At 53.9% G+C, this 136,164-nt stretch overlaps 10 protein-coding genes across 20 annotated transcripts; 6 read left to right on the forward strand and 4 right to left on the reverse strand.

Annotated features, from left to right (window-relative positions):
• The first annotated feature begins 9,854 nt into the window (after positions 1-9,854).
• ELAVL3 (ELAV like RNA binding protein 3) lies at positions 9,855-17,422 on the forward strand. Of its 2 annotated transcripts, none has more exons than XM_065873217.1 (6): positions 9,855-10,068; positions 10,355-10,458; positions 14,006-14,159; positions 14,336-14,561; positions 15,312-15,350; positions 17,071-17,422. In XM_065873217.1, exons 1-6 carry the CDS (start codon positions 9,864-9,866, stop codon positions 17,420-17,422), a joined length of 1,080 nt encoding a protein of 359 aa, XP_065729289.1. In that variant the 5' UTR covers positions 9,855-9,863. The 2 variants fall into 2 exon arrangements, with proteins under 2 accessions (XP_065729289.1, XP_065729290.1); XM_065873218.1 differs by having other exon boundaries at positions 17,092-17,422.
• Positions 17,423-21,131: 3,709 nt separating this feature from the next.
• Positions 21,132-34,975, reverse strand: PRKCSH (PRKCSH beta subunit of glucosidase II). Of its 4 annotated transcripts, none has more exons than XM_065875238.1 (18): positions 34,888-34,975; positions 34,414-34,524; positions 34,093-34,209; positions 33,579-33,674; positions 33,425-33,482; positions 32,395-32,512; positions 30,758-30,887; positions 25,655-25,739; positions 24,679-24,757; positions 23,850-23,936; positions 23,391-23,573; positions 23,218-23,314; positions 22,671-22,740; positions 22,313-22,402; positions 22,042-22,116; positions 21,854-21,953; positions 21,590-21,768; positions 21,132-21,462 (listed from the first exon to the last, which is right to left on the reverse strand). In XM_065875238.1, the coding sequence occupies exons 2-17, from the start codon at positions 34,490-34,492 to the stop codon at positions 21,622-21,624; spliced, it is 1,611 nt and encodes a 536-aa protein (XP_065731310.1). In that variant the 5' UTR covers positions 34,493-34,524; positions 34,888-34,975; the 3' UTR covers positions 21,132-21,462; positions 21,590-21,621. The 4 variants fall into 4 exon arrangements, with proteins under 4 accessions (XP_065731310.1, XP_065731311.1, XP_065731312.1 ...); XM_065875239.1 differs by having other exon boundaries at positions 34,414-34,569; positions 34,888-34,951; XM_065875240.1 differs by lacking the exons at positions 21,132-21,462; positions 34,888-34,975 and having other exon boundaries at positions 21,622-21,768; positions 23,412-23,573; positions 34,414-34,492.
• Positions 34,976-35,401: 426 nt separating this feature from the next.
• Positions 35,402-43,619, forward strand: ODAD3 (outer dynein arm docking complex subunit 3). Of its 3 annotated transcripts, none has more exons than XM_065874710.1 (13): positions 35,402-35,800; positions 36,784-36,905; positions 37,016-37,093; positions 38,797-38,967; positions 39,055-39,156; positions 39,255-39,380; positions 39,622-39,744; positions 40,260-40,412; positions 41,318-41,478; positions 41,561-41,774; positions 42,394-42,549; positions 43,011-43,095; positions 43,259-43,619. In XM_065874710.1, exons 1-13 carry the CDS (start codon positions 35,560-35,562, stop codon positions 43,375-43,377), a joined length of 1,851 nt encoding a protein of 616 aa, XP_065730782.1. In that variant the 5' UTR covers positions 35,402-35,559; the 3' UTR covers positions 43,378-43,619. The 3 variants fall into 3 exon arrangements, with proteins under 3 accessions (XP_065730782.1, XP_065730783.1, XP_065730784.1); XM_065874711.1 differs by having other exon boundaries at positions 35,560-35,800; positions 38,800-38,967; positions 41,561-41,717; positions 43,259-43,377; XM_065874712.1 differs by lacking the exons at positions 37,016-37,093; positions 39,055-39,156 and having other exon boundaries at positions 35,560-35,800; positions 38,800-38,967; positions 41,561-41,717; positions 43,259-43,377.
• A 552-nt stretch (positions 43,620-44,171) lies between these two features.
• On the forward strand, positions 44,172-57,009 carry RGL3 (ral guanine nucleotide dissociation stimulator like 3). 2 transcript variants are annotated; one of them, XM_065874123.1, is made up of 19 exons: positions 44,172-44,204; positions 44,686-44,799; positions 45,411-45,634; positions 45,809-45,862; positions 45,981-46,195; positions 50,440-50,582; positions 50,693-50,908; positions 51,621-51,724; positions 51,825-51,909; positions 52,507-52,551; positions 52,658-52,744; positions 52,948-52,980; positions 53,080-53,201; positions 53,913-54,008; positions 54,109-54,177; positions 54,248-54,362; positions 54,972-55,124; positions 55,213-55,327; positions 56,891-57,009. In XM_065874123.1, the coding sequence occupies exons 1-19, from the start codon at positions 44,172-44,174 to the stop codon at positions 57,007-57,009; spliced, it is 2,142 nt and encodes a 713-aa protein (XP_065730195.1). The 2 variants fall into 2 exon arrangements, with proteins under 2 accessions (XP_065730195.1, XP_065730196.1); XM_065874124.1 differs by having other exon boundaries at positions 54,266-54,362.
• A 5,731-nt stretch (positions 57,010-62,740) lies between these two features.
• On the forward strand, positions 62,741-67,851 carry EPOR (erythropoietin receptor). Its single transcript, XM_065874688.1, has 8 exons — positions 62,741-62,994; positions 63,850-63,985; positions 64,361-64,539; positions 64,616-64,773; positions 65,253-65,406; positions 65,490-65,577; positions 66,871-66,958; positions 67,052-67,851. Exons 1-8 carry the CDS (start codon positions 62,880-62,882, stop codon positions 67,661-67,663), a joined length of 1,530 nt encoding a protein of 509 aa, XP_065730760.1. The 5' UTR covers positions 62,741-62,879; the 3' UTR covers positions 67,664-67,851.
• A 1,042-nt stretch (positions 67,852-68,893) lies between these two features.
• SWSAP1 (SWIM-type zinc finger 7 associated protein 1) lies at positions 68,894-70,491 on the reverse strand. Its single transcript, XM_065875345.1, has 2 exons — positions 70,233-70,491; positions 68,894-69,607 (listed from the first exon to the last, which is right to left on the reverse strand). The coding sequence occupies exons 1-2, from the start codon at positions 70,479-70,481 to the stop codon at positions 69,104-69,106; spliced, it is 753 nt and encodes a 250-aa protein (XP_065731417.1). The 5' UTR covers positions 70,482-70,491; the 3' UTR covers positions 68,894-69,103.
• A 5,713-nt stretch (positions 70,492-76,204) lies between these two features.
• PLPPR2 (phospholipid phosphatase related 2) lies at positions 76,205-84,326 on the reverse strand. 4 transcript variants are annotated; one of them, XM_065874401.1, is made up of 10 exons: positions 84,172-84,326; positions 82,710-82,884; positions 81,820-81,899; positions 81,107-81,295; positions 80,845-80,980; positions 79,751-80,022; positions 78,678-78,854; positions 78,018-78,140; positions 77,649-77,700; positions 76,205-77,522 (listed from the first exon to the last, which is right to left on the reverse strand). In XM_065874401.1, exons 3-10 carry the CDS (start codon positions 81,883-81,885, stop codon positions 77,179-77,181), a joined length of 1,359 nt encoding a protein of 452 aa, XP_065730473.1. In that variant the 5' UTR covers positions 81,886-81,899; positions 82,710-82,884; positions 84,172-84,326; the 3' UTR covers positions 76,205-77,178. The 4 variants fall into 4 exon arrangements, with proteins under 4 accessions (XP_065730473.1, XP_065730474.1, XP_065730476.1 ...); XM_065874402.1 differs by lacking the exons at positions 82,710-82,884; positions 84,172-84,326 and having other exon boundaries at positions 77,179-77,522; positions 81,107-81,220; positions 81,820-81,885; XM_065874404.1 differs by lacking the exons at positions 82,710-82,884; positions 84,172-84,326 and having other exon boundaries at positions 77,490-77,522; positions 78,034-78,140; positions 81,107-81,220; positions 81,820-81,885.
• Positions 84,327-86,160: 1,834 nt separating this feature from the next.
• On the reverse strand, positions 86,161-91,229 carry CCDC159 (coiled-coil domain containing 159). The gene is given in 8 exon segments (XM_065875354.1): positions 86,161-86,286; positions 86,617-86,693; positions 86,774-86,841; positions 87,443-87,638; positions 87,829-87,907; positions 87,996-88,090; positions 88,417-88,444; positions 91,209-91,229. Coding segments are annotated over 8 exon segments (690 nt in total).
• Positions 91,230-92,342: 1,113 nt separating this feature from the next.
• On the forward strand, positions 92,343-94,037 carry TMEM205 (transmembrane protein 205). Its single transcript, XM_065875406.1, has 3 exons — positions 92,343-92,442; positions 92,548-92,711; positions 93,732-94,037. Exons 1-3 carry the CDS (start codon positions 92,343-92,345, stop codon positions 94,035-94,037), a joined length of 570 nt encoding a protein of 189 aa, XP_065731478.1.
• A 3,004-nt stretch (positions 94,038-97,041) lies between these two features.
• Positions 97,042-103,056, forward strand: RAB3D (RAB3D, member RAS oncogene family). Its single transcript, XM_065874391.1, has 4 exons — positions 97,042-97,269; positions 98,047-98,165; positions 98,256-98,380; positions 102,869-103,056. Exons 1-4 carry the CDS (start codon positions 97,042-97,044, stop codon positions 103,054-103,056), a joined length of 660 nt encoding a protein of 219 aa, XP_065730463.1.
• Positions 103,057-136,164: the final 33,108 nt, after the last annotated feature.

Genomic DNA, 136,164 nt, shown 5'->3' on the forward strand with positions numbered 1-136,164 from the left:
GTAAAACATCTACAGCTGTGACAAGCGCCGTGCAGAAAATAGAGTGATACGCTAGTTCCTGGGAGTGCTGTTTAGGTTGGTGGTCAGGGAGGGCCTCTCTGGGGAGGCCTTTGAGCACAGACCAGAATGACGAAGAGGTTCCATCCCTGAAGAAAGACGGGGGAGGCAAATCCCAGGTCGAAGGAACAGCCAGTGCCAAAGCCCCGAGGTGGAACGGGTTCGGCGTGTTCCTGGAACAAGAAGAAAGACGGGGGAGGGGATTTGGCAGCGGCGGGGCGACTGCACTGGCCCCATTTCCCGGAGGATGATGCTGAGGCCGCCTCCTCCTCCTCCTCCTTATGCGGGCTTTCTGGGAGAGGGACGGGGAGCGATTCCAGGCCACGCGGCCGCCAGATGGCGCGCAAACCTCGTGGGCCCTGGTGGCCGCAGCCACGTGACTCCGGGGACCGCAGCCGCGAGCCAGGGCACGTGCCCGGGGGAGCTCTATGGCGCCACGCGCAGAATGGCCCCGCCGGCCCCTCACCAGCTCGTGGGGGCGGGGCAGCAGCTAGGCCTCATTTTATTTTTCGGACTGGGAGCTACCCCAGCCGGGGACGGATGAGTTGGAGAGGATGAGCGAGTCCGGCCACTGGGGCCGCCCCCGCAAGCCTCCCCGCAAGGCTCAGTCCCCTTTCGCTATCCCCGCACAACCGGGAGCCAGCAGTTTCCATGGGAACTGCAGCCTGGTCTGCGCGCCCAGGAGTAGCTTCCTTCCCGGCACAAGCACAGTTTCCGATCCGACAGGAGCGAGGAGGAACACGGGATGGGGAACAAGCCATCGCTCGGGGTCCCCGGGGTCGGCAGCCAGGTCGCCCTGGCAAATCCAAGAAGGGCCAACCGGGGATCCGCATCGCCACCGCCCAGATTGCGCGGGCCATTATGATTGGCCTTCCCTTTCCATCGTCGTGGCAGCGCTGTCTGCTGCTCGCGCTCCCATTGGCTCAATCTCGAAGGCATCGTCCCTCAATTGGTCCTCTCGGGGGCCATCCCTGATTGGTCAAATTAGGCTCTCCTCGCTGGGTTTGATGGCACGCTCGGACAGTCTGGAGCTTAAAAGGGCGTGCACGGACGAGGATAGAGTTTGGATTGCGACTCTCGGGTTCGGGGACCCGGGCTACGCAGCCCGCAGCGCCCTGGACAGGGCCGTCGGACCGCTGTCTGTGGTGCTGAAGCCTCACTCAAAGGCTCCCCTAGTGTTCTAGTGAGAACACCTCCTCGCGCCTGGTGGCCGCCCTGACAAAAACGTGCACTCGCGCCCGCACACCACAAGAGACTGCGCCACCCCCTATCGCCTGACAGAAAGGCCAGGTCCCGCTTAGCAGAGAGGGAGTGGGTCTCACAGGCGGACCAATCACGAGCCCGGGAAGCCAGGACATTTATATGGCAAAACCGTCCACCCGAAGTTTATGGGGTCCGAGACGGCCCGATGGTTTACTGGGTCTTCAGGGCACCGAAGGAACCCTGAGCCCCAAACTTCTTCACTCCCTTTGGAGCAGTGCCCCTGCACTGTGGGATGCCCATTCCCCACCCCCCTTTAAACCTTAGAGACACCTAGCCTGCTCAAAATCCACAGGGTCCCAATTCCTTCTTCAGGCTGACTAGGTCCCCAGCCACCCCCACCTTCCTCCCTTGGTCTTGGGACTAAGACTTATGGTCCTCCCAAACGTGGGGACCCAGGCCTCTGCTCATTGAAGTCTAGGTTCCTCGTTCCTCTGCAGTGCTCTTGGTGGACAGCACCTCCTGAAGGTAGTACAATCGAGCCATCAATATCTCCTCGCCCTCTTTGCTCCTCCAGCTCTGGGTGCTGGACAGAGGGGAACCCTTCCTGTCTTCCGGGCAGAAAGCCCGCCCAAGAAAGGGCGCCAACGCAGTAAGTAGGATCCGTGAGGGCAAAAGGGCCCGAATCTGGCAACCCGAGGCCCCAGGATGTGCCTTCTGGGCGTGCGAAGTCCTGGCCAGCGCGCCCTCTCTTCCACCTGCCGCGCCGTCGGGCGCCGCGAGGAGGCGGGGCTCGGTTGCCGTAGCCAATAAGCGACGCCGGCGCTGGCAGCTGCTGCTATAAAGGGCTGGGGGCGGCGGCGGCGCGGCCCAGAGCGCGGAGCGCGCAGCGCGGGCCGGAGGGAGGGAGGGAGGGCGGGCGAGGGGAGAGGACTGAACACCGGGGACCAGACGGGCCGGGCCGAGGGGCGGCGGCGAAAGGCAGAGCGCAGCGATCTCTGTCGGGAAGCGCAACCTCCTCGGGCCCCGCGGGGCCAAGCAGAGGGCGTTCTCAATCCCGCGCCCGCTCCCTCTTTCCATCCCCTGCCGCCCGCAGGCCACCCCGGGGCCCGGTTATCCGCGCGCGCGTACCCGGGCTCGGGCCCGTCCCCGGCCCTCGAGGGAGTCGCTGCCCTCACCGAGACCTCTGCAGCGGCCGCACCAGAGGCCGCCCGGGCAGGACCCCGGCGTGAGCATCGAGCGCCCCCCAAGGAGTGCACGACCCCCGGAGCCACCCTCAACACGGACCGCGCCCGCCGGGCACACAAGAATGGTCACTGTAGGTATTCCCCTGTCGCTGAGAGGGAACCTAGTCGGAGAGGGGTTATGCACAGGCTCCGAAGAGATGGGAGGGGGGGTAGGACCAGGCCTAGCTAGGCCCGGGTGGGGGGGGTAGGACCGAGCCTCGGGGCCTGAGAGTGGACAGAGCCGCGCCCAGAGTGCTGGGGGCTCTTAGAGTCTGGCTTGAGAGGCCTTAGGGAATCGAGCTGCGATTCGGGGGACATCCTACGGCGCCCTGGGGGCGGGATTGCCCCCCCTTCAGCAGGCCTGATGGGGGAGGGGACGCCGCGGCGTAGGATGCTTCCTCCATCCAGGCCCGGACCCAGCAGGCCTCCCAGGCAAACGCAGGGCCCCAGTCACTGGTGCTGGGCCAGGACAAGGAGGCAAGGAGTCCCCGAGAGCCCCAGGGAAGGGGTGGCGTCGGATCGCGCGCCCTGGGCCTCGACCGCGCCCTGGAGCCGGGCGTCTCGTCCTCAAGCCCGTCGACCTTGCGGCAAGCGGGGAGGGGAGAGGAGGGGGCGCGCCCGGCGGCCCCGCGGGCCCGCCGCCACCGCCGCCGCGTCCCTTTGTTTCTCGGCGCTTCTTCGCGGGCCGTAGCCTCGCGCGGGCGCCTCAGACTGCGGGGAGGGGGAGGGGAAAGGAGGGCTTGTAGGGGGTGCTCCGCCGCTCCTGGGCCCCCGCCCCCGGGGGATGGGGTAAGGGGCTCAGGCAGGCCCCCTAGGCCAGGTTCAGGCGTCCCACCCCGCCAGAGCTCTGGGCCGCGGGATGACCTTGAGCGCGCCCGCCCGCCCGCGCCACTCGCCCCGCGCTCGGGGCTTTCAGCAGCCACAGAGCTGGTCAGCTCCCGAGCGCCCGGCCACGCCCGGCCACGCCCTTACTAACCACGCCCCTGCCCCGCCCATCTAAGCCCCGCCCCAGGGGCCCCAGGGGCCCTGCCTCTTCCGAGCCCTCGGATTTCCACTGGCAGCCCGGGCGTATCCCGGGGGCGGGGCTGGCCAATTCTAGACCCACCCCAGCTCCACCCCCGCCCCCGCCGCGCGACTCTGCTCCCCGCGCCGCCGAGCGTCCTTTGTCTGGTCCTGGCGCCGGGGCCTCCTTCTTCCGCTCTTTCTGTCTCTCGGGTCTCTGTGTGTGTGTCTCTGTACACTGTGTCTCTTCCTGGATCTCTTTTTCGAGTAGTAACGAGCACAGTGGGTGGGGGGATGCTCAGCACTCCCTCCACGCCTGGGCCTCTCCCATACTAGACCCTGGGACCCACCCACCTGGCTCTGAGAAAGGCCTGAGAGAGACCACCCTTTTCTGCTGTGTGACCTCAAGGCAGCTCCTTCCCCTCTCTGTGCCTCACGCTGCTCACCCTGATCTAGGAACGTGAGCGAGGCCTCCTGAGGACCCTCAGCACCCCCACAGCAGTCCAGCATACATTGCTCCGATCTCTGCCCTCATTTGAGAAGGGGAAGCTGATGCACAAAGGGGAGAGGGTGTGGTCAGAGGTCACACAAGGGCCTTGAAGCCCTTGGAGTCCTGGTCACTCCAATGGAGAGTACTCAGGCAGAGACCCATCATGGGGACAGGCTGGGAGGAAGTGAGGGGATGAGTTGAGACAGTGAGGGCCCTCCCTGCATGGAGGGAGAAGGGCCCAGAAGTAGGAGGCTCACTTAGCACCACGTGGTGGCCCAGCCTTACCATGCATAGCCACTCAATGCCCTATTGTTGCCAGTACCCCGGCATCTGTCACTGTGACTAGGGCCAGGGGGCACAGCTGGGGGCCAAGGGGGTCTGACACAGCAAGTAACCTGAGGTGTGTTCATTGCAAAATCCATATGTCACATGTTTGTATAATGGTGCAAAAGAGTTGGAGAAAGGGTGAGAGAAAGAGGGAGGGGGAGAAAGAGAAGCGTTCAGGGGGGAGAGGTGGACAGAGAGGAGAGATGGGGACAGAGGAGAAGAGAGAGAAACTGAGGGGAAAAGAGGGAAAGAGAAACAGAAAGAGGGAGAGACCCAGAGGAAGAGCTGGAGAGAGTGGGAGGGGAGGTTCCCTTGCTCCATCTTTGATCTGCCTTCCTCCCCTCTGACTTCACCTCTCTATCCCTGTTCTGGGACAGCCCTCGAAGGTCCCTGTGAGCCCTGTGTCATCCCAGGCCACGCATTTGCTGTGGGCTGAGGCAGGGCGGGTGTGGCCTCCACCAATCCGATCCCCATTAGCAGCTCAGCCGGCTCAGCCTCGGAGGAAATGCGACACTGATCCCTCTAAGCTCTGGCACAGATGGGAGGGAGATGAGGTGGTGGTGAGATTAGTGGGCTGGGCCTCAAGATCCTGAGTGGGAACCCCCCAGTCACCTCTTAACCCCACCCAAGTTGAGGACAGCATTTCCGGGGGTGGAGGACCAGTAACCCTGTATGTAGGCTCTAGGGTCATCAGATCAAGGGGTCAAACCCTAACACCATCGCTACTACTTCCCTCTGTCATCCTGGGCAAGTCACAGGTCCCATTTACCCTCAATTTCTCCATCTGAGAAATGGAGATGATCTCCAGCTTTCAGGGTGGTTGTGGAAAGGCAATGAAAACAGCACAGGCTCAGGGCCTGGCACATAGTAGGGCTTCCAAAGCTGGGATCTGATGTGTCCTGAAACAGTGGTTTATGTACTGCTGATTGCTTTTGGGGCTCCCATAATAGACATTATCAAGAAATCACAGAATTCTAGCTCGCTGAGCCCAGAAAGGAATTCAGACTCCATCTCCCCATACACGGGGGACCTCTGTGCCATATCTTTGGTAGTGGGACAGAGACCTAGAGAGGTAACATGAGTGTCAGAGGATATACAGGAGGGTGGAGCCAGCAGCTGGCATATGGTGGCACCTAGTAAATATTTGTTGAGTTGAAAGAGCAGACTCGGCCAACAAAGTGGGTTTATTTTTGTTTGTTTGTTTATTCTTTTTGGTTTGTTTATTTTAATATTTATTTATTTATTTATTTTTGACTGCTCTGGGTCTCCATTGCTGTGCGCGGGCTTTCTCTAGCTGCAGCGAGCAGGGGCTGCTCTTCGTTGCAGTGCGCGGGCTTCTCATTGCGGTGGCTTCTCTTGTTGCAGAGCACGGGCTCTAGGTGCACGGGCTTCAGTAGTGTGGCGCACGGGGTTCGTTGCTCCGCGGCATGAGGGGTCTTCCTGGACCAGGGCTCGAACCCATGCCCCTGCATTGGCAGGCGGATTCTTAACCACCTCGCCACCAGGGAAGCCCCCAAAGTGGGTTTAAATGTAGTGTTGCCCGGGGCTTGGCAAAGAGTGGGTGCTCAGCTTTGCTTTGCTTTGTTATTAGTATTTTTTTTAATTGGCCTTTTCATTGAGAGTGGGCTCTAGAGTCTAAACCCTGAATTGGAATTCTTGGTCCACTTTTTACATGCTACCCAAACTTGTGCAAATCCCTCCTCCTTCAATGAGACTCAGTTTTCTCATCTGTTAAATAAGAATAGAGTCCCATAACATTCAGTTTGGGGAGAATTGCCTGGAAATTTTCACATAAAGAATTTTGGCTGGCCCATAGCAGGCCCTCAATACATGGCCATGTTGTTCGTAAAGTATTAATGTTACAAGACCAGGATGCAGATGTGTGGAGAGTACATTACTGCTATATTTCAGGCGCCTGTGGCAGACATTGCTAATCAACCCAGTTTGTGTTCCTGGTGAGCCTGGACGTGGCTTCAGAATAATCCTCCAGGGAATTCCCCCGATGGTCCAGAGGTTAGGATTCCACACTCTCACTGCTGAGGGCCTGGGTTCAATCCCTGGTCTGGGAACTAAGATCCCATAAGCCACATGGCGTGGCCAAAAATGGAAGAAAAAAAGAAGAAGAAGAAGAAGAATCCTCCAGGCAGCTCCCCCAGACAGCCACTCCCCGCCAAATGGAGCTGCAGGGGAGTTGACCCTCTGTACTATCCTTTAAATAAGAATAAATGACAAGGAAACAGAAGGCCAAAGAAGAGCTAAGATTGTCGCTGAAGACATACAGCTATGTGGTGGCAGAGCTGCCCCCAGTGTATTGGCCAGTCATTAAAAACGTCTCTGAAGTCCAACATATCCACGTTTGAAATCAATTTCCCCATTTATGTCACCCAACGTCTCTGAGTTATTTCCCTGGTACCTGACACGGTAGGTGTCAATGGAGCAGGATGATTATTAATAGCAGCATTATGAGGCAGGGCTGGTCTTGTGGACAAGACAAGCCCACTTCCACTTCTCATGACTGCCTGTGTCAGACATAGCTAACTGATCCCAGATTGCCTTCCAGCTGCACCCACAATTGGCTTTAGATGGGTCTCTGGTCACTATGCTGGTGATTTGGAGTTTTCAACAAAGTGGAGCAGAGGTCGTAGCATAAAGACTGTTAAGTAGCATACCTGAGGACACGCAGCTGGGAAGTGTTAGAGCCAGCACTAGTCTTGGTTGGCAGTGGAAGTTGGAAATACAGATGCCCAATCAGAAAAGCTCATGCGCAAATCCCTGTTTCACCATTTATGGGCGGCATGATCTTTGGTAATTTTTCAAACATCTCTGAACCTCACTTTCCTCATCTGTTGTCTTACTCAGCTCAGGCTGACTAAAATACCATAAACTGGGTAGCTTAAACAACAGACACGTATTTCTCATAGCTCTGGAGGCTGAGAAGTCCAAGATCAAGGTGTGGGCTGATTCAGCTCCTGGTGAGGGCCGGCTTCCTGGTTTGTAGACAGCTGTGTTATCACTATCTTCATATGGTGGAGAGAGAGAGATCATCTCTCTCCCGTCCCTTTTTATAAGGCTCCACCCTCATGACCTAATAACCTTCCAAAGGCCCCGCCTCCAAATACCACTGCACTGGAGAGCAGGGTTTCAAGATATGAATTTGGAGGGGCACAAGCATTTAGTCCACAGCATCTCTTAAGCAGGGGTAATAAAACCCTCCTCCTTTCAGAGTGGTGAAAAAGAAAAGAAACATTCCCTGTAGAGGGCCTTGCACTGTGCCTGGCACCTAGTATGCGCAATATTTGGGAACAATTATGGTATTGAATTTTGGGGCAGGGATGGCTGAGATGATGTGTACCTGCTGGCTCTTTCTAATTCTGTGGCCACAACAGATATTGCTCATCGATCACAGTCATCTTTACTGCTGAAACTGAATATAGCTTTAAATCCTTCTTAATTCATCCGTCTAGGAAGACTCTACCAATCTATTTGGGTTTCTAGGTAAGGGCAACCTATTCACCAACTGTGACATAGGAGAAGACCTAAGGAAATGCTAGCTACTTTCCCTTCCCATGCCCATGACAGACAATACCAATCAATCCCAGCCCTCTTTCGTTCTGAGCCCAGACATGGCTTTATAATTCTTCTCTACATGGCCCTTAAGATAGCCATTACTAATTGTTTTGAATTTTCGGCAAAGTGAACCAGAGGCCCCAGGAGGATAAGGAGCATATCCAAGGACACACAGCGAAGAGTTATCAGAGCTGGTACCTGCCTGGTTGACTGTCATAGAGAATGGTAGAGTGGTCTTCAGGTCTAGACAGGTCTGCATTTGCATTCCAGTGCCACCACTGATATGCTGTGTGACTTCAACAAGTTCCTTAACATCTCGGAGCCTCAAATTCCTTATTTGTCATAGCATAATAAACTTCTACCTGAGCCTCTGTGTGAATTAAATTTTAAAAAAGCATATCTTCCTGAATATAGAGGTTAAAAATCCTAAACAAAGAACCATAAAAAAATTGGCAAATCAAACAATGTATATAAACAAAACTGCAACATGACCAAGTTTAGTGTAGCTTAGGAAAGTTGACTTAATATTGGAAAATCAATTAATGTAATTTATTACATGAACATATTAAAGCAGGCTTCTCCGGTGGTGCAGTGGTTAAGAATCTGCCTGTCAATGCAAGGGACACAGGTTTGATCCCTGATCCGGGAAGATCCCACATGCTGCGGAGCAACTAAGCCCATGCACCACAACTACTGAGCCTGCGCTCTAGAGTCCTCAAGCCACAACTACTGAGCCCGCATGCTGCAACTACTGAAGCCGCGTGCCTAGAGCCTGTGCTCCACAACAAGAGAAGCCACCACAATAAGAAGCCCGCGCACCGCAACCAAGAGTAGCCCGTGCTCGCCACAGCTAGAGAAAGCCGCACACAGCAACGAAGACCCAACGCAGCCATAAATTAATTAATTAATTTTAAAAAATAAAAATAAAAAGCCCTCTTCCCTACCTGTTAAAAAAAATATTGAAGCAAAAAATCATCTCAATAGATGCAGAAAAAGATATTCAATAAAATTCAATCTCCATTCCTTAAAAAAAATCTTGTTAAGATACTAGGAATAAAATTAAACATTCTTAACTTGATAAAGGCCATCTGCCAAAAAACCTATAGTAAAGATCATATTTAGCTGTGAAATGTTTAAAACATTTCCTTTAATGTGAAGAATAAAGAAGCCAATGTCACAATGTAGCCCCTACAACAAGACAAGAAAAATAAATAACAGGTATAGATTGGAGATAAAGAAATAAAACTGTCATTATATTTGCAGGTGTTATTATGATATACATAAAAAACCCAAAATGGCTCAGTGGAAAACCTGTGGGGGTAAATTATGCATGAAGCAAAAGAAATATTAACACATTTGGGATAGGAATTACATTTGGTGGGAAGAGCAAAGTACATGGTCAGGTTTGGGATTATGAGGGCTTCAAAGCTAATAAAAATGTTGTAATTCTTATTCTGAATACAAAGTATTAATTTCATTATTCTAAAAATGCAGACTGGCTATAGACAAACAGGCAGGCATACGTGCAAATGGGCACACATGGCATTAATATATGGACTTTTTCAGAGTAAAATCACCTGTAAAGTATTTTGCCCAGTGCTCAAGAAGTGGAAGGGGGGCTTCCCTGGTGGCGCAGTGGTTGGGAGTCTGCCTGCCGATGCAGGAGACGCGGGTTCGTGCCCCGGTCCGGGAAGATCCCACATGCCGCGGAGAGGCTGGGCCCGTGAGCCATGGCCGCTGAGCCTGTGCGTCCGGAGCCTGTGCTCTGCAGCGGGAGAGCCCACAACAGTGAGAGGCCTGCGTACAGAAAAAAAAAAAAAAAAAGAAGTGGAAGGGACTATAAGAATAATACCTTATCCCCTCTGTATGTTCAAGCCTATGCAGACCTGATTGATCTGTCACCACCAAGCCCCTCCTCACTCCCACTGGTCCCTGGTGTGGGAACTGGGCCGTGAGTGGGTGCGGCCTGTTGTCTCCAGCAGATACTCGGGGCCATGGAGTCTCAGGTGGCGGGGGGCCCGGCTGGCCCGGCCCTGCCCAACGGGCCACTCCTTGGTACAAACGGAGCCAGTGATGACAGCAAGACCAACCTCATCGTCAACTACCTGCCCCAGAACATGACCCAGGATGAGTTCAAGAGTCTCTTCGGCAGCATTGGTGACATTGAGTCCTGCAAGTTGGTTCGGGACAAGATCACAGGTGTGGCTGCTGGCAGGTGGGGGGTGGGGATAGGGGACAGAGATGGTAGCCTCAGGAGTACAGGTGTGGTGTAGAGACAGGTGTGACCCCAGGTGGGAGGTGATGGGAGCAGGTGGGACCCTGGGGGGTCTGAGCTATCCTCAGGATATGGTAGTACTCTGGGGGTAACAAATAAGGGTGGAATCTTGGTTCTCATAACCTTGAGGGGGGTGGTCAGTCTCTCAGGCCAGGGTCTGGGAGGACACTGGCAGGTCCAGGGAGGTCATTGTCCTGGTCCTGCCTGCAGGGCAGAGCCTCGGCTACGGGTTTGTGAACTACTCTGACCCCAACGATGCAGACAAAGCCATCAACACCCTCAACGGCCTCAAACTGCAGACGAAGACCATCAAGGTCAGCGCCTTCGTTCCCCACTGCCACCCATCCCTGTGACTTCCCATCTTGGCTGTGCCCATTTCCTCTTTATTACCGCCCACCTGGACTGACCCTTTCATGGCCACCCAGCCCCCCACGACCATACCCTCCCCATACATCCATTCCCCCCACTGCTGCCCATCCTCCCCCATGGCTCATCCCCTAAGGGGTTCAAATCACTCCCCAAAGGCTTTCTGGCTGGGGCCCCGGGGCCAATGGCTCTGCCTCTCTGAACCTCAGTTTCCTCTCTTGTCAATGGGGAGATGATCAGCCCCACATTCTCCGGCAACTCAAGGAGTCAGCCAGGCCCTGGAGGTACCCACCCCCTCAGCAGTAGGAGAGAGTGACCAGGGTCTGGTGGGCAGCCCTCTCCTTGCCTTTGTCATGGAAATGGGGGAGAGGTGGGGGCCCATCTGCCATCTGGAGCCTAACTAGGGTCTGGGAGGGTGGGATTAGGGGTGGGCCCTTCCCCCACCTTTGTACAATGCCCCTCGCCCCATGACCTCCCCTCTCAGCAGCTGCAGCTGGGACCCTGCTAGCCCAGGTTCCCGGGAGGCCGTGGGGGTTGCAGGGAATCACCATGGAAACCCCCTCTCTAGGTTTGCCTGTGGGTGTCTGGGCTCCGCCCCACAAATCTGCTCCTGAACCCTGGGGGAGGCTGGGCTGGGGAGGATGCCCATCTGGCCCCCAGTTCGCCATGGGAACAGAGGTGCCGGAATCTCTTCCTCTCCCTGGTGTGGAGGCTGACAAGGGCCTGATGGTCCCTCCATGGCCAAGTAGACCCAGAAGCCCCCAGGTTCTGAGAGTGGACCCTAGTGATGAACTGTACGACCCAGAGGGCCACTGTGTGCGTGTGATGTGGTGCATATGTTGGGGGGGGGACCCTGAGCTATAAGACATGGTGTTTGTGGGACCCCCTGGCTATGGGACCCCCTGGCTATGTGAGTGGCTGTTGTCATGTGGGTCTGGCTGTTATAGACGAGGGTGTGTCACCTTGTGTCTGTGAGACGTGGTGTTTATTTGACAGGTGCTTTGTGATGCACTGCGACTCCAGCTGTGACCTGGTGGGGCTGCGTGGGTGTGTCTGGCTGTGACAGGGTGTTTGTGTGTTACGGTGAAGTTGTGTGGGTGTGTCTACTTGTGCCCCATTCAGGATGGAACGTGTGTGACATGGAGGGCTTGTGTGGTGGTGTGACAGGTGTGTGGTTCTGCGACCCTTACTGCAATTATCCCAGACCCCCAGAGTCACCGTGAATGTGGCGGTGGCCTTGTGTCACCCTCCTGCTGGTGTAGTCACCACAGCTGTGCAGTGAGTACCAGAGCGTGGCCCTCTGTGTGGGTGTATGTGCATACATGTGCATCTGCCTGGGTGGCTGTGGTGTGTGGTTGGTCCTGACTAGGTGTTCCAGCAGATTCTGCCCACAATAGTTCCAGCCATTCATCGTGTGCCAGTGAGGGGGTGTGGGGGGAGCCCACACCACGCGAGGGACCTGGGTCAGCCCATGTCATGGAAGGATGGGAAAGGCCCCTGAACACTTACTCTGTGCCTCAGATGACCCCTAACCCCAAAACCCACCCAGGAGCTGAGACTCCCCTCCCCTCTCCCCCAGCTCCAATCCATCAACAAGTCCTCACCCCTCAAAACTCACAGCCCCACGGGGTAGGGGAGAGTGGAAACCATCAAATACATGGCCATGAGTTTTAATTATTATTACAGAAATAATAGCAGCTGTGGTGTTTGTCGTTTTCTGGAGGATCCCAGGTGTGCACAATTGCATCAGTTAGAATCCCCCTGCCCCCACCCCATGAACACCCTCACCCCCATCCGCCCTTGGCCTAATTTATTCATTTTGTTCGTTTTTTAATTAGCTATTTCTAATGAAGTAATATGCCCTCACAACTCACCACCCCAAACAAAAGCCAGACCCTTTACAATGACCCCCATCTACCCAGAGGTTAATTTAGAAGAAACAGAAAATAGACATCAGCAGAAATAAGGGGGAACGGAGCTTATCCCACCTCGCCTCCCCCACCAGCTCTAGGTCACCCTGTTAGCGTTTAGGGGTGGGCCCTCCAGACCATGTTTCCAGGACATTGATAAACACACAATGAGATGGGGTCACACAATACTCGCTGCTCTGTAAATGGACTTTTCTTTCCCCCACTTTACAATACTCACCAGTGTTTCGGGGAAATAAATATACACGTCCACCATTTTTTAAACAGCTGCAGAGAGTTTCATTGTTGGGCTGGACCATAACTAATGACATGAATGGAAGGATCATACTAAGACGTGTCTAATTCACAGCTGAGAGAAGGGCTTTGACAGAGAGTAACAGGGATAAGGGTGGAGGACCAAATTCAGATGGGAACGGACAGGAAGGATATTTCAACTGAGACCTGGAGAAGAAAAATAAGGAAGAGAGTTGCAAGCACAGCGGACAGCAAGTGCAAAGGCCCTGAGGGTGAAGCACACCTAGTGTGTCTGGGGAATGTGGAAGAGGCCCATGTGCCTGGAATAGAGATGTGGAGGGGGACAGTGGGCAGAGATGAGGGTAGGGGGGTGATGGGGCAGGTCGTGAAGGGCCTTGTGGCCCTGAGAAGCACTTTAACTCAGGAAGGTGGGAGCCACGGAGGGTTCTAAACAGAGGAGGGATGTGACCTGGCTGAGATGCTCACAGGTGCCCCCTGGCTGCTGTGGGGGGAACAGCCTGTGGGGGGGCGAGGGTGGAGCAGGGAACCGGGGCAGAGACTGCTGTACTGGTCAGGGTGAGCAATGGTAGGGCAGTGGAAATGGGGACAAGTGTGTGAATTCTATCCAGATAATGAGGAAGGTGGGGCTGACAGGATGGATGGTGGTTGGATGCGGGTGTGACAGACAGGCATTGAGGACAACCCGAGGCTGGGGACCTGAGCAGCCAGGAGGACAGAACTGTCATTACTGAGTTAGGGCGAGTCAGGGGTGCTGAGTGGGATCCCCCATGAGGCCTCCTCGTGGGGTACCTGAAGGCAGGTGTCACGCAGGGGTGTAGCTCAGGGGCCAGGCGCACGCTGGGCTCGGACATCTGGGAGTTGTCGGGGTTGAGCTGGGCGCTAAAGATCTGCGGGGCCCACTGTAGTCGGGAAGAGAAGGGGCCAGCCAGCATCCCAGGTTCACTTTCCAAGGGAGTGGGACGTGTCAATGTTGATGGAATATCCAGCCTGAGAACATGAGCTAGAGATGTGAGGGTCCCTGAGGCCCCCAGGGAGACATGTGACCCCGAGGGCGCAGCTCCTTTGACCTCCTCGGATGACAGGTCCCTCTCACCGCTCTACGCGGGCAGGGCCACGCTGTCTTGGTCACAGCCACATCCCCTCCCCCAAGCCCTGGTTGACCCCACCCACCACCCATGGTGACTACTCGCGGTATTTGTTGAATAAACGGATGAGGGATTTCTGTTGCTCAGTGGCGGTTTGAATGTGGCCTCTCCCTCCCCATTTGAAATGGGCTTGCCCTCACCCCTGTCCGCCTGACACCCTCCCCCAGGTGTCCTATGCCAGACCCAGCTCCGCCTCCATCCGGGATGCGAACCTGTACGTCAGCGGGCTCCCTAAGACCATGAGTCAGAAAGAGATGGAGCAGCTGTTCTCCCAGTACGGCCGCATCATCACTTCTCGCATCCTGGTGGACCAGGTCACAGGTCAGGCTGCCGGGGAGAGTGCACCTGGGGGGGGCGGGGGCGGGGCACTGGGCTAAGGGACCCAGGTGGGACCAGAGTGGAGAAACCGGAAATAGCAGCGAGGGGGGCGGGGTCACGCAGGAGGGGGCGGGTCCCCAGGAGGGGGCGGGACCCATGACGCCCTCGCGCCCCGGCAGGTGTCTCTCGGGGTGTGGGATTCATCCGCTTTGACAAGAGGATTGAGGCCGAGGAGGCTATCAAAGGACTGAACGGGCAGAAGCCGCTAGGTGCGGCCGAGCCCATCACGGTCAAGTTTGCCAACAACCCGAGTCAGAAGACCGGGCAGGCCCTGCTCACTCACCTCTACCAGTCCTCCGCCAGGCGCTACGCAGGCCCCCTGCACCATCAGACACAGCGCTTCCGGTGAGCCCCCTGCCGCTCCCTGCCCCCCAGACGTCCCAGACCCCCAGGGCCGGATGCCCTAGGCTTGCAGGTGCCCTCGCCGAACCCCATTCCTGCAGGGCGGAGAGAAACCAGGGCAAAAGGGGAAACGTGGGGGTCTGTCAGGTGCTGAGGCCAGACCCTAGTATACAGCAGGCGCTCAATGTGTGCAGGCCACTAAGAGTGGCATTATTGGCGTCAGTAGTTTTAGAATCACCTGACCAGGCCCAGCTCTGACTGCCAACCCACCCCCTCCCCCACCCCGCCAAGGGCACGTGGCTTCAGCTCCCTGCTGGCCAGGCACCCTTACTTTTTCTGCGTAGCGACCCCGTGAGGACAGAACTTGTCCTCATTTTACGGACGGGGACCCTGAGGCTCAGAGAGGCGTTGTCACTTGCCTGGCCCAGGCACTTTGGAGAAGAGACTTCCCTTCTCGGGACCCAAGCCCCGGATTGGGGGGTGGGGGGCAGGCGAGCAGGGCTGGGCGGCCGGGAGGGGGAGGACGAGGACGCCAGTGCAGGCTGGGCAGCAGCAGGGCAGGCAAGAGGCGGTGCCCGAGTGACCACGGTTCCGTGCCAGGCGGTGTCCAGCCTGGCGGGGAGCAGGCAGGCGGGGGCAGGGCTGGCACTGCTGGATGGCTGGGTGGGGGCGGGGAGGGCAGGCTGGCTGCCCGGTGTCACAGCCGGGGGTGTGCCCAGAAGCCACCAGTGACCACCCCTTCTGCCTCCACAGGCTGGACAATTTGCTCAACATGGCCTACGGAGTCAAGAGGTAACAGTGCCCCCGCCCCGCTGCCCCCAGCCCCTCGCCGTCCCTCCTTGGACCCTTTTGTCCTTATGGCCCCCATCCCCCACCTCATCCCCCAGGACCACCCCTGTCTGGGCATAGTGTGGCCATTAAGAGATCTGGGGGCTCTTGAGCCTACTAAATGCCTAGAAAGTGCTACTACAGAATCTGGGTCTGGGGGGCCTGTCTGTGGCCTCCTCCACCCCACTGAAAGGCAGGCAGTGTTGCCCGGGTCACAGCTGTGCCCCTACTGGCCACTGTTGATCATCTATGCTAAGCGTCACAGAATGCCCCCTTCTGCCTCATAGCTGGGGGTGGACCTTGAGGCCCCCCACCCGCTCCATTGTCCACATCCCTGATCCTCTGAAGGTCCCCATGTTTATAGCATCAAGAGCTATTGAGCACATGCTGAGGGCCAGGAGCTTGGCTCTGAGCTGGGGACCCAGTGTGGCCTGGCCAGACTTGGCCCCTGGTGGAGATGGAATGATACTGAGCATGGTGCTTGGCACGGAGTGCAGGCTCACTCAGTTTAAAAGGCAGTGTCTCTTATGATTATGGTTACTGTTATTACTTATTTCAGTCCACTGGGGAAGGAGACAGATGAACCGTGATCTGGGCTGTGAAGGGGGCAGGAGACGGGATGATAAGGATCCAGTGGAGACATCACGCAGGAGACAGGGCCAGAGCAGAACTGGAGTTCCTGGCAGCAAGAACGGCTTGTGCAAAGGCCAGGAGGAGGGAGTGAGCCCAGTGATCAAATGAATGGCTCAGGAAGGCAGGGAGCCAATGCCCCTTCACTCATTCGTTCACTCCACAGACCCCACCCCCACCCCCCGAGGGCCTACTGGTGCTGGGAGCTGTTCTGGGCTGGGACACCGAGGGAATAGAACCTTGCAGGGAAGATGGAGCTAAGGATAAATACATGATTTAAATAGAAAAAGGCCTGGGGACTTCCCGGGTTGTCCAATGGTTAGGGCTCTGAGCTTCCACTACAGGGGGCACGGGTTCGATCCCTGGTCAGGGAATTAAGATCCCACATGCCGCGTGGTGAGGCCAAAAAATACATACATACATACATAGGAAAAGGCCAGAGAGGGCCAGAGGGAGGAGGTGGCCACTATATGAGTCAAAGGAGGCCACCCCGGGGAAGTGACAGCTGAGCTGAGACATGAATAACGAGAGGGGGCGCTTAAAGCCCTCGCTCGCACCCTGGTTCCAGCGCTGCCCTTCCGGGTGGGCCTCCACCTGGCAGGATGGCCAGTGGGGCAAAAGGGGCAGCATCGCCAAGGGCGGGATCAGGGTGGTGCCCGAGTGGGGGTGAGGGCAGGAGTTGGGTGGGAAGAGGTGTCAAGGGAAGGGTGGTGGCCAGATGTGGGGAGGGGGTCAGTGTCAAGAGGGCTGAGGACCAGGTAGGGTCCAAGGTCAGGGAGTCGGGGTGCATAGGGGCTCAGGGCAAGATCGCAGGTGAGGACCTAACGTTTAGGGAGGGTCAGAGGTCAGGACAGGGCTCCAGGTCAGGATGGAGATCGGGGGCTGGTGTATCAGAGTGGCTCAGAGTCTGGGGCTTAAGGCGGGGTCACAGACGGAGGTCACGGGGCCAAGGCAGGGGTCACATAGTCCCGAGGTCTCCGCACGGTCAGAGGTCATGACAGGGTCAGGGGGCATGCCGGGGGTAAGGGCAGAGCCCGCGTGACCCCCAAAGTAGTCCCCTGTCGCTCATCGCCAGGTTCTCACCCATCGCCATCGACGGCATGAGCGGCCTCGCGGGCGTCGGCCTGTCGGGGGGCGCGGCGGGCGCTGGCTGGTGCATCTTCGTGTACAACCTGTCTCCAGAGGCGGATGAGAGTGTGCTGTGGCAGCTGTTCGGGCCCTTCGGGGCAGTCACCAATGTCAAGGTCATCCGCGACTTTACCACCAACAAGTGCAAGGGCTTCGGCTTCGTCACCATGACCAACTATGACGAGGCGGCCATGGCCATCGCCAGCCTCAACGGCTACCGCCTGGGCGAGCGCGTGCTGCAGGTGTCCTTCAAGACCAGCAAACAGCACAAGGCCTGAGCCACCGCCGCCCTCCCCACCCTTCCCGGGCAGCAGAGACAGAGAGAGAGAGAGAGAAAGAGAGAGATTGAGAGAGAGAGAGAGACAGGGGCCCGAGAGAGACAGCGCAGGCAGACCACGGACGGCACGAGGGCCCCGTGTCCCTGCAGAAGCCACAGGGTGAGCACTCGGTGGGAGGGTCTGCAGGGAATGGGAGGGCTCCTGGGGGTCCCCCACCCCGTCCTCCTGCCCCTCCCCCCCAGGCTGGGCTGTTCACTCTCTCGTCTTGGTTTTGTTCATGGTGAAGGTTTTTGTTTCCTTTTTCGGCTAAAGTGAAAGCAGAGATGTGCCCCCAGCACACCCTCAACCACCCTCCGTGGATGGCTTGGGGAAGGGGTGCTGGGGGTGCCCTCCCAGGCCCCCTTGCCCAGGCCTCCCCAACACCTAGGTGAGCCTGAGAGGGGGGAACAGGTTTAAAAATCCCCAAAAAAGCGAAACGTGAGAGGGGTGTGGGCATCCCTGGCCCAGAGCCCCTTGGTGGAATGTGAGGGGCAGGGGGAGGGGCTGGAAACAGAAACACAATGATAAAAACGGGGGGTGGGAGGGGAAGAAAAACTCTATTTTTGTAAAAAGGGAAAAAAGACCTCGTGGAGAATTTTTACTGGGGATTCTTGAACTTGAAAAAAAAAAAACACAAAAAAAGACAAAAAAAAAAAAAGAAAATATTTTGGCAGGTTATGTTTACCAACTGGGGCAGGGACACAGGGAGCAGGGCTTAGGAGCTGAGGGTCCATGGGGCCACACAGAGAAACACAGCCACACAAAGACACACAGGGACACATACACACACACCCCACAGGGATACACAGCAGCACAGACGGACCCAGAGACACGCCTCAGGAACTCCCTGGCCCAATTCAGACACGTAGACAAACACATGTATAAACAACAGAAGACTGAAGTATGGGGCTGTGTAAATGTGGCCATGGTGGACGTGGGCAGATGCGGCCACGGGCAGATGTGGACACTGGTGAATGTGGCCGGGGACAAATGTGGACACGTGCACACGTGGACATGGGAACATTTCCGCACGTGCCTGTGGCCACATGGAAGTGGAGACAGTTACATTTGGACACACAAATCTAGACACCCAGTCATGGAGAAACATAGTCACAATACCCAGAGACACACAGACATGCCCACAGCATCCCTCAGGCCCAGGCGAGAGGTCACAGCCCAGACCCCAGCCCAGTCCATAGCCCACTTCCTCCAGCGAGGCCGGCCCACCCCTCCTCCTGGCACTCAGCCCCACTCGCCCCTGCCCCAGGTTCTCTGCAGAGCTCTCTCCTGGCTCCTCAATGGTCCCTGCCGCCCACGAACACAGGCGTGAACACACAGCGTCCATGCATCCAGACACACGATACCTCGTTGTCCTTTTGGCATCATGGTGGGCTGGAGGCAGCCCACCCAACGCTTGAGGCCAAAGGACCCCCATCCCTGGGGCTGAGCCTCCCTGGGCCGAGGCCCTGGCCCACGAGGCCGAGGGGGAGGCCAGGCCCTGAGCCTCTCCACTCCAGAGCCTCCTCAGCAGCAAGTGCCCCGACACTCCCCGCCAGGCCCAGGGTGGATGGGCCCAGGGGCCCAGCCCCGCATTCCCTTTCCGTCCACTTGTCACCCCCTTTCAGTTTGTTGGGTTTTTCCGTCTTTCCAGATCAGTGAGGGCAGTGGACGCAGCCCCTATCCCGAGCCCCGGCCTTGGCTTCTGTCTGGACTTTCCATCCCCCTAGTTTTCACTCTTTGTAAAAAACAAACAAACAAAAATCCAATAGAAGCCAAAAGCCGGAGCCCCCTGGGAGCCCTTGAAGCCCCCACCCCCCGCAGAGGGCCCAGTCAGAACTGAGAATGGCAAACCCCGATTTTAGCCTCAGTGCCCTTTCTGTGGTGTCCCTGCATTTGGTGTCTGGCCATGGCCCCATCTGACTGCCCAGCTCTCTCTCCCCCACCCCTCCCGGTGTTGTTGTTATTAAACGTCTGTGGAGCTTCTGCTGCAAGGAACAAAAAGAAAAAAAAAAAAAATCAAAAAAGCGACAAAAAAACACAAACAGAAGAGAAAAAAAGCGACAAAAAAAAGGAAGAGAAAAAAAAACAAAACAAAACCACACACACAGAAGAGATTTAAAAAAAAAAAAAGGAAAAAAAAAAAAAAAAACAAAACAGACATAAACTGGCACCAGTTAACTTTCTTGTACTTTTTTGCCGAATTGAGCTTCTTGTAGTTTTAACTTATTGCTATGTTAACTATTTATCCTCCTTGTTGCCCTGTAAGGACATTTGTGTATATTTCTGTTCCTTCATCCAGTTTGCAAGTTTAAAGGAACCACGATGTTCTCTTTGTTTCTTTAAGTTTTGCCGAGACGTGGTTATGCCTAATTTATTTATAAAAGGGGAAGTGGAATCATTAAAGTAATAATAATTATTAATAACAGTAATGGTAGCCGAGCGGCGCCCTGGGGGACCTGTGCTCTGCAGGGCGGTCCCCACGGCCAGCGACGTCCGGGGTCTTAATGGGATTATTTTTGCTCGTCTTGAGAATTTTTTCAGTCCTATTTAGCTGGTGAAACCCTAGCTTGTTCTTGATACACAAACCTATTTATTCTTGTGGTTTTTAAGTCCTCCCCAACCTCCCCGCTCCCCTCCAGCAGGGCAGGCCCCGCAGCGGGTCCATCCCTCTCCCTCTGTTTTCTTGGGGCTTTCTCCCCTCTGCACTCCGTGCGGTGACACGTGTCCACACGTGGGCAGCGTGGCGGAGGCATCTGTGAGCAATAAGGGCTGGGTTTGTCCCTCACCCTGGGGGGGCCAGGCTCTGGAGAGGGGGCACCTCCCCATACCCCCTCACAGAGGCCTGAGCCCCTGCCACCCCCAAGACTGGGAGGGGACTCCTTTTTCTAAAACACAGAACTCAGCCCAGCCAGCCAGGCCCCCTTCCTGGAGGCCAGCCCCTCACCCCAGGGGAGGGGGCCTGGGGTCTTCCACATCCCTGGGAGGCAGGGGCAGGGCCCATGGGGAAGGGGCTCAGCCCCTCCAGGCCTCCCTTCATCCTGTTATTTATTTGGATGGTTTCAAATCAAGACAGAGTCCATGTTGGAGGTGATAAAGAACTTTAAAAAAAAAAAAAAAAAAGACAAAAAAAAAAAACCAAACCCAAAACCCAACAACAAGAACACTTTGCGTTGAGTTTAGACACTATTTATTACCGGGATTACAGGCCTGGCCGCGGTAACAGACTTTTACATGGAATTGTTTAATTATTTGTACTTTTCATGCCAGAAAATAAAAGTTCAGAATCTTATGGCCTCAGATATATGTACAACGGCGTGCGGGGAGTGTTGGAGCACGTGTCAACAGCCCCGCTGTGTGGCTGAGTGCAAGCTGCTGTCCCTCTCTGGGCCTGAATCTCATCTGGAGCCTCTTGGCCTTCCCACAGCACTCTTGTGATTAGCAGGTGGGAGACAAGTCCAGGTGGAAACCCAGACAGAAGTGGCCCAGGGGCCGTCTGTCCAGTGGCACCAGGCTATGCTGTCCACGGGGCATCTCAGGTGAGACCCCCAACTGTGGAGCCAGCCTGATGGGGAAGGAGGCCCGCACAGAATCTGCAGAGCTGCTTCCCCTCGCACTTAGCCCTCTCGCACCCCTGGCTGATTCCACACCCGAGCAAAGACAGACAGATGAGTTGGGGAGATCACGTTTATTGTTTGGAGGTCACAGGTCAAGTCACTCTTCCGCACCAGGAGGGGAGGCAGATGCCCTGGGTGGGGGACAGGGTTGGGGGGGGGCACCAGGGCGGGGGTCCAGGGAGGGCAGGCTCCTTTATTCCACCTGTAGAGGCACCTGGGGCCGGGCACCCGTGGCTCTGCCCCGCCTGCCCCTAGAGCAGGGCATGGAGCCCCACCCGGTTCCTGCCCACTGGGGAGGGCAAGGAGACCCAGAGGGGCAAGCCTTGGTCTACAGACTGAGGGGCAGGCGGGCAGCACCGCTGGGGGCTGGTTCCACGTCTTGAGGTTCTGGGGCCGCAGAGAAACCAAATGAGACACAGATGGAGGGAGATGGGTGGGGGGAGCATCAATGCGACCTAGACCACCCCCTGCATCCCCCCAGCCGAGGCGGTAGGGGTCTCACCTCCCCATCCACCTCTGGGCCGGGCCGGGTGGGGCAGGGCAGGGCTAGAGCTCATCGTGGTTGCCCGAGGCAGGCGGTTCCGGTGGTGGCTCTGGGCAGGCGGCCGGTGTCATCAGCTCCATGAGGTACTCGCAGCGGCTGGGCTCCGTGGTGCTAGTCACCACCGTCTCCTTCCCACACAGCAGGCGCACCTGGGGCGGGTGGCAGGCAGGCGGGGCTCAGGCAGGCTTGGCGGGCCTGGGTCCCCCGTACCGGGCCCACCCACCGGGCACTCACAGTAGTGGAGCGGTTGGGACCCTGCCAGCAGCCTGTGCCCTGCTCATACTTCATGGCGCTGAACTTGTCGTGGTCGGGGCCAGCCCACGAGCCCCAGGTGCTGCGGGAGAGTACGGTGCTGAGCGGGGCCGGCCGGGTGGCCGGGGGGACCAGGGGCTGAGAGGGGGGCCCAGCCTGAGCCCACTCACCCGAGGCTGGTGGGGGAGCCACCGAGTTTGGGTTTCTGCGAGACGAGCTTGAAGGGGCAGAGCCGGTAGACGTACCTATCACGGGATGGAGTGCGTGGGTAGGGGAGACCCGGGCCCCAACGTACATGACATCCCCCCCCACCCCGCAGGGGGCACACAAGTATCTCGAACTCCAGTGACTGCTCCTAAGCCCCCCTCCTCACTCCCCCTCTCCTTGCTCAGGCCCAGGACCTCCCAGCCCACCCACCCGGCCTGTCCGTGGGGGACGCACTCATTGGTGGTGAGCTCGTAGCACTGGCTGTACAGGTAAGCAAACTCGCCGTTGGGACCAAAATCAAAGGAAATCTCCTGCTCCAGGTTCCTAAAAGGGGAGGCCGGGAGCTTAAGCGGAAGCTGGGGCCGCCGCAGCCCGACTCAGGACAGCACAGGAAGGCCCGCTCCGGTGGCAGAGGGCCTCTTGGGGGCTGGGCTCTGCTCCCCATCACCTGGGGACCCTCCCTGCAGGAGCCACTGCCACCTTGCCCGAGGTCACCCGGGCGACTCCCCATCACCACCTCCCCTGGGGAGCCCAGCAGCAGGCAGCTGTGGGGCCGGTGCAGACGGCACTGCGGCCACACAGGCACCCATACCTGATGGACTCCTCCACGTCCTTCAGGGACCGCTCGGCCTCTTCAAACTTGTTGCGGGCCTCCTGGGCAGCTGGTGGGGGCAGGGAAGGAGATCAGAGGTGCCCCGACTCCCAGCCAGGAAGAGAGGGAAGGGGATGCCGCAGCCACGCCGGCTTCCCCCAGCCCCCGGGCCTGCTCTGGGCGAGGACTGGGCCCACGAAGATTCTGTGGGCCTCGCCAGCCCCAGGGCAGACCCCACCCCACTGCCTGGGCTCTCAGCTCCTGCAGGAGCAGGGCCAGGGCTCCCGGGGCCCAGCCGGCTCCTCACCTGCCAGGGGTGAAACAAATAAGCAACAGCCCGTGAGGAGGCAGGAGGGCCCCTGGGGCCAGTGGAGGCGGTGCTAGCCATCCCCAGGCCCCAGAAGCCCCCTCCAGGCCACCCGAAGTCCCCTGGGCTTGCTCGGGGCCAGCCTCAGCCCGCCTCTGGGAGCAGGTAAGGCCTCTTTCTTGGGCCCCTGCAGGTGCAGGCGATGCAGAGGCGTTCACCCCTCCCAGGCTCCACCCTCACCATTGATGAAGGCCTGTGTCTGCTCATCGTAGGGCGGCATTTTGTCCTCCTCTGTGGGGCTGACTGTCTGGGGGGGCACGACTGGGGGTGGGGTCTCCTGGGGGGTGGGGGGGACAGAGTCAGCGAGTGACCCCACCCTGCCCCCATCACCCGCCTCTCCCCTGAACACACACCTTGGGCTGCTCCCCTGGCACCTGGGAATCCTCGTCCTCCCCCTCCTCCCCGCCCTCCTCCTCCTCTGTCTCCTCTTCTTCCTCGTCCTCCTCCTCTGCGGGCTGTGAGGGCACCAGGGGCTGCTCCTCCTTGGGTTCCGTCAAGGCAGGTACAGAAGGCGACGGCAGGTCGGTGGGCAGCACCTGGCAGATGTGCGGAGCGGTCGGTGCTATGGACTCGGGAGTCCACCTCCCACCCCCAGGGCTTGGGTCCAGGCCTCGTGTCTCTAGCCCTTCCCAGGAGCCTGGCGGGAGGGAGGGACAGTCAGCTGGGAGTGGGGAGGCCTCTGTGGAGGGGGTGGGGTTGCCCAGCTGGCCAGGGTGGCCCGGCGCCAGAAAATGGAGGCCGTTCCTTCGTGAGGCATCGAGGGGCAGGGCGAGGGGGGGCAGGACCACATCCCTTTCCCTCCCCCCACTGACCTCGGACCGGTACTTGTCCCGGATGGCAGCCCAGATGCGGTCAGAGAAGGAAGCGGCATCTGTCTGCGTGTCTCCCCCGAGAAGGGTCTGCGTGCGTTATGTTGGGGTGGTGTCAGGAGCAGGACCTCCACGTGCCTCCCTGCACCCCAGGCACTCTCGGAGGGGGTGGGGGGGCCCCTCAGGCCGTGGTGCCAGGCACAGCACGCCCTGACCTCCCATGGCCAGGCCAGGGCCAGGCTGGGTGAGGCGCGGCAGCCAGAAGGGGGCAGCACAGGCCTGTGGGAAAGGAGCGGGGCCAGAGAGGTGTCGGGTGGGGACTGGAGAGACCAGGGAGGGAAACTGAGAGGCAGGGGCACCAGAGGTGCCCAGGCCCTCGGAGATAGAGGCAGAGGAGTGGGGGGGTGGGGGGCGCAGTGGGGACCAGCAGGACAGCAACGGACGGGGGACCAAACCAGCAAAGACAAAGAGCTACAGGCCCAGCGGTGAGGAAGGTGAATCAGGTACGTGCACTTGGCGGGGTAGGCGAAGCAGGTGGGGCACGTGTATGCGGAACCTGGCTCCGTCCCGATCAGACACCCCTGGGCGCCTGCGCGACCCCACCAGGTCCCAAAGGGCAGGGAGAAGCAGCCCTGGGTGGCTGCCCTCCTGGCTCACTCACAAGGCCTGGCCGCATCAGCCACAGTGGGCACCCCAGCAGCCCTGGCCTGGGGCCAGCCGCGAACCATCCATGGGAGTAGCCCACCGCCAGCCTGTCTTGGGCCCCCTGGCCCTGAGGTCACCCTGGGGCAATCCCCTCCAGGAGTCCCAAGTGAAGGGGCCGGTTGGGTACCTGGGCTTCCCCTTCTGATAATGCCCCGTCCCCATCTGTGTCCAGCTCCGGATGGGTCTGCAGCTCGGCCACGGAGACCCTGCAGGGGCACAGGCAGAAGCCAATGGAGGGGTGAGCCCACTGGCTGCTGGCCAGCTGCCTGCCTCCCCCTGCCAGGCCCCCCCGCCCCGAGAACTTGCTTCAGAACCTTGGGGCAGGGAGGGGAGAGCAGCAGGAAGCTGAGAAAAGATGAAGTCTGGGGTTCGGACCCCTCTGGCCCCCACCCCCCAGGAGAAGCAGCCACCCAGTCCCCACCCTCCTACCCCCTCCTGAGGCTCCACAACCCTGAGGGGCTCAAGAGAGGGAAGGACACAGGGGTGGGAGGAGGAGATACCTTGACAACCCTGTGTCCCCCAAGACCCAGCTTCCACTTCCTTCCACCCTTAGAGCCCAACCCATCGAAACTGCCCTTGGCCTGGCGCCCTCCCCGCAGCCAAGCCCCAATACCCACAATGGCCCAGGCACCACATTCTGTCCCTCCACCCGCACCATCGCCAACCAGGGTGTGGACTGCCCCTGCCCATTCTGCCCCCTTGGTCCCTCCGAAGCCTCCCACCAGGGGGCTGCCCAGCTTCCTCGTTCCCGACAGCCCACCCTCCACCGAGCCCTTTGCCTGGGGTCAGCCAGCAAGTTCAGGGGCGCAGGAGGGATTCTGACTTTCACCAAAGTGTCCCAGGCCACAGAGTAGGCTTGTGAAAAGTAATGGGATCCCTAGTCCCCTCGAGGGCCCAACTCCTTGAGGGGGTGGTTTCCCTCATCTCCTCCTCCGGGGTTGCTCTAGACCCATCTTACACATGAGCAAGCAGAGGCTCCTTTAGAGAGGGCTTGGGACCAGCTCGGGCCCTGGGGGCCCCAGGGCGAGGAGGTGGGCTCTGGCTGATTTCTGAAGGCGGGGATGGGAGGAGGGCGCCCAGGGCAGGCAGTGCCACACACTCACGCCCCGTCCATGTCATCGTCCAGCTCCTGGAAGGCACTGGTCGCCAGCTCCTGCTCTCGCTGGGCCTTGGAGGCGGCCAGCTGCTCTGTGGAGGGACCAGCCCATCATCCTCTGCACCGTCTACAGCTCCCATCACCCCAAAATCTGCCCTCCCCAACGCCCCAGGGGGGCCGCTGTATGGCCAAGCCCTCCACTGGGTGCTGGGGCCCTGAGTCAGGCCGCTATGGGGGTGGGAGCAAGGAGATGACAAGGGCTGGCCGGTGCAGGGGCAAGGGGGCCAAGAAGGTAGGAAGTGCCAGATTGGGGGGAGATCCTGAGGGGCTCTGCGGATGGTCTGAACGATCGGTGGCTGTGAGAGGCAGGCGGGGGACCATGCACTAGGTTTGCCATGTCCGGGAGGCCCCCGCGGGAAGAGGCCAAGCAGGAAAAAGGTCAGGGGACGGAGACTGGGGTTGGGGGGCAGCCAGGCGAGGGAGATGTCCTGGGGGCCCAGGAGAGAGGGGAGAGGCCACGTGCACGGAAAAAGGGAACTGGGAGTGGCCAGTGGACACAGGGCCTTAGCCCCATATCTGCTCTGATGGTCCCTCCTCTGCCTGTCTGCCTCATCACTAGCCGGCTCAGGTGGGGTTCAGGAAAGCAGCCACAGGGGCAGCTCCATTATGAAGCTCAGCCCTCTGCATCAGGACAAGTGGCCCGTGTCCCAGGAGACGCCACGAGACCCCAGCAGACTCCGCCGACACCGTCCTCACAGATGAGGGCCTGAGGCTCAGGTGGATGAAGGGACCCACCCATGGTCACCCAGTTGGCGAGGGGCAGAGCCGGGGGCCCAAGCCGGGCCGTCTGCCTCCAGAGCCCGTGCTCATCCCCACCACCCTCTGGGAATATGGGTCAAACCCTGGCATGTTACCCCTGAACCTGAGTCGGCAACTCCATGCTGAGAACTCGGGCTAAGGGAAATGGGGCACGAGTACGCCCAGCTTTGTGTAAAAGGACGCTCGCCGTGGTGCAAAACAGTGGAAACAGAAGCAAAGGGAAGACAAGAGTGAATTCACTATCTTTTCTTTTCTTTTCTTTTTTGGCCACTCTGCGGCATGCGGGATCTTAGTTCCCCAACCAGGGATCGAACCCACGACCCCCTACAGTGGAAGCGCAGTTTTAACCACTGGACCACCAGGGAAGTCCCTGAATTCACTTTCTAACACATGGCCCAGCAAGAAAACACCAGGAACCTGGCACCAAAGATGAATGATAAGAAAACACCGGCAACTTCGGTCACAAAGGGCCAACACCCTAATACACAACAGGCGTTTACAAATGATGAAAACCAGCACTGCGAACCTGATAGAAAAAAATGGCACCCGGATCAAATAAATCCTGCCAGGGTCATACACCGGAAGAGACACAACTGTTAAAAGGAAGTAGGGTCCAGACACAAGGCTACAGTGTGGATGACCCTTGACAACACGATGTTCGGGGAAAGAAGTCGGTCACAAAGGCCACACACTGCCTGGTTTTGTTGATACGAAACGTCCAGAACTGGCAAACCCATAGAAACAGAAAGCAGATGAGTAGTTGCCAGGGGCTGGGGGGCGGGGGGATGGGGAGGGACTGCTTGATGGACATGGAATTCCCCTTCTGGGGAGACAGGAATGCTCTGGAACTAGAGAGCAGAGAGGGCTGCACATGGTGCATGTACTTGATTCCACTGAACTGTACTTTTCAAGTTGGCTGAAATGGTAAATTGTACATTTTGTGGATTTTACCACAATAAAAAAAAGTGAAGGGTCCGAGTGAAACAGAAGGAAATGAGGTACACACAGACATAGCACAACACCCATACACCATGTAGACCAGTGCTGTCCATGGACATGGTCTACCTCTGCTGGCCAAAATGACAGCCACCAGCTACACGTGACCACTGGGCACCTGAAGTGCGGCTTTGGGGTCGACACCCAGAGTTACTACCCTCTGAAGAATTGCATCTCTGCCTGGGATGGACAAGAAAGGTCTGGAAAGGGCTTCCCTGGTGGCGCAGTGGTTGAGAGTCCGCCTGCCGATGCAGGGGACACGGGTTCGTGCCCTGGTCCGGGAGGATCCCACATGCCGCGGAGCGGCTGGGCCCGTGAGCCATGGCCGCTGAGCCTGCACGTCCGGAGCCTGTGCTCCGCAACGGGAGAGGCCACAGCAGTGAGAGGCCCGCGTACCACCAAAAAAAAAAAAAAAAAAAACAGGTCTGGAAGGTTTCACGCCTCCTGGTAGAGGTTAACCTGGAGGAAAACTCTCTCCCTTTCTACTTTACTACTTCCAGGATTGTTACCCCCAAAAATCTTTTTAACAGAGAATATGGAAGTCAGATGGGATATTTTAAATCACATGGAAACCAGGAAGAAATAGAGCAGGGAACTCCCAGCCTTCTTTCAAGGCCCCAGTCACATCCCACGTCTCTCACACACACTCACACACCCCACCTCCGATGATCTGGCCTTGGAACTCATACCACCCTTAAAAGCCCAAGCTGGGTGACCCCATGTTGTGCTGGCCCTTGACAGGTCTGACTTGGTCACCACCTACTCACTCCAAAACCCCAGAGGGCAGAGAATAGTAGAAGCAATAAGACCCCAGCAAAGGAGGGTAATTCCAACCCTCAGCTTTACCTTTCCAGCAAACAACCCCACCTGCTTACACTACCCCTCCTCCATCTCCCTGTGGGCAACTACCCACCCGACACTCAGGCCTGACCAATCAGAACCTGTGCTGCACCTGCTGGCTCCAGGGATTGGTTCATGGGCAGCCACATGACCTGGGACAAGCCAATAGGAGCTTGCCGTGGAATTTGTGTTGGGACTTGTGGGAAAGTGGTATTCTCTACTGGCTGGGGCTGCTGAGCCAGAAGGAAATAAACCTAGTGCTGCCTGTGGTTGTGCTGGCACAGGAGGGCAGAGCCTGCCTGGGAAGGAAGCCCACAGAGAAGGAGGCAGAGCCCAGAGGTGGAGGGAGGACTCCTGCCATCCAGGGAGCCTAGGGTCCCACTGGGCCTAAAGCTTCCACTTTTTATGAAGTGGGTTCAAGTTGGGTTTTTGTCACATGTGATCAGAAGGGCTGATCTCAGGAAGGAAGCTGGAAAGTCTTTGTGGAGGCAGCGGCATCTGAGGGCTTGGGGCACAGTGGGACAGACTCACTGATCTGCTGCTCCCATTTCAAGGTGAGCAGGGCTGCAGGATGGGGCCTCATGTGTCACTGCTGAGCACTGGGCCTAGAGCCCACTAGACACCTCTGTATTTGCAGTGGGAATGGCTGGAGCAGAGGCCTGGGAGCAATAAAGGGCAGCAGTTCCAGGGGAAAGGCAATCAGACCAATGTGGTGAGTGTACAGGGTGCAGTGCAGGAAAAAGTACTAGGCTCCTCGATGCAGGCGGCACCGTAACCAGGCAGTGGTGGCCCAAATGCTGTCCCACCCAAGGCACTGGGGAGCCGGGAAGACTGCTGGGCAGAAGAATGGCTTGGCCTGATGGAGGGAGGCCATCAGGAAGCCAGGGCAATGCTGGGCCCTGAGCCAGGCGGAACAGGCAGATGACTCAAGCCTCCAGTGAGGGGACAGGGTCTGCAATCAGAGAGATTTGGGCATCAACCTAGCTGGGCAAGGCCTCAGCTTCCTCATCTGTGAAACAGGGCTACGTGTGGATGCAGTTCATAGGGAAGGGAGGCAGGAGCGACACGATCCTTATGAAACAAGCACTGGGTGCTCTGGTCCAGCTATCATTAGTGTGGGAGAGAATACCAGTGTCTTTGTCAGGGGTTGGAAAACTTTACTGTAAAGAGCCTGATGCTAAAATATTTTAGGTTTGGCAACCCATAAGGTCTCTGTTGGCAACCACTCCGCCCTGTAGCTGTATCACAAAAGCAGCTGATGTTATGTAAATAAAGGGGAGAGTCTCCTCTCACTCCCCCACATGGCCGCCTTGCTGCTCCTTAAAAACTAGACAAGATGCTGCCTTAGAACCTTTGCACCTGTTCCCTCTGCCGGCACTCCCTCCCTCCCTCTGTGGCCAGAGGGCTTTCTCTGTCTTGTTCAATCCTGTATTGCTGGCACCTGAGGTGCACCTGGCACACGACAGGTACACAGCAAATGCTTGTTAGATGAATGACTGAATTACTGATTACGAGAAATCAGAACAGAGATAGGAAAGGAAGGGAGAACGCAGCAGATGCTCAAAGAGATGGATGAGATCACAGAATGGCTTCAGAGAGAAGACTGCCGGTTCCTGGTCACCAGCCTGGTGACCAGCTGGAGCCACACCCCCAAATCCTCCCAGCAATGTTTGGTCTTTTAACTAGCCTGGAATGGGTTTCTGTCCCCCCTCTCCCTTCTATCCTCCTTCCACCATGCGCCCCTGCACAGAGCAGGCTGAGAACAAATGCCAAGGCTTCAGATTTCCCATAATGGCAACACAATCTACCAACAGCAACGAAATGCTAGACAAAGCCTAAGAAAATCATCTTAAAACCAACCAAGACAGTAGGAGTTTCCAGGACCAAGAGGAAATCAAGAAGGTAAGAGAATATGGAAGCCGCTTTCACCCTAAGGGATTTTGCCAATCCTGGCAAATGTGGATATCCATTTTGATAACTTGTGAGGGAAGAGAAATGAAAATCAAAGTCCAAGGTGAACCGCCGCCCCCCCCCCCAGCATAACTGTGACCCCCACGGGGCTCCCCTCAGGGATAAGCTGGGCCAGAAATTACCCAGCCTATGCTTAGACCTCGGTTCACACTGCCTGTGAGGCTGGAAGAATCTCCAGCCTTGAATTTGGATTCAAGGGATCCCTGAATGGTAGTGCTCAGAGATGGCAGAAAGAAAAGCCCCTCCTCTCTAGAGAGGGACCTCTCATCCTAGACTGCAAGTTACTCCTATTAATGACTTTTAAACACAGTGACCAACACACAGTCAAAGATAACTGGGCACGCAGGGAACTATAAAGTGCCATGATTTAGAAAATCAGCAAAACCACAGACGAGAGATAACAAGCAAGAGGCTCCTGGGCCCAGACTCTTCCCAGCCAGGAGCCAAGAGCAAGTCACGGCCACCCTGGGACGTAGTGATGTACCTTCCCACAGCTTCCGGTGCTGGTCCTTGGCCTCCTTCTCTGGCTTCTCAGCTTCTTCCTTCAGTGTCCGCAGCAACTCCACCTGGTCCTCCAGTGACTTCTTTCCAGCCTGCAGCTCAGTGAGCTTTTTCTGGGTAGGCAGAAGACAGGGGCCAGCTCTCTTCCTGTTCCACCCTCTTCCTCACAGACTGCCATCTCCCTGCCTCTATTTCACAGGGTGGCCACAGGATCTTTTCAAAATAAACACCCCTCTCTGGGTCTCCCCCTTGCTGTGGTTCCCTGCAGCCCACTGGAGAGAAACCCAAAGACGTCAATGTAGCCCCCGAGGCCCTGCATGACCAGGCCCCTGCCCACCTCTCCAACCCCATCCACCCCACTGCTATCTTAAACTCTAAGATCCAACTGCCCTGACAACATTCAGAGCCCCACTCTCTGCCTCCAGTTCTTCACACATGCTTTCCTTCTGTCTGGAACACTCTGCCTGGCTAACTCCAAATTACCCAACAGATTTCAGTTTAGATGCAAGCCTCCTCCTCCAGGAAGTCTTCCCTACTTCCTACCCCCAAGACAGGTTCGGGGAACAGAGGGACCGGGCAAGAGTCTTCTCTATGCCTTACAGCCCCGAACATCCCTTCTCCCCTCAGCCCTGGCTATCACTTTGTCTGTGTGTCCCTCCCACTAGTTGATGCGCTCTTGAGGCAGTTCCACATCTAGTTCTACGTTTGCTTCTAGCCATGATGCACAAGCCCAGTGCATCCTGGGCTTCTGTGGCTATTTCAAAAACTAATGTGTGTGCTGGGTGGACTCCAGCCTAGGGATGGGGGTCCCAAGCTGTAGGGTCTTAGCCCAAGCCCACACGGGATCACTTTCCTCCCAAGACCTCAGCCTGGTCTGCTGCCAGGATCCTCCCACCTGCCCAGGAGGGCAAAGATCACCTGGAGCCAACCTCACCGTGTGGTTCGCCCAGCATCCTCTAAACTCGGGAAGTACCACACTGGCTCTGAATTCACTGCCCCATAAATTCGGGAGGTACCTCTCTAGCCAGGCCATGGGGGTAGGAGAGAAAAACCTGGAAGCTGCCCAGGGCAGAGAAACAGAGCTGGAGCCCTTACTCAGTGGGTCGGGCAAGAGCCCAGGAGGAGTGTTGAGGACTCTGACCCATCAAACAGCCAAGGGGGTGGCAGACAGGGGAGGGAGAGACACACCCCTGGGGGTACACCCTCTTCTGGCCCCCCCAGCACCCACCCTATTGAACTAACGTGACTGCGACTGACTGACCCTCCTCTCGAGTCCTCGCCCAGACTGGGAAGTCATGTAGCCATTAACCCTAACTTACAGATGAGAGAACCCTGGGACCGGGATGCAGACATGTCCCTCCTGTCCTGGGGCAGCAGAGCTCCTCTGAGCCCACTTCAGTCTGCACCCAAGGCCCAGGTCGATGCCTGTACTGGCTGCCACCCACTTGGTACCCGCTTAAGCGACGACTAAATGCCAAGTGGACAAACGAGTGAATCAAGGCGCAGAGAGACAGTAACTGGCCCCAGGACACCACGAGTCAGGAGCAGACATCAACCCCAGCCGGCCTCCTCAGCCTATACCTCCAGGTTGTCCTGGGTCAGCCCCACCGGGCCCCTCACCTGCTTCTCCTCTCGGGCCCTCTTCCAGTCCTCAATTAGGATCTTTTTCAGGCGGAACCCCTCGCGGGTCACCTCCGCCATCTGCTGTAGAGTCTCTCTCTCCTTACGGCCCTTCTCTCTGGGGGGAGGGGACACATAGGCACGATGGGGTCGGGGGCACTTAGCATCCACCAGGTCTGCTCCTTCCAAAAGGGTTCAACACCCATGCCTTCACACCCCCTATGTGGGCAAAGACAGGAGAACAAACCCTCCTCTCCCCACCTCCCCAGGCTCTCTTGGCCTCAGAGTCCCTCATCCCTGTCCTTGTGGGGAAGGACAATGGGCAGGGTTCGTCCACCCTCAGGGTCAGGGGAGGGACTGGGGGGTGCTGGGATGTGGGGCTGGAAGGTGGCTCCCAAGAGAGGGAGGAGAGAAAAGCACAGAAGTCACAGACCCCCAGACACAAAGGGCAAAATCTGGCCGGTAAGCACTGTTCTGCTTAATCCACTCTCTGTTTCAAAGATCTTCCATCAAAAGAGTTTGCAGAAGTATTGGGACTCTCAGCTTCTTTGAAAAACAAATCCCGCCCTGCCACCTGCCCTCAACTCACAGGAGTGGAGGGCAGCTGTGCCTTTAGATGGCACAAGCCCACCACTCCCTACTGCCTTATACTCAGCCTGCTGTGCTGTTTAGATTACCTACCTGTGGGCATTTCAGTTTTCAGGTCCTGCTGTAGAGCACAGCAGTTAAAAGCATGCAATCTCAAGTTAGACCGACCTGGGTTCAAGTCTCGGCTCTGCTATCTCCTAGCTATGTGACCCTGAGGAAGTCATTCTCCTTTCTAACCTTGAGCTTCCTCATCTGTTCTTAGGCAAACTGCACCTGCTTCCAGGCCAGAGAGGAAATTGCTGATGGAGCATTCACAAGGCACCTGGCACGGGGTGAGCACTCAGTACACAAAAACAGAAAAGAGAGGGAACCTGATTCACCCAGTGGGGCAAGGCAAGGTCTGGAGGGGTGGGGGGGGGATGGGGGGCTGTCACCTACGTACTTGCAGGTGTTCTCACAGACGATCCCGCTGTTGTATTCGTCCGTCCCGTCGCAGCAGTCTGAGGGAAGAGGTGTGGGCACCATCGGACCCGGCAGCGCCTCTTCCCTCCCTCCACCCAGCACGCTGTTCCCAACCCCAGGGAGATCTCATTCACCACAAACTCCATCGTTGACCCATCTGGAGGAGATGTACAGGGGCTTGTAGCCAGTGTTGGTGCAGTGGAAGCTGCCGTTGGGACAGGCGGCTGTGCCTGGGGAGACGAAGGGAGGGAGGGTTTGTGGAGTGTGCTCAGAATCCAGCGTGTCACACCCACTGCATACACAGAAGGAACAAGGAATGTGAGAGTAACTGATCCCAAGTAAGAGGAGGAAAGACACCTGCACGCTCGGGGCCTGAAACAAAACTCTTCAGTGCTCCCTCCTGCCTCTCCTCCCTGAGGCCCTCAGAACAGGACCCTGCCAAACCCCCTCCCCCTCCCCCTCCGGGCTCCCACAGCACCTCCCGCTCTCCTCACCAAACCACTGACCACTCGCTTCTGTGCCCGCTTCCCCCCACTCAACAGCGAGCTGAGGACAGGACTGGGACTGTTTTGCTCACAGCACAGGACCTGGCACCCACCAGCTGCTCAATAAATGCATGATGAATGAACGAATGAAGAAAGAGCTCACCTGGTTCATCTGAGCCATCTTTGCAGTCACAGTAGTCGTCATTGACCTGATCAAAAGGGACACTGGCAGAACCATCCAGGCAAGTGAAAGGCTTGGACTCGTCGTAGAAGTGATGGTCTGGGGAGGGGGGCAAGGGGCTCAGCCCAGGGCAGGAAGAGGCCCTTTCCACCCAACGGCTCCTCTCCCCCCACCCACCAGTTGAGCATTGCCACCTTCCCTGCCCAAAGACCAGAACACTGAGACCGAAGGCTGTTAAGTGCCTCTTCCAGGAGCCTCCCACACCCCACCCCCACCTCTGACCACCTCCAGTGGCCGACTCACTGGTGAGGGAGACGCCCCGGGGTCGCTTGACCTCCACGGCCCAACACATGGGCGGCAGCAGCAGCAGCACTAGTAACATCTCGCTGGAGCCTCGGAAGCCGGAAACGGGTTCTGTCAGAGGAAGGAGGCTGCTGGGAGATGCGCTGTGCCCTCGCGCTGCAGCAAGAAAGGGGTGGCAGGTCAGTGGGAGAGGGCTACTTCCAGCCGAAGGAAGGCACCTCTCCCTCCAGCCAACTGGATTCCTCCATCGCTTCCGGGCAATGAGGGCTCACTTTGCTTCCCATACTGGGGGCGGGGGGGGTCTCCCCAATCCTGCCCAGTGGAGGGGAATCTCACTTGGCCCACATCAACGGTGGGGAGATCTCAAAACCTCCGCTCCCCATGAGTAGGGGGTGGTTAGCTATCCAATTCCCGCCTTCGACTGCCCCCAAGAGGATATTGGGGTGCCCTCCCGCCCACTAGTTCACCACCTACACGAGACTGGGGCAAAGGTCAATATCCACCGCGCCCCCCGACCCCGCAGCCAACTGTTCCTCCTGCAGAAAGAAAGCGGAAATGTGTGGAAGCATCACTTCCGGTATCACGCTGCGCTCCCTGAACGGCGGTTCGTGGCCGCCATGTTGCGAGTGGCAAGTGGCGGGGCCGGAACAGAGACGGCCATCTTGGATAGGACTGTGAAGCCTTAAAGGGAATAGTTCTGAAGGTTAGCGCTTAATGGCGGCGCAAGGTGCCTCCATCTTGGGAGTGTCGGGTTCTGCAGTCGGAACAGAAAGTTCCTGAAAAACGCCCGCGAAGCGCCTCGGCGGGGTTAGGGTGGAGGGGTGGGGAGGAAAAGGGATGAGCACGTGACTCCAAAGTACCCTCCCCCATCTTTCTGCGGAGCTGGTCCGGTCTGTCCCCTATTGGGACCGCCCCTCAGCTCAGCGTCAGCCAATGAGAGCCGTAGATTGGAATGCAGGCGATTTCCTTGGGAGCGCTGGAGGGAGGCGGGGAAGGTTACCTAGCAACCGTAGATGCTGCGAGGCCCCGCCAAGCGGTAGACAAGTGCATTCCCAGAGCCCGAGGAACAGGAGCTGACGGATCCCGGACAGAGGCAATTCCTAGCGGATCCCCTAACCACCAGGGATCCTTGGCCTCAACCCAATCATGACGTCTTCCCTGAGTTGGGCGGCCTCCGTCAACGCCATGCCTTCTCAGAACCAGATTTCAGCTCCTTCCAAAGTCAAGGGCAGTCAGGCTCAGATCAAGCCCTACCACCCTCGAGGCAAGGGGTCAGTGCAGGCCTGGCACTCACTCCATTCCAAGGCGGCACCTTTCCACGCCAGCGAGGGGAAGTCCGCTGTGCACACGCAGGTGGCTGAGTTACAAAGGAAGATACAACTGTTAGGTAAGATGGCTCCACAGGGCACAGAAGGGTCAAGAGTCAACAGTCCTCTGAGCTGGCAGGAGCGTTTCACTGGCGTTCATCCAGTGGCCAGTTTCTGAAGGCAAAAACTCATACTGGTTCATGTTTTTCCTCATCTCTCTTGTAAAACTTTTCCTGAGCTCAGAACTGACTGGACTGCATTTCATACTTTTATGTAATTTCAACTCTTCTATCATGCATGGAGTGGTAAAGAATATAGATTTCTAGAGCTGGATTTTCTGGGTTCAAATCCTGGCTCTACATATGCTAATTGTTTGACTTGCAGGGACTAAGAGTAACCTAATTGCTCTCAGTTTGTCCAACCATGAAATGGGGATAGTAACAGTACAACCTCATAGGTAGTTGAAATGTGTAAGGCGCTTAGGGCAGTGCCTAGCACATAGTAACACTATAAAGTGTGAACCGGTAGTTCTCAATGGAACAGGGCTATTTTGCAGTGTCTGGAGACATTTTGGTTTGTCACATTGCTTTGGGGGGCGGGGGGGTTACTGGCATCTAGTGGGTAGAGGCCAGGGATGCTGTTCAACATCTGACAACGCGCAGGACAGCTCGCCACAGCAAATAATTATCCATCCCAAATGTCAGTTGTGCCAAGGTTGGGAAATCCTGGTATAAACCTTTATTGTTTTATTATTAGGAGGTAATTTTGCCTAGTGGTTGAAGGTATGGGCTGGGGAGTCCAACTGCTTGTGACTTAGAACAATATAATAAGCCTGAGTCTTCTCATGTGTAAAATGGGTATAATTTGTATATGGATATGTACCTATTGGCACATGCTATTTGATACCTAGAAAATTATTAGTCCAGCATCCAACACATAACAAATGCTCAAAGTAAAATATTGTTACAATGTTTGGTTGACAATTACTAAAAGGTCTTCCCTCTGGGAAGTCCCCCCTTCCCATGATCCTCTGCTTCTGCCTACCCACCTCACATGACCCCAGAGGGTGACCGAAAGGCCTTTTATGAGACCAGCCAGTGGAACATCAAAAAGAATCAGGAGACCATCAACCAGCTCCATGAGGAGACCAGGGCGCTGCAATTACAGTTGACAGACCTGCTCCAGGTGAGGTTGAAGAGGTGCCAGGGGGCGGGAGCAGCATCCCCAGGGGCAGAGCACCACCTCAAGTAGAAGTGGCCCGAATCAGTAGTGTGACTGGGCTCTTCTCTCTGCAGGGAGATGAGAAAGTGATCCAGGCAGTGATTCGGGAATGGAAATCAGAGAAGCCATACCTGAAGAACAGGACAGGCCAGGTTTGCCCCACTCCCATTCCACTGACCATCTCCCTTCATTTCCAGCCTGGGTCTCCACCCAACTGGCCTCCCTGCCCACTATCTCGCCTCTCCAATCCCTTCTCCACACCTGGAGCCACTCATTTATTTCTAAACCTTTATCACGCACCTACCATGTGCCTGGCATGGTTTTAGGTGTTGGTCACCGTGAGGTGAAAGAAACAGACCATGTCCCCACTCCCCAGAATCTCATATCTTGGTGGAGAAAACAGACCCTCACACACACACCCAAAAAAAAAACCAAGAACAACAAATATAGAAACAAAGTAATTCCCAGTGGTGACAAGAGAAACAAATAAAATAAAACAGACTGACTTACTAGAGATGGATGGGGGCAGGGGTTTGCCTTTTAGACTGCAGGATGGGGGTCTTTGCTTTCTCTAAGAAGGTGATATTTGAGCTGAGAATGGGACAGACAGGTAATGATCTGGGGAAAAGCATTCCAGGCAGATGGAATAGGAAGTGCAAAGTGCCTAGGGTAGGAACAAAAGTAGAGTGTTGGAGACACAAAGGAGGTAAGTGTGGCGGGATGGTAGTGAGTGAGGGGGGCTCTGCAGGAGGTGAGGTCAGGGAGGTCAGCAGGGGCAGAACTTTGTAGCAGCCTTCACTGCAAGAGTGCAGATTTTATACTAAGAATCAGAGAAATGGAAGGTGGGCTGTGAGGAGGCAGGAATAGAAGCCAGGAGGAGGTCAACTGGGTGAAAGATGGTGTTGGCTGCACTAGGAACAAAGGGGTAGAAATAGGAAGAAAGAGCTCTCTATGGAGGAACCTTTGAAGTAGAACAGAGAATTGCTAACAAACTGGATGCGGTGGGAGAGAAAAAGAGAAGGTGAGGATGACATCAAGGTTTGGGACTTGAGCACCTGGAAGGGTGGAACTGCCATGAGCTGAGATGGGGAAGATTCGAGAAGGGCAGGTTTGGGGAAAGATCAAGGACATAGTTTTAGACACGATGGTTTTCAGCTGCCTGTGGAAACATCTGGAAGGCAGTGTAGATATGGATATACGAGCCTGCAGTTCAGGGGGGAGGCTAAATTGGGGTGTCTTCAGTGTATTGTGACTTTTGAAACCCTGAGACTGGATAGGATCACCAAGGGGGTAAGGTTGGTCAGATGAGAGAAGAACCTCTTCAAAGGCAAAGGAGATGGAGAAGGGGCAGCCAGGGAGCTGGGTGGAAAACCAAGAAGTGGGGGTCCTGGAAGCCACAAAAAAAGAGAATCTGCAGGAGGAGGGGGATCAACCAGGTCAGACGCTACTAAGAGTCAGGGGAGATGAGAACCAAGATATAGGAGAAGGGGGACTTCCCTGGTGGCACAGTGGTTAAGAATCCGCCTGCCAATGCAGGGGACACAGGTTCGATCCCTACTCCAGGAAGATCGCACATGCCACGGAGCAACTAAGCCCGTGTGCCACAACTACTGAGCCTACTCTCTAGAGCCCGTGAGCCACAACTACTGAGCCCACGTGCTGCAACTACTGAAGCCTGTGCGCCTAGAGCCCGTGCTCCATAGCAAGAGAAGCCACCACAATGAGAAGGCCGCGCACCGCAACGAAGACCCAACACGGCCAAAAAATAAATAAAATTAAAAAAAAAAAGATATGGGAGAAGGAAGGAAGGCCTAGGTGGGGGGTTCAGGCCTCTGCCCTTGCTGCCCCCCCTCAGCAGGCCCTGGAGCACCTGGACCACCGGCTGAGTGAGAAGGTGAAGCAGCTGAATGCTCTTCGGTACCAGCTGGGGCTGCGGCAGAAGTGGCTGGAGGAGCTCCAGCTGCAGCACGGTCTGCGTGAGCTGGAGATGGCAGAGGCGAAAGATAGCAACACAGAGGTGGCCAAGGTGGGGCTGGTGAGGTCTGCAGAGGCCTTGATCCTGGGGGAGGAATTGAGGGGGGAAGGGACCCAGCCCGGCCTTGCTTCTCTCTAGACCACGCGGAACCTGGAGAACCGCCTGGAGAAGGCCCAGATGAAGGTGGAGGAGGCCGAACACATCACCAATGTGTACCTGCAGCTCAAGGCCTATCTACAGGTAGGGACCAGGGCGACTGGGGGTGGGAGGCGGCAAGTGGGAGAGCCAGCCTTGTTAGGGACAGCGGTCACAGGCCTGCCTCATCCCTCACGCCCCAGGAGGAGAGCCTTCGCTTGGAGAACCGGCTGGACTTCATGGAGGCTGAGGTGGTGAGAACAAAACACGAGCTGGAGGAACTGAACCTAGTGAATCAGGAGGCGCTTAATGCAAGGGACATCGCCAAGGTGCCAGCCCGTCATGTCCTGGGCGGGGTGGGGGGTGGGGGTCCCGTCCCCCGACCCCCGATGCCGCCGTGGTCTTCTGTTCTGGCCCCAGCATCTGAACCTCAGCTGTCCCGGAACCCGTCCCATCTCTCTCCCAGGACCCCACAGCCTGACCCAGCTGTCTAGAGTTGGGCCTGCGGCTCTGGCCCAGAGCCCAGATAGGTGCCAGCAGGTCCTGCTGTCCCCCTTTCCTGCCCTCTAGAACCAGCTGCAGCATCTGGAAGAGACAGTGTTCCGAGAGCGCAAAAAACGCGAACGCTACCTAACAGAGTGCAAGAAGCGCGCGGAGGAGAGGAAACTGCAGAACGAACGCATGGAGCGCGAGGTGGGCGCACCAGGAGTACGGGGCTGTGATGACCCCAGCCTGCTCCTGCTTAGATGCGGCCCTGCTGGGTCCAGGGCCGCGCCACTATGTTGGCCCAGGCCCTAGACCCTTCGGCAGTTCTGACATTTCTCCTGACTCCGCCCCCATCTCCACTAGATGCCGGGGCTCCTCTCACATCCCTGACCCCGCCCTCCAGCCCTCCCCTTACTCTCAGGTCTATCCTCATCCTTCCCCACAAGACTTGCCTGTGTCGGAAATTTGATCCTGCCTCTAACCCGCCCCTTACCCGACAGGCCCCGCCCCCTGGACCCCGTCCCTCTGCGCTGCTTCTGAGGCCTCCCTTTCTCGACCAAGGCCCTGCCAAGCACTCCTGACCCCTGCCTGGGTGCCCTTACCCACGCCTGGGCCCCACCCCCTCCCTTACCCCAGTGCGGATACTTCCCCAACCCCCGCGGCCTCTGCCCTAAGCCCTTGTCTGCGAGCTGACCCCGGCCCCGACCTCAACCCACCAGCAGACCCAGCGCGAGCAGGTGCTGCTGCAGTCCAACGACAGGCTCCAGGACAGCATGCACTCCAAAGAGGAGGAGCTGCGGCGGCGCTGGAACATGTACCAGATGGAGGTGCTCTTCGGCAAGGTCAAGGACGCCACCGGCGTGGCGGAAACGCACGTGAGTGCCGCCCTCGGCCCTCCCAGCTCCCAGACGCCCGAGCTGAGCCTGGGAAGCCAACACACCCAGCCTCCCCTTTTTGCCGGGTCAATTCTTCAGCACACAAAAGACACCCCTTCTTCCTCCAGCTACTGCCTCATTAATCCGCTACCTCTCTCAGCAAAACCCACACGAGTTATCTACACTGGCCATCATCCTCTAATGTTCCGGCTTACACTGGTGCTGACGTCTTTGACGTATCAGCTCTAGGAGAACTATGAGTGTTTTCTCTCTGCTGTGCCTCCAGCACCTGTAGCAGGGTCTGGGCGCAGTAAAATGCCCAGTGCCAGCCTCAGCCCCAGAGAAGCTGGGCCCCTGCTCTGGGGCCCACGCGTGGCAGCGTCTTCCTTGAAATTTCCTAAGGCTTTATTTATGTCCCCAGCTGGCGAACACTAATTCCCCTGGATCCCTGTTGGGTTTCTCCACTTACGGCGCTCGCCAACCCACTACTCCTATGGGGTAGCCTCCTAGGAGTTCCAGGACTTGGACATGTGGGGTCATCTGGAGCACTGTGGCCAGGCGCCTTTCCCAGCCATATTTCCTCATGGGAGTGGGCAAGATTCACTGCCAGAACGTTGCTGGCATGTTGAGTTTGGAAAGCAGCCGTGCTCACTGCTATCACTGCCCCGCAATCCGATTTTGGCTGATTCAATTTCCCTATATAGACAAGGAAGGGCCCGCAAAAATCATTTCTTCGGGGCTGCACACCCTCGAGGCAGCCCTGGGCCGGACTCACAGAGTGTCTAAACACCATTATGCAGAAGCCATCAGCTCAGCCACTTGTCCTGCGTGCCCGGGGGAAAGAAGGAGGAGTGCACCCCTGCCTGCCCCAGCCCTGGCTCTGACTCGGGCTGGGCGGCCCCCAGGCGGTGGTGCAGCGGTTCCTGGCACAGGGCGACACCTTCACGCGGTTGGAGACACTCAAAAGCCAGAACGAGCAGACGCTGTTGAGGCTGAAGCAAGAGAAGCAGCGGCTGCAGCGGGAGCTCGAAGACCTCAAGTACTCAGGGGAGACCACGCTGGTGAGGTGAGGTCCCGGGTGCCCGAGGGCGAGAGTGGGGCCTGCGGGGTCGGTGGAGCTCCAGCGGTGGCCTCCCTGCTCCCCGCAGCGAGCAGAAGCTGCAAGCCGAGTTGCAGGGGCGCATCAAGGCGGAGGAGCAGTGGCGCGCTGACACACAGGATCGGCTGCAGCTTGCCATGCGGGCAATGCAAATGACCAAAGAGGGCCTGGAACACCTGGCTGGCAAACTGAACCACATCCTAGTGGCAGGCCCCGCCCACGAGGAATCCCCGCAAGACGTGAGAGGCGGTGCCAGCACGCAGGTGTGGGGTTCTGCCCCGTAGCCCACTCAAGAGAACCCACCGCAGGCCCTGTCCAGGACATGAGAGGCCTAGACACAGGGGAAACCTCAACCCACTCCTGAGTCTCCACCTCACGTCTCAGGGGGCACCCCCCTTACTCCTTAAGAGGCCCAGGACTTTAGAGACCCTGTCCCATTTCAAGTCCCGCCCCCATGGGAAAGTCCCACTTAGACACACACACACACACACACACACACACACACACACACACACAAAACTTCAGAGACCCCGCTCCAATCCTGGAGCGACCACAGATAAGAGAAGCCCCACCCTGCCCGCAGCAGAATCCCATTTCTTAAGGTCATCCGGCAATGGCCTCTTTCCAGTTAGTATCCCTGCCCTCCCACTAAAAGACTCCCCCCGCCCCCCTTGGCTTGGGTCTCTGGAATTCAGAGGCAATTGCCCTATAAGCGTGGCCCTTGACCACAGAATCCCCACCCCACAGAGGATAGCACCACTCCGGTTGGTGGCCCCTAACTTCAAAGGCCTGGTCCCTGAGGAAAAGCCCCGCCCCTGGGTGGAACCTGTCCCCAGAGGCCCCGCCCCCTTCCCACTCACCTGGTTCCGCCCCCGGGCGCAGGAGGCCGGCCGCTTCGCCAGGAAGGAGCTGGATCCCGAGGCAGGTGACTATCTGCCCAACCTACTGGGCCTCGTGGAGGAAAAACTGTTGAAGCTACAGGCGCAACTCCAGAACCACAATGTGCCAGAGTTGCTGCGCCACATCGCCGACCGCGAGGTACCCCTTCAGCCAGGCAGTGAGACTGAGGGTGCAGGGGCTGGGGCGGAATACCAGGAGGTCGGGGCATCCCCCTGGAGACCAGAGAGGAGGCCGATGGGCCGGGAATGGGCCTTAGGGACAAGGCGTGAGGTTTAAGGAGCTAGGGATGCACCACGAGAGTTCCCAGAGGGCCCTGGCGGGCCAGAGGTCAAGGCTGGGGGGATCAAGGGTGGGGCCTCGAGAGGACAAGAGGTGGGACCTAGAGACCACGGGCGGGCCTGGGAGGGGGAGGGGGAGGGGTATCAGGATGCCCGCTGAGAACAAATGACGCGGCAGCGACTAAAGAAAACTTTCCAGCAGTGGGCAGAGGTGCCGAATGGAATCAGGTTGTCTCAGAGTGGGCTGGGGAGGAGGGAGAACGGACTTCGCTGCAGCCTCTGCCCACTCACACTCTTCTTTCCCGCTCCCCCCTCCTCCAGTTCTACTCCACCCTAGAGGGAAAGCTGCCGATGTACAACACCCGCATCGCCCTGCCTGTTGCCGGTCGCAACGACAGGTTCTTCGGTCAGTACGGGCAAGGAAAGGGGGCGGGGCCGGGGGCCCAAGCAGAGCATCGGGAGGTGGTCAGGGGCCGGACCTAGGGCCAAGGTGGTGGTGGGATGGTAAAGGCTGGGAAGGAACATTTGAGCCGGGAATGGGAACTTGATCCCCTCATCGCCCTTTGCAGACGAAGAGGAGAGTGAGGACGAAGACAACGACGTGGTGACCCGCGCGGAGCTCAAGATGCGTTCCCAGAAATTAATCGAATCCCGCAGCAAGAGGCGCGGTCGTTCGCGGAGGTCCTAGACTCGCCCTCGCGCCCATCCGGCGTTTGCGGGCCCCTGCGGAGCCCCCAAACCCCTCTGGGCCCAGCGGCGGGCCCACGGGGCCCCTTCAAGGGCTGAACGCGGCCCGGACGAGGGAGCGGAGCGGGCGGGCGATGCCCGGAGTAGAGAAGGGGGCTGGGCTGCCGGACGTTCCCACAGTAAATCTCCCCAGGCTGGTCCGCGCCGGCCTCGGAATCGCGCATTAAAGGTCAACCACCAGCCCCCTGAGTATTCGCCTCTCCTTGATCCTGCACCACCCCATAGATGGCTGCCCCTCAAACCAGGGCCACAGATTCAGCTCCCTCCGACCTGGGGAGTGATGACTCCCGTAAGCTAGGGACACAGGTTGAGCTCCCTCCGCCCCTCCAGAGAAATGAGAAATAAGTCCACACCTGGGGCAGACCAGCCCTCCCCGTCTGAGCAAGCGGACTCTCCTTCTGAGGACGCAGACCTGTACCCCACTTAGCTGTACACATTAGCTCCTCCACACCTGGGGACACAAAAAAGAGCCCTCCCCTGGGAGAGAGAGAGAGAGGCGTCCTTTTTCCTGGGCTCAGATTGATACACATTTATCCGGAGAGCTCGGACCTCTTCCCCAGGGCCCTGGGCTGGGCGCTGGGGTCTGGCAGGGGCAACCGCGAGCAGTGGGTCCACCCCGCCCCGCCCCCGCGCTGCCCGGCCGCCCCGCCCCGCCAGCCCGACTCCCGGCCACTGCTCCCCGACCGGCCCTTCCGCCTCACTCAGCCGCGCGGCAGAGCGGGACGGGAGCGGACCATGGAGCGGACGACGAGCAAGGAGCTCGCCCTGGTAAGGGGACCTGGGGTCCCAGGACCCCACATCCCTGGCGACCCTCAAGTCCAGAAACTCCAGGTCCCCGACCGCTCCTTGGATCCTCTCTCCCCTCAAATCGGACCCTTCGGAACAGCCTGGGAGTCCCTACCTCTGGCCTCCCGGCCCCTGACCCAGTGAAGTGGCTGGCTCCTTTTAGGGATGGTTGGTGGCGGGAGTGTCTCTGAACGCATCTGCGGGAGGGACTAGAGACAGACTCGCTAAGACTGGACCCTGGGACGTCCCCAAATGCCACCCGATCCTCCCAAGGGCTAGGTAGGAGGGTACCCGCGGCGCCGAGGGGACTTCCCGAGCCTGGACCCCTGCCCCGAGTCTCACTGACTCTGGCCGGCAAAGGGGGATAAAACTGGAGGGATCAGGCTTGAGTCCGCGGAAGAGGCGGGTCCGTGGTCCCAGGAGCCTTCCCCCTGCGGCGTCCTGAGCTCGCCTCCGCATCCAGGCGCCGCTGCAGGACTGGGGCGAGGAGACCGAGGACGGCGCGGTGTACAGTGTCTCCCTGCGGCGGCAGCGCAGTCAGCGCTTGAGTCCGGGAGCAGGGCCTCGGGGCACCCAGGTGAGGAACGGGTAGGAGGCTGGGGCCGAGCGGAAGGTGACCAGGTGAGGGAGGGGCTGAGTGGAGGGGAGGAACTGGGGCCCGAAGGAGGGGCGGGGCTTAGAGGCGACCAGGTAAGGATGGAGTGGGGCCCGGGGGCGGCCAGGTGAGTGGGGTAGATGAGGAGGCGGGGCCAGGTGAGGCCGAGGTGACTTGCAGGACTTGGGGACGGAACTGGACGGCAGGGCCTAGGTAAGCCAGGTTTAGTGGGGCGGAGCTGAAGGAGTGGTCTTTAGAAGAGACCAGGCGAGAGCAAGGTGGGGCGGAGAGCCTGGGAACGGGCCAGTGAAGCGCGGCAGGAGAGCTGGGAGCAGCCTGGGGGCAGAGGTGGGGGTGAGGTAGGGGTGACTTGTAAATGGGGCAGAGGGCAGGGCGGGGCCTGGGCGGATGAGGAGGTTCCAGGCGGGTTTCGGGGGTCGATTGTGCAATGGGGAAGAATTATGAACTCAGGGGGCAGGATTTAGAAGAATGGACAGGATCAGATGCAAGATCGGTGCTTCCCAAAGACACGATTGGAATGGGATGCTGGGGCCCACTCTTCTGTGTCTCACTGCGGTCACCCTGCCCCGCAGGCCCCTAGCCCCGGTGCCGACACCTTCCTCCATTACCGCACCAGCAAGGTGCGGACGCTGAGGGCAGCGCGGCTGGAGCGGCTGGTGCGGGAGTTGGTGTCTGGAGACCGTGAGCAGGACCCAGGCTTCGTGCCTGCCTTCCTGGCCACCCACCGGGCCTTTGTGCCCACTGCCCGCGTGCTGGACCTTCTCCTGCCACCGCCGCCGCCGCCCCTGCCGCCGGGGTCAGTACCAACGGGGGACTCTCATGTTCCCACCCCAGACCTTCACCCGGATACTCCTCTGCTCCCTCCGGTTTAGAACCAGGACCCCCCCCTCCAACCCCAGAATCTTCCTCCTGAGTCCCCTCCAGCCGCCCTCTTCCTCACCTGATGGCGGATGGGGGGATGTCTTTCCAGGGTGGAGATCAAGAAGACAGAGGGAAGAGATCTGACCTTCAACAACAACCTGAGGTTTGTCCTCCCGTCGGGTGTGGGCAGGGGGGCATAGAGGTCAAAAGGATCTGAAGTGTAGGGGCTCCAGCGGTCCAGAGCTCTGGGCTGGCCTCTGAGGCCCCACCCCTCTGGCCAGGGCTGTGGTGTCAGTGCTGGGCTCCTGGCTGCGGGACTACCCTCAGGATTTCTGGGATCCCCCTGCCCACTCGGACCTAGGCAGTGTTTGCACCTTTCTGGGCTGGGCAGCCCCATCAGGGGCTGAGGCCCGGGAGGCAGAAAAGCTGCTGGGAGATTTCCTGAAGAATGCTGAGCCACAGCAGGAAGAAGAGGAGCGGTCCCAGACATGGGCAGGTGAGCGGGTTGGGGAACCGATAGTGTCCGGAACAGGCATTCTCCCTCCCCCAGGGGTCTTCTCCCCTCACGGAGGAGCTACAGATCTTGGGCAAGGTTCTTAACCCTGTCTGAGCTTCAGTTTCTCCACCTGTAAAATGGGGATAATAGCCCTTTGTTTAAAGTACTGGCATTTGTCTATCACCTCCCCCACACGACACATCCCAACTACAAAGATAGTCCATCATTGGGTCAGGATACCCTGTGTTTTTGGCTACAAATCATCTATTACTACTTGCCTTAGGAGCTACAGAGACCTGGGTTCAAATCCTAGTTCTGCCATTTGCTGACTGTGCGACCTTGGATAAATCACCTCTCTGAGCCTCAGTTTCCTTATCTGCAAAATGGGGGCAATGACAGTACTTACCTCATTGGCTTCTTCATTCATTCAACAGATATTTAGCCACTGGCTCTGGGCACGTAACAGTGGACAGGAGCTCCCTGTTCCCTGGGGAAGACAATTAGTGGACAAGTAAATAAACAACTAATGAGGGCTTGGCAAATAGTATTATTTTTATTACTGTTGTTATCACAGATTCTCACTTATTAGAATCTACCACTTATAATGAAATCGATACAATAAATCATACTGATGTTTTCTAGTGAAGTGGGTGTCAGCAAACTATCCAGCCTTTTATGGAAAAGTCTGCTGGGACTTGCCTGGTGGTCCAGTGGTTAAGACTCTGCGTTTCCATTGCCGGGAGCATGCGTTCAATCCCTGGTCAGAGAACTAAGATCCCACATGCCACGTTTGTTGCTCTCTACAGCAGAGATCTACAACCTCTGTTGTAGAGAGCTTTGGGGGGAAGGAGAAATATCCACATACTTCATGCAGGTCTTTTTTCAGTTGTCATCTCCTCAGACATGCCTTCTCAGATCCCCTCCCAACAAATACAGCCTCCCACTCTGAGTCCTATTACCTGCCTTATTTTTCTGCATAGAACCTATTGGTCTTGTCCCCAACTCTATCCCCAGGGTCAGTTACAACACGGATTTATCTACTGAGTAATTGCATCCAGCTTATAAAGTATCATCTTTCAGCCATCTGTGTTTGATCTGATCCCTGTCACAAGAGCTTTATATCCCTAATCCATTTTTTAATCCTTAAACTGGCCACATTCCTCTCTGCTTTACGAAGTAGCAACCACTTCTCTCCCCTGGTGAGAGTTATTTATATACATGTTATCCCTTCATCTTCCCTCCTGGTTACCAAGTATCTTTCTTCCTCTGCCTTCAAGATTTCACCAGCTGATTCCAAGTCATCAGAGCTGCACAGGGCAGTGGGGTAGCCACTAGCCCCATGTGGCTATTAAAATTGAACTTAATTAACATTAAATAAAAATTAAAATCAGTTCTTTGGTCACAATGGCCACATTTCTAGTGCTCAGTAACCACATTGGGCAGCACAGGTAGAAAATATTTCCACCACTGCAGAAAATTCTATTGAAAGTGCTGCCCTAAGCTATGAGTTCTTGAGGTGAGAGGAGAAAATGAACATTTATCGAACACTGACTTTATGCCAGGATCTGGGAACCTTAGTATCCTTGTTTGGGGGTTACTTTTTACCATGGAAAATTTCAGACATATAGAAAAGTAGAGAGAAGTAATGTAAAGAACACTGAAACACCCATCACTCATCTTCAACAATTATCAATTTGACCAAAAATATTTTTTTCAGGATGATTTGAAGGCAAATCCCAGACTTACGTCCCTTCACACACAAATACTTTGGTTCTCACCGGTAATTGACAAGGACTTTAAATATATATATAACCTTCATGCCCACAATCTTTTCCAACGAAATCAGCAATAATTACTCAATATCAAAAAATACTCATATTCAAATTCCCCTATTGTTCCTAAGTTGTCTTCTTTATAGTTGTTTCTTCCAAAACCAAAGATCCATTTAAAGTGTTCTTTTTTTAAAAAATAAATTTATATATTTTATTTATTTACTTTTGGCTGTGTTGGGTCTTCGTTGCTGCGCGCGGGCTTTCTCTAATTGCGGCGAGCGGGGCCTACTCTTCGTTGTGATGCTCGGGCTTCTCATTGCGGTGGCTTCTCTTGTTGCGGAGCACGGACTCAAGGTGTGCGGGCTTCAGTAGTTGTGGCCCACGGGCTCAGTAGTTGTGGCGCACGGGCTTAGTTGCTCTGCGGCATGTGAGATCTTCTTGGACCAGGGCTGAAATCTGTGTGCCCTGCATTGGCAGGCGGATTCTTTACCACTATGCCACCAGGGAAGTCCCAAGTGTTCATTTCTTAGATCTCTCTTTTTCTATGACTGTTCCTCTTTGCCTTTTGATTAATGGCATTAGGAGAAAATAATGGGTCATTTGTCCCGAGGAATGTCTCACATCCTTCTCCATTTACCTGTTAGCTTTCTCATGGTGACATGAAACACGTTCCTCTATTCACCATATTTGCTGTAAGAGCTAAAGGTTTGATTAGATTTACGTGCAATTTTTCCCCCTATGCTCACTTTTTTTTTTTTTTTTGGTGCTCAAGTTATGGGATTTTAAAAAATTTTTATTTTATTTATTTTTTATACAGCAGGTTCTTATTAGTTGTCTGTTTTATACATATTAGTATATATATGTCAATCCCAATTCATCCCACCCCACTCTTTCCCTCCTTGGTGTCCATACTTTCCCTCCTTGGTGGTGTTCTCTACATCTGTGTCTCCATTTCTGCCTTGCAAACAGGTTCATCTGTACCATTTTTCTAGATTCCACATATATGCGTTAATATACAATATATTTTTTTCTCTTTCTGATTTACTTCACTCTGTGTGACAGTCTCTAGGTCCATCCACATCTCTACAAATGACCCAATTTCGTTCCTTTCTATGGCTGAGTAATTTTTCCCCCTATGCTCACTTTTAAAAACTAATATTTTGCGGGACTTCCCTGGTGGCCCAGTGGTTAAGACTCTGTGCTCCCACTGCAGGGGGCACAGGTTCGATTCCTGTTCCAGGACCTAAGATCCTGCATGCAGCATGGCACAGCCAAAAAACTTTTTTAAAAGTAGTATTTTGCAATGCTACCTGTCCTAATACGAAATGAAAGGCAGATAATTAAACAGACTTACAGAGATAATTTAAAAATAATAATATGATGCTGAAATTGTAATAGGAAGGAGAAATAAGACAAAAGCAATTTACACAACAATCAACTATACTTGTTGGTATGTCAATGTCTGGGCATGCCTCACCAGGAGACATGATGAAGTTGTTCAGTGCCTTCACCTGCCATAGCATCATGGCGAATATGGCAGCCAGAAACTAATGCAGGGGGATGCACTGGCGACGCAGATGCAGCAGCATAGATGTTGGTGACATCAACTTCCAAAATGGTGAACAACACTTGCCATTTCCATACAAAACAAAGTTCACAGTCCTTGCCTTTCTAGAGCCAAAATAATTAGTGTTTATAAGCAAGATAGTTGAGTTCTAGGTGCCAAGTATTGTAAACAGGTTTTTCAAGGACACAAATTTCTTGGAGGGACATTTGGAGGCTGGTGATACAATTCTTCACTATGAGTGCCAAGCCCCTCTTGTGGCAAGATTTCAACTTCCAAAATGTCCCCCTAGGGGGCGCCACCATTGAACGTCACCTCAGAAAAATCATATTTATTGAGTACTTTATAGCCGTCTGGTATGCGTGATTTCATGTGATTAAAAAAAAAATCCAAGTGAAGAAACCAAGGCACAGAGAGGTTTAAAGTCTTGCTTAATTCGCACAGCACCCCGGTGGACCAGTTTGGATTTGAACTGGGGACGTTAAGACGATAACCTTTCCTTAACCACAAGGTTATACCACCTCTAACCACCAGAAAAGGGCAGATGGATCCTATCCTAATACAGGTTCAAAGTCAAAAGGCTCTATTTTCTATTCTAGACTTTGAGCACCTGGCTTCAGATCTCTGCCATTTATTGAAGATGTGAGTTAGAGCAAATTCCTGCCTCAGTTTTGCCCTTAAAAAAGGTGCATAATAGTACCTCCCTCGCAGGGTTAGTGTATAAATTTCCCCGTTAATCCACCCAAGATGCTCAATGAACAGTTACTGCTGCTCTGAGGTTCTTAAAAACACTCAAGGAGATCTCTGTTTCACAGATGAGAAAAGTGAGGATCACAGATGCCCAAGGTCACGCAGCCAGTCCTGGATTCAAACTTCAGAATTTTTAACCCCCTCTAATGCTCCCTCAGGACATCCAGGGGTTGCCCAGATACCCCGTCCAGACTCCCCGGTAGGCTGCTTGGAAGAGGTGGAAGGACTCGTGCGGGAAGGTCCTGAGCTCCTGGACTTCAGTGTAGACGACGTGGCCGAGCAGCTGACCCTGATGGATGCGGTGAGGATCCCTGCTGGGCGCGGTCGGGAGGGGGCGGGGCGTAGAGGAGGGGCAAGGGGAAGATGCCCAGCTGAGCACAGATCCTACCCACCCCCAACCCCCGCGCGCAGGAGCTCTTCTCGCGCGTGCGGCCCTTCGAGTGCCTGGGCTCCGTGTGGTCGCAGCGGGACCGGCCGGGGGCCACAGGCACCGCCTCCACTGTGCGCGCCACTGTGACCCAGTTCAACACGGTGACCGGCTGCGTGCTGGGCTCGGTGCTCGGGTCGCCGGGCCTGGCCGCCCCGCAGAGGGCGCAGCGGCTGGAGAAGTGGATCCGCATCGCGCAGGTGCCTGTCGGGGGGTGGGTGGAAGGGGGCACGGGGCACCGAGGCCAGAGAGAGGTCGGGGGCGGGCGGAAGGCCGAGGACTGGGGTCTGGGGATACTCGGAGGATTGGGGCTGCCTAAGAGAAAGCCTAGGACGTGGCTGGGCGGGACTGGCGCCTGAGACCGCGGAGGGACGCAGGGCTGGTCTAGGAATAAGGATGGGATGGGGGCACTGGGGAGCGGATAGGCTTGGAGGAGAGACCAAAGCCAAGAGACGGAGGCAGAGGTCCTGAAAGAGACTGGATGGAAGCGGGGCAGGAGCCTGAGCAGAGAGGAAGAGTAGAAATGGGGGCCAGGAAAGAGAGTGGGGGCGTGGCAAGGCGAAGGGGGAAGAAGGTTGACACCTGGGGTGAGACTTGGTCTGGGAGGAGGAGTCTGGGTCTAGGAGAGATGCTACGGGTCCGTCTGGGGCCCAGGGAGAAGTAAGGAGTGGGGACACGGGGAGCCAAGGTCAGAGGAAGGGAATGGAGGGGCAGCCGGGGGAGGGGCTGGGACTGCAGGTTGGAGAGGGGGAGGGGGCCCCTGGGGGAGGAGGCTGAATCTGGGTAGCTCGTCAGATATGGGGCGAGCTGTAAGGATCTAACCTGGGGTCACAAGTCACGGGATCAAAGGTGGATCATACTTGGAGTTCAGGCTTGGGGGTGTGACCAGCGATCCCCCACCCCGCTCCCCAGCGCTGCCGGGAACTGCGGAACTTCTCCTCCCTGCGCGCCATCCTGTCCGCCCTGCAGTCTAACCCCATCTACCGGCTCAAGCGCAGCTGGGGTGCCCTGAGCCGGTGAGCAAGGGGCGGGGTGCTGGCGCGGGACTCCTTGCCCACCTCATGCCAGCTCTGACTCTCCCCGCGGCCACCCCTGACCCCTCTCCTGTACCCCCAGGGAACCGTTATCCACTTTCAGGAAACTTTCGCAGATTTTTTCCGATGAGAACAATCACCTCAGCAGCAGAGAGATTCTCTCCCAGGTACAGATGGGTGAGGACCCCTCAGATCCCAGGCCCAGGAAGGGGACCAGGGGCCCGGCAAGGCATTGCTTGTCATTGTCATAACATTCAGTGTCCTTTCCCTATGCCTCGAGAATGACCTTCCTCTTGTCTGTGGGCAGCCCTGCGTTTTTACTCCCTCTGCTGCCCTCATTATAGCTCACACTTGGTGGCTGCCTTATTTATTCATTCAACAAATACCAGAAGTTACAGGGAAAAGGTCACTGAAGGCCAGAGTCAGAGCAAAGAGTGAAAAAAAAAAATTCTGCTAAGGACTTGACTTTGATAAGAAAAACTGGAAAAAAAAATTGTGCCAACAAGGTTCAGGGCATTTCTGGGGGATCTCCAGGTACAAGGATTTTCACCTGTGTGAAGGCCAGACTTGGGGGCCAAGGTACCCACAAGCCCCACCTCCCATCATCCCCAGTGAGCCCTGCCCCCTCTGCTTATCTGTTCTCTCCCCCTCCCTGTTCACTTTCCCTTGGGTATGGCCTTTACAACTGCTTGTGATGGAGGCATCTTCCCCGAGGGAGGGGACAAAGAGAGCCCAGGACTGCTCAGTTCTTCCCCTTCCCCCAGGAGGAGGCTACCGAGGAGAATGCCCCCCCAGGAAGCCTGCCCTCAGTGAGTGATGTGGTTTGGGATGAGGAACAAGCAGGATCCTGGGTGGGGGGTGGAGCCTGGTGGGGTCGGTGATGGCTGAGAGTGACTGGAGCTCTGGGGGCCACAGAAACTGCCCCCAGGCCCCATCCCCTACCTTGGCACCTTTCTCACGGACCTGGTTATGCTGGATACAGCCCTGCCGGACATGCTGGAGGTCTGAGCCCTGACCCTTGACTCCTGACCCCAGCCTCACTCACCCTCAGTACAGAGGGCCTCCTGACCTCACACCCGTGACCCTGCCTTGTGCTCCTGACCCCAGCCCCCTTAGTGCGGTAGGGCTCCTGACATCCCAACCCCTGACCTTGACCCTTGATCCTTGACCCTGGAGGTTCCAGTTCAGACAAAATTTGCCCCCAGGGGGATCTCATCAACTTTGAAAAGAGGAGGAAGGTAAGTGGGCACTGGGGTGGGCATGCCGGGGGGGGGGGGGGGGGGGCGGTCCAGGATGGGGGTTGAGCATGGACGGGGTCTCAGAGGTCACCCCCTCAGGAGTGGGAGATCCTGGCCCACATCCAGCAGCTGCAGAGGTGCTGTCAGAGCTACTGCCTGAGCTCCCACCTGCCCATCCTGGCTGCCCTGCGCACCCAGCGCCAGCTCAGCGAGGAGCAGAGGTGACCAACATGTGGCCTGGCCTGACCAACCTCCCACTCGCTGACCCTGGATCACACACTGGATCCACCTCCCCCATGCACCTCTCCAGCTCCTCCTAAGACCCCCCTCCTGAGCCCTGACACCCCCCCACCCAGCCTGTCACCTTGCATTGTCTGCGGCCCAGTCGAGGGCCCCAGTTGACCTCTGACCCCAAACTTTGACCCATCTGACTTTCTGACTTCAACCTTTAACATGCAGCTGGCCATTCCATTCAACCATCTCATCTTTTCTTTCCCCCCACCTCTGGCCCTATCTGACCCATGACCCCATTCATAACCCCCATCTGACTCTCTGAGCCCAATCATTGACCCCCAATTCTGAGCAACTGACTCTTATGTCAGAGCATCCAACTCAACTGTCCCAATGGTTTCTTTTCATTCTACTGAATCCATGATCCTAACAATTGACCTCAGTGATTATCTGACCTTGAACTCTATCCCCGACCCAATTTGACTCCTCAGTCCCACGCTGTAAACCCCTGTGTGACCTGCCAACCAAGCCATCTCATCTCATCCCTGATAAGACCCCACAGCTGTAATGGCCCTGACCCCAACGTTGGGTGCCCACCCCCTGGCTGTTCCCACACACACACACACACCCAAAACCCAGCTCCCGACCGATTCTAACTCATTTCCCAACCCCCCCATCGCATCTGCATCTTGACCCCTCAGCTACCGCATCTCCCGGGTCATTGAGCCACCGGCCGCCTCCTGCCCCAGCTCCCCACGCGTCCGGCGGCGAATCAGCCTCACCAAGCGCCTCAGCGCGTGAGTCTCAGGGAGTATGTGGGGAGTGACGTGGGCAGAGATGGCATCCGCTCCTGGGACTGAGTCTGGCCTCAGCCTCATCCCCTGTCTCTATTTTCAGGAAGCTGTCCCGAGAGAGAGGCTCATCCCCTGGTGGGAGTCCCAGGGATCCCTCATCCTCCACCTCCAGGTCAGCATCCCATTTGGTAAAGGGGCTGGAGAGGACAGGATCAGAGATCAGGGCAGCCACCCCACTTCAGACTCTGTGTCTCCCCCAGTCTGTCCCCAGCGTCCCCCCCATCCAGTCCTAGAACGAGGGACCCTCCTCCCAGCAGTCCTCCGGCCTCTCCAGGGCCCCAGGGCCCCAGCACCAAGGTACCAGGACTATGTGTACATGTGGGACTGCGGGCACCCAGGGCTGTGTGTGTGTACAGGATTTGGGGGCTAGGTATGTACACAGGAGACTATGCACACAGTTGGCTGAACACTCTAGGGATATGTCCAGGAAGCCACATGCATTTTCATGGCCCCGTTTGAGGGACTGTCCATCAGTTATGCTCAGATGTGGACCAGAGCTTCCACTTAGACACAAGGTACTCTGGGGTGCAATCACCCACTTTTGCACAGATATGCATTTTCCTAGGAACTTGCATACCTGGAGGGGAAATGCGGGCATGAATATCCACAGGACCATGTGCAGGGTTTTTCATGGACATGGGCTTGTGCGTATCCAACAATTGTGAGCAAATGGGTGCAGTCGCCGCTCTCTGGTTACACAGGGTTTCTTGTGTGTGAACATGAGTCGTGTGTGAATTCATGTAACAGGGCGTGAAAGTCTGTAAGTGATGGGATTGCATAGATATGGGCTTGTGTGTGTACCCTAATTGCATGTCCCAGGCTTGGGGTGTGCAGGAAGACGTGTTGCGTACAATGAGGGAGGGGCCTCGTGCTCTCACCGCTCAGTCCCCACCCCACTGCCTACAGCTGCCACTGAGCCCAGACCTACCAGGCCCCTGGACCCTGGCCTTGCCCTTGAGTGGCCCTCACATCTCCCTCCCCGGGCAACAGGGCTCAGAGGCCTGCGTCGTCCGAGTCAGCATCGACAATGACCATGGAAATCTGTATCGGAGCATCCTGGTGAGGGGCTGTGCCTGGGACATGCTGGTGGCAGCCCTGCCCTTGGGGCTTGGGCTGTCATCCCTCACCTCTTGCACTCTCTTCCCAGCTCACTAGTCAGGACAAGGCCCCCAGCGTGGTGCAGCGAGCCTTGGAAAAGCACAATGTGGCTCAGCCCTGGGCCCAGGACTATCAGCTCTTCCAAGCCCTTCCTGGGGACAGGGGTGAGCAGAGACAGCTTGGAGCCAGAGCTGGGGGGCAGCTTCAGGAGGGGGGCGGCAGACTGACCGGGATGGTTCTGGCACAGAGTAGGGGTGAGATGAAGCAGGGTTGGGGTAAGGGCAGAAAAACATTGGTACCTTCGTTAGATGGGGTCATGAGGTTGTCCTGTCTCAGTGTGAGGGAAGCGGGCACCAAAGGTGACTTCCTAGGATTTATGGGGAAATGAGATTGTCCAGGGTCCAGTGGAGAGGGAATGTAGAAGGTCATCCGGGCTTAAATTTGTAGAACCATGAGGTTATTCAGGCTCAACCTGGTGGAGCACAAGACTGAAGCAGGGTCTGGGCTTGGATCTGAGGGGAAATGAGTTTGTCCAAGCTCAGCATGGGGACTCTGAATTTGGCATAGGCGAGGGCCACATGGTACTGAAATTCAGGGTAGGGAAACATGAGGTCGTTCAGTGTACATGTGAGTAGGAGGTTGTCCAGTTTTCAAGAAGGAGAGGCAGCGGCTTCCCTGGTGGCGCAGTGGTTGAGAGTCCGCCTGCCAAGGCAGGGGACACGGGTTTGTGCCCCGGTCCGGGGAGATCCCACATGCCGCGGAGCGGCTAGGCCTGTGAGCCGTGGCCGCTGGGCCTGTGCGTCCGGAGCCTGTGCTCCACAATGGGAGAGGCCACAACAGAGAGAGGCCCGCGTACCGCAAAAAAAAAAAAAAAAAAAAAAAAAAGAGGGAGAGGCAACAGGGAACTATATTCAGTATCCTGTGACAAACCATAATCGAAAAGAATATGAAAAAGAATTCTGTATAACTGAGTCACTTTGCGGTACAGAAGAAATTAACACAATATTGTAAATCAACTATACTTCAGTTAAAAAGTTTTTTAAATGGAGAAAAAAATGTAGGAAGAAAAAAGAGAGAGAGGCAAGAGATTGACATGCTAAGGAATTCCCTGGCAGTCCAGTGGTTAGGGCTCTGTGCTTCCACTGCAGGGGGGCACGGGTTCCGTCCCTGGTCGGGGAACTAAGATCCCACAAGCCCCACAGTGTGGCCAAAAAAAAAACCAGAGAGAAAGCGACACATTAAAGGGCATGATGTGAGGTTGGCTGGACGTTAGGAAGGATACATGAGGTTGTTCGCGTGTCAAGTGTGAGGTTTGTACAGGCTGGAAGTGGGAAGTCAGAAGCTGTCCAAGTTCATGGTGAGAGCAGCATGAACTTGGCTGGGAGCTGGCTGTGGGGGAAGGGTGGGATGGGCAGGAAGTTGATTGGGCTGGGTGGCCTGACTTTGTTCAAGCCTGTAGTGCAGGTTGTCTAGACTCCGGGGGGAAATAGCAGGAGGTAGCCCAGGTTCACGGGGTTGGAGGTGGGGGGAGACATGAGGTTGTGCAGGCTTTGAGTGGGAAGTGGTCTAGGTTCACAGAGAGAGGAGAATGAGGTTGGTTTAGCACTAGGTGAAGGGACCCAGGGTTGTTCAGGCTCCAAGGTGAATGATGGAAGGTTACCTAGGTCCTCTGTGAGGGAAGTATGAGGTTGTGTGGGCCTCTCACCGTCATCTCCACCCCTTGTCAGAGCTCCTGATTCCTGACAATGCCAATGTCTTCTACGCAATGAGCCCAGCCGCCCCCGGAGACTTCGTGCTGCGGCGGAAGGAGGGGGCCCGGCGTACAACCTCAGTCTCCCCAGCCTGAGATGGTTCTCCCCCTCCTCCAGGACATGGGCCCCACGGGCAGCAAGGGGCCTGGCTTCTCTCACCAGGGGGCAGGGAGGGAGCTCTTCTCTGGAAATCTCTCATTCCCCAGTAGAGGCCATTGTCCTCCATACCCTGTAAACTCCCCCTCCCCAAACTTTATTGGACCTCATCCCTCTGACCCTTTTGGCACCACACCCCTATTCCAAAGACATCAGCCCATGGGTGGCTGGTGGAGAGCTTCATCCCATAAACATAGAAAGGGGTGCGGTGTCAGGGGACAGACCCTCTCCCAGAGAAATCTTGTAACTGCTGGAGACATATCTGAAGCAATAGAAGTGGATGAAAATAGTGATCAAAGTTATGAAAGCAGGAGTCTTGTTTGTTCTGCGCCTGTGCTTCATGTTCACTTTTCATCAAGATAAGAATTGAGGGCTTCCCTGGTGGCGCAGTGGTTGAGAGTCCGCCTGCCGATGCAGGGGACACGGGTTCGTGCCCCGGTCCGGGAGGATCCCACATGCCGCGGAGCGGCTGGGCCCGTGAGCCATGGCCACTGAGCCTGCGCGTCCGGAGCCTGTGCTCCACAGGGTGAGGCGTGACTTGAATCCAGGGGGGTCTCTGTCACAAACAGAGGGTTCAGGACTCCCTCCCTCAACATTGTTGGGGTGGTATGATTCTTTTCTGCCATGTATATGGGAGAGTGAAGAAGAAATTTCACTGGAATCAGAGACAAATAACATCATCACCCGTGAGTCATTAAGGGCTGTGAGGATGAGAGGGGTGAGCTAGCGGTACTGGGGTAGGATGAAGAAACAGGTAGAGAAGGCACAGACGAAGTGAGCTGTAGGGCCACCCACAACATAATCATAACAACAACAGCGACAACAAGAATGATACTGACTCATGAACTCCCACTCTGCCAGATATCAACTAGGGGCTTTATATCTAACTGTATTAATCAGGGTTCTTTCTGTTTCGAGTGGTCAAAAACCCAAATCAAACAGGTATGTGCAAAAAAAGGAAATGAATGCCCGTGTAATTGTAAAGTTCCATGGGTCCAGCTTCAGGCACAGTTGGATCCAGGGACTCAAAAGATGTCACCAGGACTTTGTAACAAAATCTCTTGCCTCTGATTTGCTCTGAGAATGAGACTGTCCATTGTCTCCCTAAATCCATTCACCTTCTTCTATGGTAAGGGAAACACTGGTTTTTAGCTGGCTACCCAGAGTAAAAACCACATTTCCAGTCTCCCTTGCAGCAAAATGTGGTCATATGACAAAGTCTTAACCAATGAGATGTAAAGGGAAAGAATATGGGTAAATTCCAGGCTCTGTCCTTGAAGAGAAGGGTTGTGTCCTCTCCTTCTCCCTTTTCCGCCTCCTGGTGGTTAGAATGAAGACGTGGAGTAGATCATCTTGGAGTAGGTGGTTCATACCCTCTGAATAACTGAGCCATAAAACTGGAAGGAGTGTGGCCCTCTGAGACCAGGGAGCAGCCATATTGTTTTGCTGCTACTTGGATTGTTACAAAAGAGAGAACTAAATGCCTATCTTATTTAAGCCATCACGTTATGATTTGGGTCTCTATTACAGTAGCCAAAAGAACATTTAAATGACTACTGCCCCACTCCAAGGCAGCCTCACCCTCGTTGGGGCAGTGCCAGGCTTACATCCCACCAGCTCCACCTTCCCATGCAAGGAAAATCCCTTCATCCCATCAGCTCCAGCAAAAGTCCCAGAGCAGGTGCTGACTGGACCAGCGTGTCTTGTAACCACCCCTGAGCCAATCACTGTGTTCAGGGGAATGTGATATGTTCATTGGCCGGGCCTGGGTCCTGTGCTCATTCTGTCAGCTGGCAGAGACATTTCAAATCACAGGAATGGAGTCTGGGAGGGCATGTAAATAGAAATTACATTTGCTGTTACTAGGAAAAGGGAGAATTCTGGTGAACATGAAAAAAAAAAAAAAACAAAGACAATCCCTAGGGTTCTAAACATTGTCCCTGGAACAATAATGGGGGATGCCCAGGCATTGTCTGGAGTGGGAGAGGAACTAGAAGAATCTAGTTATCATGTAGGGCCTCATGAAAAACTGTTAAGCACACAGCACGCTACTTTACAGGAATTTTTTTTCTCTAAGTATTAAGACATTAAGACCAATCGGGACTTCCCTGGTGGCACAGTGGTTAAGAATCCGCCTGCCAATGCAGGGGACATGGGTTTGAGCCCTGGTCTGGGAAGATCCCACATGCCGCGGAGCAACTAAGCCCGTGTGCCACAACTGCTGAGCCTGCGTGCTGCAACTACTGAAGCCCGCGCACCTAGAGCCCGTGCTCCACAACAAGAGAAACCACCACAATGAGAAGCCCGTGCACCACAGCGAAGAGCAGCCCTCACTCGCTGCAACTAGAGAAAGCCCGTGTGCAGCAACCAAGACCCAACGCAGCCAAAAATATAATAATAATGAAAAATAAATATAAAAATTTTTTTAAGTTTTCATTAAAAAAAAGACCAACCAGATGTAAGTAACAGCATCCTTCTTAAGTTAGCTTAAGCAAATAATTGCTATCCTTACTGAGTGCTTACAATGCACCAGGCATGTTCTCAGAAGTTGACATAATCTATCTCATAATCCTCACAATAGCCTTATGTGGGGGCGGGGAGGGGTGCACTATTATCATGCCCATTTTATACATGAAAAACTGAGACTAGGAAGGGTTAAGTAACTTTTCCAAGGTGGCATGGTAAGTGGCAAGGTTGGGGTACAAACCTGAATGGCCTGCAATACATCAGAACACATGCACTTACCAACAGGGCTAGTTTGCCTCTCACAATCACAGTTTACAGTTTCTCTCCTTCTCTCTCCCTCTTTCTCTCTCTCTCTCTCCCTCTCTCTCACACACACACTCAAACCAAATGCCAATTTCTGGAGGAAGAGATTCTCATTGACTTCTGTTATTTTTGTTTGTTTGTTTGTTTCTTGTCCACACTGCCCAGCTTGTGGGATCTGAGTTTCCCTACCAGCAACAGAACCCATACCGCCTGCAGGGGAAGCATGGAATTCTAACCACTGGACCACCAGGGAATTCCCCGACTTCTGTTTTTAAAAGTGCAGGACAGGACTTCCCTGGTGGTTCAGTAGTCAAGAATCTGCCTGTCAATGCAGGGGACACAGGTTTGAGCCCTGGACCGGGAAGATTCCACGTGCTGCGGAGCAACTAAGCCCCCAAGCCATAACTACTGAGCCCAAATGGCACAGCTACTGAAGCCTGCACGCCTAGAGCCCAGTGCTCCGCAACTAGAGAAGCCACCACAATGAGAAGCCCACACACCGCAACGAAGAGTAGCCCCCACTCGCCGCAAGGAGAGAGCCTGCGTGCATCAACAAAGACCCAACACAGCCAAAAATACATAAATAAATTTATTTTTTTTTAAAGTGCAGAAGTACTCAGGAACAGCTCTATCCAGTGGCTAACACAAAGTCAACTGTTTCTCTATATCTCTCAGCTTGGTTTTTCACTAATCTTTTACTCCACAAATATTTCCTGACCTCCTACTGTATGGCAGGCCCCGTTCTAGGTACTGGGGATGCAGAAATGAACAAAACGGACTAGTAAAGGTGGTGAATCAATAACAAAGCATCAAATACATATTAGATAAAATAAGTACAGGGACTGCAAAATGCTGCTACTACTACTACTACTGAGCCGTTTAAGGGCTGATGGGGAGTGTGGGGCTAGAGGGTTGCTATTTTATTTAATTGTTTGTTTGTTTGTTTATTTTTACTTTTGGCTCTGTTGGGTCTTTGTTGCTGCATGCGGGCTTTCTTTACTTGCGGTGAGCGGGGTCTACTCTTCATTGCGGTGTGCAGGCTTCGCATTGCAGTGGCTTCTCTTGTTGCAGAGCACGGGCTCTAGGCGCATGGGCTTCAGTAGTTGTGGCGCGTGGGCTCAGTAGTTGTGCCTCGCGGGCTCTAGAGCGCAGGCTCAGTAGTCGTGGCGCACGGGCTTAGTAGCTCCGCGGCATGCGGGATCTTCCCCGACCAGGAATCGAACCCGTGTCCCCTGCCTTGGCAGGCAGATTCTTATGCACTGCACCACCAGGGAAGCCCGAGGGTTGCTATTTTAAATACGGTGAGCAAAGAGGGCTTCATTGAGGAGGTGACATTTAGGCAGAGGCCTAAGTAAAGTGAAGGAGTGAGCCCCATGTCTAGTTAGAGGAAGAGTCTACGGGTGGAGGTAACAGACAGTTCAGAAGCCCACATTAGCTTCATTATCAGGCAATTTTTTCCCTCCTAATGGCAAAGATGTCTCTGGCTAGTCATCTGCTCACCTCATCGTCCAACAGAAAGCGGCGCCCCATTTCCCAGTAACTCCAGGAAAAGTCCCATGATGGAAGCTCACTGGATCCCTTTCGGCCACATGCCCTCCCTGAACCAATCACTGTGCTCCAGGGAATGGAGCTCTCTCTCTCTCTCTCTCTGTTTTTTTTTTTTTTTTTTTTTTTTTTTTTGCGGTACGCGGGCCTCTCACTGTTGTGGTCTCTCCCGTTGTGGAGCACAGGCTCCGGACGCGCAGGCTCAGCGGCCATGGCTCACGGGCCCAGCCGCTCCGCGGCACGTGGGATCTTCCTGGGCCGGGGCACAAACCCGTGTCCCCTGCATCGGCAGGCGGACTCTCAACCACTGCGCCACCAGAGAAGCCCTCTCTTTTTTTAATTAATAAATTTATTTATTTATGGGTCTTCGTTGCTGGGCGCGGACTTTCTCTAGTTAAGGCAAGCGGGGGCTACTCTTCGTTGCAGTGGGCAGGCTTCTCATTGCGGTGGCTTCTCTTGTTGTGGAGCACGGGCTCTAGGCGCGTGAGCTTCAGTGGTTGTGGCACACGAGCTCAGTAGCTGTGGTCGCGGGCTTTAGAGCGCAGGCTCAGTAGTTGTGGCACATGGGCTTAGTTGCTCCGCGGCACATGGGATCTTCCCAGACCAGGGCTCGAACCTGTGTTTCCTGCACTGGCAGGCGGATTCTTAACCACTGCACAACCAGGGAGCTCTCTGGCTAATCTGGGGCAAGCTGCCGCAATGAGGTAGGTATCAGCACCACCCCCTCCGCCTTCCCCAGGCATGTACCTCTGTGGGGAGGGTGTTTACCCCAGTTTAAGCTCAGCCCAGGTGAAAAGCTTTTATAGTTTGTTCTATACTTTCCAGATTATCAAAAGAACTGCACACTCCTTGTAAAATAAAATCCCAATAGTATTGAAATGTAAGCAGAAAAAAAATCACACATGAAACCTCACACTCCAGAATATATGTAATTTTACAAATGCAGGCTCTTTCGCACATACTGTCCGGCAGCACTGCCCAACGCTGTGCAAACACTCAACCGCTACTCACTATTACGATTATTATTTTCCTACCCAGACTGGGAAGAGATGTTGATTAGCACGATAATATCAGTAGCTTACATTTTTGGAATGTTTGCTATGTGCCAAGTCGGATTTTACAGATGAAAAGGCTGAAGCTCAGATAAGGTAAGTCACCTGTTCAGGGTCACACAGCAAGAAAGTGGGTCCTACGCAGAAGCCAGAGCTGCTCCCGCCACCCCCCCACCCCATCCCCCAAGGGGCCCCCAGGCCCTGGAGGGCCTCTGCCCTCTCTAGCCAGGCCTGGCAGGGCGGCTGCCTCCCTCTTATCTCAGCCCAGGCTGCCTGCTGGTCCCGCCCCCTCGGGGGAGCTGCCACTTGGAGGCGCCTGGCCGGGAAGGCCTGGTCAGCTGTGTCCGGCGGAGGCAGCTGCTGACCCAGCTGTGGACTGTGCCTGGGGCGGAGGAAGGGGGGGGGGGCAGGAGCCCTGAGCCTCCAGTGGCAGGGGCTGCATCATGTATCATCTCGGGGCACCCCTCTGGCCTGGAGTTGGCTTCCTCTGTCTCCTACTCGCTGGGGCAACCTGGGCTCCCCCACCCAACCCACCGGATCCCAAGTTTGAAAGGAAAGGTAAGGGTGGAGCTGAGTGTGGACCCCCGCACTAGGTCCTGGAGGGCAATGCTGGGGCCTGAACTTCCAGCCTGGGTCCTGGGGGCTATGCCAGGTTCTGAGCCCGAGTCTGTGTCCTGGAGCCCCAGCTGGTGTCTGAACCCTAGACTGGGACCTGATATGGCATACTGCGGGTCTGTATCCCCAGACTGCGTCTGCGGGAGAAGCTAGAGAGAGGCGTAAGAGTCCTGTTTTATCTTCTCAAGGAGTCTGACACATGCTAAACACTAAATGGGGCAGGGGTGGTGCTGGTTCTAGACCCTGTAGTCTAGAGTCCCCAAGGGGAGGGGACCTAGCCGACCCTCCAGTGGGGGAGGGAGGCTAAAACCAGGGTCCGAGTCAGAGGGGCCGGGCCGCAGGCGTCTGTAAACACTGTTTGCATGCGGGCGCCATATCCCTGGGTCCGCGGGGTTGAGGGAGCGGGGGCGGGGGGCACGGTTGGCGCTATCGGGCAGCCGGGAGCCTGCCGGGGCTGATAGGGGACCCCGCCTCCTGCACACACACACTCACCCTCACGCACGTCCTGGGCTGGGGCGGGGCCGGCAGCGGGAGGCGGAGGCCTTGAATGCTGCGCCCAGCTCAGCCGGTCGCGGGGTGGGCGGGCGTGTGTGGGGAGACAATAAGACATTCAACCTACGCATGGGAGTTCGGGGGGCAGCACTTCTGCAGACCCCTCGAAGGGCCCCGCTGGGGTAGACAGAGGGGCGGGGCATTTTTCTTATCGGTCCGCACAGGCGGCAGGAGGGAGGGAAGGATGCTGTGGCCCGAGGACGGGGTTCGGGTCTCCTGACCCCCTCCCCTGGCCCCCATCCCCAGCGGCCCTTCTGACAGCCCGCGAGCCTGAAGAGTTTCTGTGCTTCACCGAGAGGTTGGAGGATTTGGTGTGTTTCTGGGAGGAAGCGGCAAGTGCCGGGGTCGGCCCGGACAACTACAGCTTCTCCTACCAGCTCGAGTGAGTCCGACGGGGCAAGTGGAGCGCCCCACAGGTGGAGGGGGCGGGCGGGCCGAGCAGCGCTCCCCGGAGCTCGCACCTTGGGACTTCTGGTGCCAGGGGCCTGATGGCACCTCCGCTGGTAGTCACTACTGGGAAGCCCACGGGGTCAGGGCCGACACGCTGCCTAGTGGTCGGGGCTGGAACACTCCCGTGATCACTGCTGGAGTGCGACCCCAAACTTCAGGGCTGGGACAACACCGCTCCAAAGCAGGACTAAGGCGTCGCGTACGTCGGGGCTGGGACGCCCCCTGGTGGTAGTGTCCAGAACACACCCTCGGTCCCGGCAATGCCTCCCAACTTGCTCCCTACCCTCGCTGGTTCCTGGGCGAACAGGGGTGAGCCGTGGAAGCCGTGCCGCCTGCATCAGGCGCCCACCACCCGCGGCTTGGTGCGTTTCTGGTGCTCGCTGCCTACAGCCGACACGTCGAGCTTCGTGCCCCTAGAGCTGCGCGTCACTGCGGCCTCCTCGGGCTCTTCACGCTACCACCGTATCATCCACATCAACGAAGTGGGTAAGAGCGCTGGGAACGGGAGAGTGTTCGGGAGGGAGTCCCAGTCTCCGCCCACCTGAGCAACCCCTCTCCACAGTGCTCCTAGACCCTCCCGCTGGGCTGCTGGCGCGGCGGGCAGACGAGGGCGGCCATGTGGTACTGCGCTGGCTCCCACCGCCTGGGGCACCCATGGCAAGCCTCATTCGCTATGAGATGAACATCTCGGCAGAGAACGCCGCTGGTGGCGCGCAGAGGGTGAGGCTCGCTCCTACGGCCTAGCCCCAAGGGCTCCAGAGTCGACAGGCCCTCTAGGTCCCACCCAGACGGTCACCACGGCCCCGCCCCCATGGCCTCGCCCCTCCACCTCCCGCCCAAGACAGCTCCACGTCCACCGACTTGTCCCCTTTCCCAATGTCCCCTTCCCCCAGCCCACCCGGACTCAATCCCACTAAACCCTTGTCCCAAACCCTAGACTTCTTCAGGGCCTATCCCCTCTGTGCTCTGGCCCCGCAGTTAAATAGCCCGAGCCCGCCCTCTTCTACCTGGGGCCCCATCTTGATTGGCCCCGACCCTTCCTGGGCCCCGCCTCCTGCTTTCATTGCCCGCCTCCCCATGCTTGGGCTCGGTTCTTCCTTTCTCTGATTGGCTCGGTCCCTCAGGGCCCACCCTCACATACCCTCCTTTGCCCGCCCCGCCCCTATTGGCGATACCTCTCACCTGGTCCCCGCCTCCAGGTGGAGATCCTCGACGGCCGCACTGAGTGCGTGCTGAGCAACCTGCGGGGCGGAACGCGCTACACCTTCAAGGTACGCGCGCGTATGGCCGAGCCGAGCTTCGGTGGCTTCTGGAGCGCCTGGTCCGAGCCTGTGTCGCTGCTGACGGCTAGTGGTGAGGCCCCAGGCAGGGGTGTAGAAGGGGCTGGGCGGAGCATGGGGCAAGCTCACCGCCCTGACCTCCTCCCTGCTCCCCAGACTTGGACCCCCTCATCCTGACGCTCTCCCTCGTCCTGGTGCTCATTCTGCTGCTGCTGGCCGTGCTAACCCTGCTCTCCCACCGCCGGTGAGCGCCCCACTCGGCACCTGACTCAGATTCCTCCCCACCAACGTTCTCCTTTCCCTGTGGGAACCTAGGCTCAAAGAGGGGCAGGCACTTGCCTAGGGTCACACATGAGGAGTCAGTGGCAGGACTGGGATGCAAGCCAGGTCAGACGCAGACTCTTACTTAAAATTCTCCGCTCTTGGGCATACTTTCACCTGGTTCTCCTCCTACCTCAGTGGCTGCCCCTTGTTGGCTTCCTTTGTACTTTTTCCCCATTTCATCAACTTCTGTAAAATCAACCAGATGGGCTTACTGAAACGATTTAACCCCAAGTGCCTCCCACCCCTGTTGTCAAGCTCCTTAGATGTTTTACGATATGACCAGCCATCCTGAGGTTTTTGTAATTCTAATTACAAACCATGTGTTTTCACACCCCCAAGGCTTGGTACATACTGTTCCTTCCGCCAGGAATGTCCTTCTTGCCATGTCTGCCAAGCAATCTCCTCGTTGTCTTTCAAGGCCCTGTTCATTTACTTGGTTGGAAAATACATACTGAATGCCAACTGTGTGCTAGGCACTGGGGAGAAAGTGTAGAACAAGCCAGACATATCACTGACCTTGTGGATCTCATAGCTGAGTCACACAACAAATAAGGGAATCAACATATATTTGATTATAAATTGTGATGAGTGATATCACAGAAATTAATGGGGATGGGGCCATGACAGGATAGTCAGGGAAGGCCTCTGGGAGGTGACATCAGAGCAGAAACCTGAAGTCTGGTAGGAGGCAGCCACATGAAAAGCAGGGAGAAAAACCAGCAAGTGCAAAGGCCCTGTGGTGGGAATGAGCTTGGAACATTGAAGCAGCTGCAAGAAGAGCTGTATGGTTAGAGAAGAGTGTGTAAGGGGGTAAGTGGTGGATGATGAGATGAAGGAGGTGACAGAGGTCATACCATGCAGGGTCTTCTGCAGGGCTGTGGGGAGGAATCGGGACTTTATTCTGAATGCATTGAGGGACTATGGAAAGGAGTGAGGAGGGAAGTAACAATGGACCTTCAGACAAGACTGGGTGGGTTTTAGACGGAGCATATTGAACTCCTATGCATCCTTCAAAACTTTGTTCCAGTTGCCCTTCTGTAGAGCCTGGCAGATGCTTTGGCCGAGCCCCTGTTCCTCAGCCCCACACACTCCTATGCCTTCATCATGATCACAAGGGGCTAGGAGTATCTTTGCCCTGTGACTGGTGCTGAGGGGGTGCTGGTGAATGTTCAGTGACACATGCCCAGGTATTCGTTTCTTTTGGCTTCACTAGGACTCTGAAGCAGAAGATATGGCCTGGCATCCCAAGCCCCGAGAGCGAGTTTGAGGGCCTCTTCACCACCCACAAGGGTAACTTCCAGGTAGGTGGCCTGGTTGTCCCCTCAGGGCCTGGGGTTTCCCTGCTCCTGTGGCCGAATTCCCGGTCTCTGAGCAGGCTGCTGCTGTTTCTCCAGCTGTGGCTGTACCAAACCGATGGCTGTCTGTGGTGGAGCCCCTGCACCCCCTTCACAGAGGACCCACCTGCCCCCCTGGAGGTCCTCTCTGAGCGCTGCTGGGGGGTGACACAGGCAGTGGAGCCAGGGTCAGATGATGAGGGGCCCCTGTTGGAGCCGGTGGGCAGCGAGCATGCCCAAGACAGCTACCTGGTGCTGGACAAGTGCTTGCTGCCCCGGAGCCCACCCAGCGAGGACCTCCCACAGCCTGGTGGCGATTTGGACATAGCAGCCATGGATGAAGCCTCAGAAGCATTCTCCTGTCCATCCGCTTTGGCCCTGAAGCCTGTGCCAGAGGGGGCCTCGGCTGCCAGCTTTGAGTACACCATCCTGGATCCCAGCTCCCAGCTCTTGCGCCCGAGGGCACTTCCCCCCGAGTTGCCCCCTACCCCACCCCACCTAAAGTACCTGTACCTCGTGGTGTCTGACTCTGGCATCTCAACTGACTACAGCTCTGGGGGTTCCCAGGAAGCCCAGAGGGGCTCATCCAATGGCCCCTACTCCAACCCTTATGAGAACAGCCTCATCCCAGCCCCCGAGCCTTCACCCCCGAGCTACGTGGCCTGCTCCTAGGACTCCAGCCCTCAGATGCACAGGGACCCAGAATGACCTCAAGTGCTACTCCAGGCCCAAGATTTATCCGGCAGGGTCAGTGAGGCCTGCTGACCTTGGCTTTCTGCTCAATTCATCCTGGTCAGAAAGTCACAACCTTGCAGTATTTTTAAATGTACAGTCTTTTGTGTAGATATATAAATATATATGTTTTCTGTCACGGCTTCTATAAATACCTGTAAGCCCCATCTTTTCCCTGGGCCCAGGCCATAGGAGAAGCAGTAAAAGGCCTTGAGTTCAGTCTGAAATTCTGACCTGGCAATCTGAATAATAATAATAAAATGAATTAGTTAGTATGTTATGCTAGCTGCCCTAACACTGAGTGGCTGAACACATTAAATATTTTCTCTCATTTCTCAATTCAAACAGGTGGGCAGCTATCCCTGGGATGAGTCAGAAGCCCAGACTGTAACTTTAATATCCCCCAGGGCTACCCTGGGGTCTTTAGATGGATCCTCTGCATCCTGCCAGCCAACACGAGAGAGACAGCAGAAGATTCTGTGGCCTTTAGGGACCTAGCCTAGAGGTAGGCGCCATCTCTTCTTCACAAATTCTACTGGTCAGAAATGGTCATGTGACCCTAGCGAGAACCATGGACAGCTGGGAAATGTAGTTTAGCTGTGCACCCAAGAGAGAAAAGCTGTTTAATGAGCTGCTAGCTAGTCTCTGCCACTAATAATAATACCAATGACATTCATTCCTAGGGCTTTATTCTGAATCAGGCCATGTCCTAAGACAGCACTCTGATGACACCAAATGTCATCAAGTGGCTCAATGGGAGTTCTGGTTTAACCACTTTTAAATAGTTTGACATAACCTAGGAAAGCTGAACGTATGCATACCTTCTACTCCAGCAATGCCACTTCTATGTATGTACCCTAAAAACCCTCACACACATGAACCAGGATATGTGTACAAGAGTGTTAATAGCAGTAAATAAGTCAATCTGATGAGTAAATTGGGGTATAGTCACCCAAGGAATTATACAAAGTATGGAAAAAGGAATGAATGAAAAAATGTGGCTGAATGTTTTCTGTATTTTGGCTGCGCTGCATGGCATGTGGGATCTTAGTTCCCAGACCAGGGATCAAACCCGTGTCCCATGCACTGGAAGCATGGAGTTTTAACCACTGGACCGCCAGGGAAGTCCCACGGCCGAATCTTAGTAACAATGTTGAGCGGGAGAAGAAGGAAGTCTCAGATGACATTTATCATGAAACTCTTTACAAAGTTCAAAACAGCAAAGTTAAACAATATGTTGACAATATGTACAAGATAATGCTATATTTATGAGAGAAAAAGCACTTTATAATCTTTAGGTCTCTGAATTTGCATCTGTCCCTGAGGTAGGTATTCCAGCCACGGAAACTGAAGCATAGAGAGGTTGTCACACTCCAAACCTCAAGGTTGGCCTCCAGAGCTTGAACCCTTGTGCAAGCTGGTGTCACCAGCCTGCGTGGGCCACGGGGTGACTGTCATCTCTCCATCTTGTCGGAAAGTCACCCGCCACTCTGCCCTGGCACCCAGCCCACCTGGCTCCAGGCAGGCTCGGAGGCAGTGCTGTCCTGGGCCTGGTGCATCGGGCTGCAGCCAGCACTGGGCAGGGAAATACCTCTGAAGCAGTGCCAACTGCAGGGCAGTCGCACTGTCTCCTTCCTCCTGGGTCTGGAGGGCCACAATGAGCCCACAGCCCCGGCTAGACCCAACCCGGTGGCTGAAGTGGGCAGCTGTGTCCAGAAGCAGGGCGGCCAAGTAGGCGGCTTCCTGGGACCCGGGGTCTTCCGTTAGGTACTCCTCCAGGCCATCGAGCAGCAGGAGGGAAGGGGCTGGCCCCCGCGTCTCATGGGCAGAGCACAGGAGCCGGAGGAGCTCACGGGTTGAGGGTGGGTACTGGAAACGGATCTTCTAGAGAGAGGAAAAAAGGAAACGGCCAGATTCATCACAGGAAGCCAGGCTCTCAGCTATAGCAGCCCTGCTTCCTTGCATACTTTCCTGGACGGGGTTCTCACTCCCCAGACCGCTGGTTCCAGAGTGAAGCAGCTAGCTCAGAGTGGTCGAATATTCTTCTGTTCGCCACGCCCGCCCCCCACCCCGTTTTATTTTTTGTTTTTCTAATTCTGCACTCATCACTTCCCGGTATTAGTTAAGAACAAGGTATATCGTTTTGTCAAATCTCTAGGGCAATCTTTCCACGGAAAACCTGCCCATAACGTCCGACCCCAGCATTGACTCCAGCGGCCCAGCAACTCTTGTCCAGACCCGACCCATGTTTAGCCCCGCCCCCTACTCGCCCCTGACCCCAGTCTTTGGGCGCCACCTTTGCTAATTCCGCCCCCTCATTGGATGGTTTCTCACTCAATCTTAACAAGCTTCGCGTAGTCCCACCCCCAACTCGTTCCAGACTCCGTCCCATAATGCCTGCTCCGGCTTGCCCTCCCTTCGTCTCCGCCATTGGTCTGTCTCTGCCTGTCACTCAATCGTCCATCCCCTCGCTACTGGCTGGTCCGCCTCTGGTCCCGCTCCGCCCCACCTGTAACCGCAAAGGTTCGAGCGCAGCTCCAATCCGGCGAGGCAGGCTTTGCAGAGGCCTCCGCGTCAGGAAGAGGACAGGGCCTCGGCCTTCCCCTGCCGCCTCCAGGGCCGCCGCGAATAGCAGCGCTGTCTTTCCAGAGCCGTGAACGCCGAGCAGCAGCAAAGGCGGTTCGGCCTCAGCCGTGTTCTCCTCCCCGGGGCCAGCCGCGCCGCCCGAGTTTAGCACCCGCCTCAGCGTCTCCGCCATTCGCAGCGTACCTCTGTCCAATCGGCGGCCCGTTCCTGTCCTTGATCCCGCCCAGGACGGGGTCGCATTGGTTACAGTGCACTTAGCTTCTCCATTGGTCCAGTGATCTGTTCATCAAAGCTAGATCGACGTTTCCTAGCTCCTCCCCCGGCGAAGGGGCAAATAACCTAGTCTGAGGAAGGAATGGAGGCCTTTGAGGGAGATAAGGCCCTTCCCTGGGTGAGTCCGCTGGCGGAAGCAGCATGAATACTATTATTCTGAGCTAATAAGCTAATCAGACAATACAAGGGTTGAGAGTTGGAGGGAGTAGGCCCTAATCACTGACACATTGCTTAAAGTCTCCTAGCCTCAGTTTGCTCACCTGTAAAATGGAGCACATGGTATCTCAGAGGAATATTGTGATGCGTATGTGTGTGTTTCTGCTGATGTTACCCAGTGACAATGAAGAAGGGGAGAGATGGAGGAGCTATGTGCTTGTGTCTCTCTCTGTACCTGAGTACTTGCACAAATGGGGGCGGGGGCTGCAGGCTTGAGGACATTCGTGTGCAAAACATCCGTCAGACAGCAAAGCAGCTGTCTTTGAGGGTCTCTAAGAAGAAGAGTCTCAGCTGGCCTCCTCGTTGGCCTGGGGGCTTCTGGAGTCCTGCTTGGGGTACAATGGGAGGCAGGACCATAGAATAAAAAAGGGCCAGGAGAGAAGAGGCAAAGATGAAGGGGCTGGGAGACTGAGGGAGAGCCACAGCACGACCTTGTTTGTCACGTTCACTTCGGTATCTCCAGTGCCCAGTCAGTGCCTAGGGCATTGCAGATTCTCAATACAGGTTCGTTAAAGGAATGAATGAAGAAAGGAAGGTAGAACTGATGAGAAAGTGGGAGAGAAGGAGGAACAAGGTGAATAATCAAGTGATCACTGGTTGGGTCTCTTCACCCAGACTTCTCCCCAGAGCTGCCACTCACGCCCTTGTTGCCCTGGCAACTCTGTCTCCTGGTAACTTCAAAGTGGTGCTGTTGCCAGGAGACCCAGGGGCAGGGCCGAACTGAGATTTCCAGGGCTTTCTCTCTCCCTCTGGGGCCAGAACACAGCTCCACAACATCCCCCAATACACCCACTCACAAAGCCGGGTACCCCCACATCCCTCTACAAATACATAGACACACACACACACACACACACACACACACACACACACACGGCATCTCTGCATATATATTCACTTCCAGAATCCCCATCACTCTCATGCTCACAGCCATGTCCTATCCTGACACAACGCATCCCATACACACTCTTTCCCACATTCATGCCCCCACACCCTTTCCTTTGCACGCATACAAAAACTCTGATATAACCATACCATTGTCACCACACACACACACACACACACACACACACGAGGCATGCTGTTACATTCCCCTGTCAAATGCACAACCTCAGCCCCATGGTTCACCTTACTTTGCAACACTCTAAATACACAAGCACCCAGTAGTGACACCCGACTCACACAGTTCCACACAGTTATATACATGGGAGTATGCCCAACACAGCCCCATTTCAAGTCCTTTGCACTTGCTGTTCCATTGCCTAGAGCACTCAGCTCCCAGATATCTATCCCTAGTTGTTTTCATTCCATTCAGATCTCTGCTCAAATATCACCTACTTAGGCTTTCCCTGACCACTTGTGTAAAGTCACACACCCTTCACTCTTTTTTTTTTTTTTTTTTCTTTTGTGGTACGCGGGCCTCTCACTGTTGAAGCCTCTCCCGTTGCGGAGCACAGGCTCCAGACGTGCAGGCTCAGCGGCCATGGCTCATGGGCCTAGCCGCTCTGCGGCACGTGGGATCTTCCTGGACCGGGGCACGAACCCATGTCCCCTGCATCAGCAGGCAGACTCTCAACCACTGCGCCACCAGGGAAGCCCCACCCTTCACTCTTTAATTGCTTATTCATCTGTATTTCTCTTCAAATCACTTCCAACCTTATGTATTTATTTTATTGCCTCTCTCCCCACGAGTATGTCAGCTCCACCAGGGTAGGGTCCCTCTTTCTTTCACTACTGGGTCCCCAGCTCCTAGAACAGTACCTGGCGCAGAGTAGGTGCTCCTAAATGTAGCTGAGTGAGTATATAGTCAGAGATGCAGACATCAGGTGTATCTCTCATGCACACGGTACTTCTTTCCCTCCCTTCTTAGGATCCCATCTTCATGTCCTGACAGAAGGACTCTTACCTTAGAGGGGCTCCCTGGAGGAGGCAGAACCGCAGGGTGAGGGAACAGGGAGGTGGAGAGCTCAGGGTCAGTCTGTGTTCCTCCCTGGTTTGTCAGCATCCTCAAGTGATTAGTTCATTCGTTTGGCAAACACTTATTGAGCACCTACTTTGTGCCCGGCCCTGACCTAGGAGGCACAGGTGTTCAGAGGTGAACAGACAACAAAATCTCTGTCCTGGTGGAACTGACATCCTAGCGAGGGAGGAGATAATGAAGAGTTTAAATAGTCTATGGGCAGATGATAAGTGTGTGCAAAAAAAGAAAAAAAGTTTGCACAGGGAAGGGAAGGGCCAATTGTTTGTTTGGTTTTTGCAATTTTGAATAGGGTGGTAGGGGCAGGCCTCCCTGAGAAGGTAATACTTGAGGAAAGGCTTGAAGGAGTTGAGAGAGGGAACTGTGTAGCTATGTAGGGGAAGAGCATTCCAGGTGGAGGCTCCTTCAAGTGCAAAGGGCTGGGGGCACTGGGAGAACTTTGGTTTTTACATAGAGTGCCATGAAGAGCCAACAGAGGGTTTGAGCACAAGAGGGTCATGGTCTAACTTACATTATAAGTCAGAGCTCAGTTTTTTAATAAATTTATTTATTTATTTTTGGCTGCATTGGATCTTCTTTGCTGTGCGCGGGCTTTCTCTAGCTTAGGCGAGCAGCGGCCAGTCTTTGTTGCAGTGAGTAGGGTTCTCACTGCAGTGGCTTCTCGTAGCGGAGCATGGGCTCTAGGCACGTGGGGTCAGTAGTTGCAGTGCGTGGGCTCTAGAGTACAGGCTCCGTAGTTGTGGTGAACGGGCTTAGTTGCTCCGCGGCATGTGGAATCTTCCTGGACCAGGGCTTGAATACATGTCCCCTGCACTGGCAGGTGGATTCTTAACCAGTGAGCCACCAGGGAAGCCCGGAGCTCAGTTTTGATCGAGTTGAGCTTGAGAGGCTGTGAGACTTACTGGGGCATGTTGAGAAGGCTTTTTTTTTTTTTAATTAGAGGATTTTTTAAAATAAATTTATTTATTTTATTTATTTATTTTTGGCTGCATTGGGTCTTCGTTGCTGCACACGGGCTTTCTCTAGTTGCGGCGAGCGGGGACTACTCTTCGTTGCATTTCGCAGGCTTCTCATTGTGGTGGCTTCTCTTGTTGCAGAGCATGGGCTCTAGGTGCGCGGGCTTCAGTAGTTGTGGCACACGGGCTCAGTAGTTGTGGCTCGCAGGCTCTAGAGCGCAGGCTCAGTAGTTGTGGCACACGGGCTTAGTTGCTCTGCGGCATGTGGGATCTTCCCGGACCAGGGCTTGAACCCGCGCCTCCTGCAGTGGAAGCACGGAGTCTTAACCACTGGACCACCGGGGAAGCCCTCAAGAAGCCTTTTGAATAAGCAAGCAGATCTTAGTCTGGATTTTCTTTCTTTTTTAAAAAAATTTTTTTTTATTTATTTATTTTGGCTGTACTGGGTCTTAGTTGCAGCACGCGGGATCTTCGTTGTGGCTTGTGGGATCTTTAGTTGTGGCATGTGGACTTCTTAGTTGCTGCATGCATGCAGGATCTAATTCCCCTACCAGGGATCGAACCCGACCTCCCTGCATTGGGAGCATGGAGTCTTACCCACTGGACCACCAGGGAAGTCCCTTAGTCTGAACTTTCTACCTAAAATTAACACCCCCCTGGGATGGGGGTGTGTGCAAGGCCAGGGCTGCTGTCTCCAACCTCTCTAGCGGGCCCAGACACTTCTTTGTGTCTGGCAGCCCCGCCTTTACCCTTTCTTGGCCTCCGCTTAACATCAGGACCACGGACAGCGCCAACCGGGTTGCGGTAGGGCGCTGTCCATTGTGCTGAAGTTTTGCTTCTTTCCTGCCCGCATGGAGGCAGCTGTACGTCTGGAGGGACCACGGGCCTCAGGGGTGCAAGCCCTGGAAACAGAAGCTCTGGGCGGTGAAGCAGGGGGCTCCATGATTCTGTTCCTCCTCTGCCTGCAGCCCTCTCATGCGTCCAACTCATTCCCTGCAGCCCTCAATCCACCCCACCACCTCCTCCCCCTCCGTCTCCCTGTCGCCTTCTCAGCTCCAACCGCACAGGTGTCCTCACTGTTGCCCGAACGCAGCCGGCACGTTGCCACTTCAGGGTCCTCATTCTTGCTGTTCCCTCTGCCTGGAACGCTCCCCTTGCTCCATACTGTGGATACTTGCATGGCTCCCTTCCCTCCCTCCTTCACACCTCATCTCCAATGCCAACTCCTCAGAAAGAACTTCCCTGACCACCCTCTTTAAATTGCAAGCTGTGTCCCCATCCCAGAGTTGTCCCATTGTCTTCTCTAGCTTGAGTTTTATCTGTCACTTATCATTCTAACATATCAGCGATCTCAATCCCTGACCTAAATCCTTGATCCTACAGTTTAGAATTCAGAATTTTTCAGATTTTCAAAAGGTACTACGGTGTAAATACTATGCACTGAATAACACTCCTAGTTGGACCTGGGATAACATTGTAAGTCGAACACTTTATCTGCAGCAAGACGTAAGAATAGTCACATAAAGTTAAATAAAGAAAAGCTATAATAACCTATGTCAGTTCAGGTCAGGTTTTGCCACAAATGAGAAACAAATTTTGGTTTCCAGACGTTCTTGAAATTTGGAATTGTGGTTTTGTGTATAGCTTATTCATCTTGTTTATTGTCTCTCAGGTGTTAGGAAGTGAGCTCCATGAGGGCAGGATTTTGTGTCTGTTCTGCTCACTGCTACAGCCCCTGTACCTAACTAAACAGCACCTGGCACTCAGGTGTGGGGGGTGCTCCACAGTGTTCACTGAATGAATAAATGGATGGATGGATGAATAGGCGAGAAAGAAAGGAAAGCACACTCCCCTTTCCTGGTTTCTGGATGTCTCCGTACCCTGAATGGCCTGTCTGAAGTCCCTATGAGCCACAGCGTGTGTGGGGGGGGAGGTGGTCTGTGGCTCCGTGTCCCTCCTACCTTCCCTGGTCTCTGCTGGGTCCTCAGGGATTGGTTCTCAGCAGAACCTCATAATCAGAACCCCTGCTCAAATCCATGTAGTCAGGGATTCAGCTTGGAGGTTCCTACAGCCTCCAGCATCCCCTTCTATTAGAACCCTTAGGGTCCCCTCACCCGATTCCCTGTGCCCTCTGCACCCTGGCCGTGGTCAGAAACAGGCCAGCTGCCTGGGGGAGGCAGTCATTATGAGGCCCCTCACCGTGTGTTTGTGTGCCTTACATGCGGCTTGTAGGGCTGTTCGAATTTGACATGAAGAAACAAGGGCACAGAGAGGTTAATTAACTTTCCTGAGGCCACACAGCCAGGAAATGCTGAGCCAGGATTTAAAGCCAAGTCACGGACCCCACAGCCCCATGCTGCCTCTCCACAATCGCCCTGTGACAATAGTCACACCCAGCCTCACTGACACCTGGACCCAAAATTAAAGTCCTCCACACCCTGCCACCTGGGGGAGGAAGGCAGGTGGCCAAACTTCTGTTACAAACAGGTCTTTATTAAAGATGAGGAGGGGATAGGAAAAGGGGGGCAGTGTCTCCCCTGCCCACTGCCTTTGGCTGCCTGGGGTGGGGAGCCGTCTTTGCTCCACCTGTGCCCCTATGATGGCACATCTGTACGAGGCTGAGGCATGGGGGGCAGTGTGAAGAACGGGGGGGTTCTAAGAAAAAAAAACTCCTTCCCCACAGCCCTAATAAATAACAGAAGAGTTTGGGGTGACCTGGGCACAGGCAAGGAAGGATGCAGCACCCTGAACCCCAAAGCCTCTGAAGTGGGGCAAGCCCTGCATAAGTTGGGAGTTAGGAGGGACTGGGTGAGAGACTGCATATGAGGGAGGGGCTGAGAGAGGAAAGGGTACCCCAAGGACCCTGCCACGGGGGAGCCTGCCCCCCACCCTCCAGTTGGACTCTCTGATTCTGAGGAGAGAGGACCCGATGACAAAAGATGACCCCATCTCCCTCCTCTCCTTTGCACATGCTTAGACATGGGCGGTCCCCCATTGACTGGAATCATACCCACCCACCCTAGAAATTCTGAGAACCAAGGACTCCTATTCATTGTTCAGACGCTGAACACTGGCTAGAGTTGCCCTCTTGCCTGAGGATTCTAAGAAATGATGGGGAGGCTCCTATTGGCTGGAGTAAACTCCTTTTGGCCAGAATTCTGAGAACTGGGGGGCTCCCATTGGCTAGGCAATGGCCAGTGGAGTCAGGCTTTGGCCCTTAAAAGGGCAATCCTAGGAGGCAAGGACCCATCTCCCAATTATGCCCACTTGGATGTCCCAGAGGGCAAGAGAGTCAGGGGGTCCCCTAGATGTCCTTCCAGCCATGCTCTGATGTCTGGGCTTGGCTGGTTTGGGGACAAGGGCTTTGGCACTCACACAGCACACGCACACACACGCGTGGCAGGGAAGAAATGGGGACTGGGCAGATTCTGGGTGGGTGTTGGGCCTCACAGCAGGTGGTCACGGCTGGCAAACAGGTAAGGGCTGAAGTTGTCCCGGTGGAAGGGGGAGGGATAGAGTCCACTAAGGGTGTACAGGTCCCGCAGCAGGGGTGTGGGCAGCAGCAGCTTCCGGCCACGGCCACCACCCCCGCCTGGCCCCCCAGGCCCAGGGGAGGAGGGCGAGGGGCCCTGGCTGGGGGTTGGTGTGGGTAGGGGCAGGGGCAGAGGCAAGGGTGTTGGCTCAGACCTCAATCGAGGGCGGGGCACACGGGGTGATGAACACATGGCTGGAGCCCTGGAGGACACGCAGCTGGGGATCAGGTGGCCACGGTGGGCGCAGTTCTGCGGCTCTAGGGATCAGAAGTCAGGGGGTTAGAAAGCTTGGGAGGGGTCATGAGAGCACAGGTGAGACCTCTGTGGCAGTGATCGCCATCTGGAAGTCCCCCCGTTTATCCTCCCACTCCCTCGACACTCACTGGATGGGGTGAGCCGTGCCGGTGTCGAATGCGGCCTGCAGGCCTCGGGTTCCTGAGACAAAGAGGCAGAGGGAAGGGGCTAGCGGCCCCCTGGGCCCCACTGGCCAGAGCCACAAGGGGCTCATCGGGCAGAGAGCCCAATGGAAAAGACAAGTTTTCAGGATTAACCATGTTCCCTTGGGAGGGAGGGGGTGGCCCGCCCTTGCATCCTGTGGGACGGTCCCCCCAGGACCTAGGTCCACAGAGGTGAGTGATCCCTCTACCTCTCCATGGCCCTGAGACCCCCACTGCCTGCCTGACTTCCTGCCTCCTTTGTCCTCCTCCACCCACCACCCTCTCCAGCCGGGAGCAGCCCCCGGCCCCCCTTACCTGGGCCACACTTAACTTTTCGAGGCGGCTGTCCATGGTGGGGGTTTGGCCCAGGTCCTCCCAAGGGGAGAGCCTTCGGCCAGAGGGTGGCCGGCTCTGGAAGTTGTGCACGACACAGGTGACCTGTGACAGAGGGAGGGGCACGCTGAGACCTGAGGCCAATAAAGTAAATTACCATCCCCATTTTTCAGATAAGGATACTGAGGCCCAGGATTTCAAAAACAGCTAACACTTTTATGGTGCTTACTATGTGCCAAACACTGCTCTTTCCACTTTACTAAGAGATAGGTACTATTATTACTTATTCCACACGGGGAGGCAGGTAAGGCCGAGTTGTGTAAGAGGATCTGATCCTGTCCTTATTTAAACCTTTGGTATTTTGGACATTATGGGTTTTTGCATTAATTTTGATTTTTAAAAATGTTTCACTACAATATTATTTATCTTGTTTACTGAGTGTTTTGGCTCCTCCTTAAATTTTGTGCTCAAAGCGAGGGCCTCACTCGCCTTACCTTGGTCCCAGTCCCGTTATCCCAGTTCACAGATGAGAATGTCCAAGCTAGGTAAGGTTAAGGGACTTGCCCAAGGTACAGAGTCCACACCCTTCACCATCATGCAGTCCTGCCTCTTGAGTCAGGGATGGATGGCAAGGGGGCTCACCAGAAAGGTGGCGATCGCCGCCCCTGTCAGGAAGCCGGCCAGCACGTCAGACCAGTGGTTGCGGTACTCAGCCACGCGGACCACGCCCACCAGGAAGGCGGGGCACAGCAGAGCCAGGCAGAGTGAGGGTTTGACCAGGCGGGAGCCCTTCACGCGGAACACGAGCGTCACGTACATCTGCAGGAGCCGGATGGGTCAGAGGACACATGGCAGCAGCAGTTCCCAAACCCAAGCGGACACTACATTCAGGGATAGGGGGTGTGGCCAGAATCCTGAGAAGCCGCAATGGGACTGGAGGCACCAGCCAGGGGCTCCAGGGAACAGAGCCCGGGGGACAGGAGTTCAGGGGATGGAGTCATGGACCCCCAGTGGGCCTTTGCAGGGATGGGGGTGTGTGTGGCCTGAGCACCAAAGAGCAGTGGATAGGGTCTGGGGCCCAGGTCTCTGGGGGACCTGGGCCCCAGGTCCAGGTGGGATGGGGAAGGATGCTTGCTGGCTTAGGGTGTGGCCACAAAGTCAGAGGGTGGAGTCAGGGCTCAAGTGACAGTTCCAGGAGCTCCAGGAGGTGGAGTCCCCAAACCCCTGGGGACCACTGACAGGGTTAGAAGCACAGTCCCCAGTGCCAGAAAAAGGAGTCAGAGCAACAGAGGGTGCGACCAGGGAAAGACAGGGGAAGAGTCAGGAAGTTCCAGTGAAGTCGAGTCAGGAGCGTGGCCAGGCCAATAAAGGACGAGGACAAACTGGAGGGCAAGGGCTCCAGGGGATGGAGTTGAAAGCCCATTACCGAGTCACCCAGCCAATATCCAGGACCTGTAGCATGGCGGAGACTTGGCCAGGCTTCAGGGTGCTGAGCCAATAGCCTCCTTTGGGTGTGGCATTAGTGGGTCAGGAGGCGTGGCCAGGGCCCAAGGGGGCGTGGCCAGGGTCCAAGGGGAGGAGTGGGAGCCTCCGCCCTAGGGATGGTGTCACAGTGATGCGTGGCCTCACTCGGGGAGGGATTGGAGGCTCCAGCCCAGACGGTCTCCTGCCCGCTGGCCGCCCCCTTACTGCCGTGCCCCCGTTTCGGCGCTCACCGCTGTGTAGGCGACGGCGTAGGCGCAAAGGGCAGCGTCCTTGCAGGGGAAAGCGCGGCGCGCAGCGGCCACAAGGCTGGGGCTGCCAGCACAGGCACCCTGGTCAGTGACGAAACGGTTGGGCCCTGGCCGGTCCGGTGAGGGTGGCGGGCAGCCCAGGGCCGTATAGTTGGGGCGGCACACGGACAGGAAGTGCGGCGTCGGGTTGCCGGTCACCACCTGCCCTGCGTTGGCGAAGATGGTCGTGGTGAAGAGGCCGAAAGAGTAGACCCCTGGGGTGGGGTAGGAAAGGGGGTTCATGCCAGGGCCCAGCAGCCGTCCTCCTGTGAGCCCTCTTACGGCTCACATAGGCCCCTGTCTCCTTGTTCCTGTGACTGACCTTAAAGCACAGCTGGGACTCCCCCTAACACCACACCCCATAATAGCTGGGCCATGTTCCTCTTCCCTTGGGACCACCATGATGGCATTCTGGGCCTCTGGCCTCTGTCCCTCTGGGATTACCAATATGCCAGGAGTGGGCCCTCCTCTGGAATCCATTATAGCTGGACTAGGACCCCTCAACAGCACTACATCAGGATTGGGCCCATGCCAGGGACCTCCTAGGACCACCGTGATGGCATTTCTGGGGCTCCTATACCTGCCCCTGGACTCGCTATTGCTGAGTTGAGCACTTTTCTCCTGGAGCACCACTCAGCCAGGGCTGGATCTCCAGCCCTCTGCCACAGGGACCACCATTTTGGATGAGCTCTGCCCTACCCCAAGGCCACCAACTATGGCTGGGACCATATTCAAAGTGCAGCCAGTGTTCTCATCTCTCTGCCCCCAGGGCCCCCTGGTGTCTGTCCTGTGCTTTTTCTGCCTGAGACTCTCCTTGGGCAATTTGGGGCCCTCCTCTTATAGTTGTCATCAAGGTTGACTTAGGCCCCACCCATGTCTCTAGAACCTCCACCATGACTGACCTCAGACCCACATCCCTCTTTCCCCATGAAGTCACCATCATGGCAATTCTAGGCCTTCCGCCCCTGGAATTCTTATTATACCTGAGCCTGGCCCATAGCCGTTTTGCATGGCTGACCCCTGACCGAGTCACTCACCCAGGAAGCGGACTAGCCTCCGCAGCGGGGGACTGAAGCGGCAGCAGGCCCCAGACACGATGGTTCTCTCCCCAGTGACTGGGATGGCTGACGGTGGTGCAGGGAAAAAGGCACGTGCCAGCTCCCCAAGCAGGATCTGTGGGCAAGACCGAGGCGTGGTCTTCCTGGCCTTCAAGCCCAGCTCTCCACCCATCTCCACCTGGCCCTCCTGCCTCCTGGAAGGCCCTTCCCACAGTCTGAGCCAGTTTACCCCCAGTCTTACCGTGAGGGTGGGCCCAGCGGTGACCAGGGCGTAGATGAGGGCCGGGGGTGCTCTGCTGGCAGCCTCAGGCCCTGGGTAGGGCTTGGCATAGGTACTGTCATAGCAGAAGAAGCCCTGGGTGTGCACGGGGAAGGTGTCCGTGAACTCCAGGCGGTAAGCAAGCAGGACCACGATGCCCAGCAGCACCGACTGCCGCCCAGCCAGGGTGGGGAGAGAGACAGAGTAAGAACAGAGAGGGTCAGGCCAGAGCTGGGCCACGGAGATGGAGACACAGAGATGGAGACAGAGACAAGGGGGAGAGATAGAGAGAGAGATGAAGAGGAGAGAGGAGATGGGACTGGGAAGAGGGAGAGAGGACAGGGCCAGAGCTCAGAGAGAGATAGTGGGTAGTGGAGGAACAAACCAACAGAGAAAGAAAAAATACTACTGATAGAAATACTAGAGCTACCACAGGTGTAACTCTTATTGTGGGCAGGGCATCATACTAAACCTCTTCCATGAATTAATCCATTTTACTTTCATAACAGTCCTAGGAGAGAGGGACTGTAATTATGCCCATTTGACAGATGAGGAAACAGGCTTGGGAGGGTAAGTGAGGTGCCCAGAGTCCCACAGTAATGATGGGCAGAGCTGGGTTGAATCCCGGATTGCCACTTCCGAAAGTGCCTCCTCCCCCTTGAGGGTCTGGGCAGGGGAGGTACTGTGCGCCTCACCTCCACAAAGACAAAGCAGGGAATGATGGAGAAACTCCTCTTCAGCTGAGGTCTCCCTCCCGCCATGGTGAAGGCCGGGCCTGTGGAGAAGGGGAGGGAGTGGCACTGCCAGGGTGGGGCCTAAGGGGAGGTTCAGGTCACCTGCTTGTGGAGTCTTCTGGCCACAACCTGGCCCCCATCCCTGGCCCCTCGGACTACAGCCAAGGAGCCCTGGCTCCGCCCCCTGAGCCTTCTGGCCACGCCTCTGCATATGCAGGTCTTGCCCTGCACCTGCCCCTGCCCCTGGCCATTGGAGGCACCAGCCTCGCCTGACACAACCTGCTCAGCTCAGCCTCTGCTGGGGTCCCCACAGATTGTATAGTGGTCTTCTCCCCCAACAGCCTACACAGGAGATTCTGACCCCATACCTTTTAGGAGGGCCTGGCCTCCTTAGCATGTGGGACCCATGCCCTTGGCCTTTAGCAGAGACTTCTCCAGCTAATGTGGACCCCTCCCCCACAAAGAAGGGTCCTCACACCCACTAGTTTTTAGGAGACCCCATACTCTTTCCCCATATGCTTTACAGGAGACCCCATGTTCCCTGTCACCCACCCCCACCAAGCCCCTCCCCCTATACCACTTCCCCCATGGCCCTCAGGGGCCTCCCTCTCCTGTTCCCATGGGCTGTGCCTGACTGGTTCGGGCTGATGGCCAGGCCCTCCTTCTCTCCCAGCTGCCTCTCCCTCTCTCCCTCCTTCCCCCTCCTCCCAGCCCGTCTGCTTTCCTGTATCAAGAGAGGGCTATCTCCCCCTCAATGTGCTCTCCCCTCCCCACAGTCTAACCTCAGTCCCCAGCACTGAGAGGCCAACGCAGTCACACCTGCTTGACCCATTCTCCCAGCCTAACCTCACCTGTGAAAGGGCCCTATGACTTCCTGCAGGCCGCTGCCACGCCCACAGACTCACAGCCACTCCTGGCGGCCAGCAGGGCAGGGATGGTCACCCCCATTGCACAGATTTGGAAACTGAGGCCCAGGCAGGTAAGGGTAGGCACTCTGGGTCCAGTGCCCCATCCACGTGGCTTGCTCTGCAATGTGACATGTAGGGGTGAGGGTCACCAGAGAGCCCAGAGGCCCAAGATGCCCACCTGGCCATGGCCCCCTCACCTTCTTAGAGACACAAACACACACCGGCACCCCCAGAGTACACAAGTCAGCCAGAGCTTCCATCCCAAACACCACACACACACACACACGCACACACACACACCATCGCACAGCACTCATTCATCCCACCAACAAGGATCAAGGGCCTGCTGGGTTCCAGGCTCTGTGCTGGGTGCCAGCCTTGTGGTGAACAAGACAGGCTCGCTCATTCAGACAGGTGCCCAACACCCACTACACACATAGCTGCACACACACACACACCACAGTGTGCACACGGCCTGGCACAGACACCCACACAGATCAAACAAATGTCCCCCACACACGGTCACTGGGACACAACAGGAGGTCCTTCACACACCTCACAGACTCACACCCAGCCCTCACTCCACCACCGTCAGGGACAGACTCGAGGCTGCCAACACACTTAAGAGCCACATCAAAAAAAAGAGAGTCACCACACACAGTGTGTGTGTGTGGGGGGGTCACAGAACTGGTCACAGCGTCACACCCCCAATTACAAGGCACAGGATGACACACATTAACAGTCTCTCATCCACACTGACAGTCCTAGGAGCGCCCTGTGCCATCCACAACCACAGCCACATGGCCACACGAGGGCACAGACATGGACCATGGCACAGACTCACACACAGAGCCACACAGGAAAGGCACATGATCACAGCCACACACTGGAACACAATAACGGCCCCACCACCACCATCAGAAGGAACACACAACAGCAGCCACACAGTGACAGTCACATGCACACAACCATACAGACACCGAGCCAGCCACACAATCACTGTGACAGCAGTCACACGGCCACTCAAAGGCGACCCCGACAACACAGCCACCACACACTCACCATCAGAGTGATACCCATGGCGACAGCCGCAAATGACAGCCACAGGAGACACAGTCACAGAGACACCACACAGACACCCCTGAAGCCACACAATCTCTCATACAGCCACACACTGACACATAACGACAACCACACGATCACCGTCAGCCTCACCAGGGTCGCCTCCCCATCTTCCCCTCCCCCAGCCCGGTCCCCAAGCCTCAGCTCGCAGCCTCCCCTCCCCCTCCCCGTGCTGGACCCGCAGGGGACCCGACCCACAGGAACCGAACCCTGGCCAGACAGACCGAGGGTCGGAAGCAGGCGAGAAGGGGTACGGGGGGCTCCCCAAGGCCCTCCCCCTCACCGGGTCTAGACTGCCGCCGCCTGAGCCCCGGATCCACCTAGACGGCCCCGGCGCGGCGGGACTGACAGACAGACGGCCGGCCAGAGAGCGAACGCAGAGATGGAGACGCCGTCGGCCGGCCGGGCCGCGCCGCGCCGCGCAGCGCAGACTCCGCGGCGGGGAGAGGGGCGGGGCCTCCGGGAGCATTATTTGCATAACCCGTGAGGCGGGGCCTCGCGGAGTCTCATTAGCGTGATCCGGGGCGGGGCCTCTGTTGCTCTTTGGGGCAGGGCGTTTTAGAATAGATTCGGGAGGGAACAAAGGTTGGAGGTTGGGAGGGAGGACCCTGGTGGGTGCTGAGAGGAAGAGGAGGGTGGGGTGTCAGAGCGTGACCCCGGGCCGAAACCCTGGGCGGAGATGAGAATGATCTCCCCACACACACCCTGGAGTGCTGCTCAACCCCCCTCACCCCTGAGGCTCGGGGCCCTAGGGTGGCGCCCTGAGGATATGGCGAGGCCGTCAAAGGAGTTCTGCAGCAGGTGCACAGCCGACCTGGGGGGAGATGGGGATCTTGGGGTCCCGGGGGACTCTGGACTGCTCAGAGCTGGGGCAGGGAGGCCATGGTGGCGGCAGGGGCGGAGATGAGTCCTGGGAGGAGAGGGACTCCGGTTGGGTTCCAGGTTCCGGTGGTCGCTGCTTGATCTTATTAGGAGGAACGCAGGGCAGATGAAGGTCAGGGGCGTCAATTTCCCCGTTTGGGCAGTAGGGACAGCAGGCCAGATCGCCAAGGGCCTATCTGGCCACTCGTATCTAGACAGACTTACCCCTGACCTTGTCATATACTAAATCCAGCCTCACACTGTCCCCTGACCCTAGGCCCACATATCCCGAACAGTCCCTCCCCAAGACTGGGTAGTAAACTGTGGGGGTCACTCTGAGGCACAGGAAGCAGCCAGGAGCAGCAGTCCACAGGTGGAGGAGGGTCTCAGCTAGTTTATTTTCTCTATGGAGGGGTCTTCAGGGAGAGCAGTCCCAGCTGCTCAGGCTGTGGAGAAAGAGGGTGGGTCAGAGGCTGGCCTGGTCCAGGTGACCCCAGGGCTGGAGGTCAGGGAGCAGATGCCCAGGCTGGGAGTTGGAAGGGCGTGTACTTGGGGATTCCAGGGCAGGCCAGGAGGGGAAGGGTAGGTTGGGGCAGGGGAGTATCCACACCAGGTGGGAAGGAGCAGCTCTTGCTGAGTGGTGGCTGGGAAGGGTCCTGGTCTGAGTCTGAGTCCGAGTCCCAGGAGGGGCGTGGCGGGCTCAGGCATCGGTGCCCCTTATAGCCAGCAGGAGGGACAGGTGCAATCCTGGCACAAACCCTGAATGTGACCCTCGAGTGGCCTTTGAATATGGTGCCCTTGATATTATGTGATCCTTGATTATGTCCCTTGAATATGACCCAACATGACACCAAAGTATGACCTCGATGACACCTGAATTTTACACCACTGACCCTTAAAAAAGATCACAGTGACCCTGAGTGACCCCTGGATGAAACCTCCAGGGACTCTTTAATGTCACCCCAGAACATTATTTAATGTGACCCCAGAATAAGACCCAACAGACCCAACCACCCCCAACTATGGCCTCTGAACATGACCTCCATGTGTGAAGCTGGAGAATGAACCTCCCCCACCCCTGGAGTGCTGCTCAACCCCACTCACCCCTGAGGCTCGCAGCCCTGGGCCGGCCCCCTGAGTATATGGCGAGGCCACCAAAGGAGTTCTGCAGCAAGTGCACAGCGGACCTGTGGGGAGATGGGGATCTGGGGGCCCCGGGGGGGGACTCTGGACTGCTCAAAGCTGGGGCAGGGAGGCCATGGTGGGGGCAGGGGCAGAGATGAGTCCTGGGAGGAGAGGGAGATGTGGACTCAGGTGCGTTCTAGGTTCTGGTGGTTGCTGCTTGATCTGATTGGGAGGAGCACAGGGCAGATGAGGGTCAGGGGTCAGAGGTTAGAGTGGGAGCTGGGCATCACCATATGTCACCCAGCTCCTTCTGGAGGTCATCCCTCCAGGAGCCACTGCCTCCTGGTGGCAACTCCTCAGTCTCTAGCCAGTTGGATGTCTCATACCCATGCTGCTTCATTTTGGTCAGGACCTGAGGCCGGGGGAGATGGGAGGATAATAATAATAATGATGATGATGGTGAAACGTGTAATATAGCATTTATCACATTCCAGGCTGCCTTCAAAGTGCTTATCACTCAGTTAATGCAGCTACTTGGTCAGGTAGGGCTCTATTGTTACACCCATTATTCAGATGAGGAAACTGAGGCCCAGAGAGGGGAAGTGACTTGCCCACAGTTACACAGCATTAAGAAGCAGAGCTGAGATTTGAACCCAGGCCTTCTGGCTCCAGTCTGATGGTGGAGGCTGGCAGAGATCCCCATAACCCCAACTCACGCAAGGTCCCCGTGCTCTCTGCTCACCTTGCAGCACTTCACCTGTGTCTTTTGCATCTTCTGGATGTTCACCAGGTTCTCCGTAATCTCCTCTTCCTGCGCCTCTGTAGGGGGAGGGGACTCAGGTGGGCCAGAGCTGCAGAAGGACCCCCCGCCCTCCTGGTCATGGGCTTTGGGCACTCACATAGCTTTTGATAAATGAAGGTCACCTCGTCCCGCACCAGCTCCAGCTCCTCCCACAAGAACTTCTTGCTGAGGGGACAGTGCAGCCTCTGGCCTCCCGTTTCCTGACCTCCTGGCTTCCCATTTGCCCACCTGCCTCCCCAAAGCCTCCTCCACGTCCCATGTTTCTATCTGTTCAACTACCATCTCTCAGGCTCTGTCCCCTCCCCATAACTGCCTACCCACCTGTCCGCTCCTACTACTATTCCCCCACCTCCTACCCCTCCCTAGCCCCATGTCCTCTCCTTCTGACCTCCAGCCTCCCATTCCCTCAGCCCCCCATTGCCTGGCTTCCAGCTCCCCACCTTCTGCCCCCCCAGACCTCCAATACCCCCAGCCTCTGCCCCCCTCAACCTCCTCTACCCTCCAGTTTCCCATGCCACCCCCACCAGCTTTCTGATCCTCCAGCCTCCCTTTCCATCCCACCTCCTGTCTCCCCTATTTCTGGCCTCCCAGTCTCCCACACACCCCCACTGCCTCCTGCCTCCCCCATCCCCTCCTCTTGTCCCCCAAGACTTCCAAGGTCCCCCAGACTCCCTTACTCAGGCCCTTCCCATTTCCCCCATCCCACCTGTGGTTCCCTCTCCCTGGCCTCCCTTCCCTCCCTTCCCTCCCTCCTCGCAATACCCACCTGTCCCGGATCTCCTGAGCCAACAGCTGTAGACAGCGGGTGGTATGGGCCCGCTGCACCTCCTCGTTGTCATACAGGGTCTTCTGCAGCCCCTGCAGGCCTTTAGCCAGGGCCTCATATAGCTCCTGCCGTCCCTTCTCCACGTCCCACTTGTGTCTCTCCTTGTCTGCCTGGCGGCTCGTGGGGCTCAGCATCTCTAGAGAGATGGTGGGACCTTGGCTGAGCCCCACCCACACTGAGCCCAGCTTTGAACCCAGCTTGCCCCCACCCTGACCAGACTCTGGTCCTGAATCCAGACACAGCCAACTTCTCTCACCCTGGCCTGACTCAGCTGACCCTGATAGGAGCAGCCTCCAGCCTTACCTTGACCTTTGGCCAGTTCTCACCTTCAAGCTGTTGGATCTTGATTTGCTGCAGGCAGCTGTCCTTCAACATGGTCACTGAGTGGTTTAGGAACTCGAAAGACTGGAGGAAGAGGCCAGGCCTGGGGGTGAGAGCAGGGGTGGAGTAGGGGGGGGAAACAACTGCTGGGGGCGGAGCTGAGGTGGCTCACCTTGGTCTGGGCCTGTAGCTGACACCTGAGTGACTCCAGTTCACATCTCAGAAGCTTCTGGGATTCGGGAATCATCACGGTGGACTTAATTGTGAGTATAGGTGAGGGTCAGCCGAGGCTGGGAGGGGTTGAGGGCAGGGGCAAGGTCAGGGCAGAGGTCAGTAGAGGCTCAGGGTCTGGTTGAGGGGGGACAGGGCAAGAAGCTGCGGTAGGCTGAGGCGGAGGCAGAGGCAGGAGTAGGGGGTCAAGGTCAGGGACAGGGATGGTGGGCGAGGTCAGGGGTAAGGGTCAGCTGACAATGGGGCAGGGATGAGTGGGTAGCAACGGTGGGGGTCCGCTGAGGCTGGAGCAGAGGGTGGAGGTAGGAGCTGGCATGTCTCCCACCCACAGTCTTGTTGAGTGGGAAGGTTCTCATCTTGGGTTTTGGAAGAGCTAGTCTCCCAGGGGTTCTATGAAAGGTGGGCATGAGAGCAGTAATAATCTATCCCTGGTCTGCCTCCTTGCTCACCCCGACCCAGTGTGTGGGGGCCAGACAAGATTTGGGTCTGCTGAGTTCTGGGTGTCCTAGACCCCCAAGTGCAGGCAAAGCTGCCTCCAGGCATACGCATGCACCCCACCGCCACCCCCACCCCCACCTCTGCCCCAGCCTGAAAACACTCAGAAGTGGATTTGTGTGGCAGGCCCATGGGCTGCCCCTGAGAGCATGCACCTTCAGAGCCACGTCTCTGGTTGCGCTCAGGGAATGGCCCTCCTCCTTAGGGGCATCAACAACGTCTGCAAGGAGCACCAGTAGCCACTGACGCACAACCACACATGGTCATCAAAACACGACCACAGACGCGCAGCCTCAGACAGAGCCGTGCACACTAAGTCATAAGACCCAGGGCATGCACTCATGCCCATCTCAGACACACAACCACAGACACACAGGCCGTCACATCCAGAGACGATCACAAACAGGACCTCATTAAGACACACAATCGCACATCCGTTCCATTCATTCAAGACATTTTTAGTGCAGGCCTGCTGAGCACTGGGCGCTGTTCGGGGTGCTGAAGACAGAGGGTGTGAGGGGTCTCGAGGAGGACTCTGCCCCCACAGCTCCCTCCCTAAGCCCTGCAGCGGTAGATAGCGGTGCGGCAGGAAGGGGTTTCCCGGGTGCGGATGACCTTAGTGTTGCTGTGATGCCTCTTTGGAGGGTCCTGGTCATTACAGTGATTCTGTGAGTCTGAGTTGGGGAGGGACCCATGAGACTGAAGCCCCGAGTCTCTCCCTGGCCTCCAGGTTCCAATTGTCACTGTGTTTTCGGGTGCAGCCAGCTGCAAGGTCTCTGGCTCTGGGGTCCTGGACCAGTGAAATGTATATTCCAAGGTCTTTTCTGAGGAAGGGCCTGGGAGTGGGGTGTGTGGTGAAGGTTTCCTGAGAGCCAGCCCAGAGTACTCCAGCCCCTCCTGCTCTCCAGCCCCAGGGCAGCCGCTCAGCGAACCGCAGCACTTGTCACACTTCTCGTTAGCAGGCAAACACACGTTGGAGGGTGACCGGAGGTGAGCAATAGCAAGGCACGGAGTAGTCAGAATCCAGGGGTAGGCGGGCCAGAAGAGGGTTGCTTAGAGTAGGGGGGACAGAGGGCTGCACTGAGACCAGCTCCCAGGTCCTGACACTCTCATGCCCCCTCTGACACCCCAGAGAGGCCTCAGCCCTGAACACAGGCCTCTTATTTATGATAGGAGCCAAAGCTGGGTGAAAGATGATCCCAGCCCCAGGGGTTAGGATGGGCAGTGAGAAGGACCTAGAAGATTCCACAGGAGTCAGTGAGGTCTGAGACGAGCCGAAAAGAAAAAAAGATCTTAACATTGGGCCCTAAAGGAAGGACATCCCTGGCAGGAAACAGCGTGTGCAAAAACTTGGAAGTCTGCAACCCGGTGCTCTTTGCAGGTCAAGTCAGGGTGGCTGGAGGCAGGGTCCAAAAGGAAGCAGCAGGAGGTTAGCAGGGCCGTTCAAGCAAGGCAGGGCAAGCCAAGCCAGGGAACTGGCTCCCCAAGTAAATGGGAGACATAGAATGTGAGCAGGAGAGGCAGAGCATATCTATTTAATAAATGGTAGCTGAATGGGGTCCCAGGCCTGTACTAGGTGAGGCTGGAAACAGGAAAGAACTCAGTTCTGGGTCTCACAGCCACACCCCCTGTCCTTCCAGTGTAGTCAGGGCTGGCACAGCTGGAGAAACCTGGGGGAGGTCTGTCTGGAAAAACTTCCAGGTGAAGGGCAACTTGCCATGGATCACAGTCAGCCAGAAAGGCCACAGTATACGCCTTTCTGTTCTTTTGTCCTTGTTGGGCCCTCTGGTATCTTTCCCCTAACCCAGTCCTCCTGGAAGACTCCTACATACCCTTCAAAACCCTACTCAGCATTGCCTCTGTAAAATCTTCCTTAATCCCTTTTTAAGCTCATATTTTCTGAGCATCTTGCTGAGTGCTGAGCACCACCCTAAGCCCTCATTGGGTGTTCACACCCACCCTGTGATGTAGGAGTTATTATTCTGCCTGAACTGTTCTAAGCTACCACTTCAAAAGTCACCGCCTCAGGGAGGTCCTCACTTCCAGAGGCAGTACAGCATGATGATTAAGCAAGGAGACCCTCCAGCTAGATGGCCCAGGTTCAAATCCTAGCTTTGCCCCTTCACAGCTGTGCGATGTTGGAGGAGTTACTAAACCTCTCCATGCCTCATTGTCCCCAACTATAAAAATGGGATGTCATACTATCCACCTTACTGGGTTGTTGTGATTAAGTAAATTAATCCATGCCAGTGCCTGATATGCAGTAGTGGGAAGCTCAGTGTCTGTCCTTGAACATCACACTGAGCACTTGGTACTTGGGACTCATAGGAGCCCTGGGAGACTTGGAGGGGAAAGGCAAGATGCATTTCTGTCAGTTGCAGGCAGGCCCCCAGTCGAGCCCCCCCCTCCCCTCCCCTCCCCTCCCCCTCCCCTCCCCTCCCCTCCCCTCCCCCTCCCCCTCCCCCTCCCCTCCCCCTCCCCCTCCCACATCACCTGTTTTCCCTCAGTCCTTCCCGATAGAATTCTTGAAGGAACGGGGTGGGGTCATTTGCCTGGGCCCCGCCCGCCGGGGCCTTGAGTCCTGCGCCCCGCCCGCCGGGGCCTTAAATCCTGCGCTCGCCAAGCTCCCGATCCCCTTCCACCCCCACCTACCACACACCACCTGCTCCTGCTCTCCCATCAGGGACCGCGAAGCCAGTCCCCAGCTGTGACGCTGAAATTTGATCCCGTGGAGACACCATCCTATTAAAACGCGCGGAGCCCAAAAGTATAGTCACAGAGAGGGGTGTGGCTGGCATTTTAGCTCCGCCCCCGCCGATGCAGCCGAAGACCTCATTGGCGCCTTTCCGCTTCCGCAGATCTTAGGAGCCGCGGTGTAATTGGGTGAAATCCCGAGGAGTGGACGGGATTCCGTTCATCGATTAGTCAATATCTAAGAGGGCGGTACAGGAGGTACAGATCTCCGATCCGATTGGCTTCTGGCTTAGCTGGGAGGCGGGACGAATTCTTGGTCCCACGAGGGGAGGTGGCCGAGGAGGTCCGCGGCCACCGCGGAGCGCGAGAGTGAGGTACCAAGCCCAGACCGCCTGACCCCCTTAGATCCGGCCCCCGACTCTTGAGTGCTGCAGGTCGAGGCCCGGGTCCAGTGGTGGGGTCGGTGTCCTCGGGCCCGCCTGACCCCCTTAGATCCGGCCCCGGACTCTTGAGTGCTGCAGGTCGAGGCCCGGGTCCAGTGGTGGGGTCGGTGTCCTCGGGCCTGCCTGACCCCCTTAGATCCGGCCCCGGACTCTTGGGTGCTGCAGGTCGATGTCCGGGTCCAATGGTGGGGTCGGTGTCCTCGGGATGAGATTTAGGGTTTCTCAGGATTAGATGGCGTCTCCAGGAGGTGCTTTGGGAATCTTCATAGTGATACCTGGGATCCTGTCATGAAAAGAGTAGTCTTTGATATCAGAACTCAGTCCCTGGGGTGATATTTGGGAGTCACTGGGGTGATCTCTGAGGATCTAGGGCTTCGAGCTTGAGCTGCTGGGGCTGAAATTTGGGGGTCTCAGAGGTGGCATGGATGTTGGGGTCCAGAGAGCCTAAGATCTTGAGGGCTGACATTTGGAGAGATGGAGTCGGGGGACATCACAGAAGTGCTATGGGTCTTCCGCACCGCCATTCCTGGGCTACCATCCCTGGATCTCTGCTGGATAGACCATGACCCTGGCCTTGTGCAGGCTCACAGGGTCTGAAGGCCACAGGGCAAAGGTAAAACTCTGACCACCTGGTGCCTCCTTCCCAGGCCCGCAAGATGGAGGAAGGTGGGAACCCGGAAAGCCTGACTAAGGTGGTTCATCTACTGGTCTTGTCAGGGGCCTGGGGCATGCAAATGTGGGTGACCTTCGTCTCAGGTAGGGACCCTCGGCCTGGATATCATGAGTGCCTAAGGTGGGGACAGGGATGAGAGAGGGACTTGGAAGTGTCCTAACAGACATGTCGTCCCCTGCACCCCACAGGCTTCCTGCTTTTCCGAGGCCTTCCCCGGCATACCTTCGGCCTGGTGCAGAGCAAACTCTTCCCTTTCTACTTTCACATCTCCATGGGCTGTGCCTTCGTCAACCTCTGCATCTTGGCCTCACAGCGTGCCGGGGCTCAGCTCACATTCTGGGAGGCCAGCCAGGTATGACAGCTTGAGCTCCACTACCCTCTGGAGATTCATTCCCAGGACCACACTGAGCACCTATGGCTACACCTTTGTGAGAAGTAAAATGAAACCCCCCAAACTGCCCCTTCTTCCTGGTGTATACAAAGCTGGGTTCTGGATACCCTTGAGCAGTGCACAGCCTGTACAACCATCCCCGGCAGCCCTGACTATTCCGCAGTGTCTCTCTGCTGGCTGTTGCTCCCTCTCCTCCCCCTGGCTGGGCCTGCAGCCAAGCTGTGGTGACTCAGCTGGGCTGGGGCACTGACCCCAGCTCAGTGTTTAAAAACCAGCCTGACTGGGAATTTACAGTCCCCCACCCTCATCCACACATTTTTCCCAGCCACAAGGCAAGGAACTATCTGTGCATCTCACATTTCTCTATCTTGCCCTCCCCCTGCCCCCATTATGTCCCTCAGATGTGGGCAGGTGAGACCTGACAGGGGTTTCAATAATCCCACAGACACAGGAGGGATTATGGGTAATTGGAACTTCGAGGACTTTTAATTCACTCCCTCTGGACCCAGTGTCAGCTTCTAGGGTCTAGGCTGGGGCCACAAAGGAGATGGGCCTTCTCTTAGGCTCTCTATTTTGGGGAAATGAGGGGACAGTTATGGTGCTCTGTCCCAATTCAGGGAAGAGAGGCTCTGCCCTGAGATACCCTCAGTTTAGGGGAACAGAGGAAGGTAGGAGACAGGCTGTATTCTGGAAAGTTCCAGTCAGGGTATCAGAGGAGAGGAGGCTTAGGAGGTTTGGGGGAGAGAGAGGAGACAGTGGTAGAGAGAGGAGATAGTGGCAGAGCCTTTCCTTAGGAGCTGCAGGTTTCAGGGTATGAGAGCTGGAGCTCTGTTTGGGTTTGAGGTTGGAGTGGGGAGGCCTGGCTTTGACCCAGTCCTGTCCCCCATTCCCCTCTGGGCTTTGAGGATGCAGAAGGACCCTCCCTAGGGCCCCTGCTGTCTCCCAGGCATGGCTCACCTTGTCCTCCTGCTGCCCTACCAGCTCTGCTTGCTGCTTCTGAGCCTCATGCTGGCCACCATCAACGCCCGCTGGCTGGAACCCCGCACCACGGCCGCCATGTGGGCCCTGCAGACCATGGAGAAGGAGCGGGGCCTGGGCGGGGAGGTGCTGGGCAGCCACCAGGGCTCAGACCCCTATCGTCAGCTGCGGGAGCAGGACCCCAAGTACAGTGCCCTCCGCCAGATCTTCTTCCGCTACCATGGCCTATCTTCCATTTGCAATCTGGGCTGCCTCCTGAGCAATGGGCTTCATCTTGTAGGCCTCGCCCTGGGCCTCAGGAGCCTCTAGCCCCCACTGACTCTCTGTCTCTGCTGGGGCCCCAAATGTCAATAAACACTTCTTTGGAAATGACTGCTGTCACTTTTCTCCAACTGGGAAGCAGCGGGAGGGGCAGGCAAGGGTAGAGCTGAGGGATTCCGTTTCCCCATTCATGTGGCATGATGATTTGGAGAGTTAGCTGTTGCAGCCCTTAAGCTCTTCCTATAATGGTGCCCATTTGTTGAGCACCCACTGTGTGCCAGGTGTGGCGCTAACCACTGCACAGATCATGTATTATTGTAACAACAGCTGGTTCTGATCCCTAGAGGACAATCATATTTTTCACCCCATTGACATCGGGGGTGGCCATGAGACTTGCTTTGGCCAGTGAAATGTGAGCAAAGTCATTTCCAAAGAGAAGTATACAAGCCAGTATGTGATTCGGCACATCTTCCCCTCATTGCAATGACCGGTGTGAGAGAAACAAACCTTGGATGTTAGATGCCATGATGACTATAGGGCAGCTTGTTACTGAGCATATGCCATCCCTTCCTGACTGATACACATCATCTCAGTTTGTCCACAACAGCCCTTAGAGGTGGCTAACATTGTTCCATGAAGCAATGGGAGCTCAGAGAAATTCAGCAAGTGGCTTCAGGCGCAGTTGTTGGGATTTGAAGCCCAACAAAGCCTGAACTGTGTTTTGTTTTGTGTTAAATTTTTGGCCACGCTTCATGGCATGTGGGATCTTAGTTCTCCAACCAGGGGATAGAAACTGTGCCCCCTGCAGTGGAATTACAGAATCGTAACCACTGGACCGCCAGGGAAGTCCCAAGCCTGAACTGTTATAACTGCAGATTCTCTTCTGTTGGCTTGAAGAAAAGTCTGGGACCTCAGCTGGGCCTGGTTGCCAAATTGTGTGGCCTCAGGCAAGTGTCTGTCCCTCTCTGATCTCCAGTTTCTTTATCTGTAAAAGGCGGTGGTGGTGGTGGTGGTGGGGTGGTGGTGGTGGTTAATTCTAAGGGCCCTTAAGGGTATTTGGGAAAGGCTCTAGCCCAGTTTAGGTAAGGCGCTGCATGTTACAAACACTAACTCAGATCAGAACCCTTACACAACCCTGTGAGGTGGGTACCCTCGTTATCGACCACGTGACGGATGGGGAAAATGAGACCCAGGGAGGTTAACACGTCCAAAGCGACAACGCTAGAAAGTGGTGGAGCTGAGATTCGAACCCGGCTCCAGAGTCCGTGCTGCTTAGCTGCCGTGCACGTAGTAGGAGCTCCTTAGCTTAGATGCTGTGCACGTAGTAGGAGCTCCACGTATGGTTAGTGAAAATGAAATATTTATTGTCAGGGAACTGACAGCTGCGCGCACGGTGCGACTTCCAGCCCCTCCCCCGCCCCCGCCCCCCAATCCGTGGTCTCCACAGGCCCCGCCCCGGTCCCGCCCCGCCCTTCCCCGAGAGGGGCCCCTCCTCCCACGCCTGGGCGGGGCCGGCGCGGGATCCGGGTGGCTGCGGGCAGCGGTGGCGGTGGCGGCTGCGGCTGCGGGGTCCGGGTCGCAGCCAGGGCCAGGTCGCAGCGAGTTCGGAGGCGGAACGTCTGAGGGCGGCGTCCCCACGCGAGGTGACCCCGTCGGAGGGAGCGCACCCCAACCCGCGCCTCCGCGTCCCAGCAGGTCTTTGGGGGGACAGGGGCTTAGGGGGAGGCCCGGGGCCTGGGGAACAAAGGCAGGCAGCGGGGGACGCCTCCTCCCTCGCCCCCACCCAGCTGGGCTCATCGGGGAGCGTTAATGGGGCGCGGGCGGAGCAGACAGCCCAGCCGGGAACAAGAGATGGGACCATATGGTGATGGGAAGAAGCTCCTGAGCTCCCCTGCACCTGCTGGGGCGCCCCACATCTAGTGATGGGGGACAGTACCGAGCCCTCCGGGGTCCCTTACCTAGTGGCAGGCTTGAGGGAGAGTCGGCAGATTGTCAGAAAGAGGTGGGACCGGCTGACAGGTGGGCTGAGGCTGGGGGATGGGGCGGGGCGGGGGCCCCCATACCGGCGGCCCTGCCCTGCATGGGGAAAGGCTTCCTGCCTTTCTCTTCCCCTCCTCAAACTCGTTCTCCCGGAACACGGGGTGGGGCGGAGGGCTGGGCAGGAAAGGGGGGCTAGTTGGGTCCTCCTTTAAAGTGGAAAAAAGCCCCGCGGGGCAGTTGAGAAATGGCTTTGCCAGGGGTTTCTATGCTGGTTGTTCCCATCCACCCAGGCCTTCTGGAGCCTCCCTGTGAGGCTCAGGGAGCAGCCATAAACAGCTGGGGAAACTGAGGCCATGAGGGCTGAGGGGGTGAGCTGGATCCAAATGAAGCAGCCCAGCCGTGGGGACAGATTGCCAGGAAAGGCAGGACCAGGGGGTCGTGGTGGTGGCTGAGGGTGGTCTTGCATTTGAGGACCGTCATTCTGGCCTACGTGGGCTGAAGCCGGGGCTGGGGTGAGTCAGCCCTACTGGGAGGGAGATGGGCCCGGCCCCTTTGACAAACAGAAGGTGGCAGTACCCACGTGGTGGTAGAGCTGGGCTTTAAACCTGCGGTGTATCCACTGAAAGCCCCCTCCCCATGGGGATCAGGGAAGGAGTTAAAGTTGGCTTGGGTGGGGGCAGGCAGGTGGCCAACACCTGCCAAAGTCAACACCCAGGCCCTGAGGGGGACTTTATCCAGCTGGCAACCCCCCCTCCCCCCAGCTCACACCTGGGCCACACCAGCTGCTCACCCTGGGGCAAAGTCCACACCTGCACCTTCCGCAGGGTCTGGTTCCTCTGTGGCCAGATGGGGCATCCCCAACCTGGGCCCTTGCATTTGACAAACATCCCCATTTTCCAGAAGAGGACACTGAGGCCCAGAGAGGGCCAGTGACGCATCCAGGGTCTGTCGGCTTCCAAGTGGCAGAGCGGGGATTTGAGTCCAGGTCTGGTGTAGACACTGGAGCCATTCCTGGTGGGTTTTTTTCCCTACAGGGCTCCAGCCCTACCCTCCCAGGAGGCTCCGTGCCAAGATGGCGTCAGCTGGAGATCCCCCCACGGGCCAGCGGGATGCAGCAGACCAGAACTTCGACTACATGTTCAAGCTGCTGCTCATCGGTAATAGCAGCGTGGGCAAGACGTCCTTTCTGTTCCGATACGCCGACGACTCCTTCACGCCCGCTTTTGTCAGCACTGTGGGCATCGACTTCAAGGTCAAGACCGTCTACCGCCACGACAAGAGGATCAAGCTGCAGATCTGGGTGGGCCAGGCGTCTGTCTGGGGGTCTGCTGGCCAGGCAGGGGCTGGGGTTCCTCCAGGGAAGTCCGGGAGAGGGTGTAGGGCTGTGGGGAGGGTCTGGGTGAGGACAAGTGTCCAGAGTCGAGGAGGGGGCTTGGAGTAGGTGTGAAGAGTAGCAGGGGTTATTATCTATGAGGTGAATTCATCAGAATGAGGGGGGTGTGCCCTGCCCTGTAGGGTCTGAGGGGGAGACAGTACTAACCCAAGTTGGGTTAGAAGACCTGGTGACCAATGGAGAAGAGGTTTGGGTACCCTCTCGGGGCAAGCCCAGAGGCCCCCACTGAGCCTCTTCAGAGCCATGCTCTTTTTCCCAAAGCGCCTGCTGGTAATGATTGTCATGGTAACGAGTATCAGGCTCTCTGCATCAAGGTGGTAGCCTCTGGCCCATGTGGTTCTTTTTTTTTTTTTTTCTTTTTTTTTTCACGTGGTTCTTATTTGTGGTCATGAAGCTGGTTCTTGGAGATGAGGTCAGAAGGGCTTACAAGTCTTTGAAAGGCCACTGACCCCTCAGACTGGGAACCCCTCAAGGACAGGGGACATGTCTCCACCAATAGACTAGAGATTACACGGGCAGGCCCATGTTTCTCCCATTAGACCGGGGGGCTGTGAGGGCAGATCCATGTCTTGCTCATCAAACTGGGGCTATAAGGCTGGGAGACTGGAGCCTCAGACAGGGGCCTGCAGGGGTGGGGTGGGGAATAGAGTGGCTTCTAGACGCCTGACCCCACTGTGTGCCCAGGACACGGCAGGCCAGGAGCGCTACCGTACAATCACCACAGCCTACTACCGCGGAGCCATGGGCTTCCTGCTCATGTATGATGTCGCCAACCAGGAGTCCTTTGCCGCCGTGCAGGACTGGTGAGTGCTTGCTGACCACTGACCCCCTGACCTTCACCCTCTCCCCCTGACCCTAATGTCTGGCCTAACACAGCCCCTCAAACTCCACAGGGCCACGCAGATCAAGACCTACTCCTGGGACAATGCTCAAGTCATCCTCGTGGGGAACAAGTGTGACCTGGAGGACGAGCGTGTCGTGCCCACTGAGGAAGGCCAAAGGCTCGCTGACGACCTTGGTTAGTGCCCAGCCTGGGCCACAGGCCTGGGACCTCCCAGAACCAAACCTCCAACCCTGTGCTTGAGTCCCAGGTCCAACCACTGTCACCAACCCTTTGCCCTTTGAAGATCTGCCCAGAAAAATACCCACTTGTATACCACCTGCTGCATTTCATTTCAGAGGATTCACCACAGATACCCTTTACCGCCCCATTGCCCTGGGAACCCAGACTCAGCAAAACCATTTCTGGGAATTTATCCTACAGACATCCACTTCCCATGCGGGAAGTGGCAGGTATATCAAATTGCAGCACCGTTAGTGGAGGGAAACCTTGGCAACCTCCCAAGTGTTTCACGGTGGGGGAAGCAGCTACACATAAACTATAGTCACATGGTGGAATACTACACAGCTGTAAGAAAGGATGAGGACCTTCTTTATGTTCTGGGGTCTCCGGGTATATGGTTAAGTGGAAAAAGCAAACTGCAGAAAGGTGAGTATGGCTTCTTCCTTTAGTCCAGTGGTCAGCAAACTTTTTCTTTTCTTTTCTTCTCTTTTTTTTTTTTTTTTTTTGCTCCTTGTGGGATCTTAATTCCCCAACCAGGGATTGAACCCGTGCCCCCTTCAGTGGACGTGTGGAGCCCTAACCACTGGACCACCAGGGAATTCCCCAGCAAACATTTCTTAAAGGGCTAAATAGGAAATGTTTTCAGTCCTAGGGTCTGTGTCACAACCACTCAGCTCTTCCTGAAAGCAGCCATAGATAATACATCAATGAATGAGCATGACTGTCTGCCAATAAAACTTTATTTACAAAAATAGGCAACAGCACCTGAAACTAACTTGATAACATGATATTGTAAATCAACTGTATTTCAGTAAAAAAAAAAAAAAAAAAATAGGTGACAGGCCAGATTTGGCCTGCAGCTCAAAGTTTGCCAACCCCTGCATTAGTGTATAAAAAGGCTGAGAATAAGGATATTATACTTATGTTTGCTTAAAGGAACTCTGGAAGGATACAGAAGGATCTAGTAACAGTGGTGACCTGGGTGTCTCAGACCTGGCAGGCCAGGGCACCAGAGTGGGAGGGGGACTTTTCAGTCTACCTTTCTGAATCAGGTAAATGGATTATCAATTCAAAGTTTAAGCTAAAAGAAAATCTTATCTTGGAGTATTCTAGTATTCTAGGCCCTCCCCAGGACTTTCCTTGTGGGAGGCATTGTAACCTCTCTGGGGAAGGGCAGGTTAAGGACCCAGACTCTGGAGCGAGAATCCCCTTCTGCAACCTACTAGCTGTGTGACCTTGGACACCTCACCTACCCTCTCTGTGCTTCCATTTCTCCATCTAGGAAGCAGGTGAAAACCACATCTACTTCATAGGGCTGTTAGATTAAGCAAATGCTGGCCATGATTGAACATTAACTCCTGTTATTTCTCGATTGCTTTGTGATCTTGCACCGGTGACTTCAGCTCTCTAGACTTGCCCTTCCTCATGTGTGAAATGCAGATAATAACAGCCCCACCTCATCAGGTTGTCAGGAGGGTTAAATGAGTTATGACGTGTGAAGCAGTTCTAACAGAGTCCGGCATACGTGTAGGTTGCATCTAAGCATTAGCTAGCATGATTGTGAACTATTGCTGTGCTTGTACATAAAACCTAAGAGATTTACTATCTGACCCTTTACAGAAAAAGTTTGCAGACCCCTGGACCATAACGGTCCTCTTTCTCTTTTTTTTTTTTCTTGCCATCATTTGTTGGAGAAACTGGGTCTTTGTTCTGTGGAATGTCTCCGTTTGGGGTTTGACTCTGCTCCCTCGTCGTGCCATTTAACCTGCTCCCTTGTCCCCTGTGTCTTCTGGGAACCTCATTCTGGGTCTCATTAACAGGTGTGCTGGGGAGTCAGCTTTTGGTGGCCAGCCGTGGGCTAGAATACTTGAGGATGCTGCTCACACCTTCCTTTTTTTTTTTTTTTTTTTTTCTGGCTGCGCAGCAAGTGGGATCTTAGTTTCCCAACCAGGGATCAAACCTGCACCCCCTGCAGTGGAAGCACAGAGTCCTAACCACTGGACTGCCAGAGAAGTCCCCTGCCCACACCTTCTTGCAGAAAACATCTAGTGCCTGGTGTGAGGGGAGATTCCCACTCGGGCATTAAATTTAAAACATTAGAGGACAAAGTGGGAGATAGAATTTGAGCCCAATTTCGTAAGAAAAAAGGCACATACGTGTGCACACACAAACATAACCCCTACAAACCGAACCCCAACGATTATGTATTTATATATATATATATATATATATATATTTTTTTTTTTTTTTTTTTTTTTGCGGTACGCGTGCCTCTCTCTGTTGTGGCCTCTCCCATTGCGGAGCACAGGCTCCGGATGCCGCGCAGGCTCAGCGGCCATGGCTTACGGGCCCAGCCACTCTGCGGCATGTGGGATCTTCCCGGACCGGGGCACGAACCCGTGTCCCCTGCATTGGCAGGCGGACTCTCAGCCACTGCGCCACCAGGGAAGCCCTATGTATTTGTATTTTTAAAAAGAGTGGAAAACTAAATATCAAAACACCAATAGTAATTGTTTCTGGGTGATGAGGTTACACACAGCTTTTCTATATTTCTTGATATTTTTCAGTAGTTTCTAGTTTCTCCAGTGAATGAGTATTTATAACCAGAAAAAAAGTGTTCAAAAAGAAAAAAACTTCAGATTATTTGAGGCAGAGCCAGACACAATTAAGGAAATGCCAAATTTGCCTAGGAAGACAGAGGGGTGACATTGATGATCGCCAGACTGAGGCTAGAGATCTGTTTTTGTGCCCTGCCTCTGTCATTCATCTGTCCATCCAGCTATCCATCCATCCATCCATCTACACATCCATTCATTCATCCATCCGTCTACACATCCATTCATCCATCTGTACATACATACATCCATCTGTTCAATCAATCATTCAGTCTGGTTTCCAAGCATCTGCTCTATGCCAGGCACTGGGCTGCAGTTGTGGACAAGGCAGACAGAAATCCTGTCCTCTTGGCGCTGGTGTGCCAGTAGCAGAGACACAGTAGATGGATAATTACACACGTAACTAATTGCAATGACATTTTATAGTGCGGCATGATAATGACAAGTGCTGGGAGAGAGGACTGTTTACCCTGTGATGTGTGTAATATGGTGGACGTTTGTCTGAAGTTCTGGCCTACCTTGGGGATGGCAGATGGGAACACATTGGGGACCACTCAGGGACAGCTCCCAGCAAGCAGAGCTTGAACCAACCTTTTAAGGGTGCAGGAAGGTCTGTCATTTATTCCCTTATTTGCAGGTTGGTGGGCCACTTCTTATAGCCTAGGGACCCTGGGCAAGTCCCCAAAGCATTTGTACCACCTCTCACCTTTTCCAGGAGGGATAACATTTTTTTAATGAGAAAAAGTTACGATGGTCACTATGATGCTAAGAATATATTCAAAGCTACCTCGGCATCCCCTTCCCCAAAGGGAATCAGCCAGCCTGCCCTCCCTCCCGAGGCCCAAGGTGATACACTAGAAATGTTTAATCTATTAGTATTCCAACCAGGCAGCCTGGTTGTGTTCCCTGTATGAATTTACACGAGTGACTTTCCTTCTGTGTGCCCCAGTTTTCCCATCTGTAAAATGGGCTATGATAGTATAGGTACTTCCCTGGCCGTCCACTGGTTAGCATTCCACGCTTCCACTACGGGGAGCATGGGTTCAGTCCCTGGTTGGGGAACTAAGATCCTGCAAGCCGTGCGGTGTGGCCAAAAAAGAAAGTATAAATCTTAGAGCATCCTTAAATGAGTTAATTTATGTAAAGCGCTTGGAAGAATTGCCTGCTGCTTAGTAAGCATGATGTAAGCACTGCCTATTATTATTATCGTTGTTATTATCATTTTTAGTGCATTCTGTAGGCCAGGAACCGTGTGCACAGTATGCTCTCTACAAACTCTTTGAAACCTGCCGTTAGCTGGGTGACAGAGGTTGCAAACTGGTAGCCCCTGGGCTGAAGCCAGTCCTCAGCCGGTGCTCAGTCCTTCTGTTTTATTGGACCTAGAACATATGTTCCAGAACATGTGAAACACTTGGCTCCATTTAAAAGGTCCACATAAATATCCGGCTCTGTGGGCGCCCTGGCTGTGCCTTCCTATGCAGCAGAGATTGAATAGAAGATGAGCCCCACTTACACAGGGGCACCCCCATATCCGCTGGACACCAGAATGTTACTGCCTGGACTCCTGCTGCCACTGCCTTGTGACAAAGAGATACGCACGGTAGTACAGGCAAGGACTGCTGTCACAGATTTCTACCAGCAGCAGCAGCATTATTGTGCCCACTTTACCGAAGAGCAAACTGAGCCTCAGAGAGACTAAGGCCCTCAGTCAAGGTCCCACGGCTGCCCTAAGGGCAGAACTGGGCTTGGAACCCAGGTTCGGGTGATGCTACAGTCCAGGCTCTGCCCCCCAGGGTCTCACAGCTCTTCCCATCTTATGTCCCTGCAGGTTTCAAGTTCTTTGAGGCCAGCGCCAAGGAGAACATCAACGTGAAGCAGGTCTTCGAGCGCCTGGTGGATGTCATCTGCGAGAAGATGAATGAGTCCCTGGAACCCAGCTCCAGCCCGGGCAGCAATGGGAAAGGCCCAGCCTTGGGGGACACCCCGCTCCCACATACCAGCAGCTGCCCCTGCTAGAGATGATCCCTCACCCCCGCCCACCCCCTCCTGCCTCGGCAGGGACAGTGACTGAGGCATGAGCCACAAGGGCTGTTTCCAAGCTCAGGGCGCCCCCTCCCCTCCCATCAGCCGCATCCCCCCGCCCCCTGCCAACTCCCGCATGGCGCATTCTCTGGCCATGGCCACCAGCCTGCCCCAGCGGCCCCTTTCCCAGGCTCTAGACCCTGGGGACTCCGCACTGCAGGCAGAGTCTGGGGATGGGGCGTTCACGAGCTTGCTGCTTTCAGGTGTCTTCATGGGGGTAGTGCGGGCAGCGTGTCCCATCCCGCCTGGTGGAGGGGCATCCACAGTGCCTTCTGGGTTAGAACCACTTATCCACATCTGTTTCTTTGTCGGGCATTGTTTGGAGTCACGTGCTGGCCAAAGATGGTTCTTCTCCCTCGTGCAGTGGGGATTCTCATACTTAATCCCTGGAGATGTGGAAGGCGGCTCCTTTCTCAGGGTCACCCAGTCTGCTTGTGAACCTTCTCAGACCTCGAGGCTCCAAGGCAGGGTGGTGATTTAGTCCTCCCAGAACCCTCCTTTCAGGCCTGCACATCCTCTGCCTGTGAAAGCAGTATTAAAGCAGCTTTTCCCGTTGCAGGAGAAGAGGGACTCAGACCCCCCCACACACACCCCATTCCCCAGCCTGGCTTCAGGGACCCCAGAAGTGCCTTCTGAGCTTCCCCAGAATTCCACATCACCCACGACCCTGCCACTGTTTGAGCTTATCCACTTCATCCCTGATCCAGAATTGAATTCTGGAACTATGGGCCGCATGGGGCCGGGCAGAGAATCACCCAACCCTTGGCGTTCCTGCTGGGGACCTTTTACCAGAAGTTAACTCAGAGTCAGGAGCCTGGGCTCTCCTGCCCAGACCTGCCTCCTCTGGGCCCTGTTTGGCTGGTAATGGTTTAAGCAAGGTTCTTTCCACATCCGACATCCTGCTAGAAAAGGAAATTGAGCAATGTTCCTGTTTTCCTGTGCTGGCTGGTTGCTCTCCATGTAAGGACTTTGGCCCCTTCCACTTGAAAAAGCTTGAAGACGCAGTGTTGGCTTCCCGAGCCATGTCATCGCTAGGGTCCAGTGATGTTCTCTGCTAATGGAAGAGTCACTCGAAAGAATGCTTTGGGGTTGGGCTGGAGGGGCAAGAAGGCAGGGTTGGGTAACTGCTGTGGCCGCTTGCATTTCACAGGTGCAGCTTGGGAGTGGCAGGCTGATGGGGGATGGGCGGGGAACCAGGCTCCCTGGTTGAGGCACTAGTGGGGAGCCCATCAGCTTGGGGTCCCCAGCTACCAGGGGCTCCTGCTGAGAGATAATATGCAGTTTGGGGATCTACATCTTGACACATACACCCCCCAGCCCCATCCTCAGCTCAGTGGCCCTTCCTGCCCACCAGAGTCCAAACCTGGTGACATGAGACCACCTTCTACCCTGGAATACTGACACTCCAGAACTTGACAGACACTGTGAGAATGGCCAAGCATATGGTTTGTCCAGTCTCCCAGCCCCTGGCGCCAAAATGACTTCCTGTAATCTTAAGGATCTCTGCTGCTTCCTTCCAAGAGTGGGGAAGATCTGGTTCAAGTTTAATGTAGTTCTTACTTTTATAGAAGCTGGAGATTGAATTTATTTCTAGAGGGCCCTGTTCACCCCAAACCATGGGCTGTCCTTAGAGCTTAAAAGTGGGGATATCTTTGTATACCAACAACTGTAGTGTGATGAAAAGGACAAGTTCTTGGAAATGCACCATGAGAGAGTATCTGAAGGTTTGGGGTGGGAGTCAAAAATGTTAATTGCTAAAAAAAAAAAAAAAGTTAATTGCTTTAACATAAAAGAGAAAGTAAAGCAGCTAGAAAAAGGCTTCTTAAGATGCACCATGGCCTGTCAAGACCCTGTTGGTCAGTTCATTTTCCTTAAACAGCTGCCAGAAAAAATGGTGGTTCAGGGTGTCACTATCTGAGGGACAAGCTGACTTGTCATCTCCCGTGTGATAAAAAAACAGCTCTGGCTGTATCTTGTACCTGACCTGGCCTAAGCTTTCTGTTTACACAAGATTTTTCAACAGTTCAGCTTCAAGTAGTAACTGAGACAGCTGCCTCTGGGTTCTCTTAAGACTGGGAATGACGTAGGAGAATTTTTCTTGCTTCTTCTAAAAATAACATAAGTTTTTATTTTGTGAGGTTTTAGGGGGGAGCTTTAACTCCTGGTGGTCTCTGAGGAACTGAAACTGATGTCCTCAAAGATCACTAAGAGAGAATGGGAGTTTGCTGAGTTTACAAACAAAAATTAAGCCAAAGGCTGTGGGAAAACAGCTTCCCAACTCCAGGGAGGCTGGCATCTGGGGAGGTCACTTGAGGCTGTATCCTGCATCTGTGCTGTGCCTTCTCACCATTTGCTTTCAGCAGCTTGTCCTTCCACAGGCAATTTCAGTGGGAAATTGCCATGACTGCCATCTGGGGTTATGCTTTTTTTCTTTTTCTTTCTTTGGCTTCTCCGGGGATCATGTTCTTGTATCTTTCTCTCCTACCCCACTGGAAAAAAAAAAAAAAAAAAAAAGTACGTGGTGAAATTTGATCTCAGTGTTGAAGTGCTGATTCCCCTAACTGGCTTCTCCCCAATGATCCCGAAACACACTATAGAGAAAGCTCTGGACCTGATCATTTACATTCTGGGTGTGGTTCTCCTGTGTAAGCCATTCTTGGATGTCCAGTTATAAAGATGTGCTCTTTTCTCCACAAGAAAAAAAAAATTAAAGTTGTTACGCCCAGATGCAGTTGTTCTTTTATTGCCATTAGTGAAATGTCCTCCAGGAAGAGGACAGTTAAATCACAGTCAAGTAGATAGTTGGGCGAGGGCCATGTGTGATGCTGAAGAACCCGAATCAGGACAGGGAGGCTCAGGTCTAGGGCTGCCTCTAGCTGGGACTTGTGGTCACCGCCTTGGCCCTGGAAAGTTCCACTGCATGAAGGGCAAAGAGGATGATGTTGCCTCAACTAATTCTAGTAAGAAGGTCTGTCCTCCCCATAGCAGCCAGAGGGCGCCAGTGAGTACCTGAGTCAGGTCACGTCTCTCTGGTAGGAGCCTTCCATGGCTCCCACCTGACTCAGAGTAAATGACTAAGTCCTCACCGGGGTCCACGAGGCCCTGCGTGATCTGACCTGTCACCTCACTTTTCCCTGTCACCTGCCCTGTCACTCTTCCCACTTGCCCCCCAAACTTGCTCTGCCCCTCCTTGCTGCTATTTGAACGCACTAGGCCCCTGCCTCAGGGCCTTTGCACTGGCTGTTCCCTCTGCCTGGAGTCACATGGCTCCCCTCATTCACACCCTCTTTCAGGTCTTTGCACAAATCTCACCTTCTTGTTGACCCACCTTCCTCCCCAACACTGGGCTTAGGACTGCAAACCCTGCCATAGCATTTCTGTTGCCCCTTTCCTGGTGTCCTCCTCCCTACAGCCCCTAGAATCCAAAATACTATATAATTTACTAACTTAACTTAAACAAGTGTCTCCTTCACTGTAATATCTGCACCTCAAAAGCAGGGATTTTTAAATTTTTTACTACCGCACCCAGCTCTTTCCTGTCTGCTACAAAAAAAAAAAAAAAAGAAAGAAAGAAAGAAAGAAATATTTGGTCTTTGCCCCTGGTTCTTGGCAAACAGCTCCTAAAACCCTTGTAATATCCAGAGTGATAAGAGCATCTTTTGTACACTAATGAGAAGACAAGCTAGGCTGGAGACCCCTAGGTAGCTTCAGGATGGGGCTGATTGCCAGAAAGACCAAACCATGATTAGAGGGTTGAGACCATCAGCCCCAACCCCTGGGATGGAGCTCCAGGGAGGAAAGAGGGGCTGGAGATTGAGTCAATAATAAATTGTCGGGACTTCCCTGGTGGTGCAGTGGTTAAGACTCCGAGCTCCCGATGCAGGGGGGCCGGGTTTAATCCCTGGTCAGGGAACTAGATCCCACATGCGTGCCGCAATGAAGAGCCCCCATGCCGCAACTAAAGATCCTGCACGCCGCAGCGAAGATCCCGTGGGCTGCAACTAAGACCTGGCATAGCCAAATAAATAAATATGGTTTAAAAACATTGTCACTCCCATCTGAGCTATATCCTTGGTAACAGTAAGTAAAGGATTTTCTGCGTTCTGTGAGTTATTCGAATGATCAAACCTGAAAGGGAGGGGAGATTGCGGGAACCCCCTGATTTTGTAGCCACGTCAGACAGAAGTATGGGTGCCCTGGGGACCTAATACTGGTGACCGGCATCTGAGGTGGGGCCGGTCTTGCGGGACTGAGCCCTTAAACTGTGGGGTCTGCACTAACTCGGGGTAGTGTCAGAATTGAATTGAACTGTACGGCTCTCTGTTGGTGCCCCCAGAGAATTGTTTGGTGTGGAAAATCCCCACACGTTTGGTGTCAGAAACAGGAAAAACCGTTCATTTCTTCTTTTTCTTCCAGTTATTTAAATTTAAGGTGTATAACATAATGATTTGACTTATGTACATCATGAAATGACGATCAACTAAGTTTAGTGAACGTCCATCATCTCATATAGATACAAAATTAAAGAAATAGAAAAAAATTTTTTCCTCGTGATGTGAACTCTTAACTCTCAACAACTTTCATATATAACACAGAGCAGTGTTCATTATATTTATTGTGTTGTCCATTGCATCCCTAGTACTTTTTTTTTATCATTCATTTTTGGCTGCATTGGGTCTTCGTTGCTGCATGAGGGCTTTCTCTAGTTGCGGCGAGTGGGGGCTACTCTTTGTTGAGGTGCACGGGCTTCTCATTGCGGTGGCTTCTCTTGTTGCGAAGCACGGGCTCTAGGCATGTGGGCTTCAGTAGTTGTGGCACTCGGGCTCAGGAGTTGTGGCTTGCGGGCTCTAGAGCGCAGGCTCAGTAGTTGTGGTGCCCGGGCTTAGTTGCTCCGCGGCATGTGGGATCTTCCCGGAGCAGTACTCGAACCCGTGTCCCCAGCATTGGCAGGCGGATTCTTAACCACTGCACCACCAGGGAAGTCCATCCCTAGTGCTTTTTATCTTATAACTGGGAGTTTGTACTTTTTGACTGCCTTTATCCAATTCCCCCTCCCCCATGCCCTGCCTTTGGTAACCACAAATCTCATCTCTTTTTCTATGATTTTGTTTGTTTTTGCCGCGCCAGCAGCTTGTGGGATCTTAGTTCCCCAACCTGGGATTGAACCCGGTTCCTTGGCGGTGAAAACGCCAAGTCCTAACCACCAGACTGCCAGGGAATTCCCTGTTTTTGAAGTGTAATTGACCTATAGCACTATGTTAGTTCCCGTTACACAACATAGCGGTTTGATAGGTTTGATATTTCTATACGTTTCAAAATAATCACCACAATAAGCCTAGTTACCATCTGTCACAATGCAAAGAAGTTACACAATTATTGACTATATTCCTCCCACTGTACATTTCATACCCCTGACTCATTTATTTTGCAACTTTAAATTTGTACTTCTTAATCTCCCTCACCTATTCCTCTCCTCCCACCACCCCCCTCCCCTCTGGCAACAACCTGTTTGTTCTCTGTATCTATGACACTGTTTCTGTTCTTTTTTTGGCTGCGTCACGTCTTCGTTGCTGCGCGCGGGCTTTCTCTAGTTGCAGCGAGCGGGAGGTACTCTTCGTTGCTGTGCGTGGGCTTCTCATTGCGGTGGCTTCTCTTGTTGTGGAGCACGGGCTCTAGGCATGCAGGCTGCAGTAGTTGCAGGGTGTGGGCACAGTAGTTGCAGCACGCGGGCCCTAGAGCACGTAGGCTTCAGTAGTTGCAGCGCGTGGGCTCAGTAGTTGTGGCTCGAGGGTTCTAGAGCGCAGGCTCAGTAGTTGTGGCGCACGGGCTTAGTTGCTCTGCGGCATGTGGGATCTTCCCGGACCAGAGATCGAACCCGTGTTCCCTGCATTGGCAGGCGGATTCTTAACCACTGCATCACCAGGGAAGTCCCTCTGTTCTATTTTAAAAATAGTTTATTTCTGACATAGAGCAGGCATTGAAAGATATTTGTTGAGTGACTGTATGAACTGCAGAGTCCAAGAGTCAGCTAGGACTTGTGTACTGTCCCAGGATTCTCCATGCCTTCTCTTTGCAGCCTTGCCCCCATGAGGCAGTCCCTTCTGAACCAGCTGAGATCTGGCAGAACTGTTCTCTCCCTGTCACCGTATCCAAAGTCCCAAAACCAAGTCCCATTGGCCAGTTTGGGCCCCATGCCCATGCCTGAACCAATGACTGTGGTCGGACAGATGGAACATGCCAACTGGCCTGCTGGGATCACATGCCTGCCCCTGGTTTACAGACGGAAATCTGAGAGGCGGGCTGGTTCCAAAGAAAACTAGGTGTGTTCCTGCCAGACTTGGGAGATGACTGCAGCATAGCAATTTTGACATGTGCCCATTTTATCCTCTTTAAAAATCCCTCCAAAAGAAAGATGGAAGAATTAGATAAACCACCATTTTGCAATCTCCAGTGAAAGAACTGATTCAGCCCGCTATGATCTTTGGATGAAGCTCTTTGTTTATTGATTCTCAGCCGTGATCATGGCCACCCCTTGCAACCACCTGGGTAAATGTAAGAGTCTCCATGCCCAGGCCACAACACAGTCCGATTAAATCAGGAGATGGGAGATGCAGTGCAGGCTCTGATATTTTGTTAAAGCTCCCACGGGATTCTAATGTACAGCCAAAGCTGAGAACAAGAGATGAAAAGGAAATATGGGGATGAGAGGAACAAGATAAAGGGACCACAGAAAAGCAAGCACCAAATCCAGACGGTACTGCATTACCCAACATTCCATCCAGACGGTACTGCATTACCCAACATTCCACACCTTTTCTGCAACAAATCTATGGTAGGTGGGGTTGGAGAAGAAGAGGAGGAATCTAGAGCAGTGGTCTCAAAGTGTGTCCCCCATTCCAGCAGCATGGCCTGGGAACTTGTTAGAAATGCAGATTCCTGGGCCCCCTGCCAGACCTCCTGAGTCAGAAGCTCTGGGGGTAAGGTTCAGACACCTGTGCTTTAACGGAACGTCTGGAGTATTCTAATGCATTTTCTAATACTGTAACTACTGGATTAGGATAAAAGGAATTTAGGATACATGAAAAACGTGTTGTGTGGACATTGTTGGACCCAATTCAAAGAAACCGAGTGTAAAAAGACATGCTGACAATGGCTTGGATTTTGAGTGATGCCAAGGAATGACTGTTAATTGTCTTGGGTGTCTTAGTCCATTGGGGCGTCTGTAACAGAATAGACTGGGTGGTTTACAAGCAACAGACATTTCTTTTTTGTTTAAAATAAATTTATTTATTTATTTATCTATCTATCTTGGCTGCGTTGTGTCTTCGTTGCTGCGCATGCAGGCTTTCTCTCGTTGCAGCGAGTGGGGGCTACTTCTCGCTGCGGTGCATGGGCTTCTCATTGCAGTGGCTTCTCTTTGTTGCAGAGCACGGGCTCTAGGCATGCGGGCTTCAGTAGTTGTGGCTTGTGGGCTCCAGAGCACAGGCTCAGTAGCCTGTGGTGCACGGGCTTAGTTGCTCCGCGGCATGTGGGATCTTCCCAGACCGGGGCTCGAACCCATGTCCCCTGCATTAGCAGGAAGATTCCTAACCACTGTGCCACTAGGGAAGCCCTGTCAACACAGTTTTATGGCTATTGCCTTATACAATTGTCTTGTAAATGAGGCAGGAGAAGAATAGCTTTTTTATATAAATTTATTTATTATTTTATTTATTTATTTTTGGCTGTGTTGGGTCTTGGTTGCTGCACACAGGCTTTCTCTAGTTGCGGTGAGTGGGGGCTACTCTTTGTTTTGGTGCACGGGCTTCTCATCATGGTGGCTTCTCCTGTTGCAGAGCGTGAGCTCTAGAGTGCAGGCTCAGTAGTTGTGGCACAGAGGCTCCGCAGTATGTGGGATCTTCCTGGACCAGGGCTTGAATCCATGTCTCCTGCATTGGCAGGCAGATATTTAAACACTGTGTCACCAGGGAAGTCTAGTTTTTAAAAAAATTTTAAATGTATACTGTTTTTTTTTTTTTTTACTGTTTTTTATATTTATCTATGTAACCTTTATCAGTGCTCTTTATTCCTTCACGTGGATTCAAATTGGTGTTTTCTGTCCTCTCATTTGAATCTGAACAACTCCTTTTAGTGTTTCTTGTAGGTCTTACAGGTCTGTTTGTAATTCATTCTCTTGGTTTTTGTTTACCTGGGAATATCTTAATTTCTCCTTCATTAGTGATGGATAGTTTTGCTGGATACAGAATTCTTAGTTGACACTTTTTTTTTCTTTCAGCCTCTGAATATGTCATCCCATTGCTTTTGGCATCCATGATTTCTGATGAGATAATAGCTATTAATTTTATTGAAGATACCTTGTATATTGGGGTCCCCAACCCCCAGGCTGCGGACCTGTTAGGAACCAGGCTGCACAGCAGGAGGTGAGTAGCAGTAGAGCAAGCAAAGCTTTATCTGCCACTCCCCATCGCTCGCATTACCACCTGAACCATAGCTCGCATTATCGCCTGAACCATCACTTGCGTTACCGCCTGAACCATCACCCCCATCGCTCACATTACTGCCTGAAACATCCCTGCCCCCAGTCCGTGGAAAAATTGTCTTCCATGAAACCAGTCCCTGGTGCCAAAAAGGTTGGGGACCACTGTTGTACATGATGAGTTGCTTCCATCTTGATGCTTTCAAGAGTCTCTCTTCATCTTTTTCTTTTTGCAGTTTGATTATACTATGTTGAGACATGGATCTCTTTGAGTTTATACTGCTTGGAGTTCATTGAGCTTCTTGGATGCATAGATCCATGTTTTGCATCAAATTTGGGGAGTTTGGGGCCATTATTTCTTCAAGTATCCTTTTTGTCTTTTTCTTTCCCGCCTCCTGTTCTGGAATCCCATTGCACATATGTACGTATGCTTTATGTGTCACACATGTCTCTGAGGCTCTGTTCATTTTTCTTCATTCTTTTTTCTTTCTGTTCCTCAACTGAATAATCTCAATTGACTCATCTTCAAGTTCACTGATTCTTTCTCCTGCCAGCTAAAATCAGTTGCTGGGCCACTCTACCAAATTTTCCATTTCAATTTTTGTACACTTCAACTCCAGAATTTCTATTTGCTTCCTTTTTTTATATATAAATTTATTTATTTTATTTATTTATTTTTGGCTGTGTTGGGTCTTCATTGCTGCACGCGGGCTTTCTCCAGTTGCCGTGAGCAGCGGCCACTCTTTGTTGTGGTGCGTGGGCTTCTCATTGCAGTGGCTTCTCATTGCTGTGGCTTCTCTTGTTGCAGAGCACGGGCTCTAGGTGCATGGGCTTCAGTAGTTGTGGTGCACGGGCTTAGTTGCTCCGTGACATGTGGGGTCTTCCCAGACCAGGGCTTGAACCCGTGTCCCCTGGATTGGCAGGTGGATTCTTAACCACTGCGCCACCAGGGAAGCTCTCTATTTGATTCCTTTTAAAAACTCATTTCTGTCTCTGTTAATCTTTTCTATTTGATGAAACATCATTCTCATACTTTTCTTTAGTTCTTTAGAGAGTCTCCTTTAATTCTTTGACCATATATATAATACCTAATTTAAAGTATTTGTCTAGTAAATCCAACATCTGGGTTTTCTCAAGGACAGTTTCTATTGACTGATGGTGTTTTTCCTGTACACTGGCCACACTTTTTTTGTTTCTTTGCATTTTGTTTCTTTGTAATTTTTTTGTTGAAAACTGGACATTTACAAAATATAATGTGGTAACTTTGAAAATCAGATCTCCCTTCCCCCTATTCTCCGGGGTTTTCTGTGTTGCTGGTTGTGCTTGTTGCTGCTGCTGTTTGCTTGTTCAGTGACTCTCTGGAACTGTTGTGTGCAGCCACCGAAGCCCCTGCTGGCTTAGGCTAGTGTTTGGGATGAGAATTTTCTCTTTTTCAAAAGGAAAACCTGGGGGCTTCCCTGGTGGCACAGTGGTTGAGAATCTGCCTGCTAATGCAGGGACACAGGTTCGAGCCCCGGTCTGGGAGGATCCCACATGCCGCGGAGCAACTAGGCCCGTGAGCCACAACTACTGAGCCTGCGCGTCTGGAGCCTGTGCTCCGCAACGAGAGAGGCCGCGACAGTGAGAGGCCTGCGCACCGCGATGAAGAGTGGGCCCTGCTCGCCGCAACTAGAGAAAGCCCTCGCACGGAAACGAAGACCGAACACAGCCAAAAATAAATTAATTAATTAATAAACTCCTACCCTCAACATCTTCTTTTTTTAAAAAAAAAAAAAAAGGGAAACCTGGCTTTTTAAAGTTGAGCAATATTCTGCCATTATTTATTGCTCTATCCGTTCTGTGTATTACAAATCATATTTCATTCTGTTTTTACAATCTGGATGGTGTAAAAAATCAAGACCAGTTGAATTGAAAACAACTTCCGTTTACTTCCCAAGTTTATGTTCATTCTTTTCTCCCTGGGGCCTATCTGGGCTGGGCTCTGAGCAAAGATTCCCCCTCGGACAAGGCTCAGGAATGAGAATAGTGTTGCTATAATGAGTAGCCTTTGAGTATCTCTACTGGTGCATGAGACCTTATCACCTTTCAGCCACTGCCTTCCTGTGATCCTTGCTTTGGGCAGGACCTCCCAAGACTTAATGACAATAACTTCCCACAATCACTTCATGCTTTCTGTGGGTAGGGCATTGTGCAAAGCCTCTGACATACTGTACCTCATGAATGTCTCACAACAATTGGGCAGTCCATTTTACAAATGAAGGAGGCCATGGTCCTGATGCTCTGTCAGAGAGCTAGTGAGTGACATGACCAGGGCTGGAGTTCAGAGCCCCAGCACTTTCCCACACAGGCCTCCTACCACATAAGTGTAAGCCAGACTCATTAGCTGGGTGGACAGGGCACATCCCTGGAGTGAGTTTTTCTTCACCTGGATTAGGTCGGAGGCCCCCAGCACCTTCATGCCTTGCCCCCTTTATAGGTAAACAGTAATGAAATCACCCTGCTTAAAATTACCTCCTCTATCTTCTTCCCAGTTTTATATTTCTCCTTAACTCTTATCACTATCATGCAATAAATTTTCTAATTTAAAAAGACCATATTTTGGGAGTTCCCTGGTGGTCTAGTGGTTATGATTCAGCACTTTCACTGCTGTGACCCAGGTTCAATCCCTGGTTGGGGAACTGAGATCCTGTAAGCCACCCGGCACAGCCAAAAAAAAAAAAAAAAAATCATATTTTTTGTTTCTCCCTGCTGATTAGAATGTCATCCCCATGAGAGCAGGGATTTTTGTCTGTTTAGTTTATTGTTGTATCCCTAGTGCCTACAGCAGTGCCTGGACTCAGTAGGTGTTCAGTAAGGTTTCTAGAGTGAAAAAGTGAATGCTAACACCCTTCTAATGGCTTTCTATCATACTCAGAATAAAAGCCACACCCCTCTGTAGCCCACAAGGCCTTGCCCTCATCTCCCCCTACCATCCTCCTCACTCACCCTGCCCAGCCACAGGGGCCTCTCTGCTGGTCCTTGAGAAAGCCATGCTTATTGCTGCCTCAGTGCTTTTGCACCAGCTCTTCCCTCTGTCAACTCCCATATACACACATGGCTTTTCCTCACCTCCTCCAGTCACTGGTCAAATGTCACCAGGGAGGCCATTCCTGATTCCCTTCCCTATCCTGTCACCCTCTTTTACTTCCTTCCCAGCTGGTATCTTAAACTGAAATGATCATCCATCCCCCCCACTGAATGTCAGCTCCACCATGGTAGGGATTTTGTCTTTATTATTATTATTATTATATATATATATATATATATATATTTTTTTTTTTTTTTTTTGGCCATGCCCTGCAGCATACGGGATCTTAATTCCCTGACCAAGGATCAAATCCGTGCCCCCTGCATTGGGAGCACAGAGTCTTAACCACTGGACCGCCAAGGAAGTCCCAAAAGGGATTTTGTCTTTTCTCGCTGCTCTGTCCCCAGTGTCCCTAACAGTGCTTGGCACACAGTAGGTACTCAACAAAAGAGCCTGGTGTGTCCCAGAGGAGCTGGACCTTACCTGTATCACTGCCGCCCCCCAGAGAGCCTCCACTCAGGTTGATGCTCTGAGTCTTGGTTATTTTCAGGAGCTTAGGGAAACAGCCCTGCAGATACAAACATCAAAGCAGGCGGAACCTGGTTAGGGACTCCTGGATTCCAAGTCCCCATCAACACTAAGATCCCACATGCCAAGGGGCAACTAAGCCTGCGTGCTGCAACTAAGACCCAACGCAGCCAAAAATTAAACAAATAAATAAATTTAAAAAATATATTTTAAAAAAAGAATATGATCAGATGTCCCCAGTTATTGCTAGCTGTGTGACCTTGGAGAAGTCACTACACCTCTCTGTGCCTCAGTTTCCTCAGCTGTAAATGGGACCAATAGGATCTGCCTCACAAGATTTTTGTGAGGATTAAAAGAAAGAATCTACACGAAGTACACAGCAGGGGCCTGATACATAACCAGCATTCAGTAACCATTAGTTATATCTAAGTCCTCTTTACATATGGACAAAAGGGCTAACATGTATCCAGCACCTTCTCAGCCATTTTCATGTATTTTCTCACTCTAATCCCATAAAGTGGGTACTAGTCTTTCCTCTGTTTTATAGGTGAAGGAACTGAAGCTCAGAGAGATTAAGAGAACAAGCACAGTAAATGAGCAGAACGGTCACCTGCAGGTGATGGGACCTTCACTTCCCTTCCTGCAGCCACTGAGATACTCCCCTTTCTTCTGGAAGCTGGAGTTGTCTTGAATTCAAAGGGCTCAGTGCCCCCTTTCATTTAATAGGCTTTTTTTAAGTGTCCACTGTGTGCTGGGCACTGAAACGGGCACTGGGAACCCAGCAATGTACAAAAGAGAAAAACGTTTCTACCTTGGTGGGGCTAACAGTTGAGTGGGAAAAACAAGTAATAAAATAAGCAGGTACAGCAATGACTTTGTCAGGTGGTGATTAAGCACTAGGCACACTAACGCAGGGTAAGGAGATGGAGTGTGATGGTGAGTGGGGGGCATCCTTTTATAGATAGGGGCTCAGGAACAGCCTCACTGAGGAAGTGACAACTGTGCACAGACTTGAAAGAGATGAGGTAGGAAAACATTTAGGGGAAGAGCATTCCAGGCTGAAAGAACATGGGAATTCCCTGGCAGTCCAGTAGCTAGGACTTGGTGATTTCATTGCCGAGGGGCTCAGGTTCAGTCTTGGGTCAGGGAGCTAAGATCCTGCAAGCCAAGCTGCAAGGCCAAAAAAAAAAAAAAATACAGCCTATGCAAAGGCCCTGAGGCAAGCATGTGCCCGTTGTATTTGTGCAGCAGCGAGGAGGTCAGTGTGGCTAGAGTGGAATGAGTGAGGGGATGGGTGGGACGTTGACAGGCAGGTTGTACAGGGCACAGCGGGTCACTGTGTGGTGCCACGCCCCTCTCTGAGGCCCTAGCCTGGGACTCACTCTGGCCAATTCACCCAGCAAGAGACATTCAGCGTGAAGGGATGAATTAAGGAATGACTGATTTCTCAAAGAAGACCCATGTGTTTATTCCCCTGCAGCAGAAGTTAGGGGTGGGGAAGCTAGGGCTGGGCTTTGAAGCTCAGCTCCACCTCTCCCTGGCTATGGGAACCTCTCTGTGCCTCAGTCTCCTCGTCTGTAAAATGGGAGAAGGGCAGTCCCCACCTCAAGGGGTGCGATGGAGACTGAATTCACTGAATGAGTCCCCAGTCATGTGGCAGCCATCACTATCTACAGAACAATCATTTCCCACCATTACTGCTGCAATTTGATTTCTCTGTGAGGCAGGCAGTGTGACACAGGCAATGGACACAGGCGAACATGGATCAAATCCCGGTTCCACCAAAGCCATGTGACCTTGAACCACTCTCCTCCCCAGCCTCAGTTTCCCCATCTGTGAAATGGGGATGGTAACTCTAGGCTGTGTGGTCGAAATGAGCTGAAATTGTGGTCAAAATCGCTGGGATTCCTGCAAAAATGCAATTTTTATAGAAGTCCCCAGCCCTTGGGGTCTACCTAGACACCTAACAAAATGTCAAGTTACCTCCTGGTGGATGACATCTGCAGACACGTTGTGCCCGTCGCAGGCCACGGTCCTGATGGATTTATAGCAGCCCCTGGGGTAGGTGTGGCCAGTCATCCTTTCGAAGGATGGAAAATCTGTGTAGTCCTTCATGCCACAGCACTTTAGCTGCAGAGAAGAGAATAAACACTTGAAGACTCCCTTTCAAATTTCAAAATAATAAAAACACTAGAAATCATGGTCACCATGGCTACTGTTTAGAGTAGTCACAATATTCCAATGCCTGTGCTAAATGCCTCCCTCTCCCCACCCCATCATGGCTTAGCACCCTCCATGGCTGTCATCTTACTTGGGAGTAAAAGCTGAACTCCTCACCGTGGCCCACAAGGCCCTGCATGATCTGCCCTGTCACCTTCAGGTCCTCATCTCCCTGCTCTCTCTTGAACTCACTCAGCTCCACACCGATCTCCTCTCTGTTTCTTAAACACACTTAGTAAGCATCAGCCTTGCTGCCTTTAGATGGCTGTTACCTCTTTTTGGAATGCTGTTCTATCAGATGTCTGCACAGCTCCCTCTCTCACTTCATTCAGGTCTCTGTTCAAGTGTTCTTCCTCAGGAAGGCCTGCCCTGACCCCTCTTTCTAAGTTAGCCACCAGCCCTGTATCAGTCAGGCCAGGCTAAGTGATGCTGCGTAACAAACAGCCCTTCAATTTCAGCAGTTTGTCTCACACTACATGCTCATACCAACCTGGCAGGGGAACTCCATTTATCAAAGTCTTTCAGAGACTCAGGCTTGTGAAGCAGCCACCATCCAGATGATTCCACTATTGTGGAAAAAAGAAAGAAAGGTCCAGAGGGCCCTACACTGGTAATTAAATAATTTGGCCAGGAAGTGACTCACATCACTTCTCCTCCCAGCTCATTGGCCAGAACTCATCACATGATCCCCAACTAACTACAAAAAGGCTAGGACAGGCCATCCCACTGTGTGCTGAAAATAGGTGACTAATAGCACCTACAAGTAAACAAAATCCTGACTCTCTCTGCCCTTTCCCTGCCTTGCTTTCTTTTTCATGGCACTTACCATCCCTGCCACCAATGTTTACTTAGAGGTTTTTTTCTCCATCTCCCTACTCGAGCGTCAGCAACACAGGGCAAGGATTTTGTTTTGTGCCCTGCTTTGTCCCCAGACCCCTGAACAGTGCCCAGCACATAGTAGGTGTTCAATAAAGACTCGTGGAAGGACAGCAACCTAAAGGTCCATCAACAGAGGAATGGATAAAGAAGCTGTGGTATAGGGACTTCCCTGGTGGCACAGTGGTTAGGACTCCACACTCCCAATGCAGGGGGTCTGGTTTTGATCCCTGGTCAGGGAACTAGATCCCACATGCATGCCGCAACTAAGAGTTCGCATGCCACAACTAAGGAGCCCACGTGCCACAACTAAGGAGCCGGCAAGCCGCAATGAAGGAGCCTGCCTGCTGCAACTAAGACCCAGCGCAACCAAATAAATATTTAAAAAATATTTTAAGAAACTATATTTAAATTAAAAAAAAAGATTAGTGGAAGGACTATATGAATGAATGAGAAGTACTTTCTACCACCTCAAGCTTCAGAAGCCAAAACGGAGATGCAGGCAAGTCCCCTACCCATCGTGTGCCCCCTCCCAAGCCTGAACTTGACCCCATAGCAGTTCTTGGGCCCCAGACTGAGATGGAAAACACTCCTAGAAACAGGCAATGGCTTTTCCATTCCACACCCTCCCTCGCCTCAAAGATCCTTCTCAACCATCTGCCTCAAGAGCTTAGATGACACATGGAGGCCAGTCTTGCTCCTTAAACACCAAGACTCAAGATATAAGTCTCACCACCTCACACCCATGAGAATGGCTACTATCAAAAAACAAAAACAAGTGGTGATAAGGTTGGAGATAAGGTGGAGAAGGTGGAGAAGGTGATAAGGTGGAGAAACTGGAACCCTTGTGCCTTTATTGCTGATGGGAATGTAAAACGGTGCAGCTGCTGGGGAAAACAGTATGAAAATTCCCCCCAAAATTAAACATAGAATTATCAGATTATCCAGCAGTTCCATTTCTGGGTATATACCGAAAAGAACTGAAAACAGGGACTCGAAGAGATATCTGTACACCCACGTTCACAGCAGCCTGGTTCACAATAGCCAAAAGGTGGAAGCAACCCAAGTATCCATTGACAGAGGAAGGGATAAATAAAATGTGGTCCATCCATACAATGGAATATTATTCGGCCCTAAAAAGGAAGGAAATTCGTGCTACAACATGAATGAACCTTGAGGATGCTAAGTGAAATAAGCCAGACACAAAAAGACAAATACTGTATGATTCCACTTATATGAGGTCCCTAGAGGAGTCAAATTCCTAGAGAATGGTAGAATGTAGGATGGTGGGTACGGGGGTTGGGGGAAGGAGCCTTAGTGTTTAATGGGGACAGAGCTTCAGTTCTGGGGATGCAGGGTGGTGATGGTTGCATAACCATAGGAAAGTGCTTAATGCCACTGAACTGGACACTTAAAAATGGTAAGATGATAAACTTATGTTATATATCTTTTACTACAATAAAAATAAATTAAACAAACAAAACAAAAGGATGTGAATCTCATCTTCTCCATGACCAAATGCCATTCCAGGGAATAGTCATCCGGCTGTTGTAACCTCTGTAATTCTCAGGGTCACAAAGTTGTGCTCCAAGGCCACTTCTCTAACCTCAGAGATGAAACAGGGAGCGGTGAGCACAGAAAACAGCAAGGTGCCCCATTTGGTGAGGTTTCTTGGGGACTCAGGAGGGAGGTGGGGGCTTCCCTTCTGCTTCCTTCATGGCCCCTCCCCCAGCCATGGGTCTGCGCTGGAGGAGGACGAACTCAGGCTACCATCGCCCCCGAGAGCGGGACACAGGGAAGAGCGTGGGTCTCGAGCCCAGCACATCTGGTTGTATCCAAAACTCACAAACGGCTTTGAATCATCTGCTCTTTTGAATCGCCCACACGCCTCCTACGCCCCCGTCATGGCTGCAACTCGAGGAGGGACTTGAATATCGTCTTCAACAACTGAATTTCTCTCTGCACAAAAGGGGCAACTTTAATTTTCTACTTTTTAAATAGAGGTCTAAATTAAAACCATTTTTCCCCCAAAGAGGTGAAATAGTCACACGGCTCAAAATTCACAAATCACAGGAGGGTAAACCATGAAAAGTCTCCCTCCCACTTTTTTCTCCCAGCCGACAAGTTTCTTCCGCTTCACCACCTCGACTGTCATGGTTTCCAGCGTCTCCAAAGACGTATGCTATGTGTGTCAAAGCAAAGTATATCCTCATTATTGTCCCCCTTGCTTTATTCTATTCTCATTGTTCTGCATCCGGCTGTTCGCAACACGAGTAGCAGTGGCTCTCGGTGCCCTGCTCAAATCCCGGTGGCTTCTCTTATTTCTGTGCCGCGGAGCCCGGCTTCCCGCTGCCAGCAACCGAGGTTCTATTTTTTTTTTTTAACTTTTTGGCCGCGCCTTGCGGCATTCAAGATCTTCGTTCCCTGAGCACTAATGGAACCCGCGCCCCCTGCAGTCGAAGCTCCGAGTCTTAACCTCTGGACCCCCAGGGAAGCCCCCAGCAACCGAGGTTCTTGCAGTGGCCTCTCCGCACGCATGCGCCCTGGGAGCAGACCTTAAGCAATGACTGATGGGAGGTGTTGGATTAATACTGCAGCTCCCTAGTCGCTTGGGTGGAGAAAATAGATGGCGTGCTCCTTGCTGCGTCCCCGACATACCCCACCAGGACAGCCCAGTTGCACAGTGTCAGCTTTTTTTTTTTTTTTTTTTTTTTGCGGTACGCGGACCTCTCACTGCTGTGGCCTCTCCCGTTGCGGAGCACAGGCTCCGGACGCGCAGGCTCAGCGGCCATGGCTCACGGGCCCAGCCGCTCCGCGGCACGTGGGATCTTCCCGGACCGGGGCACGAACCCGTGTCCCCTGCATCGGCAGGCGGACTCTCAACCACTGCGCCACCAGGGAAGCCCCACAGTGTCAGCTTTTAGGGGCTACATTCCCTTCCCTGCCTCACTGCCCCTGTCCCCAACAGGTGTTTCTTGGGATCACCTCTCAAACAATGAGCCTTCAAATTCTTTTCTCAGGGTGAGCCTCTGGGGGCACGCAAACGGGGACAGCACTATGTCCTGGAGAATGTACCATCTCCTGCACATAGAGGCTCCTCCTTCCTTCTTTCCAGCTGCATCAGACTCCCTTGTGTGGATTATTATACATTATAAACTCCCCCCGCCCCAAGCATATCCTTGGATAATTCCTAGGGACCAGATGGTTGGGTCAAAGTGTCCGTGCTTTTTCATTTTGATGGATATTGCTAAATAGCCCTCTATTTTGAACTCATTTCAAAACCCCAAGAAACTTCACAGCTTTTCCCATTCCTCCCCCAGCAATTACTTCCCATTACTCCCCCAAATGAGAGGTGGTCCAATTCACTCCGCAGTTTCTTGAGGGGAGCCTTTGAAGGCAGGGCTGAGGTTTCCGGCTTTTCGCCCTATCTCTGGAGACTCGGTCTCCCACCATCACCGGATCCTGGCGAGCGTGGGAGCCTCCCGGGGGGAGGGGCGGGGCTTCTATTGATTCTGTTTATTTCTAATGCAGAGTGAGAGAAGCCGAGCTGTACTTAACAATCGGGAAGAAGGCAAGGACCACTGTGGCGACAGTGATTTCCACGATGAGAATGATGACCATGACCGAGAAACACTGGAGGACACAGGGTGGGGAGTCGGGTGGGGGGTGGGAGCCTGCTGGGAGTCCTTCCACCCCATCCCCAGGCCACCGTGGCCTCTCCATTTTGAAAGAACACACGCCGGGGGGAGGGGGGTGGGGGGTGTTATTTTATTTCTTCCAGGTGTCGCATTCCTGAATGTTGTCCAGGATGCTGGCAGTGGGATATTCTTAGGAGCTATCAGTCATAGCTGGAGGGACTTCCCCGGTGGCGCAGTGGTTAAGAATCCGCCTGCTAATTCAGGGAACACGGGTTCGAGCCCTGGTCCAGGAGGATCCCCCGTGCCACGGAGTAACTAAGCCTGTGCACCACAACTACTGAGCCTGCGTGCCCCAAGGACTGAAGCCCACGTGCTTAGAGCCCGTGCTCTGCAACAAGAGAAGCCACCGCAGTGAGAAGCCCGCGCACCGCAACGAACAGTAGCCCTCGCTCGCCGCAACTAGACAAAGCCCGCATGCAGCAACGAAGACCCAACGCAGCCAAAAAACGAATAAATGAATTCATTAAAAAAAAAAATAGCTGGAACCCCATTTCACGGCCACCACTTTCTGAAAGTCTGGGAGGCTTAAGAGGCGACTTCCAGCGGTGTGTGCAGACAGCAGCAGCCGACGGAAGGGCAGGAGGGACAGTGCGGGGCACCAAACAGAGGCAGGAGGGAATTCCCTGGTGGTCCAGTGGTTAGAACTCAGTGCTTTCACTGACGAGGGCCCGGTTCGATCCCTGGTCGGGGCACTAAGATCCCTAAAGCCGCGCTGCCAGGTCAAGAAAAACAAAACAAAGCAAAACGAAAAACAGAGGAAGGGCCAAGAAACCTCAGAAATACATTCTGGGTGACCAGACTGAAGGGGAGATACCGGATGACAGGACGGTGGGTGCCAGGGGAGAATGCCTCATGTTTCCGATGAAATTCACATGCCTGGTGGCAAACAGTGGGAAATGCTGTAAGCGCGGGTGGGGGGACTTCAAGTTATCCACCGAGGAAAAGCTGCTTCCCTCCTGAGCCTCAGTTTCCCCATCTGCACAACGGAGGGGTGGGACCAGCTCAGGGGGATCTCAGTGGGTTCTGTGGAGCTTCTAGAGACCAGATTGGGGGGGGGTCAAAGGAAGGTCAGCTCCTGTCTCCCCTTTCATCTATGTCTATCTATACCTATTATTATTATCATTATCATTAAAATCTCTTTGATAATTGAGGCTTTGAGTTGCCAGACCAGCCGATGGCTGGGCTTATCTGGCCTTGACACAGAGAGGCAGGAAAGCACAGTGGATACACGTCAGGGGTCCCCACAGTCAACAGGGAGAAACATGAAGGCAGTTGTGAGACCGCAGACATGTGGCTCCTGTATCAGATTCTGAGAATTCCTGTTCACATTAGTATTTCCTGGGAATTCCCTGGCAGTCCAGTGTTTAGGAATCCGTGCTTCCACTGCTGGGGGCCTGGGTTCATCCCTGGTCAGGGAACTAGATCCCACATGCATGCCACAACTTAGAGTTTGTATGCCACAACTAAGGAGCCTGCCTGCCACAACTAAAGAGCCCACCAAAAAAAAAAAAGGAGAGCCCACCAGCCGCAACTAAGACCTGGCGCAACCAAGTAAATAATTTTCTTTTTTTTAGCGGTATGCGGGCCTCTCACTCTTGTGGCCTCTCCTGTTGCGGAGCACAGGCTCCGGACGGGCAGCCTCAGTGGCCATGGCTCACGGGCCCAGTCGCTCCGCGGCATGTGGGATCTTCCCGGACAGGGGCACGAACCCGTGTCCCCTGCATCAGTAGGTGGACTCTCAACCACTGCGCCACCAGAGAAGCTCAATAAATATTTTTTAAAAAGAAAAATAATATTTCCCAACCTCTGGGTGAGTGAAGCGTCCAGAGGACAGATATCCAGGTGTTGGCAAGTCCTATTGGCTCCATCTTCAGAGTCTATCCAGAATCTGCCCACTTCTCACCCCCTTCTGGCCCCACCGAGTCCAGCCCCCACCATCTCGCATCTGGACCAATACAGTCCCTCCACCCTGGTCCCCCCTACACTCTGTTCCCTCCATAGCCGCCAGAGGGCGCCTGTGAGCACCTGAGTCAGGGCATGATTCTGCTCCGAACCCTTCGTGGCTCCCAACGCCATCAGCTTTGGATGGACCAGACGCTGAGGATGGACCAAAGTCGATCGGATTTGCCAGTGGGTTGGACGTGAGGTGTGAGAGAGAGTACTCTTTGATTCCTCCGAGTTAAAACATGGATAAAATAGTGTCCACATTCTACTGAAGAGAAAACGAAATCTTGCAGACACAGCACCTATTCAATAAATCTTTGCTGAAGTAATTAAGAAAGAAAACGAGGACTTCCCTGGTGGCTCAGTGGTTAAGCGTCCGCCTGCCAATACAGGGAACAAGGGTTCAATCCCCAGTCCGGGAAGATTCCCACATGTTGCAGAGCAATTAAGTCCGTTCACCACAACTACTGAGCCTGAGTTCTAGAGCCTGCGAGCCACAACTACTGAAGCCCACAAGCCTAGAGCCCGTGCTCCGCAACAAGAGAAGCCAACACAATAAGAAGCCCAAGCGCTGCAATGAAGAGTAGCCCCCACTCGCTGCAACTAGAGAAAGCCCACGCGCAGCAACGAAGACCCAAAGCCGCCAAAAATAAATTAATTAATAAATTTATAAAAAAGAAAGAAAGAAAATGAGAGATGATGGAGATTCAGGGAGGAGGAAAGTGAGGGTGGGTGCTTTAACAGTCGGGGCTGTTTATGCTCTGTGAGATGGCTAGAGCAAGGATCTCCCTGAAACCCCCAAACTGAAATTCCTGTCGTTTTGCAGCAACACAGTGGAGGAAGGAAAACAAAAGATGCTGGATACAGATTCAACTTTGGGTGGGATGATGAGCTCAGACAAGATTTTAAGGGAAGTGGGAATGGGGGCTCTCGGAGCTGGACTCTGGGGAGACATTTGGCCAAGGCTATATGTGAGAATGAGTAAGACGTGCAAAATCTGTGACATGCTATTTGCATGACCACGCTTGAAATATTCATACCCCATGTATCTGAACATGTACTTGTGCTGCATGGCAATTACAATAGTGTTGTGTCAGTGGGGGATATACACACGGGCCAATGGAGCAAAGCATTGTACACAGAACAGACTTTAGCGTAATGGAAACTAGCATAGACAGAGGAGGACTGGATGGACCAGTTGGTAAGTGCAACAGTATGTCACCAAATGGAAAAAAAAAAAATCAAATCAGACCCCTACCTCACACCACACACGTGAAAAAACACGACAAAAGGCTAACGAGCTAAGAGTGAGCTCACAATATCTTTTTTTTTAAAAGTATAATTTCCAATGTATTGTCTTTCCAGGGAACAGTATTTCTTTAGCCTTTAAGGATTTAACTCCTTACGTGGGCTTTTGTGGAAGTCGTGGGGCAGCACCAGCAGGTCTAAATAGGGCTGGAGGTGTTCGGTCCTTCCGGGCTTCCCGAGAACGATTCCTGACTCCCTTGCTGTGAATGGCACAACTCACGCAGTAATGCAGTTTCACATACAGCTTGGGAAGCACATAGGCGTCAAAAACACTCGCTTCAGGAATGTCCCTGATGGCTGCGGCCTCTACGATGTTCCAAATGACAAATTCTTAATGGCCTTATCCTTGGGCACGCATCGGGCACAGTTGGTGCAGTGAAAAGGCCGCACGTGGCCGCGGCCCTTTTTGGCACGACCATTATTCCTTCTTTTCTTGGTCATCTTAGTCGTGGCAGGAGGACATTTTGCAATTCATATTTAAAACCTTAAAGGTTTTATGGTAAAATCTTTTACCTAGAAATTCCATTTCTAGACATTAAACCTAGGGAAAATAGTCACATGTGTGCCTCAAAACCAGGATGCACAGGGATGTTCATTAAGGACAAAATGTTGGAAGTAACTGAAGTAACCAATAACACAGATTGGGTAGGTAAATCATGGTACAGCCATGCAATGGAATCCTAGAGAGTTCTTTTTATTTTATAAATTTATTTATTTTTTAGTTCTGTTGGGTCTTCGTTGCTGCACGCGGGCTTTCTCTAGTTGTGGCGAGCAGGAGCTACTCTTCGTTGCAGTGAGTGGGCTTCTCATTGCGATGGCTTTTCTTGTTGCGAAGCACGGGCTCTAGGTGCATGGACTTCAGTAGCTGCGGCACGCGGGCTCAGTAGTTGTGGCTCGTGGGCTCTAGAGAGCAGGCCCAGTAGTTGTGGCGCACGGGCTTTGTTGCTCCACAGCACATGGGATCTCCCCGGACCAGGGATCAAACCCGTGTCCCCTATATTGGCAGGCAGATTCTTAACCACTGCGCCACCAGGTAAGTTCCTAGACGGTTATGTTAAATGATGCTTGTAAGACAGGGGGTGGCAAATTATTTTGCAAAAGCACCCGATACTGTGAGCTTCGCAGGCCATACAGTCTCGGTTGAAATGAAACAGCCGGTGTAGCGGAAAAGCAGCTGTACAAAATCTATAAACAAATTTATTTTATTTACAAATAAATTTTATCTATCTATTTACAAGACTGTACTTTGCTGACTTCTGTGGTAGGAGAATGTTTATTGATACAGAAAAATGTTTTTAAGGCCTAATTTTTTTTTAAAAAAGTAGATTGTCAAAAAAAAAAAAAAAAAAGTAGATTGTCAACAGTCACCATCCTTGGGTATTAATCTAACGGAGTTGAAAACTCATGTTCACATAAAAACCTGCACATGGATGTTTCTAGCAATTTTCTCCATAATTGCCAAAACTTGGAAACCACCAAGATGGGCTTCAGCATATGAATGGATAAATAAGCTGTGGTACATCCAGACGATGGAATACTGGCACTAAAAAGAAATGAGCTATCAAGCCAGGAAAAAAACACAGAGGAAACTTACAGGCATATTGCTGAGTGGAAGAAGCCAATATGAAAAGGCTACATGGTGTATGATTCCAAGTATCTGACATTCTGGAAAAGGCAAAACGATGGAGACAGAAGAAGGATCAGTGGTTGCCAGGGCTTAGCGGGGAAAGAGGGCTGATGGGTGGAGCACGGAGGATTTTTAGGGCAGTGAAACTACTCATGCGATGCTGACACGGTGGATACGCTAGTCAAAACCATGGAATGTACAACACCAGGAATTTCCTGGCCGTCCAGTGGTTAGGACTCCACTCTTCCATTGCGGGGGACACGAGTTCAATCCCTGGTCAGGGAACTAAGATCCCGCATGCCGCTCGCCCCAGCCAAAAAAATGAATAAATAAGTACAACAAGAGCGAACCTTCATATAAACTATAGACTTTAGGTTCTAATGATATCAGTGTAGGTTCATTATAACAAATGTACCACTCTGATGGGGAATGCTGACAGTAGGGGAGGCTGTGTGCAGGAGCAGGGCTTATATGGGACATCTCTGTACCTTCTGCTCAATTTTGCTGTGAACCTAAAACTGCTCTTAAAAAAGTCTATTTAAAAGGATGAAACACTTACAATTTTTTAAAAGAGAAAAAAATGAGGATTGTAAAGCATTAGCATCCCATGTTTGTTTTGCTGTTTTTCAAAGTTACATAGAAAAGTCTGGAAGGATATAATGACGATATTTATTGAGCCATGTTCTGATGACAAGTATCAGCCCTTTAAATGCGTTATCTTGTTTAATTCCCATCAAAATGATACAGCCACAGGTAAAGAGTGATAGTTAATTTCCTTCTCTTTCCTGGCGGCCTTTCCTCCTACTGTTTTACTATTAAAAGCAATTACTTCTTTAGCAGTGCATATTTGGGGTTACTTTTATAGTAAGAAAAAAATGGTTTGAAAACTGTAAAGGACCAAGAGAAGAACCATTCCCTCCCGCCTTCCTTAACAGCTTAGCTTTCTGCAGGATTTTCTTTAGAGCCAGGTTCTTCCGCCATGGACCCCAGGTCCCCCAGACCACGCTCTGCTGCTTGATTTCTGGGTCAATGGAGGCTACGCCTGTTCCCAGTGCGTCCTCCTCCTTGTCAGTCTGCCCTACATCCCTCCTGCTTCCCTGGGGACCACAGATCCGGATGCCAGTGAATTTGGATCAACTTATTTCTGTCTTTGAACGAGCCAGTTGTGGAGGAAGGGTTGCAAATCCCCAGGGCCCAGGTTGTGACATACTTACAGCCATAACACCGTTGAAGAAAGATAAGTTTCTTCAAGGAATAATACGGAGTGTGCCTTTTCAGCCATGTCGGCCAGACTGGGGAGCCCATTTAAGTCAGCATCTTCCCAAACCTCTGGGATACTGCTTCCCAAGATGGTAGAGGTCTGGGGTCGGGGGCACCAAAGCTGCCTTGCTCTACCCCTCTCTCTCCTGGCTGCAGGGTCCTCTGCCGGGGAGGGGTCCCAGCGGCTGCCCCTCTTCTGTCACAGCCTTTATCATATCACAATCAGGTGCTGGAGCAAGGTTCCCAGTGCCAGGGAAGCAGGTGCCCCAAACTGCACCCTGCTGGTTCCTCATCCTCCATCCTCCAAATAAGCCACACCAGGGGTGGAGAAGGGGCACAGTGTGCCACCCTGGTACCCCTCCAGATGCCACCCGGGCCCTGTGGGCACAGTGCTCAGCACTGGCTACTAGTGTGGTTGATGCAACCGTTAGATTGGAGGCTCCGAGTGGACAGGAGCCTGGACTGTCCTACTCATGGCTTTGTTCCCAAAGCCTTGTACACAGTGGTGCTCAAGAAACCGCTGTGGAGTGAATGAAGAGGTTCCATGACGCAGGGATCTGGCTACAAGCCATCATGTTCCCCAAGTCCCTGCCTACACGTTAGTTCACTTGACTCATCCTTCTCACAGGGCTCAGAGAGGCCAAAGTAACTGCCCAACGCCACACAGGAAGCAGGGCCAAGGTTGGCCTTTGGAGCTCCAGGAGTGACACAGAGGTAGGAACCTCCAACCCCTTCCCACCTGAAAGCCTGTACTTTCTGCATCTGAGGCTTGCTTGGCCACAGCTGATGAAGATATAGTCCTTAAGCTCATGTGTCATTGATCACCGGGCCTTTCTTGATGATAACAGAGGCACAGAGGGCATTTCTGGGCAAAAAAAATATGCATGTGGGCACTGAGGGTCCCCAGGCCCAACTTCTGCAGCCACTAGCCCTCATTGTCTCGCTGCCCCCACCCGCCCAGGTCCAACTCTGGGCTCCTCTGTCCAGCCCCAGGCTGGAGCATGTCTGTGGCCAGGTCCTGGAGGGCTCAGGGTTTTCCCGATCTTCTGTGATCCCCAGGGAACAACTCAAAGAAAAAATTTTACTTTCCACTTGAATTAATTTAATGAATGTTTGTAAAACTGCCTGCTTCTTGGAACATGTAGAACTAAGCAAGATGTTCATGGAGGCGTGGCTGTCTCATTTGAACGTGACCACAGGTCACGTTCACAGCTAGGAGTATGTCCTTCCACATCTTTCTCTAAAAGGTCACTTGAAACAAGGAGCCTCAGAGATAGAGGCTGAGGGCCCGGAAACGGGGGCGCAAAGGATTCGAGAAAACGGGAGCAAAGCAGGACAGGAGGGGTGGCATAAAGGAGGGCGGGAAAATGAAGGACGGATAAGGGCGGGGAGAGTGGGAGGCAGAGAGTGATGTGGACGTAGGGGCGCGGTGAAGCGCCTGCCATCAAAGGTTAACAGCCATTGCGGAACTGTGAAAGGAAGGACCCAATGACGGAGGCGTCAGGAGCCCCTCCGAAGCCCCACCTCCGCGGAAGCCCCGCCTCCGCGGCAGCCCCGCCCCGCGGACGCCTCGTCTCGGCTTCGAGGCAAGGCAGAGGCCCAGGTCCCGGCCTCTCGCGCCCCCTGGCAGCCATCAGCGGAAGCACGTGCACCCAGACCCTGGCGTCTCCCAGTCAGACACACCCAAATGTGTCTCCGTTCCTCGGAGCCGCCGGTCAGCCCTCGCGTGTGGGGAAATGGAGGGGCAAGAACCACCCCCAGCCCCCCCAATACGCACCCATTGAATTGATGCGGAGAGACAGAATAGTGCAGGGATCTGGCGTATGGCAAATTCAAGACATTTGGCCAAAAAAAAAAAAAGCATGCAGAAAACCAGTGCCATTTATCAGTAACTGTTCAAAGGTTCTAGAAAACAGTGAAAAATACCTCTCGAAGGGGCTCCACAGAGTGATTAGGAGGACATTGAAATACCATTGTAGGGCTTCCCTGGTGGTGCAGTGGTTAAGAATCCGCCTGCCAATGCAGGAGACACGAGTTTGAGCCCTGGTCTGGGAGGATCCCACATGCCACGGAGCAACTAAGCCCGTGTGCCACAACTACTGAGCCTGCGCTCTAGAGCCCTCAAGCCACAACTACTGAGCCCACGTGCTACAACTGCTGAAGCCCGTGCTTCCCAACAAAAGAGGCCACCACAGTGAGAAGCCCGCGCACCGCAACGAAGAGTAGCCCCCACTCGCCGCAACTAGAGAGAAAGCCCGCGCGCAGCAACGAAGACCCAATACAGCCAAAAAATAATAAAATAAAATAATTTTTTTAAGAAAAGGAATACCATTGTAGAATAAAAGAAGCCTCACTCCAGTATTTCCTTAATTACAAGGCTTAAGGTGTGTCGAGAGTCCTAATGTATTTCTCCACATGCTTGGTCTCCTTCCATGTGTTTTAGGAGAAGTTTTATTTATTCATTCATTTATTTATTTATTTATTATTTTTGGCTGTGTTGGGTCTTCGTTTCTGTGCGAGGGCTTTCTCTAGTTGTGGCAAGCGGGGGCCACTCTTCATCGCGGTGCGCAGGCCTCTCACTGTCGCGGCCTCTCTTGTTGCGGGGCACAAGCTCCAGACGCGCAGGCTCAGTAGTTGTGGCTCACGGGCCTAGTTGCTCCACGCCATGTGGGATCTTCCGAGACCAGGGCTCGAACCCGTGTCGCCTGCATTGGCAGGCAGATTCTCAACCACTGCACCACCAGGGAAGCCCCAGGAGAAGTTTTATAAAAGCACGATCTCCAAGAAAACGGAGTGTCAAATAAAAAAAAAATAAAAAATAAAATTTAAAATCTAAAAAAATAAAAGGAAAACAGAGTCTTAAACACACACACAATATTTATATCAATGGCCCATATTTGTCTATGAACTGTCCCTAAAATGATGTATTTGTCATCAATAGCAACAACAAGGGACTCAGGAGATAGTTTCAGCAGGTCTATTGTTCATGTAAAATTTGTAGCACTGATATATTTGTATGTGTAGGCCCCACAAAACCTGGATCCACCCCTGACAAAGAGGCATTTTATGGTTTAAGTTATTTTAGTAACAATCATTGAGGGAGGAGGTGACAAATCAGAATCCACCATCCAACAGAAATATCTGGAGCACAGTAAGGAAAGGTGCCTGTTCATGCTGAGGCTGGTCGACTTCTTTGACATCATTCCCTTGCTCTGGGCCTCCCAGTCAGTCCATGGACCTCATCCCTCAACAGGGATGGGTGTATGGGTGTCACCAGGTTATAGCATCATGGGGTGAAGTCTTTGACAAGACAGTAGAGGATCATAGTGACAATCATTGCTGCCAACTGAAAAGGAAGCAGACAGCAGTTTCACTGTTAGAGATTTTTTTGTTTGGCTTAGCCGTTTTTATAATTCCATTTGTTTCATCTTTTTCACATTCTGATTTATTTTTTGAGCCTTTATGCTCACTCTGAGTGCTGAGGCCCTGTGGGTTGGGATGTGACAGGTAGGCCTCCATCCTACAGGGGAGACTCACTGCTCTCCCAGGTTCTCTTTCTCTCTACTTAAAAATCTGGAATTTCTACTCCTTCAGCCCAGCAAAGTCTTAGCTTCTTGAAAGGAGAGGAGTAAATGAAGGAGCACCAAAAGATTCTGGCTGATATTCAAAATACTCAGCCAGAAAGTACCACCCAGGAAGCAATGATCCAGACAGAGCAGAGTGTGTCAGGAATGTTGACCCCATAAGACTGGGAGGACTGGGGGTCCTGGTGAGAGTTCAGGCACAAATGACCACCAGGCCAGTGGGTGCAGGCAGCACTCAAGGGCCTCCTACTTTTAGTATATGGGTCTTGGGTTATAATTTCCTTTCTTAACCTGGTGGCTGGTCCCAGCATGGTGGCCAAGACTGTTGTTCCCATTCTACTGAAAAGTTCATAAATAGCTTTCAGACATTTTGTGTAATGTCTCAAGGGGAGACTGTAACAACTGCAAATGGGACTTTTTAAAGTATACGGGTTGATGGGGGAGATTTCCCCCTCTAGGAATCTCTACTACAGATGTATTCAAACACATAAAGACCAGGAGTTAACAAACCTTTTCTGGAAAGGGCCAGAGAATAAATATTTCTCAGTCATCACTCTGCTGTTGTAGCATACACAGTATGTAAATGAGAAACATGTAAATATATGTAAACGAATGGGCGTGACCACATCGCCAAAATGTTATTTACAAAAACAGGTAGTAGGCTGTAGTTTTGCCAGCACTTGCTCTAAAGCCTAGTTTGAGTTGGCGAATGATTAGAAATAACCTAAATGCCCTTCCCAGGGGGACTGGTTAAATATGGCATGGTCCAACCATAGGAAGGTGTGACAGAGTGAATTGTGCTGTGCCACCCCCCGCCCCCGGAAATTCATATTGATCTACAATCCAGGGAGAAAGAGACCTCACCAGAAACCAACCCTGGCAGGTTGATTTTTGGATTCCAGCCTCTAGAACTGTGAGAAAATAAACGTCAATTGTTTTAAGCCACCCAGACTGTGCTATTCCATTATGGTAGCCTGAGCTAAGATGAAGAAATATTCTACAGCTGAGAAAATGAAGGCAGAAGTACCAAAGGTAACTTGGGATCAAAATGAGAAGAGCTCCCAGTGATGGTCTCTTAAGTGAAGAAATAAAGTACAGAGCCGTGTGTATGGACCGAATGAATATTTAAACAAACAGTGATCTAGCCATACAATGTAATATTACTCAGTCGTAAAAGGAATGAGGCTGTGATACATGCTACAACATGGATAAACCTTCAAAACCTCATGCTGAATGAAAGAAACCAGACCCAAAAGGCCACATATTATCTGATACTGTTTATATGAAATGTCTAGAATAGGCAAATCCAAAGAGACAAGCAGATTTGTCATTGCTGGGGGCTGGGGGAGGAGGGAATGGGACTGAGCACTTTCTGGGGACAGGGTTTCCTTTTGGGTGATGAAAATGTTTTGGAACTAGATAGGGTTGGGGTTGCCCAGCATGGTGAATGTCCTAAATGGCAGAGAATTGTACACTTTAAAGTGGTTAATTTGATGTTATGTGCATTTCACCCTAATTTAAAAAAAAAGAAATCAGCCACTGAGCTCCATAAAAGCAGAAACAGGTTTCTTATATAATTTTTATTGGGATATAGTTGATTTACAATGTGGTGTTAGTTTCAGGTGTACAGCAAAGTGAATCAGTTATACATATATCCACTCTTTTTTAGATTCTTTTCCCATATAGGTCATTACAGAGTACTGAGTAGAGTTCCCTGTGCTATACAGTAGGTCCTTATTAGTTATCTATTTTATATGTAGTAGTGTGTATATGGCAATCCCAATCTCCCAATTTATGCTTCTCCCCACCTCCCTCCCGCCATAAGAATATGTTTGTAGATGTCTTCTACATCTGTGACTCTATTTCTTATAATAAGTTAATAAGCTCATGTGTACCATTTTTTTTAGATTCCACATACAAGCGATATCATATCTGTCTTTCTATGTCTGACTTACTTCACTCAGTATGACAATCTCTAGATCCATCCATGTTGCTGCAAATGGCATTAGTTCACTCTTTTTTATGGCTGAGTAATATTCTGTTGTATATATGTACGGCATCTTCTTCAGCCATTCATCTGTCAATGGACATTTAGGTTGCTTCCGTGTCCTAGCTATCGTGAATAGTGCTGCAATGAACATTGGGGTGCATGTATCTTTTCGAATTATGGTTTTCTCTGGGTATATGCCCAAGAGTGGGATTAAAGCAGAAACATTTTGATCTTCCCCAAACAATGACAGATAGCTGGAACTTGTTGGGAAATCTTGAGGGAGGCCTTATGGTCAGGGGATTGGGCCCTAACATTTGGTTTGTTCAGATCCTAGAATCCCCCCTCATTGGCCAAATGACTTAAGGCTTGGCACTCACATGACCAGGTCTCGGTTTCCTCACCTGCCAAACAGTGATAATGATAACGTCTGCTGCCCAGAGTCATTGTAAAGCTTTCCATGCAATGGGCAAGCCCTCAGGCACAGAATTGTCATCTTTTGAAAATTGTGAATATCCTTTCAAGCCCCGTTCTAGCCACAGGTTTAGCTCCGGACTTAGAAAGGAACAGATTCTCAAAAAAGTCAAACATGGGCTTCCCTGGTGGCGCAGTGGTTGGGGGTCCGCCTACTGATGTGGGGGACGCGGGTTCGTGCCCCAGTCTGGGAGGGTCCCACATGCCGCAGGGCGGCTGGGCCCGTGGGCCATGGCCACTGGGCCCGCGCGTCCAGAGCCTGTGCTCCGCGGCGGAAGAGGCCGCAGCGGTGGCGGACCTGCGTACCGCAAAAAAAAAAAAAGTCAAACATATACAATGGCCAAGACATGGAAGCAACCTAAATGTCCATCAACAGATGGATGGATAAACAAATGTGGTACATGTATACAATGGAATATTACTCAGCCATAAAAAGGAATGAAATAATGCCATTTGCAGCAACATGGATGGACCTAGAGATTATCATACTAAGTGAAGTCAGACAGAGAAAGACAAATATATGATATCACTTATATGTAGCTAAAGAAATGATACATATGAACTTATTTACAAAACAGAAACAGACTCACAGACATAGAAAACAAACTTATGGCTACCAAAGGGGAAGGGTGGGAGGAGGGATAAATTAGGAGTTTGGGATTAACATGTACACACACACAAAAGATAATCAACAAGGATGGACTGTATAGCACAGGGAATTCTACTCAATATTCTTTTTTTTTCAATATTTGTTTATTTATTTGGATGCACCAGGACCTAGTTGCAGAACGCGGGATCTTGGTTGCTGCATGCAGGATCTTCAAGACAGCCTGCAGGATCTTTTCTTTTTTTTTTTTTAAAGTTCCGGCATGTGGGATCTTTAGTTGTGGCATGCGGGATCTTTTTAGTTGCAGCATGCAGGATCTAGTTTCCTGACCAGGGATCAAACCCGGGCCCCCTGCATTGGGAGTGTGGAGTCTTAACCAGTGGACCGCCAGGGAAGTCCCTCTAATCAATATTCTGTAATAACCTGTATGGGAAAAGAATCTGAAAAAGAATGGATATATGTATATATATAACTGAATCACTTTGCTGTACACCTGAAACTAACACAACATTGTAAATCAACTATACTCCAATATGAAATTTTTTTAATTAATTAATTTATTTTTGGCTGCATGGGGTCTTCGTTGCTGCGTGCAGGCTTTCTCTAGTTGCGGGGAGCCGGGGCTACTCTTCGTTGCAGTGCGAGGGCTTCTCATTGTGGTGGCTTCTCTTGTTGCAGAGCGTGGGCTCTAGAACGCAGGCTCTAGAGCCCGCAAGCCACAACTACTGAGCCACATGCCAAACTACTGAGCCCGTGCACCTAGAGCCCGTGCTCCGCAACAAGAGAAGCCACCAGAATGAGAAGCCCGTGTACCGCAACGAAGAGTAGCCCCTGCTGGCGCAACTAGAGAAAGCCCACGCACAGCGATGAATAAATAAATAAATAAAAAGTCAAACGTGGGACTTCCCTGGGAGTCCAGTGGTTAAGTCTCCGCCCTTCCACTGCAGGGGGCACAGGTTCGATCCCTGGTTGGGGAATCAGGATCCTGAATGCCACACGGTGTAGCCAAAATAAATAAATAAATAAAATTTAAAAAATAAAAATAGAAAAGTTAAATGTAGAATTACTATATGATCCAGCCATTCCACTCCTAGGGTATATACACCCAAAAGAATTGGAAGCAGGGTTTCAGATATTTGTACACCCATGTTCACAGCAGCACTATTCACAATAGCCAAAAGGTAGCCACAATCCAAGTGTCCATCAGTGGATGAATGAATGTCAGAATGTGTATGTATACAGTGGAGTATTACTCAGCCTTAAAAAGGAAGGAAATTCTGACACATGCCACAACATAGGTGAACTTTGGAAATTTGCTGGGTGAAATAAGCAAGTGCATTAGTCAGCCAGGACTGCCTTAGCAAAGTACCAACACCCTTTTATTTT

The sequence above is a fragment of the Phocoena phocoena genome, chromosome 3 (assembly GCF_963924675.1).
Source record: "Phocoena phocoena chromosome 3, mPhoPho1.1, whole genome shotgun sequence".
Lineage (NCBI taxonomy): Eukaryota > Metazoa > Chordata > Mammalia > Artiodactyla > Phocoenidae > Phocoena > Phocoena phocoena.

Coding starts and splice junctions, on each gene's coding strand:
- ELAVL3 (XM_065873217.1), top strand. CDS start 9,864: ATGGAGTCTCAGGTGGCGGGGGGCCCGGCTGGCCCGGCCCTGCCCAAC. Junction 10,459..14,005: donor TGCAGACGAAGACCATCAAG/GTCAGCGCCTTC, acceptor ACCCTCCCCCAG/GTGTCCTATGCCAGACCCAG. Junction 14,562..15,311: donor CATCAGACACAGCGCTTCCG/GTGAGCCCCCTG, acceptor CTGCCTCCACAG/GCTGGACAATTTGCTCAACA.
- PRKCSH (XM_065875238.1), bottom strand. CDS start 34,492: ATGTTACTAGTGCTGCTGCTGCTGCCGCCCATGTGTTGGGCCGTGGAG. Junction 25,740..30,757: donor GCACCGGAAGCTGTGGGAAG/GTACATCACTAC, acceptor GTCCCTCCACAG/AGCAGCTGGCCGCCTCCAAG. Junction 23,574..23,849: donor GGGACAAGTACCGGTCCGAG/GTCAGTGGGGGG, acceptor CACATCTGCCAG/GTGCTGCCCACCGACCTGCC.
- ODAD3 (XM_065874710.1), top strand. CDS start 35,560: ATGACGTCTTCCCTGAGTTGGGCGGCCTCCGTCAACGCCATGCCTTCT. Junction 39,381..39,621: donor ATGCAAGGGACATCGCCAAG/GTGCCAGCCCGT, acceptor CCTGCCCTCTAG/AACCAGCTGCAGCATCTGGA. Junction 42,550..43,010: donor GCCACATCGCCGACCGCGAG/GTACCCCTTCAG, acceptor CCCCTCCTCCAG/TTCTACTCCACCCTAGAGGG.
- RGL3 (XM_065874123.1), top strand. CDS start 44,172: ATGGAGCGGACGACGAGCAAGGAGCTCGCCCTG. Junction 53,202..53,912: donor CAGCTCAGCGAGGAGCAGAG/GTGACCAACATG, acceptor TTGACCCCTCAG/CTACCGCATCTCCCGGGTCA. Junction 54,363..54,971: donor CCCAGGGCCCCAGCACCAAG/GTACCAGGACTA, acceptor CACTGCCTACAG/CTGCCACTGAGCCCAGACCT.
- EPOR (XM_065874688.1), top strand. CDS start 62,880: ATGTATCATCTCGGGGCACCCCTCTGGCCTGGAGTTGGCTTCCTCTGT. Junction 64,774..65,252: donor CCGCTGGTGGCGCGCAGAGG/GTGAGGCTCGCT, acceptor CCCCGCCTCCAG/GTGGAGATCCTCGACGGCCG. Junction 65,407..65,489: donor GTCGCTGCTGACGGCTAGTG/GTGAGGCCCCAG, acceptor CCTGCTCCCCAG/ACTTGGACCCCCTCATCCTG.
- SWSAP1 (XM_065875345.1), bottom strand. CDS start 70,481: ATGGCGGAGACGCTGAGGCGGGTGCTAAACTCGGGCGGCGCGGCTGGC. Junction 69,608..70,232: donor TCGAACCTTTGCGGTTACAG/GTGGGGCGGAGC, acceptor TCCTCTCTCTAG/AAGATCCGTTTCCAGTACCC.
- PLPPR2 (XM_065874401.1), bottom strand. CDS start 81,885: ATGGCGGGAGGGAGACCTCAGCTGAAGAGGAGTTTCTCCATCATTCCC. Junction 80,981..81,106: donor CCGCTGGGCCCACCCTCACG/GTAAGACTGGGG, acceptor TCTTGCCCACAG/ATCCTGCTTGGGGAGCTGGC. Junction 77,701..78,017: donor AAAAGTTAAGTGTGGCCCAG/GTAAGGGGGGCC, acceptor TCTTTGTCTCAG/GAACCCGAGGCCTGCAGGCC.
- TMEM205 (XM_065875406.1), top strand. CDS start 92,343: ATGGAGGAAGGTGGGAACCCGGAAAGCCTGACTAAGGTGGTTCATCTA. Junction 92,443..92,547: donor GTGGGTGACCTTCGTCTCAG/GTAGGGACCCTC, acceptor TGCACCCCACAG/GCTTCCTGCTTTTCCGAGGC. Junction 92,712..93,731: donor CATTCTGGGAGGCCAGCCAG/GTATGACAGCTT, acceptor CTGCCCTACCAG/CTCTGCTTGCTGCTTCTGAG.
- RAB3D (XM_065874391.1), top strand. CDS start 97,042: ATGGCGTCAGCTGGAGATCCCCCCACGGGCCAGCGGGATGCAGCAGAC. Junction 98,166..98,255: donor TTTGCCGCCGTGCAGGACTG/GTGAGTGCTTGC, acceptor CAAACTCCACAG/GGCCACGCAGATCAAGACCT. Junction 98,381..102,868: donor AAGGCTCGCTGACGACCTTG/GTTAGTGCCCAG, acceptor ATGTCCCTGCAG/GTTTCAAGTTCTTTGAGGCC.